The sequence below is a fragment of the Amphiprion ocellaris genome, chromosome 7 (assembly GCF_022539595.1).
Source record: "Amphiprion ocellaris isolate individual 3 ecotype Okinawa chromosome 7, ASM2253959v1, whole genome shotgun sequence".
In the NCBI taxonomy this organism is placed as follows: domain Eukaryota; kingdom Metazoa; phylum Chordata; class Actinopteri; family Pomacentridae; genus Amphiprion; species Amphiprion ocellaris.
In genome coordinates, this window is record NC_072772.1 from 10,772,150 (window position 1) to 10,907,064 (window position 134,915).

General features: G+C 39.8%; 8 protein-coding genes and 2 long non-coding RNA genes across 15 annotated transcripts; 5 read left to right on the forward strand and 5 right to left on the reverse strand.

The window, feature by feature from the left end:
- Nucleotides 1-2,270: 2,270 nt before the first annotated feature.
- LOC111585128 (uncharacterized) lies at nucleotides 2,271-4,494 on the reverse strand. Its single transcript, XR_002747798.3, has 3 exons — nucleotides 4,249-4,494; nucleotides 3,031-3,184; nucleotides 2,271-2,876 (listed from the first exon to the last, which is right to left on the reverse strand). It is a non-coding gene; the product is annotated as an uncharacterized LOC111585128 (long non-coding RNA).
- Nucleotides 4,495-5,067: 573 nt separating this feature from the next.
- LOC111585126 (protein FAM124B) lies at nucleotides 5,068-13,393 on the forward strand. 2 transcript variants are annotated; one of them, XM_023294511.3, is made up of 7 exons: nucleotides 5,068-5,508; nucleotides 5,894-5,929; nucleotides 7,406-7,615; nucleotides 7,975-8,370; nucleotides 8,736-8,932; nucleotides 9,940-10,102; nucleotides 11,384-13,393. In XM_023294511.3, exons 1-7 carry the CDS (start codon nucleotides 5,475-5,477, stop codon nucleotides 11,992-11,994), a joined length of 1,647 nt encoding a protein of 548 aa, XP_023150279.2. In that variant the 5' UTR covers nucleotides 5,068-5,474; the 3' UTR covers nucleotides 11,995-13,393. The 2 variants fall into 2 exon arrangements, with proteins under 2 accessions (XP_023150279.2, XP_023150278.2); XM_023294510.3 differs by having other exon boundaries at nucleotides 5,071-5,508; nucleotides 5,894-5,925.
- Nucleotides 13,394-13,444: 51 nt separating this feature from the next.
- mmp28 (matrix metallopeptidase 28) lies at nucleotides 13,445-36,725 on the reverse strand. Its single transcript, XM_023294508.3, is given in 9 exon segments — nucleotides 13,445-15,342; nucleotides 16,018-16,185; nucleotides 17,279-17,428; nucleotides 21,603-21,848; nucleotides 23,740-23,961; nucleotides 32,836-33,017; nucleotides 33,780-33,856; nucleotides 36,401-36,490; nucleotides 36,492-36,725. Coding segments are annotated over 9 exon segments (1,578 nt in total). The 5' UTR covers nucleotides 36,540-36,725; the 3' UTR covers nucleotides 13,445-14,947.
- Nucleotides 36,726-36,856: 131 nt separating this feature from the next.
- Nucleotides 36,857-45,749, reverse strand: taf15 (TAF15 RNA polymerase II, TATA box binding protein (TBP)-associated factor). Of its 2 annotated transcripts, XM_023294506.3 has the most exons (16): nucleotides 45,604-45,749; nucleotides 44,842-44,866; nucleotides 44,658-44,691; nucleotides 44,470-44,548; nucleotides 43,170-43,227; nucleotides 42,694-42,884; nucleotides 42,367-42,565; nucleotides 40,640-40,674; nucleotides 40,060-40,092; nucleotides 39,852-39,961; nucleotides 39,549-39,678; nucleotides 39,375-39,470; nucleotides 39,183-39,252; nucleotides 38,985-39,073; nucleotides 38,652-38,793; nucleotides 36,857-37,248 (listed from the first exon to the last, which is right to left on the reverse strand). In XM_023294506.3, exons 1-16 carry the CDS (start codon nucleotides 45,611-45,613, stop codon nucleotides 37,209-37,211), a joined length of 1,341 nt encoding a protein of 446 aa, XP_023150274.2. In that variant the 5' UTR covers nucleotides 45,614-45,749; the 3' UTR covers nucleotides 36,857-37,208. The 2 variants fall into 2 exon arrangements, with proteins under 2 accessions (XP_023150274.2, XP_035796964.2); XM_035941071.2 differs by lacking the exon at nucleotides 40,640-40,674 and having other exon boundaries at nucleotides 45,604-45,738.
- Nucleotides 45,750-48,420: 2,671 nt separating this feature from the next.
- porb (P450 (cytochrome) oxidoreductase b) lies at nucleotides 48,421-81,313 on the reverse strand. 2 transcript variants are annotated; one of them, XM_023294503.3, is made up of 16 exons: nucleotides 81,177-81,313; nucleotides 77,690-77,877; nucleotides 67,375-67,423; nucleotides 66,304-66,432; nucleotides 65,757-65,909; nucleotides 64,046-64,170; nucleotides 63,350-63,439; nucleotides 63,008-63,106; nucleotides 62,574-62,690; nucleotides 62,310-62,428; nucleotides 53,269-53,450; nucleotides 52,936-53,085; nucleotides 52,535-52,802; nucleotides 51,356-51,501; nucleotides 50,908-50,993; nucleotides 48,421-50,036 (listed from the first exon to the last, which is right to left on the reverse strand). In XM_023294503.3, the coding sequence occupies exons 2-16, from the start codon at nucleotides 77,866-77,868 to the stop codon at nucleotides 49,892-49,894; spliced, it is 2,037 nt and encodes a 678-aa protein (XP_023150271.1). In that variant the 5' UTR covers nucleotides 77,869-77,877; nucleotides 81,177-81,313; the 3' UTR covers nucleotides 48,421-49,891. The 2 variants fall into 2 exon arrangements, with proteins under 2 accessions (XP_023150271.1, XP_023150273.1); XM_023294505.3 differs by lacking the exons at nucleotides 77,690-77,877; nucleotides 81,177-81,313 and adding an exon at nucleotides 71,152-71,466.
- A 1,705-nt stretch (nucleotides 81,314-83,018) lies between these two features.
- Nucleotides 83,019-89,313, reverse strand: LOC111585122 (ion channel TACAN-like). Its single transcript, XM_023294507.3, has 12 exons — nucleotides 89,100-89,313; nucleotides 88,686-88,804; nucleotides 88,360-88,476; nucleotides 88,183-88,242; nucleotides 87,776-87,871; nucleotides 87,549-87,638; nucleotides 86,451-86,516; nucleotides 86,282-86,343; nucleotides 86,096-86,188; nucleotides 85,878-85,942; nucleotides 85,522-85,590; nucleotides 83,019-83,662 (listed from the first exon to the last, which is right to left on the reverse strand). The coding sequence occupies exons 1-12, from the start codon at nucleotides 89,166-89,168 to the stop codon at nucleotides 83,549-83,551; spliced, it is 1,020 nt and encodes a 339-aa protein (XP_023150275.1). The 5' UTR covers nucleotides 89,169-89,313; the 3' UTR covers nucleotides 83,019-83,548.
- Nucleotides 89,314-91,051: 1,738 nt separating this feature from the next.
- Nucleotides 91,052-99,896, forward strand: gdpd1 (glycerophosphodiester phosphodiesterase domain containing 1). The gene is made up of 11 exons (XM_023294509.3): nucleotides 91,052-91,215; nucleotides 92,200-92,349; nucleotides 92,872-92,914; nucleotides 93,320-93,455; nucleotides 94,301-94,346; nucleotides 94,697-94,818; nucleotides 95,113-95,202; nucleotides 95,648-95,781; nucleotides 97,238-97,297; nucleotides 97,566-97,617; nucleotides 99,318-99,896. Exons 2-11 carry the CDS (start codon nucleotides 92,214-92,216, stop codon nucleotides 99,450-99,452), a joined length of 954 nt encoding a protein of 317 aa, XP_023150277.1. The 5' UTR covers nucleotides 91,052-91,215; nucleotides 92,200-92,213; the 3' UTR covers nucleotides 99,453-99,896.
- Nucleotides 99,897-102,274: 2,378 nt separating this feature from the next.
- LOC129349240 (protein yippee-like 2) lies at nucleotides 102,275-110,714 on the forward strand. 2 transcript variants are annotated; one of them, XM_055011911.1, is made up of 4 exons: nucleotides 102,275-102,488; nucleotides 108,900-109,131; nucleotides 109,974-110,017; nucleotides 110,374-110,694. In XM_055011911.1, exons 2-4 carry the CDS (start codon nucleotides 109,015-109,017, stop codon nucleotides 110,540-110,542), a joined length of 330 nt encoding a protein of 109 aa, XP_054867886.1. In that variant the 5' UTR covers nucleotides 102,275-102,488; nucleotides 108,900-109,014; the 3' UTR covers nucleotides 110,543-110,694. The 2 variants fall into 2 exon arrangements, with proteins under 2 accessions (XP_054867886.1, XP_054867887.1); XM_055011912.1 differs by lacking the exon at nucleotides 102,275-102,488 and having other exon boundaries at nucleotides 108,903-109,131; nucleotides 110,374-110,714.
- Nucleotides 110,715-111,375: 661 nt separating this feature from the next.
- ypel2b (yippee-like 2b) lies at nucleotides 111,376-116,299 on the forward strand. The gene is made up of 4 exons (XM_023294512.3): nucleotides 111,376-111,647; nucleotides 112,490-112,533; nucleotides 112,890-112,998; nucleotides 116,163-116,299. The coding sequence occupies exons 1-4, from the start codon at nucleotides 111,408-111,410 to the stop codon at nucleotides 116,250-116,252; spliced, it is 483 nt and encodes a 160-aa protein (XP_023150280.2). The 5' UTR covers nucleotides 111,376-111,407; the 3' UTR covers nucleotides 116,253-116,299.
- A 9,314-nt stretch (nucleotides 116,300-125,613) lies between these two features.
- On the forward strand, nucleotides 125,614-131,299 carry LOC129349293 (uncharacterized). 2 transcript variants are annotated; one of them, XR_008602244.1, is made up of 3 exons: nucleotides 125,614-125,704; nucleotides 128,542-128,690; nucleotides 130,786-131,299. It is a non-coding gene; the product is annotated as an uncharacterized LOC129349293 (long non-coding RNA). The 2 variants fall into 2 exon arrangements; XR_008602243.1 differs by lacking the exon at nucleotides 125,614-125,704 and adding an exon at nucleotides 126,866-127,419.
- Nucleotides 131,300-134,915: the final 3,616 nt, after the last annotated feature.

The following is a 134,915-nucleotide window of genomic DNA, read 5'->3' on the forward strand; positions in this document are numbered from 1 at the left end:
CTCATTTAGTTATTTTATTCCTGAAATCTTTGACGTAGCAGAACTAAACTTCCATTTTCCTTCTTGTACTTCTGATACTAGAACTAAACGTATCTTCAGCACGGATCATCTGCTTTTAATGAATCAGCAGCAACATCACAACAACAAATGAGACAATTGTCAACAAATTGATGAACCTGATGTCATTTAAAACTATCAGAGTCTGTTTTAGTCAAATTAAAGCTGATTACTGACAACTAGAACATTAACATTACTGTTTTAATCACATTTAAGTTTCCTGAACGTTACATTAACGTCAACCAGCCCCAGTTTTATGAACTTAATGAACCACATTACAGAAACACAACACACTTCAGCTGTTGACAGGAAACAACACAAACATCGTTAGCTTGATGCTACATTTAGCTGTTAATCACGACTGGTCAGCTAGCACGGTTAGCATCGCGAAATCCACATTAAAGCTAATATTCACTGGATGCTAACTCTCTTCTCTGGTCAACAAACACACAAATAAAGTCCACCAACTCCTGGGGTTCACTGCTCACATTATATCTGACTCTGAAGTTGAACATAAAGTTCTTTAAAACCGGCACCAATCACTAAATTATCATTTATTACCGACCAGCTGTCGGAGTCCTTCAGTGTCTGTTGTTCCAATCAGCCGAAGGACTGAATTACTGAACTGAAAACTGATTAAAACAAGACAACGGACAGCAAAACTGTCTGTGCAAAATGTGCTGCAGCTCCACCGATAAATACCAACAAACTAAAACAAACTTGATGGAAGTGTTGCTTTTAGTGATTTTTTAATAAATAGCAAATATGAGGCTTTTATTTTTCTGGAAGTAAGGAAACGTTGCTTATCCGTAGTTTCGCTAACTTAACTTTAGCTGCACTTTCACCATGTTCTGATAGATCTTTTTTTTTTTTATATTAAAATAGCTGCACTTCCTTTGTATCTCTGGTCATTTCTTATGTTGCTGCTGTTTCATTGGAATTATATTTTAATAATACCACTTTAAATACAGATAATTGAAAAGAAAAAAACTGGCTCTGAAATACTCAATGAACTGATACATCATCTAGTGTTAAACTGAATAAGAATTCTTAATAATATAAAATGTAACTGACTGAGCTGTATTAATTAAATCGAGATATTTCAAATTTAAAGAAACACATTGGCTGAAAGATTTCAGCCAATTAAACCTTCAATTCATTTACCTAAGAAAACCATCCTATAATGTCTTACCTTAAAATGACCTACATTTTAAAAAAATATATAGGTGCAAAGTAAAAGTTTCACACTAAAGATTAATCACTGACAAACATTTAATTGCTCAGCAGATATTCAGGACTACTGACAACACAGAACCTTAACCTTACTGTTTTAATCACATTTACCGGTAGGTTTTCTAAACATTACATTAATGTGAACCAGCGTCTCCATGAACAGTTTTATTAACTAAATGCACTACATTACAGTAACACAACACACTTCAGCTGTTTACATGAAACTCAATACAAACATCGTTAGCTTAATGTTACGTTAGCTTTAATCATGCTATGACTGAGCAGCTAGCTCGGTTAGCATCGCTAACATTAAAACTAATATTTACCGGATGCTAACTTTCTTCTCTGGTCAACACACACAGAAATAAACTCCACCAACATCTGGAGTGCATGGCACACATTACATCTGACACTAAAGCTGTATATAAAGTGCATTAAAAGCGGCACAGATACAAAAATAAACATTAACTTACTGAACTATCAGAGTCCTTTCAGTGTCTGCTGGTAGAATCAGCCGAAGGTAGAAAACTAGTTAAAACAAGCCAACAGGCAGGAAAACTGTCTGTGGAAAATGTTCTGCTGCTCCACCGATAAATAAACCAACAGTTATTACACAGGGATGCCAACTTGTGACCAGACCTTAGAATGAGATTTGGTTGGTGCAGGATGCTGATGGGGGATCTGGGGGCCTCCCCTAGAAAATTTTGAAAATTGTTGATCCTATTTCCTGCATTCTGGTGTATTTTAAGAGCATTTTGCCTGTTAAAATCTTATTATAGAGATAACATTAAGGGATAATTAAAAAAAAAACAAAACATTAAGCTTAAAAAAAAAAAAAAGCAGAAAAAAAACAGAGCAAGGGCAGGCAGTACTGAAAATGGTTCTTCATGTAAAATATGGATGAAAGTTTTGTGGCTGGATGTGCACAACACATTTCAGTATTTTCCATAAATATCTGCATAATTGAAATAACTCCAGCAACCACTTGGAGGATTTTAATGCACACACTCAACAGCTTCAAGTTGACCACATCAGCCAACTAAACAATAAAAAGTGCTTAAGCAAAAACAAAACATATCTTCCTAACTTAAATTATCCATTCACTGAACAGAATTACAATTACACACTAAACTCTGTCCCAGAGGAGCAGGGTGACATGGACTAAACCCAGGACTAAACCAGGTCTGATTGGACCTCACAGGAGCAGAGTGAATAACTTATTAACTAGGCCCAAATATAAATAATAAAGACTGTAAACTCGGAATAAATGGCACAACTGTAAACAGGAACAGGAATTGAACAAGGAAAAAATAATTCTTGTGAGCCATGTTGTACTCCCTGGTGGCCTTTTTTGAAGCCTTGATTACCTCTGGGGTGGGTTCCCATTTACGGCATGGCTCCAAACCAGCCATTTTAATAGTCACAATAGAGGAGAGTGTTCCCTCTAGAGCCAGACTGTTCCTGGTCTTAGTCTTGTTCAGTCCAAGCAGTGAAAACACTCGTTCGGCATTGGCATTTGAGTGGAGTAGCACCAGGACGAGCTTGGCAGTTTTGGCAAGCCTTTCAAACTGGCATTGTCCTGTCACCTGTAAACAATAAACCAGAAACACAGAAGGAATAAGCTCTTGCGGATTTTTATGTTTAACATTTCAAAGTCATCAAATTCTAAAATCAAAAAAAAAATAAATTAAGCAGATCAGAGCTTAGTTCCATTGTGTTTTTGGTGTATTAACATGTTACCTTGTGTTCCCTGCTTGCCAGTTCTGTCCAGAAATGCTCCATGTCAAGGTCTTCTTGGCTTTGAAGAGACACCTGCATGACTTGATAGTCGATAAACTCCTCCGCCAGCTTGTCATGTTCCTGGGGTCCATGATATGGCAGCAAGTGGGGAAACCTTATGAAAGAAGGTCAAATACATGGTCAAATACATCTACATAATATTAAACAGATCTTTCACAATAAATAAGTCATAAAAATGTATAATATTCTTTGTTGTTCTAAGAAAAAACTTTTCATAATCTTGAATTCTTTTCAACTTGGCGGTTGTGATCCCCAGAAATTCATCCACGATGGGGAAGGCAATCTTATTTGTATAACACTCAATGTATAATGCTGTTTACATTTAAATTGTGCACAATTTAAATTGAACCTTCAACAAAAACTTAAGCAATCCCACTGGTTTTGCTGCTGATGGAATGGCACAATGCTAGCAGACATGTTTTTACATCACATGCATACCCTCTATAGTTTATTTGATGGTGATAGGCAGCAAAGATTTTTATGTGACAATGGTAGCTGTGGTAACAGTCAGAATCCTGATATTTTGACCTGGTTTATGTTTTTCTTCTTTTCTTTCAACTATTGCAAGGTCTGTCACATGAACCAGATAACTGTCATAAAGTCCAATGTATTCTCTATCAGCATAAATTAACTAAGGCTATAGTATTATCCCATAATGATGTATAATAATGTGACCTTATTTATATTTGTGTGATGTTTGTTAAAAGGACTTTCAGAAAAAGATGTGAAATGCTGGTTTGTGGATTCAGCCAGAGGTAATGATCTGATTAATATTGGAGGAAAACACCTGCCTTCCAACTTAGTTATAGCAGTGGTTTGCAAACTTTTACTGCTGAGCTCCACATTAGGACATATTGGAAATATACATTTATTTTTTGTTGAATGAATTGCTGTATTAGTAATGATTGGGAAAAAAGTACAGATAGAACGAATACTGGGTAGGATCAAACAAGGCATTCACAACCGAGAAAAATGTTGAATAAACCAGGTCAAAAAACGGGAGAGTATCTTTGATGCAATTCAATATGATCTCATTAACAACTAAAAAGAATTGCCTAATTTAAGACACGTCACTCCTTTACAAATTTCAGTTTGAGACTACAACCCCACTGACACAGCAACTGAGCGATGTACTTGTTTTAAAGCCTTAAAACGTACCTGAAAAGAGGTTAATGTCGGTATGATGATTTGGAATCACTTCTCCACGATCATTTAAAACTCCCGGGCACGCAGGCTTTCAAACACAGGTGCGTCACTCAGAGACAGCCAGCCTGACAGCTGCACAAAGACTGGGGAGCCTGGAGGACGGAAAATGCGGACCGGATTCTCACAAACCTGGTGTTCTCGCGAGTAAAAACGCGAACTGGATTTCCCCAAAGGTTGCATATTCCCATAACAGCAAAGTGGAACTTTTTTTTTGGCCCGTGTGATATTGGGAGTGTGGCGTGAGAGCGTGTGAAGGGACTGAGTTGCGTGTGTCTCACGGCCAAAGCGTGAGAGAATTAATCCAAACGAGGAACGCAGAGTCTAGGTTGCCTCCTCCATAGGACCTGTCATCTTTCTTTGAATTACATAATGCTTGATGCTTTGGCAAGCCTGTTGTTAACCTGATATTCCTGCCAGTAGAGCACATTAATTGAATTGCCACTTCAACCAAAAAGAAGCAGGATGCACTAACTAAAATAACTCCCTGTTGTGTACAGTCTCCATACATACAGTCAGGATGTATTATGGTTTTACTCTGTGGATGTAACTAATGTGAGAGAGTTGTGTGGACTTTTCACTTCACATTGTCAAAACTTGGTGTCCTTCAAAGCGAGCTCTTCGTGAATTTAAAGCTCTTAACTGGGTCTTAACAAACAACGTATTTAATTTCTAGGATTTGGAGCCTCCCCCTCCACATGTCCCCTGCACTTTTAAATCTGTGGAGCCCGTCTGGACCGTCTCCTTTGTCCTCTCATATTGTTAGACGGATGCCATCTGCTCTCTGTTATTATAGGCGGCTTTAGATTTAAAGTAGCACCACCTCTGCTGCTCCCTTTCGCCCAGGATTTAGTCTCAGTAACTCAGACTAAACAAACTTCAGTGTTGAAGTACACGGAGGTCACATCCAGCTGAAGTCTCAATCTAATTTGTCCTGAAATCAGAGTTTGTGTTTTTAACATAACGGTGTGTGGTTGCCTGGTGACGTCAGCGTCCCAGCAGCAGAGTTTTCTTCTTCTTCTTCGACTTTGTTGCGGACAGAAATCGAACAGGATGCTTTTCACTGCGGTTCCGGACTGCTGCAAACACCGCTCCGACTTTGTGCCCGGTACAACCGACCGAATATGACACCGTGTACCGGACTATGTGGCGGAGAGCGGCGGTGCTAAAGAGAGCCGACGATGAAAACGTGGACTCCGGAGCTGAAACTGCCCAGTGAGTTTAGCTCCGGGCTAACGCTAGCTAGCCAACTTTTTTAGCCCGCAGCCACAATGGAAATTAATTTTCGTCAAGAAAGTTAAGATTTAAAAAAAATGACAGGCTTGTTATTTCAATACGGCACTTTGACTCTTAGTTTAACCTCTTACGACTTTACTGTGTGTGTTTTTCCAGCTGCTGTACTTTTTATCCTGTTTTCTCATAAATTGGCTTTTCAGGCTCGTGCTAGCTAACAACAGATAATGTGTTGTCATGGTGACCGAAGCAAAGGGGCAGCTTTCCAAAGCAACCGCCACAAGATGGAGACAGATTTTTGTCTGTCCACCAGCTAATTGTTAGTGAAGCGATCGCTCATGTGCCTTTTGTTGTGTGTGTTTTTCAGATCAGACTGCAGCAGGATGTCATCGTCTGGCAGTGAGTAAGGAGTTACAGAGGCACTCCACTAACTTATTATTTGTACTTTCATCAAAAGTAGGACTCACAAAACACGGACTGAAAATATGAATGGTCAGAATTATACATCAGAGGCCAGGGTGTAGTGAGTTTTTATCTCCAATATGAGTAAAAACGGTTGGTGCAGGATTTGATCAGTTCTGCTTTCTGATCCCAAACACCCCCATAATATATAGAAGTCAAAGACAGTCTAAATGCACTGAAGAAATATGTAGTATTCCATGAAATTACATAGCAGAATAAGTATTTGCTCTTTCAGCACGTGGCATATTAGAACAGAATGGACGTTATGACTGTGTTGGTTATGATAATGGAAAGATCAAGAGTGGTATAGAGCAGAAGTCACAATGAGTCACACATCTGCAACACATGGAGTTAATAAGGTTGTCAGTTCAGGCTTGTGTAATGTTACCCTACACCTCCTGAAAGACTTGGTAAAGTTGGTGGACATTTCTGGAGACAGGATCCAATTGTTGGACACATCTATCCAGAGCACTTGTAGCTCTCTAAAGTTATCTTCTTACACAACAAATGGTAGAGTTGAGGACATTCAAGTGTCCTAACAGGCATGCAGCACCCAGCATACCAACAGCCCCATCTCATCTTTCTCTTGTCATGTTTGGCATTGTTTTGCCATTTAAATATAGATTTTTTAAGGTGACCTTTTATAGTCACTGGTCAGAGGAGCGCCTGTGTACTGGTCACACTATCTGATCATTGTCCTTAAAGTCACGGATGACTAGAGTTTGGAAGACAAGAATTTGTCACCTGTTAAATAGCTTCACCTGTTTTCTAACCATACTGAGGGATATTAGATTTTTAGTCAAAAAAGAAGACAATTTACTTGCTGCATTTCTATTTTTGTTCAGTGTATTTAGACGGTCTTCTGAATAGACCTTTGAAATGTCTCAGCAGAAGAAGCACAGGTGTAGTAATGATGGCTGCATTCAGCATAATGGGAGGCACTGTTAGTGTGCGTGCTGGTTTACTGCCATAGCTTACAGGGACACTGAATGAAACTGAGCTGTCATTAATTTTTATTAGTTCTTCCTGTGCTTTTCTTGCTGTGATGTTAAAATGTCTGCTATATGTATAAAAAGTGAAATTGCCCTGTTAACACCATCAAGTGTTAGTTTGTGAAGGTACAACCACCTTAGCCTCCTGCTTGATAAAACTGCACCACTTTCGGACTTTGAGAGTTCGTCAGTGTTTGCTTTGATGACTGGAAGTGTACATTTTCAAAAAAATGCAACAGCCATGATACAACTGTTTTCCAAATTGAGTCATTCTCTTCATGACAAGCACACGTGACGTGTGAAATTTGTTAGTTCAGTTGTCAGCTTGTTATGGCCTCTGCCAAAACTTTTAGCTTTTAGTATTTGCGTGGTTGTGCTAAAATATCCTTGTACACTTCATTCATTGTGTTTGTGTGTAACTCCAGTTGAGCTCATGACCAGGCGGGTCAGGCAGCAGCGGCAGGAGCCACTCCTGCTAATCAACTTGCATCTGCTTGCCAACCCTGGAGATTCACTGCTGCTGCAGCACACTCTGGACCGACTGCTGCGCTGGCTCTGCCCAAGCCTCCGCATCTTCCATGTATCGGAGAGAGCTTCCCCATTCAGAAGTTACACCAGCCTCTGTCCTGTGGCAGGTAAAGATTCTGGGTTCCTAGTGTGTACTTGTGTATTTCAGTAGACATTGTGTTGTACATATGCTTAGATCTGACGTATTTATTTGGCAAGAATGTAAAACCTTGTTGTGCCAACACCTTTAACCTCATTACAAAATCTAGAGTTTTTCCTTGTATAATAATAGATTCCATATGTGGAAACAAGGCATGTTTACAGACGTTTTAATGATTTAACTTGCCATTCAGATCAACAACCCCCCTCATCAAATGTTGTATTATAACTGATGTAAATACACCATCCCACTGTAACTTTTTGCCAGAATTGCATCTGTTTTCATTTAAGGATGATTGAGAGTAATACTTTGCCAAAACAATTTCAGGCTACCCTTCTGTGGCGATCACTTTCTTCCTCCATGAGGCCTATGGAGAGGAACGAATACTCAAAGTGCTGGACTTCTTCCAGCGGCCGCCCTGGCAGTACCATCACACCGAGAGCTCCAGCAGCCGAACTGGAGGGATCCACATTACTTCCAGCACCTCACCGTCCAACGCCCTACTGCGGCCCTACCTCCTGCCTAGCCGAGACTTCTACAGTCTGGGGGCAGGAATGCCTGTGTGGGGGGTACGACCGGTGCACTGTGGAGGAGAGGTTCTACGTGTGACACTGTACAGTGGATATGACAACTATGTGGATGCTGTGAGGCTCTATGAGACAGTCCTGCAACGACAGGCGGAGGAGCAGAAGACAGGCTTCTGCTGGTTCACCCTCCACACAGGTGAGACTTTAGGTGTTTGCTGTTGAGTTTTGTAGTGTTCACATTGCTCACTATGAAAGACATAAACAGCCTTTCATCTCAATTTGTCCAGCTTTAAGAGTTTGCTTCTTTTTATTGCAACAGTTAAAGAAACAGGCAGTGAAGTGATTCAGAATAATGTGTTTTTACCATGCATACAGTCTACAGAATGACAGTCTTAACAAGAAAGCAACAGAGACTGGAAGTCAAATTATGTCAAAGCACTGGTTGTTTTTTCATGAGTAAAAGACTGAAAATTGTACACTATTTAAAATACGTTCTTCAACACATCTCCTTCTGTTTAGTTCTGGTTTGTCATTTTTCTACCCTTTTCTCACTCCACCCAGAGCCAGGGCTGTGTCTTCAGCTGGCTCTGAAGCAGTTGTCACCAGGAGTTCGGGTGGAGCCTTGTAGCTCTGCTGTGCTACAGTTCAGTGTGGAAGAAATTGGCCAGTTGGTCCCCCTACTCCCTAACCCCTGTACCCCCATCAGCACTACACGCTGGCAGACTGAAGACCTGGATGGTAACAAGGTTCTCTTCCAGGTAAGTGCAGCTTAATTTACATTTACATGTGTCATTTTACTCAAAGTATTTACAAAGTCTTTTTGTTAAAATAACTTCTTTTATGCTTTAGTGCTTATTTAACATCTTTATTGTCACTTTTGTTAAAATAGTATTTCGCGGAAGTCCCCCTAAGTTCTTGTGTTGTACTAAAATCTTAATATACATACACTAGCAGTCAAAAGACACACCTTCTCAAGAAGTTAGATATCTAAAGAAGTGTCGGATGATTTGCATTTGTTGGTTGTCTATTAACAAATTTATGAACGTAACTGTAAATACAAAGAGAATCACTTGAGTGTAGATATAATCAAGACAAATCTATTTTTTCTCCTTTGTGGAAAGAAACAATGTTGGTTCAGGTGTTATTGAAATAGACTTTTACTGTCCAAATATTTGAAATGAATGTGTTACAAGAACACTGAGGATATACAAACCCCTTTCACTGAATTTTTAATTGTAATTTATATGGACTGTTGTTTTTAAGGATTTTAGATCAGATTTTCTCTTGCAAAGGGGGAGATCAAGCCTGGTGAAGAAATTTAAAACATGTGAGTGACTGCTGTTAAACATAAATTAATTTTTCTTATCTTGCGTCTAAGATTTCATTGATTGGTGCCAGTCTGAAATCCCAAATTAAATTAATTAACCTTTTCACATAACACTAAAAAAATCAGGTATAGCCAAAACATCGAAATCAGAATTCCTCAACATCTTGACCCAACAGAATAATCAGTATTGACTCTCTTTGTGAAGTGTCCCCCATAAGTCCTGGAAAAATCTGTCTTTCAACTTCACTTAGGATCATGCATTCAGACCATAACAAAATTGCATCAGTTGAACAACAGAAACAAATTTACTTACTGTAAGCTGTCAGAACAGCCATATGTTAGATATGTGAAGGTTAATTCCGTCAAAGCGACTTAACCAAATCTCTGTTGTCCTGTTGTAAATCATAATCCTGCTCCGCCTGTCATTCTGTCCTGCAGGTGAAAACCCCAGCTCAACCTCAGCGACCTCTGACCTGTGCTTTCCCCCCGACCTGCCCAAGCATCTCCCCTCGAGGAATTCAGCTCAGGGGCTCAGGACAGAGCCACAGCCTGTCGCCCTGCAGCCTCACAACTCCTCTCTCCTGGCAAACACACAGGCAAAGTAAGAACACAAGAAAAACTGTGTTCAAAGGCTTAAGATTCTGTACTCAGTTAAACTTCAGCATGTTATTCTGCTGCATATTTTACTTGGTATTTTGTAGTCACAGATTCACCCACTGGTGCTTGAAGAACATGGAGACATTTCTCTAAGTTACTTCTCCCTGAACTTTCTCCCAAAGGCCACTGAGTTTGTGATGATTTGACTGAACTTATGACAGTTTTCTTTTTGTAATTTCCCCACCGCTCACAGATTTCCAATGTATTAAATTATTCTTTTTGTGTAGGAAGCTATTGTACACAAGACTGGAATCATAATGAACCAAAATGAATCAGAGACATGGAAAGTTGCCAACTAAGTGTGAAGTCGGAATATTTGAAATGAATGACGATGTTAAAGTTTACAAGTAGTTTAACTGACCGTGTTGAGGTCTCATCACCTATCCATTAGAGGGCTGTAAAGTCATCTTGTAAATGCTATAAATGCATACTTTTGAATTTTTATGCACATTTATGTCCAAGGGAGTCCAAGTTAATGTTTTATTTACATTTATTTTTTATTAAACTATATAAAACATATATAATTTCTTAAATCATAGACCTCAAGGTTGAGGTTTTTCTACGGTCACCTTAAACAGAAATACACAAAGACAATACCATAACATTGTCTTGTTCTATTCAGGGGTCTTCATGGGTCTTAAATTTGCGCCCAAACCCCAAAAGACCCAGAAATAATCTAGCCGGAGCCAGTGCAGACTTGTCTATTATTTGAAAGCTGGGACCATGACTTATGCAGAAACTGAGAAAATGTGGCTCCTCATTAATTTTACCAGTTAATGTTAATTTACAAGTTGTTCAAACAAAACTTTATGTGTTACCAAATGCTACATGAATACACTTTTCACCTCCTGTGCCTGGCCGTGCTACACATAGCCCATCCTCTTTTTCCAAGAGGGTTGGTAAAGCATATCTAGGTTTTCTGTTGTTCCTGTCCAGGCTGATATAAAAATTATGGCTAATCCACTCAATATTTAAGTTTAAAAATCCACTTGCTGTCATGGTGACAAATGGCAAATTTGTTTAGATTCAGCTTAGTCTGATCGCTGCCGGATCCTTTAAGTATTGCTCACAATGTTAAACTGACCTGAATCGAATTGTAATGAGAGAAGGCCTGACCTGGAGCTGAGTCATTCTATCATATGTGGATCTGTGAAGACCTCTAGTTCAATTATATTCGAGTATATTACATTAACTGCAAATGTTTTTGATGTTTGGTTGTTGCCAGGCCACAGACCGCGCAGCGACCCTGCCCAGGAGAAGCTTCATGGAGGAGGTTTTGGAACAGAGAGTCTGGGATCAGGAAGCTGCTGCAGCACTCCTCCTGGCAGCTCCTGTTACTCATCGCAGCGCAGCAGCCCTGCTCTGCTCTCAACCTCCAACCACCCTGACTCTCCTCTGCGCCCATCTGTCACCCGCTCTCTCTCCCATCTCCTTCTGGAAGAGGACGAGGAGGAGCCAGAGACCAATGTGGACACGGGAGTCGCCGTCTCTCCTCGCTCAGATGCTGCAGTCAAAACAATTACTCGCTCTTCCTCCATGGACCTTTTGATGACCCTCCACTCTGAGAGACCTCCAGCTGTTGGGGCTTCAGCTGTCGAGGGACTGGTCAAGGAGTTGAGAGAATGTCTGCCACGAACACACATACACCTGCAGGGTCCCTCTGGGACGTGGGACTCTGGTGGTTGTTTAGATGCAGCCAGGGAGGCCTGCAGCACCAGAACAATGTCGTCAGGACAGAGCCCCTCCAACGGACTCTTAGTAGAGAACAGGACTACAGCTGAGCCGCTGTCAGCACGCAAAGACAATGAGGAGCCAGTCGATGAGTTCTTCATCTAAATTCCTGCCACTATGAGTCAAGCTGTGGTAATAATCACTGTGCAGTTAAAAACATTATCTCACACTCCAATAGAGGCTGGACAAGATGAGAAAGCCTTTAAAAAGGATCGGAATTTATGCAGGAGAGAGCTGTATAGTCGGACAAATGAGGAGCACTCTGGAATATTAAGGAAACCCAAGTACTGCAGCTGGTGACACATTTTCCACCCAGAGGTGTCGAAATTCTTAAAATGGTTTGACTTTTCACGTAGATTTCTACAATGTACAATAGTTTAATTGTCCAAAGATCTGCCAAGTTAGTGGTACAAGGTGAGTGATATTTCAAGACAGTGCAGATAATATTGTTGAAATTGTAAATTACTTTTATATTTAGATCTAGCTAATCAGTTGTGCAGCTCTTGTGCTAAAAAGTAGGCCGGTAAATAACAGAGTTTTGTATTTAAGTTTTACTAATGGCAGGCTAGGTTTAATGTTGCATCACTCTGCTAGGTGAGCTGACATCTTATTTCTCAATTGCCTTTGAAACACATGAAGATGATCTCACAGTGTGAAGGCGCCCCTTGATGTTGCTCTTGATTTAGTCTTGAATACTCTCCACAGTGCAGCACTATCAGTCTGTGTTACAGGTCTGAAGTCTGACTTGACTTACTCCAAGTCTAACCTTGTGGATTTTAATTATGCACTTCAGTTGATAGTTGCTCATGTATTTGTGTGTTACAAAGTCTAAGTTGTTGACTAAACCTGGCCAAATTACTGTACTGACGAGGGCTGAATTTTCTCCTTTAATGAAGTATTTCCTTAGATTGCCAGATAGTATTGTGTTTTTTTAATCATACAGCCTAAATGTTTAATGGCCTGACTCCTCTGAATTGTTAATTACTGTGAGGCCACAGTAAGCTGAGGGATCAGCAGGCAGATTAACTGAAGTGAAAACTTAGCGGGCACATTATGGATTGGATGGATCACTGAAACAGATGGTGATCTCACACAGTTTGAGACAAAAGATATTGTATTGCATCATGTATGTATGACTCATATCAGACTGGGGTCTTCTAAAAATGCAATTAATGTTTTTTTTAATCACTTGTGATCAAGGACATGCTAAATTTGAGATAGAATAATATGAACCTGGTATTCACTTGTGCATTATGAAGTCAGTGCTCGTTTAAATGCATTTAATTTAAGGTTTAGAGCTGCTCGCTGGTCAGTGTGGGTAAGCAGGGCAGCTTGAAGATGTCAAAATGTTTAACTGTTTACTGTAAACGGGTGTTACTGGAAAAATCCAAGTATGCTCTTTAAGGAAGTATGAAATGTGAGGCTTCTTAGTGTCTGAAATGTTATGTGATGCAGGGTTAGCACTAAAAGACATGAATAAAACAGTTTTGTGTCAGATTATAAAGACTGTGTGTGTCCTGAAGGTTGTGTTTCCATATGACTAAAAATTATTGGGTTCAATGTAATAACACCAACAGAATTTATTTGTTAACCTACATAGACGCAGAATAACTAACGCCCCGCCTGCAGTAGTGGGAAAGAAAAACATCACATCAAACGAGCACATACTGGTCAGAAGTTAAGGTCAGAGTTGATTGCTAAACGTTTCCCATGTGCATATTCACACAGTCATTAAACTGCTGTTAAGTTTTCAAATTCAGACCAGACAGAATTTCACCTTTCACTGCACACGGAAGCATTCACATTTGCATCTGTATTTTTTTTTCTCAGCGCAACAGTTTTTTAACATGCATCACCCTTTTGACACTGTGCCATCCAGATACACTATATTGCCAAAAGTATTCACTCACCTGCCTTGACTCGCATATGAACGTAAGTGACATCCCTTTCCTAATCCATAGGGTTCAGTATGATGTCGGTCCATGTCGGCGTGCTTTACACCACTGCATCCCACGCTTTGCATTGCACTTGGTGATGTATGGCTTGGATGCAGCTGCTCGGCCATGGAAACCCATTCCATGAAGCTCTCTGCTGAAGCACTGTTCTTGAGCTAATCTGAAGGCCACATGAAGTTTGAAGGTCTGTAGCGATTGACTCTGCAGAAAGTTGGTGACCTCTTGGCACTATGCACCTCAGCATCCGCTGACCCTGCTCCATCAGTTTACGTGGCCTACCACTTGGTGGCTGCATTGCTGTCGTTCCCACACACTTCCACTTTCTTATAATACAGCTGACAGTTGGCTGTGGAATATTTAGGAGTGAGGAAATGTCACGACTGGATTTGTTGCACAGGTGGCATCCTATCACAGTTCCACGCTGGAATTCACTGAGCTCCTGAGAGCGAGCCATTCTTTCACAAATGTTTGTAAAAGCAGTCTGCATGCCTAGGTGCTTGATTTTATACACCTGTGGCCATGGAAGTGATGGGAACACCTGATTCTGATTGTTTGGATGGGTGAGCGAATACTTTTGGCAATAGAGTGTATGTTACTCACCGATCTGCACTGCTCTCACACACTTTATCTACACAACTACTGACCAAGCAACTGCATATCTGTATGTATGTACAGTTTAAATATGTTAATTCAGGGATGAAGTGATATACCATCTACTATAGCTGGACATCAGGAAGTAACACACAATCACAGGCCAAAGTCAGTAGTATAATTTATAGTGTGTTAGTCACTAACACACTATGAATGTATCTTTTGTTTTTTTTTTGTCAGTGTTCAAAGAAAACAAAAGTCATTAAAGCTGCTGTGTAACACTGTCGACATCTAAAAACAGTATTACAGTTTAGATAATGATCTGACCAAAAACTGAGGCTGTAATACACATCCATATACAGTAATACTAATTGCTCAGCAGTATAAATACTGATTAAAAACTTACAAACCAAGTAGCCTTATTTCTGCTGAGTTCCTGCAACATATAAAGTCACTGTTGGTTTTAAAGTCTCAACAAATTGCACTTTAAGTCCCACAGCTCCCTCTGCTGGTCAAATGACGTTGTTGCTCTGAGGAGTGTTGCTGCAACCAGTCCAGCTCAGATCTTTTGCCCACTCCCCCTGTCTGGTGACTCGCACCTTCACCGGGTCAAACCTCCAGAAGCGCTGTTCTCTGAACAGGTAAAGGCGTCCATCTGGACGGGTCAGCGCCCCGTTGGTTCCCTGCGGCACACCAGTCCAGTCTGTCAGCCTGCGGGGGTAGTAGGGTTCTTGGTGCAGGGTTTTAAGGTCGAGTACAGAGTAGCGGGAACCTTTGAAGATCACCATGTGACCCAGCGGGGCGTAATAGAAGGCACAGTCCGGGTGATGAGGCAGCCCCAAGTCGCTGCTCCTCCTGGGGAAGCCGAGGTCCAGCACACTGCCTTTGTAGCGCCATATACGCTTCCCTGCACAGCATCACACAAGGAACAATGACCTGGTGCTAAAACTTGAAGTTGTCACAGATTCTAAAACGATAAAGCCTTCATTACACATAGAAATAATGCACCATGTCATCATATTCAATCACAAATACATCTATTATTTATCATTTCACATAACATCATAACTCTCATAGCTTAAGATCGCAAACCTTTTAAGAGATGGAGATATTTTCTATAAAAATATAAAAATGCAATAAATTTTACTCCTTTAAAATTAATTTTAAAAACCTACCACAGACAGAAATCAGTGAGACTCTTGAGGTTTAGTGTGTTGAGGAAATGCAGCCTTCTACTAATGATGATTTATGGAGTGCAACGCCTTCCAGCATCTGTACTTTACATAAAACTGCTTTGCATTCAGCAGATAAGAGAATCTTAGTCAAACTGCATGATTTTTGGCCCTTTAGCTGGAAACTTGGCTGAAGCTTCAGTGTACCAGCCTTCAGCACAAAAGTGAGGCTAATTAAAAACTACAGCTGAGGCTTCCGTGCAGTGTAGCCTTTAAATAGCCTTCCTATGCAAAAAGGAACAGGAAAATCTATTTTGGGGTTTTAACCAATATGTGAAGTTCACCAATAGCTTAGGGAATGTCTTTAAAAGGAAGTGAGAGTCCCATTAATGGGCTCGGTGGAGCGGTACCTTTGAAAAAATACCACTTGGAGTCCAGAGGGGAGAAGGCAGCAGCCTCGATGGCCGGAGGAAGGTCAGGCCAGCGCTGACGGAGAGGCAGCGGACCGCTCACACTGCCCTCAGCTGACACTGTCCAGTACACACTGCCCCGAAACACCAGCACTGTCTCATTCTGGTCTGGACGCAAACACAGAAGGAACAACTATTTAGATTACAGCACACAATGTTATGTGTATGTTTTGTACTAATACATCTTTGTAGCTTTAAGAGAACAAGAGTGGAACAGGCATCATTCTGCACAGGCAGAAACGTGGAAACATTTCTGTTTGTGTATCTGAGATGAAACAGAAAGTTTTCCACTGCTGTGCATATTAAGAGGCCACAGTGCCACTTCAACATTATTCCAAAGGAGAGCACTCATTATTACTCTACTTTACATTTCAAAAGTCCCATTGTGTGTTGACAGAAACAAGTGAGTGACAACGATGGACTAGTCCTGTAGGTTGGGAAAATTTAATAAGAAAATGCCCACTTGTTTTGAGTCATGTTTCTTACTAGTTTATGAGTGGTATTTGGGCTTGGTTTTCTCTTGGTTTTGGTCTAGTTTTTAACTGGTTTTGGACTGTCAGTCTGACAGACTGACAGTCTTGGATGTGACTTTGGACTTGGTTTTGAACTACTTTTGGATTTGGTTTTGCACATGGTTTTGGTCTGTGCATATGTAGATATTTTGAAAAACTATTTTTGTGTTGACAGTTTTTCTTTTTCAACAGAGAGAGACAACATCAATTTAGCAAAATATCCAAAGTAAGTCAAAGCAAAGATGTAGATCAGTGCACTAAAGGAATCATAACGATGACTGTTGCTTAGTACAAAACATACATAATATAACATCCAATAGTTACAAATTACCTACTGTGTACGCTGATTGGTCCTTCTTTATTCCTAAACTTTGAGAAAAACATCCCTAAATAAGAAGGAACCTAGCTTAAAAGTTCATTCTTACTGAGCTTTAAACTGCATCTTCATCAGTGTAAAGAGTTGCCATAGCTTGATAAAACTTGTGCTTTCTTTCACACTTTGTTTCGTAACAAATGTCTAATACTGGCTTTGTCCTACAGTTCTATACATAAATATGGTAACAGGAGTGTCTACTGTTTTTGCAGGATTTAGCATCGTTCTTCAGTTTTCCTGACGCCACAGTGATAACCACAGCCATGACAGATTTGTCTGTGTGATCTTTTGTGGATATGTTTCATCTGGACCTCACCCATAGTGATGGCATCAAAGACACCCTGGCAGTAGAGCGGCTGTCCTGGTGTCTCATGTCTGCTCTGAAGCTCTGTGAACTCCCACTCCTGCAGCGCAGCGTCCAGAACCTGACCTGGCAACCTCACAGGACGATCGCCTAATGGTTTACCTGGAGGCAAAACGAAAGAGACAAACCAATGAAACAGAGAGCATCAGAGAAGGCCATGACAGATGAGTCCACTTCATGTCATAATCACTTTGAGTGGGCTGCTGCGCTTGAATTTCCCACAGTGACCAAATAAAGCTCTGAGGATAAACAGTGGGTTACTGACCAGTCTAACGTCTCATGCAGGCCAAAAGCAATTTCAGTGTTTTCTAAATTACACATTATGGGAACAAGTGGAAAGACAAACAGTTTAGAAAATGTTAACATTTAAATTGTCCTTTGCAGGATGTGGCTGTGTTGATGTATACCGATGGATGACATTTACTGCACAGGAAATAAACAACTGACTTTAGATAAAGCCAACGCTAGAGACCTAAACCAATTTTTAATTTTGTAAACTGAGTTTTAACACTAAAACTAGAACCTCACTTTAGTCTTTGTCTTCTACAGCCTCATAGTGTGAACTCCTGGCACGTGGGACAAAAAGAATAAAGAGCAAATGATAGCGCTTCAGACACAATTACAGCCATTTTGTTTGCTAGTAGCTGAACAAACATTTGCATTGGTGGTGGATAAAATCAGGACACCCAAGAAAAGGCGGAAGACTGCAGGAAAACTAGATAAACACACAACAGAGGAAAGCACATGGATTCAGTGTGAGGGAGGGAGCAGGGCTGCAAGATAAGAGTTTGATATCTGACTTCACTCAAACACTAAACGTCGTCTTTGTGCTCTGCAGTGTGCAACAGTGGTGGAGGAGGATCCTTTAAAGTTTAAGGCCCTGTGTTCAACAGTTAACTTCATGTAGTTAAGGTCCCACATTTTACCCCTTCTCAGCAAAATAATGAAAGTGTCACATGTCCCCCAATGTTTAATCTCAAAATACTGCAAAGATGATTCATTTCACCATCACTGTATAACTTCTGGTTTTAGTCTTGTTTTAAATGGGGTGTTTCAGTGTCTATAACTTTAAAACCAGCTGAACCCCGTCTGTCCACGACCCTTTCAGGAAGAAGACTCTCTCTGCATCTGTGATTGTTGACCTCCGACAGCTGTCACAGACGACACCAAGACTATCTCTTGGTACATGGAAACATTAACCAATCTGCAGTAAGTTACTGTTTTTGTGACACGTTTGGTGAGTTTGTCAGACAACATTGCAGTTATTGTGTTAAAATGCAGTATATGTGAGTTCAGAGAGCAGGAGAGAAGCAAACAAATATGAACACCAACTGAGTTTCAGTTGCACTGAAACCCAATATGAAACACAATGATCCACGCAGTCTTTGTTGATTGGTTTCAAATCGATCTTAACTTGTGAGCTGCACTGAAATGTTTCAGCTGATCAAGGTAGCTTAACCTATAAATACGTATTTTCCTCAGATGATCACAAATTTTGCACATAAAAATCTGAATCTATAATGTGGCTGCAGCTATAGAATTTTTTTTCCTCTGAAAAATATTAGAGTAAATGTATAGCAAACTGTAAAATGGAAAAACTCAGTAAAGTACTTCAACATTTTGTCCAGGTGTGCTACTGACATAGATTAGAATTGTCTGTACTTCTGCATAAATGCGACCTAAAACCCCCAACTTAAATTTTGCTTTCAACTTAACCGTCAATCCTAGAGGTTTAAGTAGTTTTGCCACTCACAGATATGTTATATTAGATCCTTTTGTTATATTAGATCCTCAAAATTAAAAAATGACTAGCAAAATGTTTTGTCTCACATGTTGAACCAGGCTCTCCTTATCTACTTTCAAGATTTTTATAAAAATCTGATGTACTTTAGGTCGTATTTATGTAGAAACATGTAGAATTCTAAACGGCTCACAAACTTTGAAGGTTTCTTTAAGGTACTAACTTTCATTTTGCATGATTTTTTATACATAAACTCCACCATATGTGACATCTATAGTCAGACATAACTTTACTCAGATAAAGATTTATTAGCAACATTTTTAAAAGTTAAACTAAATGCGGTACTTGTACTTGTAAACCGCTTTTACATTGTGGTACAGTTACTTCTAAAGGATCCACATGATTCTTCCATCATAATATGCACTCTGTACATACACTGTATTCCACTGAACTGAGAGAGGAGCTCTGGAGAGACTGACATATTCAGTCTGCCTCACATGTGCTTCCTTTCAAATCCCAATGCCAACATCAGGAATGGTTCACACACCCTCTGCCTGGAGCTTTTTATCTTTTAGCAGATGCAGTATTTTCGCAGCGCCAGCAGTCCTGTCAGTTGCTGTTCTTGTCCGTGTCCGTCTCTGGAGCTGCTTGACATTTACATGGGAGCAGCTGCATTGTGCAGATATTACTGCCACGGGGTAGAAATCAGGTTGATAAGTGTACAGGAGAAAAGCAAGCTGCGCTTTGCTAAACTCCACCTGAGGACCTGCTAAAGAATCCTGGGCAACTTTCTGTGAAGCAGCAAAAAAATAAAAAGCTCTCAGAGATCTGTTTTGGATTCTTTCTATAAAGTCCGATAAGAATGTAAAAGCAAAAACACATACAGCTCAGTGACCAAATAAACACTATCTGCTCTAAAAGCTGCTCATTAGTGGAAGTTAATTCAAAATATGGTCCAGCTATGAGTCAAAGTGGCGTAAAGCGCTGCAGGTATTGAGTGCAACTGAGCAAATGCAATTTTAGGAAGGCGGAATATTTCCACAGACAGCACCGATGGGGCTCTGCAGACATTAAGCAGAGAGGGTGGCATCTGGCCGCCTACGAGCTGAATCTCAAGTTCAGAGTTGAATTACCCAAATGATTGTGTGACTGTCCTGCAGCCATGAAAACATTCCTGCAGAGTGTTGTGGTTTCACTGGCCCTGTGCAGCTGCTGCACACCTGAGGCTCTGGGTCACAGCAGAGAAAGCGCTTTGAGCATCTTGCAGATTTTTTGAAAAAATCTCGTGTTACAATTATAGCAGACAGTTGGGGGCTTAAGAAGCTACTTTTGGTGCAAAAATAGTTGCTATACAAACATTACAGTATCAGTTTCTAAGCAGCATGAAAAAAAAACAAGCGATAAGTGAACAGTGCAGAGAGGCACATGTGGAAACCTGCCTCACACATGCCAGGAGGGACAACACGCTCACAGTAAACAGAAACTATTATAGTCGTCATAAGTCCTACGTAATGCTCCCACATTCTGCAGCCACACCAGTAATCTATCACAACAGAGCTGCCAAAACTCACAGGTAAACACTGTGAGACGCTGGATGATAATAATAATAATATACAAACAGTGTGTTATTTGGGCGCACGCACCATCTCTGCTGCCCTCAGTCTGGTAAAACCAGCAGCTCAGAGGTCACAGCACTGAAACCGGCAGAACAGACTGCTTAAAGATAAACCCAACAAAGAAAAAGGATGTTGTTTAGACTCTTTGTGATCAAGATTAGACGTTTTTTCATGGCTGCAAAAAAGTGTTCTGTTGTTCCTCATTCTGTTCTTTAAATCTAACAATTCAGTAATCTCTTTTACAAATAATGCTTTTGTGGATTTTAATCACATTCATAGCTGTGAGCTTTAACACACTAGAGCTCTGAATGTGTTGCTGATGTCAGCTCTCTGGATCTAATCAGACTCCCATTTTAGAAACTGTTGCCCAAACACAGGTTTTAATGAACTGTGGAGACTTTGAACAGGCTTTGTTGTTCAACTCATTCTCACTCCGCACTTCCAGCTGGTGGCCTTCGATCCATTTCACAGCTCAATGCCACAACTCCCAAACTAATGGGCAACAGAACAAAAATGTCTCTGTGTTTCCTCAAAGACAGTCTGGTTTCATAACGACGCAACAATTCGTGCAGTTGGTTTAATAACAACTGACTCTGAACTGCAACCTTATCTCACCGTCTTTAAGTCTTCCTGAGGTCAGACACTGAGACGTTTGTCATCTGTCCACTAAATTGCTTTTTTTTGCAGCCCTTCAGACTTTCAGCCTCAGGAAAAAGTGGTAAAACTGTCTCTGTGTGTCCAGTGAAAGGTGTTACCTTTAACACCTCTGCTCTGCTTGGAGCCACACAAGACACATTTAACATAGACAGCATTTCCTCCGAGGCACTGTTAAGGTTTGCCTTGGAAATGTTTACATCTGGAGGAGAATTTATAGAGAAAACACAATCCAGACGATATCAGCTTGTCTGAATCTTCTCACCGTACAGCTGCTGCACTGCGATGATGTCGTCCCAGCTCAGAACCAGGCTGCGGCCCAGTTTCCTGTAGTACGGCGACATTAAAGCGTGACGAACGGGGGAGTGTTCCAGTCCCAGAGTGTGTCCGATCTCGTGGGCGGTAACCATGAACAGGTTGTGTCCCTTGTGTCCGTTCAGCGTCCACCTCTCTGCCATGTCGAAGTGGGCTTCACCTCGGCGAGGCAGGAAGGCGTGAGCCAGAGTTCCCCCTGAACAGCAAAGAGGAGGCACAATTAATCACTATCTATCACAGTTCAGGTATAAATTCTCTTTAAATCTGAGCAGGTTTTACTATTTATTGGAAAATTACTTCAACTTACATGTAAAACATGCCATAGTATGTTTTTATACAACATTTTCCAACAGAACTGTGAACTCTCTCTGGCAGGCGTGCAAACCTTCCTGGAAATGTTCAATTTTTCCTTGAAACTTTCATGAAAAAGTCCTGGAAAATTCATGTAACATTCTCATATGATTCCACGAAAATTCCCATAAAATTCCGGAAAATACCTAGAAAATTCCCATAAAATTTCCAACAAAAATCTGAAAAAAAGTTTGGAGAAATTCCTGGAAAATTCCCATAAAATTCTTGGAAATTTTCCATAAAAAATCACAGAAAATTGCCATAACACTCCTAAAAAAATTGCCAATAAATACCCATAAAATTACCAAAAATTCGCAGAAAATTAAAATTGGCATTAAATTCCTATACAATTTCCCAAAAAATGCCATTAAATTCCCATAAAATTCCAAAATTCCATAAAATAAAATTCCTGGAAAATTTCTACTACATTTCAGAAAAATTTCCATATATTTCTGGAGAAAATCTCATAGAATTCCTGGAATATTTCCACAAAATTCCCATAAAATTTTCAAAAAATTTAAATAAAATTCTGGGAAATTTTCCCAAACATTGCAATAAAATTCTCAAAAGACTGTCATAAAATTCCTGGGAAATTGTAAAAAAAAAAAAAAAAAATAAATAAATAATAATCCCACAAAATTTCCCCCAAATTCCTGCAAAATTCCAATAAAATTCCCAGAACATTCCCACAAAGTTCTAGGAAGATTCCAGGAAAATCCAGGAAAATTCCAGAAAAGTTGTGGGAAAATTCCCAGAAGTAGAATTTCTGTTATTATTTACTTCATGAAAATTGCAAAAAATTTTGAATCATCATGTACAATATTTTCCAAGTGCCCTGTCACTGCTTCATGTGCCAGAGATGAATTGTTTCACCTCTGAAAGAATTTGCAAGGTTAAGACGGAGACAGAGAGTCTGTGTGGCGTCTCTGAACAAACTGTTCTGCAGACCAGCTGAGGACGTCCGACTAACCTTCAGTCTGTCTGCTGTATAAAAGACTGACGTTTGTCTGGCGCCACTCGGCTCATTCACTTGACTGTGAGTTTATCTGAAGATGCTGAATTGAACTTACAGAAGGACAAATTCTTGACTCTGCCACCACATACTTACACGATTTCCTCATGCATCCCTATCAAATTTTAAATTGTGTTATATATTCACTGCAACAGTAACGGAGGAAGCTTTCATTGTGCAGGAGTGAAAGAAATGCATTAAGGGGCCCCGTAAATTCACCAGTGTGGAATAATTTCCAAAAACATCTCTGGGTTAATGGGATGTTTCCATACGTCCCACAGGACATTAACTCGATCAGTTTACATGTTTATATTAAATGTAAAATTTTGTAATTGTAGGATTCAGATTAGTGTGTAATCAAAAAGTTACATTAATGGGATTGTTTACAGTAATCAGGTTAGTGTGTACGCATAAACACCAGGAACGGTTCGTTTATTGCTCAGGAATTTGGGATCAAGACAAATTCTGCAAGAGAGACCAGTGAACAAATTATATACACAAGATCAGAACATCCCAAAACAATCACTGCAAATACATTCATTAAATCTAGAACAAACTACTCCAGTTCAGTGTTTGTAGGAGGAACTACTTGGGATACTAATCTGTGATCAGGTGTTGGGTTATTAGCTTAATGTCATCAGCAGAAGAACCTGTAGATCAAGGCCTAACAAATGAAAACACAGGCAGAGATCAGTGATGATTTGAATAAATGTGCAACTCTGACCTGGTCCATCAAAAGCGTTGCTGGCCCCGTCGTTGTGATCTCCCTCATAGAAGGCCAGCCTGATGTCTGCGGGGCCTCCGGGGGCCTCCTGGAAGACCAGACCCGACACGTTGCTCCACAGCTGGAAGGCAGCGCGCACCGCCAGCCGCACGGAGCTCAGAGACAGGTGGTGAGGCCAGTTCACGATCTGGTAGGTCAGATGACGCTTGTACCACTTCTCAGCTGGAGAACAACCACAGAGACACAAACAGAGATATGAGGCATGCAGGTACGAAGCTCACAGTCTGATTCTTCACCAACTTACAGTCTTATCAGGAACTGGAGATAAGCTCAAATCGCAAGATAACCAAAAGAAGAAGACGGAAATATTCTTGAGAGCATAAAGAGGATACTTTCAGCCATTCATCAGTTACAGTGAAGATGATCTACAACAATACAAGTAAAAGCAAACAAACTTAAGAAATCCAGTGAGCTAGAGGACATATTTGAATGGCATGAGACACTTCTCTTCTTTGCCAAAGACATAACTAAAATGATGAGTAGGAATGGCATTCATGAAAAGAATGGTGAAAGGCATGCGAAGCCACCACTGCTACACTTCTATTCTCATTTGGATCAGAATCCCTCACCAAAAAATACCTAGATTTACACTTAAAGAAAATATTATGCTGTCACTTACAGGCTGCCACGTCACATAAAGGTGTTTGGTGTCACAGGATTGCTTCCAAAAGCAGAAGTGTTAATTAAACACAAGAAAAGCAAAATCCTCAGAGGTCCACATGAAAAAAAAGTCTAAAAGTTGGAGAAACAACAACTAAAACTCACAGCAAGATGCCACATTTGCTGCTTCCATACTGGAGCATACCATCTGCTCAGATTACAATAGGGAGGCGACACCAACACAAACCTTTTAAAATGCAGAATAACAAACAAAACACAAATGTATGATTATATTGCTATTGGTAAGAATGAAAATGCATCTGCAGAGGCACAAACACATTCATGGGAAAACTCAGAATGAATTTCAAGCACAACTGCTTAACCTTCCCTCCACAATTCAGTTCAATTCAGCCAATTAGAGGAGCTATCACTAATTTTGAGCTCAAATGAAATGCACATCTCAAAAGATATGTTCGGATTTCTCTCGTTTAACCTAAAGTAATACTTCCATGCTCATACACACTGTGAGAGTTGTTGTTCCTCTGGTTTACACTTTTTTTTCTGTACAAAAACGGCTTTAACAGTCTGAATAATCCAAATCAACAGGGGTATCTTCCAACCCCCAAGTATTTTCAGCATTTAGTCTTTAGCTTGCTTTGTTTTGTTTTAGTTTACTTACTGAGTTATGGAAGAGCTGCAGGAATATTAAACATGATTGTATTCTGTTTCAAAACCTATACAGTTACTTACCAGATAAACTGAATACCCCCAGATAAGGCCTTTTTCCATCCTCAGCTATAAGGTTGGAAAGAAACATTTACACATTCTAGTGAGACACTGAAATTTGTCTCAGAGCTGCTATGATCAGCTGACTGATCCAACATCAGAAAATAAGTACTTAATAAGTCAACTCATAGTCTTTTTTCAGGCAAAAATGCCAAACGTGAGGTATTTTCAGGGGCTTTGCTTTTCTTTGCATTTAGATAGATAGATAGACAGACAGACAGACAGACAGACAGACAGACAGACAGACGGACGGACGGACAGACACACAGAGAGACAGATGGACAGACACTTTATTAATCCCAAGGGAAATTCAAATTATTAATATAGTATTATAATATTAATATCAGCAAAGTAATTATCTCTGGTCAAAACTAATTTGTTTAACTTGCATCTTAAAAATGGTTCTGAATTTCAAATGAATCTCCAGTCTTTTGTTTTCTTTCTGTCTCATGTTTGAATACATGCCAGGTATTTACACTGGCTTTGTCACCTTAGTTTTATGGTGTTATCATCGTTGTATATCACGGGTAATAGCATTTAGAAAAGAGTTCTTCAAACAGTTATTATTATCACTTACTGATGTAGCGATGTATTTACATCTTGCATGTCCTGGATCATAAATTTGGATGCGATGTCCCCAGTTTCAGTCAGTTATGCTTTGAAGTAGAACCTCTGTGAATCCAACAGGCCGAGCCAAAATGACAGGATGTTAACCACGTCAGCTTACAGCTGGGTAAACTAACAAGCACTTTGAGCACATCCTTGACTAAACAATTTACTTCAACACGTGTCTGTGGTTTCTTAGCTTAGCCGTAATTGCATGTGCTGCAAACTTCAGAATCTCACATTTGTTCGGGGATAGAGAGAAGGGGGAGTAACATGCAGCCGTTCTTTAATTTACAGGAGACTAATCTGTTCATGTTTATACACAGAATTACACAATATAGGAATGTGGAGACAAAGCAAACAGGCACAGACTGTAGACCATGTAGAGCACATCCACAACAAGCACAGAGGCTACTGGGCAGGAAACAGTCATTAGATTATATGAACCTTTAGGGAGAGGCAGCTGGAGAGGCTGAGGGACAGTTTAACTCCGAGAGTGGACAGAGCTGGAGACAGAGTTGGAGACAGAGCTGGAGACAGAGCTGGAGACAGAGTTGGAGACAGAGCTGGAGACAGAGTTGGAGACAGAGCTGGAGACAGAGCTGGAGACAGAGTTGGAGACAGAGCTGGAGACAGAGCTGGAGACAGAGTTGGAGACAGAGCTGGAGACAGAGTTGGAGACAGAGCTGGAGACAGAGTTGGAGACAGAGATGGAGACAGAGTTGGAGACAGAGCTGGAGACAGAGTTGGAGACAGAGTTGGAGACAGAGCTGGAGACAGAGTTGGAGACAGAGCTGGAGACAGAGCTGGAGACAGAGTTGGAGACAGAGCTGGAGACAGAGTTGGAGACAGAGTTGGAGACAGAGATGGAGACAGAGTTGGAGACAGAGCTGGAGACAGAGTTGGAGACAGAGTTGGAGACAGAGCTGGAGACAGAGCTGGAGACAGAGCTGGAGACAGAGCTGGAGACAGAGCTGGAGACAGAGTTGGAGACAGAGCTGGAGACAGAGCTGGAGAGCGCCTTATAAACAAGAGGAGAATTTTAAGAAGGTGCACAGAGTTTTCTGAAATAAACCATCTCTGCAAAATGTTACATTTACTGGTTCATCTATCCAATGATATGTGGTTAAAAAAACACAGATGCATTGCTCTGTTTCTACATTACAGCCATGCAAAGTCCTCATGATTTTACAGTGCAGGACAAAATAATGTTGGCTACTATGAAGAATGTCATCACCTGGAAATGGCTGCGGGCAAAACTCCCATTAAAGTAGACAAAGTGGACTAAAAATGCCAATGAAATAAACTGAGCAAGTTTCTACGAGAAATTGACCATTACCTTAAACCTGCAATAAATTATTTTTCTGCAATAACTCTTTTTGATGACCAGTGACAAGGGCTTTACGGGTTTAAACATACTTTCAGAGCTGATGCTTAAGTAAGAAGTGGCAACATAAATCAAGCACATTTACAGTTGTCAAAATATTTTTAAAAGGGCCAAATGTGAGTGGGAGGTCTGCAAACGTGCCTCCATTACACACTGCAGCTCAATCATACAGCCGGTCAGCCTTGAGAATTCAAACCTGCAGACGATTTTGTGTTTAAAATTATTTTGATGGCGTTTGCACTTGGTTAAATAACGCACAGCGAGGAGGAGATGGGAGCGATATGCCGGAGGTATCCACTGTACACTGTGGACCGCTGAGAGATCTCAACAGCACCCTGGAGACGGGAAAATATCTGGATATCAAGAGTCATTAAGACATGGGTTTGGCAATGACATCAGTGTGTTTCTGTGTGGGTAAACACACAAACTGAATTTGTGCTTCAGCAGCAACTTGAGTGTTGCGTAAACTTGGTCCCTAGCATGTTTTTGTTGCAAGAAATATGACACAGTAAACATGGAACAACCATAACCATTTAGGGGAAAATCAGTCCTTCCATAGATTTATTATATTCAAAAAAGATGCAAAAAAATTAAGAATTCAACCTCAAACATGAAGCCACATGAAGTCAGATTTCTACATGACTTGATTCTTCATCAAATTTTTACTGTGAGAACGCTCGAGTCTGTGGGACGTTTTCCCATCCCAGCCTTAATTTTCATTCCCAGATGAACTATATGTATTCGGCCCATAACCACACATGTGCAGATCTGGATTCTCAGCAGGACTGAGGCGCCTTCTCTCCATCCCAGACCGCCGCAGAGTAAGAGGTCCCTGAGGACGGCAGAGAGGCCAGGAAGTCCGATACGCGAGACATTCCAAGACTTCCCTTATGGAAGCAATTAACATGATGCCCACTATAACAGCAGTGTAGGGGGGGCGGTTTATCAGCGGCGTTAGGAAGTGACTGAGATCATCTGATAGCTAAAGTTATTGTTTGTGGAGGTGCAGAGAGATTTTGTTTGTTGCTGGTGTGAGGAGGAGGCTGTTTGACACGTTTCTGACTGCACATCCAGCTAGTATTGCTAAAAAAAAAAAAAAAAAGATTTTCAAGAGCCCGAGGTCCATCACATGGCTTGTTTTGTCTGGTAGAAAGTCTAAACCCAAATATCTTTCAGTTACAGTGATAAGAGAAAAGAAGCAAAATGTCACACTGGAGATGCTGGAAGGGAAACTTTCACTTAAAAATCAAAGAATCGATCCTCAAAAAAGTTTCTGACTACAACAATGAATAGAGGAACTTCTGCTCCAATCTATGCTGCTGAGACAGAGTGAAATTACAGCACATGGTATGTTGTTATTATGGACACTAAGTAGTTAAGAGTTTGCAGTACAAGGCACAGATCCATGAGTGCACACCTCTGAAAAACACACACACACACACACACACACACACGCACACACACACACACCTATTCCACTTAAATCACTTATCTCAACCAGGGTGGTGGAATGCCAGCTCTGTAAATATCAGTGGGAGCTGATTCCACCACAAGTCAAGGTCTGTTTTCAGTTTCCAGGAAGCTCAGAGGTGTTCACCCTAAACACAATCACATCACACCACAGCTGAGAGTGAACAAGTAGTGCAGTCCGACTGACTCATCTCCATGTTTCCTCAGCCGTGGGCTTCGTTTAGCAGCAGCGTCAGCTGTCAAGGACACACAGCTCAGAGTTAAGTGCTTCGTTTACTGGAAGCTGAGGATGGATCACAGGTGCTGAATGTTGAGAATTGAAGGGAATGAAACTAAAGAGCTGGTGGACAAACACCTGAATTATCAATACTACTGACACCAGGTCTTGTTTTGACTTTCTAGTTCAAGAAGGACTGATTCCTTTCTCTGCTTAGATCACGTTCTTGAACGTGCTTTCAGGGTTTTTTGGTTCCCTGTTGCTGCTCCTCGACATCTGCCATTAAAACTGTCTTGTTTTCTGACATGCATGTGATCAAATCATTAACAGAGGATTGTAAAAAAAATAAAATAAAAATAACAGTGTAATGTCTGGTAGATGATTTGGAACAAACATGTTCAGATGAATCCTATAAATGGTGCATTCACCTAATAAAGGATAGTACACGTCTCAAATAACACAATACCTACTTTTAATACTGATATATACAGAACCAAAGTATAAACTCAGCAGGTATTATTTCATTAAGTTCTATCCTTCTATTCTTTTGAACATAAAGTATTTGTTGTTTCATCACATGGCATCTCCAAACAGAATAGATGCCACAAAACAACCACGTACAAGTTTACTGGAAATGATAATGTGCAGATGTAGAGTGGAGTCATAGACCGGAAATCACAAATCAGTAAGTAACAAGTCACACATCTGCGATGCATAATATTAATGAGGTTGTTGATGCTGTTTGTTGAATGTTGTCCCACTATTCCTGAAGCACTTGGAGACATGACATGTCCATCACATACCATGTGGTGTGAAACTATTTCTTAGACCATAAATAGTGAAGTTGTAGACATTGGAGTGTCTGTTTACAGCCATAACTGATATACAGCATCTGCCATTCCAAATGTCTGTTCTCATATTTCTCCTGACTAAAGCTGCAAAATGTGGCCTTAAAGAGTTCTTTTACAGTCACTGATCAATGCAGTGTCTATGTGCTGGTCACACTATCTGATCATTGTACTTTAAAACCACGCCTGACTAAGGCGGTTGATAATTTGTCACCAGTTGAACAACAAAAAGAGTTTTGTCCACCGCTAGTTAATTTTAACCATTTTCTAATCAGAACAACAGAAATTAGTATCTTTACTTTTTCTCTGAGTCAGAATAAAGACAATTTCCACGCTGCATTTATATTTCTGCTTATTGTATATTGGTAGCAGTATTGATTTCGGTGATTCTGGCTCTGGTCAGTACCAGAGCAAATTTGTAGTACATGAAAATACAATTTTTGCAGCACAGTGGAACACTGGTTGATGCTTTAAATAGCAAAACGATTCAGGTTTTGAACCTGCTGGTTGGTTGGGGTCTTTCTGGAGTTTGCATGTTCTGACTGTGTGGATTTTCCTCCTACAGTCCAAAGACATGCACGATGGATTAATTGGTGATTCTAAATTGGCTGAGTGTGAGCACACACGGCTGTCGGTCTCTTTGCGTTAGTGCGGTAACAAACTGGCGACCTGTCCAGGATTTATCCCGCCCCCTGCCTATGGCCAGCTGCTATGGACACCAGCTTCCTACGATTTTCAACAGGATAAAGCAGGTATAGTTGACGTATGGATGTAAATTATAAATTTCAACCTGAGGGGGACATGAATGTTTGGAGCAAATTTCACAGAATTAATTCAACTGCTGTCAAAACATTTCACTCACAAACACGGATGTCAGCTTCACAATGAGGCCAGAGGAAAAGTCTAAGGATCACCAGAGTTATTAGTGGACATCAATCATTAGGAGCAATGATTGTCCTAATAGAATAAGATCCTAATAAATTAATGGAAATGTTGACATGTTGATTGTGGCAGCAGGAAGGTCTGGAGATCAACAAAATCACTGGGTTTGATTCTCTGGGACCATGAAGGTCTGCACTAAATGTCTTGATCATCCGTCCAGCAGATGTTGAGATGTTTCAGTCGACTAACTGACGACCAACTCCGTCTTCCCTCGAGTCACTGAATTAGCAAAACTGCACATAACTGAGGCCTTCACGCTGAATGTCGCTGCTGATTGCTAAGTAATTAGTCTTCCTATTAAATGCATGTTTTACTGGCACTTTGCCCAGAATCTGAATCTGTCAGATCAAACGTCGCATCCAAACATGAACCTCTTCCAGCACACATTCTTCAAGCCACAAGCAGAAACATATCTGCTGCTTCATTATACGCTCAAGTAACGCAATGTTTGAGTTCAAGGCGGTGGTTGTACAGAAGTACAATGCTCCTGCTCACACTAAAGCTATTACCTTGTGTATCTACACCAGTGGATATGTGAAGCCAGATCAGTGAGAGGTTTGACCTGAGGGTGTAAAAGCATCTGCCAGTACTGCTGCTTTTTGTGTAACCGCACTGCTGCCTGTCATATGACTCACGTCTGGAACCACAGCAATGACACAGAGCTGTTTTCTCACGAGAACAGGCTGAAATCCATCCAAACAGTCAGTCACTCAGCGAGACGTCCACTCATTCAGCCGCCAACATATCTGGCCATTGAGATAGCTGGCCGGTTTGGCAAACAGCGTAATCCAGTCAGTCAGTTATGGATGTGTTTACCAGAAAGAGCATGTCAGGTACTGACATGAAGAGGCAGCAGAAAACATCAGCCGCCTCTGCATTCCCTGAACATTAGCCAACCTTGTCAGTGACAGGAAGGAATGCAGAGGATTCACACACCATGAGGCTGGAGGCACATGAAGAGAGAGAGGGAGGGAAACCTCACCGCTCTGCTGGTGATGTCGCCAGGCTGCTACTGCTTCACTCAAGACAAAAAAAGACACAAAAACATGGGACATTTATCCATGCTACAGAATGTTTTCCAGCCTGTAAAACCAGAGCATGGTGTGAGCAAATCCAGATCCACACCAAAACATTTTATTTGTCCTGTTGTCTCACTGTCAACTGAATTTTCACCAAAATCTGTTGAAGTGTCTCTTGAGGTGAGTTGGTCTGTTAACCAACAAACAGGAGAGCAACAAAAATCATCCCAGAGGAGACAGTAACCTAATAGGAATACATTTAAAACACTGATTAAAAGTGGGAGCCACATGTTCATCAATGTGGACTGAAAATTCCAGCTTCTGTCTTTTGTGATTTTGCCCCTTTCAGTATCTCGCACACGTGTTTGTATCAGGAGTGAAATTACAGCTTTTAGTAATTCCCAGAGATTTTCAATAAAGCACTCGAAGCTTCTGCTCAATTACTAAATGGAAGCTGCAAAAAATTTGGCAGCTGCACTCTTAGCCACTGTTAAGCTCTTCAAATCCTGCAGTCTTTCACCAGTTTATGCAGCAAATCTCTCCAATTAATGCTTTGGTTTCTGTGTATATGGCAGAAAATTGCAACAATCAAAAGGAGCCTCGATCGCATGTTAAAGTAGGAATCAAAGCACACAATCAAACTGACATAACTGGTCAAAATGTGGAATTGGAGTGGAGATTTCAATAGGAAATTTGTACTGCTCAGAGAGAAAAAAAGACCTGCAGATATTGTATTTTGTTTGGGAAAACACTGACATCTGTCAAATCATATCATAAACTAAAAGATTATGCAGCAGATTGACAGGTCTTTTTGATGTATTTTGTCTATCTTAATGCAGAGAGAATCATTGTTTCCACCCAGCAAACATTACGTGAAAGATACATAGACTTGTGACAGTGTAACTGCAGTTAAAAGCTGCCGCGTGCACCATCAGACACCCCACCTGCTTTAATTACAACCCTCAGCTCGATTTAGTGCTTTGGTTTACGGAGCTGAACCCTCCCAGTTAACTGTCGGCTCTTTTAGGACCACAGCAGGACACGCGAAACCTCCACAGACAAGGCGACGACTGACACACACACCAGTCACACAAGCACACATGCTCTGACTCTAAAACACACACACATGAACATGGTGTCTGTGATACGTGCACACAATACCTTGGCCAGCAGAGCGCCTCTTGCGGTGATGCCTCTTTCCAGTGAAGATGACATTCACTCTCTGAGCCCAGATCTGCTGGCTGCCCTCGTCCGACACCCCACAGCGAGGCTCGGCCATCTGTCGCAGGGTGGCGCTGTCCAGTTCACCAGTGACGGGGAGACGGGACAGCCACTGGAACTCACTGCAGAGAGGGGAAATCATGCCATTAACATGTGAATCAAGGGGATTTAAAGATAATGCTGACTTGGGAAACTAAGCACCTCAAATTTACACTTGGACTGCAAGTAGGTGTAGCATTCAGAAGGCTTATAAATGGTTGTAGATATATAAAATGCGAGTTCTTGAATGGACTTCAGTGTCATGATGCCATGCTTGGATGGTTTATGGTACAGTTTAAAACAAAAAGGAGGTGAATGGATAAAAGGATGGCATTGGAGCTTCATAATTACTTGAATTACAAGCTATTGCGTAAATGGATGCAGTGTCTACGTGCTGTATTTATTTACATCAGATATCAACTCACACCAGAGAATTCCAATGACACTTTTTACCACATTATATAAGTTGCTCACAGTTTTCTAACCCTCAGTTCCAGCTTTCAGTGCAGGTAAAGTGTTTTAGTCCATTACAGTACAGTCAGTGGTTGAGCCAGAGGGCGAGGCTCTTGAAATTCCTGGTGATGGTTCAGAGAAGGTTCACGAGAGGTTTCCCAGTTCAGAGGTGAGGGTGTGTTTTACTGCCCCGCACTGACATTCAGCCTCGAGGCTCGTCCCACACCGAGCTCACCCTCCCTCACCCTCCCTCCTAATAAACCAAACTCTGCTGCTGCTGCTGCTGCAAAAAAAAAAAAAAAAAAATCTACCCCTTTGCTCTACAGTTAAAAAAACTTTCATTTCCACACCATCACTGAGGAGCAGCTTCCAGAGAGCTTCCTGTCACCTACCGGATGGCTGACTGCACCTCGACTGCGTTGTGGATGTGGTGATCCTGATGGAGGTAGCCATACTTCTCCAGAAAATCCTGCAAAAGTAACCAGACTGTGCATTACAAACACTCCAAGTAGACATACAAACCAGACAAATGCTCGATTGTTGTGCATCCAAATGGATTTCAATAAAAATCAGATTACATTTTAATTTTGTACAGCGAAATTTTAGATAAAGTCCCGTTGATTACATACAGTAACATAATATTTCTCTGGTAAATCCCCAGAGATGCATACCTTCCCATGAGGCAAAAAAAAGCCCATAAAAATGTAAAGATAATGTTCCTTTCCGACTATATCTGCTGTAGGTTGCTTTGCATACATGAAGACCACCCATAAGACCAAGAAAGCCCCGAGGCGTCCCTAAAAATCATAGTTATCATTCAGCATGTATATACAGTATACAAGGCAAGAAAAGTCCTGAAATTTCCCAACTATCATATCCTTTAAAAAAGAACCAACAGCGTACATGACAACAGCTGTTGTATTGTGATCTTGGAGTTTAATATTACCATCCCTCAATCAGTCAGCCTTTTATGGAGCACGTTTGCGTGTCGAGACAACAGCAGCACGGCTGATTACAGATGTGGTAAAGTTGGGCTGGAAATTAAAATTGAGCTGATGAGAGACGTGCTTCTACAAATAGGAATGTTCAACAAGAATGTTCCTTTGTCCCATTAGAGACACTGAAAATGCCAGGAGGCTTTTTTTTTTAAATGTAAGAACAAACTGAGAGAACACATGTAGCAGCCTAATGCTATATAAGGTCTTCCAGCCTCGGTGAAGAAAGTGTGCAGGGTTGGGATGGTGAGAAAAGACAGCTGTCAGATTAAACCGAACCACAGAGAGGCAATAAAACTGTAAAACGCTAAAACATCCAGGGACATAGCTGTTCCTCTTTTAGAAATGGGTTTGGTGTCCTTGTATGTCAAATGCAGCTAGACAGCTAAAAAAAAACAAAAAAAAACAAAAAAAAAAACCTCTTTTAAACTCTTTTTTATATTTCAAATTATTGAATACATGAAATATCAAATTACAAAAATTGTGAATGTACATGTCTAATGTAAAATGCCATTAAATCATGTAATTGTAAACAACCATAAAATTTCTCTAATATTTTCTTTTCAAAATTATTCAAACTGTTACATTTAAGGGTAATACTGTGATTATTTTTCTAAAACTAGACAGATTTGGTGTCAATTAATAGAAAAATGAGCATTGGTTCTGTAACTTTGCGTTGATTTGTTTGTTAAAGCAGCGACATCCTCTATGATTAGACGTTTTCACAACAAAAATGTTAAATAAATCCAGCTGCTGAAATTATACCATGAATGACATGGAGCAAATGTCAGTAAATTGCATTTTACTGTAATTTTACAGCGAGATTTGTTGATAATGTTCAGGGATATTCTTCTAAAATATCCTAAAATTTCAGATTTGATTTTCTTTGTTGTGATTGTTTCTATTTATGCACAGATATTTTTTATATTTTGTATGTTCTATCTGTTTTTTTTCAGGCAGCACTTTTGCCATATTTGACATATTAGAGAATTTAAAGCATTACCATCATATATTAAAGAAAACAGATGTATAGTTCATATCTCACACTTTGAAATACCATAAAATAATTTACTCAAATCAGCTTAAAATGTAAGGAAATTAGTTTTGCTCATTTCTATCTATCTTAGCATGAGTTCTTATAATTTGAGGCATGCTGACTTACCGTTGTGTTGTCATACAGGTTAAAATTGACCCATTTTAAAGCTTGAAAATGTGGAAAAAAATATATCTTCACAGTGAAACTTCTGATGTCCACATTTTCAACATTTTTGAGAAATCTTTGAACATTTTTTGATGGAAAGAAATGTTAAAAATGCTTCTTAAGAACATGCACAAAAAAAATCAATCAACTTGATTTTTATGTGAATGTTCTTAAGAAAATATTAGAAGTTTTGCTGATATATATGTAATCACTTTAGATATTTTTATGATTATTTTTGGAAAATTTTTACTCTTTTGAAAATACAAGAATTTTCTTGCCAAATTTGGGGCATTTTTTAAAAATAAAACTTTTAGGGAATTATTGGCATTTTCTTCTTTTCTCTTTTTTGATGAATTTTTTTCAGACAAGGAAACAATATTTTTGGTGCCCGTAAATGAGGACAACAGGAGGGTTAAAACGATGTATTGAAGGAGCAGCTAAGAGTTCACTCAAGTTCATTTAACTGTTTCACATCTCAAAAGAAAACTTTGAATCAGTTAATCAACCCAAGTGCAGCTGATTCAGATTGTTAGACAGCAGAGAAATAAAAGTTTTAAGCCTATGGTTTACAGCTTTAGTTGTTACAGATATTAGATCGTTTGAGCTCGGTTAGTTGCAACAGAATACGAGGTCTAATGGAAATTCATCGTATTTATCGTTTTACCGCTGAGTTCAGTCATTAAGTATAAATGCAATAAAACGAGGTCTGTCTCGGAGCTGTTTGGACTATTAGCTTAAGCTTTTGAACGTTGGCCACTTTAACCGCCGCGGTTTCTGCCTCAAACTTCATCTCTTCGGGTAAATTCAACATCAGTACCTCCGGCTCCAGCAGCAGCAGCGGGGATCCTCCGGCGGGCAGCCCGGTGATGAGGATCAGGATCCAGACGCTCCTCATGTCCCGACCTGCAGCTCCGCGGCTCATAGCGGGACAAACACGCCGTCACAACACCGCACATGTCGGGTCAACATTTCCTAATACCGTCCTCATGGCTGACTCTGTTCGCGGTGGTAAAGTGAGAGCAGGAAGCCGAACATCTCCATCCTCCAGAGAGGACTGACGGAGCTGACCGAGCAGCAGAGTAGTGGAGGCGGAGGAGGTGGAGGTGAAGCACCGCCCCTCCCTGTAGACAGCTGCGGGACAAACCAGCTGCAGCTCAAATGCACTGGATGTCTGTGTTGTTACAAAGCTTGGTGTATAAACTCACATTACGCACAGAGAAAAGATCACAGTTTTAATATCATTTTGGGAGAAAAAAAAAAAAAAAGAGCGAACCCAAGTAAAACATTTTATTCCGTTCATACAAAAACAATGATACCAAGTCTACCTCACAAAACATCTGTATCCTAGAATCTGAGAGGAAATTAAAAAGATGTACAAAGAAAAACAACCAAAAAAAAAAACGTTTGACCACATGCCAACAGTGCCAATCAGCCCCAAAGTCCCTTAACATTAGCTCAACACACCCCTCACTCTCAGGTCAACAGTAATACTCAGGATGCGCTGGCTACAAAAACCTCAGACGAATCAGAACGTCTGATCCATCCCCTTCCCATTTTAGTTTCTCCAACTAAACCCCCCTCCGTGGCAAACTCAAGGGCTGGAATGGTTTCCCCCTGCTCAGCTTTTAGTATGGCCGGTCTCTTCTGTCGTCTCTGCGGTCACCCCTGGAATAAAAAAAAGACAAAGATGTGTATTATACGAGCCGTCTTTGAACTAACCATTATCCTCTGACAAATGAAGGTGAGATATGATGTCAACTTCTCTTCCACCGAGCCCCTCGCATTTTAAATCTCTGAAATGGATAACATAATTTGCCTTCAATAAAGCAGACATCCATTAACAACCCCCTTCTAAACGCCGCAGTTCACCTTCAGTCAACTCCAATAAATCTGAATTTGTAATCAAGGAGAACCAAAAACACTAAGTGGAGGCTGCAGCAAGAATATTTAGATGCTTGAAACACTTCAGCGAATGATGGTGGAATTTAGTATGAAGTGTTTGTACACAAATTAAGTAAATTCAAATCTGCACGCAATTTTGAGTCTGCTCTTGATGGATCTCATTAAAGCACTAAAAAAAAACGTGTAAAAGAAATGCAGCAACTTCTTACAGTTGAAAGAAAAACATTAAGTTACACCGAAGAAAAAGTTTTTGCTGCCTCCAAGTCTAGCAGGCAGCAGTGAATTAATGTCATGCAGACAGTATTATGTATCATTTCCTGTGCCAGGAAGTTTCTGCACAGTTTAAGTAAAATTCAAACCTTTTAAATACAACACAGAATGGAACACAATACCTAAATAATATTAAAGTAAAGACAAAATGAATTGGATTTATTACACTCCAAGAAACACTTCATGGCTCACATTACTGACTACAGTAGGCAAATATTTATTAGCTTTGTAAATAAAGTAAAATAAAGATTTCATCCTCCCAAAGCGTTTTATGAGGAAACTGAATTCTGCTTTTAGACCAGCAGATAACGTATAGTAACTATATAAAGTATGTGTGTATATAAAGACAGGTTTGAAAAGAATGCTGTTCTTTTTTTTGAAGTCAAAATCACACCAGCTATCCGGGTCACACAGTTTGTTCAGGAAAAAAATCCAAACCCCAGCTTAAAATTGTGATCCTACATCAAATGATGTATTCTACATGTATCACTATTACAAACAAATTATTTGTTAGCAACACCCAGACTCAAGAGAAAAAATTATTTCTATACTCTGTTGTGTAACCAAAAGTTACATGAGAACAATTTGGGGACTTTTAAATGCTGAAATGCTTTCTGTATTTAAAACAGAACAGACTGTAGATAAGAATGGAAACCAGGTAAAAATGTAGGTAGTAAATTGTTTCAAGAACGTACAACCACCAAGTCAAAAACACACAGAAATTGCTTTGGGTTCAGAGGATTGAATCAAGTTACAGACTAAGGATTTGTTGAAAGATCCCAAGCATGTTCTGCCCTCTTCTGGTCATATAACCAAACTACACCAACACCGATTCTTCAAGCATCATCTTGAACGTCAGCTTGCATTTAGAATTCAAGATGAACTCTTCAACCAACCTTCCTCCCATTTTGTAGCCACCTCCGAATCCTCCACCACCGCCGCCTCCTCCATATCCGCCACGGTCTCCCCCACGGAAACCTCCTCCACGACCTCTGAAGCCACCCCTGTCGCCACCATAACCACCTCTGCCTCCACGATCTGCAAACATAACAACACTTAATTCTGTGAAGAAGGGGAGGTTATCACAGGTTGACTAACACTCTGGACAGACATGATGTTGATATTCAATCAGGTACAGTCTTCAAACTCCCAGTAAAGTAACTTTCTGGGCATAAATCTTTTGAACATTGAATTTTCTCCTGTATTGAAATGCAGTTGAAAGCACCCACCTCCACCTCCAAATCCTGCATCTCCTGGTTTAGGTGCACCACACTTGTTACACTCCTGCCGCCGTGCAAAATTCATGTTACCGCAAGAGCTGAGGAAAGAGCAGTCAGACACTTAGACGCACAACTCGAGCCGAATCAGCTCCATCTGTTCAACACTGAATGCATTTTTAAAACCACACAAAATCATGAAATCTGAACCTGTTGGGACAGGGCCAGTCTCCTCCCTTAACATCAAAGTTGGGTCCTCCACCTCCACGACCTCTGAAACCTACCAAAGACACAGTCAATCGATCAAAACCAAAACAGCAACATTGACAGGAGGACCTCAGTTTAGAAACTGGATATTTTCATCCGCTATGTGAGCCCAGAGGCAGTTTGATCAATACCCACCTCCTCGTCCTCCTCTTCCACCTCCTCCTCGCTGTGTGAACTCAGCTCTGCGGGTAGCAAAGGATACTTTGATGGGTTTGCCATGGAACTCTTTTCCTGAAATTAAAGGACAACATGTTAGTGAGATTTATGCAGAACTATTAGAGAAAACCAAAGACATGTCAGCCTTCTCACCATCAAACCAGTCAATAGCAGCTTTGGCTGAGGGAGGGTCATCAAAGGAGACTGTAGCTTCTCCCTTTGGTCGACCAGTGGCCTTGTCAGAGTAGATGTTGATCATTGGCTGGCCAGTTTTCTTATTCACCTGAAAGTGTAAAAGAACAACTGTAACTATTGTCAAGGACAAACAACTGGACTGTGGTATCAACTTTAGCAGTTATAAAAATAAAGCCTATACACTAATGTGGGTTAAAGGGTCATTCAATTCACTTTATTGAAAGAAAATCAGTGAAAAAACACATCAGACTATTCCAGTACCTTGATGATACCGATTTGTTTGAAGTAGTCACCAACTTCCTGAACTGTGGCATCTTCTCCGAGTCCCTGTACAAAAATGGTGTTGTTGTCAGAGTTGTCCTGTTCTCCAGCTGTGGAAGAGATCAAAGAAGGTGTCAGGAATCATTACAGACTCAGATCATAGTGGCTCACCGCTCACTACAGATCCTTATTACTCGCCAAGTCTCACCTGGTTCATCCCTGGAGCCATAGTCTCGAGAGCCTGCAAAACAGAGGAGAGGATGGAGGAGGAAACGTGAACAAGTGTTCTTCAAAACAGTCTGTAGAGTTTCACACAATTAATGAATAACTTCATCCCTACCAATGCATAATGATACAAAGAAAATTAAACAAAGTCCTTGTTTACAGCTCTCTGTTGGGTGTTTTCATACCGTTGCATCACATACCAAGACCTTGCAACAAGAACAGAATCGTTCTGTTGTGTTTTTTTTTTTTTGTTTGAGCTTACACCAGAAATGAAAACCACCAAAATGTCTCCAGTTTAAGAAAGCTTTCCTTCTTCGTCCTGGGAACACCTCTGTCATTTACAATCAGCCCTCCTCTTCATGCAACAATACCACTATTTTACAGCTCCATGTCCTTTACCATATCTGAAGTCATTTATGAGAAATAGCAATAGGTGGAGTCCCTTGGGTTTTGGACATGGAAATGGTGGCATTCACTGAGTGTTTTTTAATCCCCCTCTTTTCTCTTTGCTAACTCAAGTTCTTTCCTCCCCCACCGACACAGTTCTGATGCTCGTCACTTACCACCGTAATTTTTGTAGCCACCACGGTCACCACCTCTGCAGAGGAAAAATTGGAGATATGATGGCTTTTCCTTTGTCCCAACTGAGAGCTCAAAGCTCCCCTACATCCCCATCAGTATGCACTCCTGCCAGGGTGTGCGACTATGGTGGAAATGTCTCACACGAGGAATGCGTTAGTCTTTGACATTAGAGATCAATGAACAGACGACTAGGCAGCTCTGACTGAACAATCAGGCAGACGAGTGAAGACAATTATCACATGACACTTGGTCACCATTTACAAAGAATTTTCTTTTTTTCTCTCTTTTTACATGGCCGGATTGGATACCAAGTGCTGAAAAACCAGCTGAATTTGTTTTCATTAAATGAGAAGCCAAATTTTTTTATGAAGGGGTGTAGCAACCAATGAGCAATCTTCCACTGAGTGCTTTTATGAGATCCTTTAACTGAGGTCCAAGTTTTAGTTCAATCACTCTGAATACCTGTAGTATAAAATGTAGATCCATGTTAACACAATACACATGTTGGCCATTGTCAAATACACAACACTTGAATGAAACCAGTTGAATGTGAAGCAGCTGAAGATGTGGCTCCAGGTCTAAGTGCATCATTTCAGTGGAGTTTCCATTGTTCAAATACTAGAATGAGGTGCATACGTATGTGTAAGAAGAACATACCAACACTACGTTTCTGGCTACTGAAAAAATATGGCTGCTGGAGATTTTATCTAGACAAGAACATGACAGTACAAAAAAAAAAAAAAATCCTGTCATCTATTCAGATCAAGGTCACGTAACAAAATGTAACACAAAGCTCTACTGAATTTACAGGCTTATGGATATATATTTAAACGCAGAAATACGATAACATGAAAAAGTTACCATTTGGCTTCCCAAGTTTATCTAGCTCACCAACATGTACCATTTTCAAATCATACCAAAGCTGGGATCCGAAAATTAGGAAAATGTATTTTTTTTCCCCAAGGAGGAGTTAGAATTTCTTTAAAACTGATAACTGCAGCCCTTGTAAATCCTAGAAAGACGACAATCGTGAAAAAGGAGTCTTTTCTTAAAGGCGTAAGAAAGCACTGTTAATCACGTGCTACTGCATCGTTCATTTTTTTCCTTTACATGTGTCAACGTGTCCCATCCTGCTTGATAGGGGTGGAAAAAAAGATCGTCACCATTGTTGAAGAATGAGCAAAACCTGTCCCATTGTCTGGGATAATACCGTTGCACAACCAGATCTCTCGTGCCTTTACAGCTCCTATGTGGGCAGATATGTTCAGTCTATGTTCCTCCATTTACAGACCCCACTGACAAGTGGATCCTCATTGGGTGAAACAAGTCCCCCCTAATCTGAAATTTGCCACCTATTAACCAAGCATTTGATCTGAACAGCAACGTGGATTCAACACCAACATGCTTCTTATGCAAAAACTAATGAGATTTAGAAAAAATATACTGACAATATTCAGGTTCCTGCAGCATAAAACAGAGGGTAGGGGGATATTACCTATGTGATGTGTGACAACAATTTATGAATCAGATTTTGGGAAAAAAAAAAAAAAAAAGACTGAGTTTGGGGATCTGGAGCACAAAGCAGGTGAGTAGTGAACCATCTATGTGGATGGTTTGTAGAGAATGAGTGATGACGTGTGTAGTGACAAGTTATTTTTCATTTCAGTGTTCAGAGGTACCTTAGGGGTAGTGGCACTGTGCAACTTACCCCATACCAGGAGGTCCGCCTCTTCCGCCACGGTCGTATCCACCACGGTCATATCCACCACTGCGGTCATAACCACCACGGTCATAGCCACCACCGCCGCCACCACCACCACCACCACGGCCTCGGCCTCTGTAGCCGCCTCCTTCTGAACGGTCTCCCTGGTCACGCCCAAACCTCCCACCCTGACCGCCACCTTCACCTGGTAAGAAGATTTATTAAGTATCAACACAACCTGATTTATTGGACAATGGATGAAAGATTGAGGAATCCCATCTTGCAGAATGCAGATGTAGCTTCTATAACAATTATATCTCAGAGTATTTGTACCTTCACTCCATCTTCCATAGCTGCCACCACCAGCGCCACCACCACTGCTCTGTCCGCCATAGGAGCTTTGTTGTCCGTAGCCATCTCCTCCCTGTCCCTGGCCACCATAGGACCCTTGCTGTCCATAAGAACTTTGCTGTCCATAAGACCCGGACCCTTGTTGGCTATAAGAAGAGGACTTGTCGCCATACCTTGATTTTAACAAAAAACACAAAATCGTATTAGTTAATGCAGTAGAGACATCAAATACTTCAATCATAAGTTGTTTTCATGCAAGACAAACAATTACCATTTATTTTTACATGCTTTGTAATGTTATACAATATTACGAGTATCATTAAGCAATATGGTACAACTGTAAGACATGTACTATACATCCTAATGTTACTACAGTGAGTATTGTGGTGCACTGAATATTCAATGCGTCAACATTGCAAGTCCCTCAGTATATTAATTTATTTTTAGCATTAGCTTACCCAGATGACTCCTGTCCATAATTATTATAACCCTGTTGCTGAGATTGGCCATAACCATCTGTGAAAATAGAGATGACACAAAAAGAAGATAAACAAATATGAGAATCACCACACGTAGTTCTAAACAATCCACTGTTTAATTCATTGACTTATGACCTATGGTGCAGTAAACTATATAGTTAGTTTATTTAACCCCCTGACCCACAAAACAGCAGGAAGCTCTTGACAGGCATGTTGTCTTTATAAAAATCCTCAAAATGACAGTTTCTGTATCACCAACTGGCAAACAGAAATCATGAAATTTAAAATTTTCCAACAGCGCTTGAACTGTGATACATTTCCTCAGAAAACTTGGTCAAGTGTAAGAATAGAATCATGTCATCGTGATCAATTTATTCCCTGTCTCTCAACAATAAATTGTTTTCACAAACCATAAAAAACAGAAACTCTGAATGTTTTTGCAGTCGTTAAGCCATTAGTAACTCAACTGTCACATGAAAGAAAATTCAGGAACGTTTTAGCTCAACTAGACTGAACTGCTGGCTGCTTTTACACAGAAGAGAGGAGACAAGTGTAGAAACAAATTCATTTAAAGTCAATTTCATTTACTTTAATGGTTTGTTTATTTAAACTGTCATACTGCATAAAATACATGACTCCTTTCTACTTCTAGCCATGGTTGTGCCATTTCAAGATCAAGAGTAACAAGTACCGTTAAATTATTTTCTAACTTTTCTATAGAGGGAGCAGGTGTTTTCTTCAAAGTCTTAATCCAATCCATTAAAGAATACACCCAAGTGTCAGTCTGCTACCCAGTCGGCTTGCACTGCTCCTGATATTCAGTTAGTTACAGATTACCCTCTTGCACTGGGTCAGGGGTTATTCCTGAGAGGTACCAAGTATGACTGCCAGACAGCAAATAGGATTCCTGGAGAAGTAAAGACTTCCTACTGGGCTCCACCAGTACAAATCAAAACACCTTCAAAGCCTGCTACTACTTCAATTACTACTCAATGATGAATTCTAAAAAGGTGCAAACACTTGCTTTCCTGACATGTGGATAGTCAGCCGCTAGTAATGCAGACAGCGCATACCCTAGTGGACGCCAAAATCATGAAATGGTCCTAAATTAATCAGGATGCCCGTCCCTGACTGAGTATAAATATGCAAGAACACAATATCTACCCCAGACTGTGTGCCCCTTTGAGGTAAGAACCTCACAACTAAGACTGAATTTAAGATATTAAAGAAGCATCAAAGCAATGTCTGGTACACATTTAAAACACATCTACACCTTTACCTTGCCCACTGGCTTGCTGTCCGTAGCCACCGTAGCTTTGTCCACCATAAGAGCCACTTCCATTTCCTTGTCCATAACCCTGTCAACAAGATAAATCAGTTTGACAAGTTTTAAATTTAAAAAAGTCAACACAACCAAGTCATACTTGCATCCAATATGTAGACGGCAGTTTAGAAAAAGGCTCTTACCTGTCCACCCTGCTGCCCCCCATATGACCCGTAGCTGCAGAGACGTGACAAGCATTTAGAAACCAGTACAATCAGAAAATCGTGTGGATCAAATACAGGGTTAAAGATTAAAAACACAGTTGCATATCTACACATATGAAGGTACTTTGGGAGTTATATGGTTATCTGTGTGTTTGTATATTACCTTTGGGAACCGCCGTAGCCTGAATCTGAAAGAGAAACCCAACAACGACATAAAGTAAAAAAAAAACGTCGCCCATAACAGCTACACTGCTTGCTAAAAAGAGTACTACAGATGTGGGTGACTAAGCAACCAGCCACACAGTAAAAGTAGGTTAATTAAGTAGGTTAGCTACACGCTAACAGGCCCCGTGCTAGGTCAAACCACTGAAAATGGCGGTCAATTTAGCGCTGGCTTGGGCTAAATGTTGAAAACGAAACAAGCAATAGGTCTTTAATGCTGTTCACAGCCTGCAACGTTTGCTTTACATGAAAGTGTGTGAATGTAAACTTGTTTCTACAATTGTTCAGGCAGATCTGTTAGCGTAACGCTTCTCGTTTGGCAGGAGAAACAAAAGCATCCGTATAAACAAAGACGCATTGATGTTAGCTAGCATACAGCTAAAGCTAAGTTAGCTAGTGGCGACAAGGCCCAGATCAGTCCGAGACACTTCCACTATACGTGGAAGTGACAAAATACATTAACGGGCTAACGTGAACTAAACTTGGCATTACTGAGAAAACGTTTACTCAAAATTCCCAACAAGGATAACTTTTTCTCCTAATAAACAGTACCTATGTTCCATGAAATAGCCAGAGCCCTTGTTCTGGCCTCGCGGCACGCAGCTAGCGTAGCATTTAGCTCCGATGCTAATCGACCCACTTTAATTATTTACACAAAAAAATCAAACAAATGAACAGACACTCTGGGGATACGTTGACTTACCAGTGGCCATTTTGCGGCGTTATATGTATGTGCAGTTTAAAAACCGATGAAGTGTGTTTCTTCTGGTTAGCTGATAAAAACCCTGGATGAATGTACGCAGCGCCACCGCACTAAGCTGAACACGCTGCGGCACTTCCCTTAATGCGGCTTCTTCTTCTGCCTGCGGCTGCCGCACAGCTCAGTCACACGACCGCCACCTGCTGATACACAGGGTTCAGGATGGAGGAAAGAGAGACGGTCTAATAAACCCTCATCCTAATGACTGTCATTTCAATATTTCATGACTATGTCAATCATTTTGTTTCTAATTACTCCTTGTCATTACTTTTTTGTCGGTGTTTTTACCAAATACCAGCACTGAGGTCCTGAGGGACACCAGTCAAAAACTGTCAATTTTGCCGTTGCATTTTATTAGGCGGAACTATGTATTGAGTTGATGTTGATATTAGGTCCTAATTTAAAGGCCTCATATGGTGGATATACATTTCATTACGTTTTGAGGTGTAAAGTAAAAGCTGGTAAAACATGAAGACATTTACTTCTTCTGTTAATCAACTCAACTTTTAAAAAAAAAAGTAAGGTGGTAGGAGAATGGCTATACAGTGAGAATGGTTTTAGGTAGTTTACTCTCTTTCTGTGTTTTTTTTTTTTTTTTTGCTGTAACAATAGCAAGCAGGTCAAGACTGGTCAGATTTGACACTGCTAAAATTTAGATTTTGAGGTGACTAACCTTTTAAAGAGGCTTTAAGCTGTAGTTTTATTCATCTTTTCCTCTTTAAAATCTTCTAATGGTCTCACGCCCGGTGAAAAAACAATTACACTGTGTTGGAAATTAAATATGCCAAGGTCCAGCAGAGTGCTAACTTCTGAAATAATAAAGATTGTATTCAACAACAGGGTTGGTCCATTAATGGTTTATTTCTTGCAAGAAATTTCAAGCTGTTCAACAGAGCATTCAGGTCTGCAGTGGGCAAGTGACAAACATATGAAAAGTGCACAGAACTTTTAAAGAAGGAAAGAAGGACAAAGGAAAAGGGGAGGGGCTAGCAGGTGTTCATTGGTGAATACCTTTGTGAGCTGGGGTTGTGAGATATCACCCCGATCGCCTCCAAACTATCACTCCCTAAAACTAGCAGGACGTGTTAACTATGGTTATGTCCTTGAGCAGCGCGGATAGAAAGTTAAATCTGCAAAAACTCTTATATGGGATGAATTATGCTGTTCAGTAGTTTTCAGTTACAACATTTAAATGTTTTACAGATAAATGGTAAAGTAAATGACTTAATCATACATAATGTATACATGATAAGCATGTCAAAATGTTAATGTTGAGACCAAATGTTTTGGGGACTCCTTTGGATCTTTGTCATATTAAAGAGTCCCTTTTTGGTTCACTTTAAAGTGCTAGACTGATTATGTGACAAATGAAGAATTTGTTAATAATAAATGGAATCCATTGTTGCCTCCACACCTGTGTCTATTATTTGACAAGGTGTTCATGTCATCAAATGCAGCTCCTTTTTCCCCCGTCCGTTCGGTTTAACTTTATTTATCCGTAGAACAAACCAATCTGGTTTATCCAGACATTGACTTTTGCAATGAGGCTGCAGGTAAGGGATCCTCAGAAGGCTCTTCCATAGATTGTTTTCGTAATAATACTGCTTACTGTAGCTGTCCACCACCACCACTTCTGCATCAGCTAAACCTTCATGCAGCTCCTTTACAGTCACATATGAGGATTGTGCTTTGGTGTACTTCGATTCTAGAATTTTTTTTTTTTTTTTTGGTTTTCAATATCTTGATCTGATTTCAGAATCAGAAAAGCCTTTATTGCCAAGTGAGTACACAAGGAATTTGACTTGGTGTACAGAGAGCAGTGCCTAGCAACAACAACAGACCGCAAAAGAATAAACAATCTAAATCTGAGAATTCTAAATAAGAAAAGCTACAAGTTTAAGAAGTACTATGTAAAAGTAATTGTAAACCAAGTACTATGTATAAAAAACAAAACAAATTTGCTTAAACCAGGGCAATAAATTAGAATATTACTTAAAGTAGAATATTGCACGAGGTTGAATACTGTATATGTATTGGATATTGCACTGGTAGTGACATGAGTCCTTAATGATTTTCTGGTTTCCACAGTTCCTCTTAATTGCTTTTTCCTAATAAAACTCCAAAGTACAAATTCATTATTCTGTGTCCTAAGTTCAAGAAATAAAAGGTAACTGTGCTTTAAAAGAAAGGCTGAAGGGGCCATCATTATGTATTATTTCTTTGCATTTTTTTTTAAATTTTAAATTTTTTTAAATTTGCTTTGAGCAAAATATAACCTTGTTTACAAAAGCTTGTACATACATTAGATAACTATGTTAGTGAACTGGTCCAGAAGCTACTTGTACAAACATAACACCAACTAGCTACCACCTGAGGGGTTGACAAAGAAGTATTAACGCCATATTAGGAAATTCCATTTTTTAATGTCTCTTTCCGTCAGACAATATCATTATACAACATTTATAAAAAGAGGGCTTGGATCCATTTTTGGTCTGTTGTGATAGAAGCAGTGGCTGAATCTGTTTGCTTAACGCATACGATGAAAGCCAGAGCCGAAAACTAATGCATGATGACAAAGTGCAAACAAGTGGTTGAGATAACCAAGCTAATGGATTGTAGAATATCTGCTCGAGCACAGAGTTCTGTCGTTTACAGCTCTACCATATCTGATTCTGGTATCTTTGTTTGGTTTGCATTTTGTGTGCAAGCTGCAGCAGCAGCCAATGTGTTATTAAAGTAACTCAAAAAAAAAGGCAAACATCAACCTGACAAATTATTCCAATTTTATTCATTAAAAAAAAGCATGCCTCCATACAATCAAATAATTACATTAAAAAGTGGAATAACAAAAAGTGACAGCGCTGGATAAAGTGTCTCAGATGAATTTGACTTGCTATCAAAATGTAAGCATAGAAGAAAAAAATACAGTATTAAAAAGACAGTGAAGCATCAGGGTTTAAATGCTAACTTCATACATAAGGCAGTGTTAAAAAGGCACGGGCTGCACTTTAAGTGGTTGGCCGACCTCCTCAAACTCTCCATATTCTTACAAAAATACTGGGCTGATCACTGGCTGACAGATGCTGGAAACAAAAAACGTTCAGATATGTCTGCTCATCTTCTCTGTGTAGTGGTGCGTATGTGGCCGGGTAAAATGAGACAATAAAACAGAAAAATCAGCCAGAGATGGTTGTCGTTGCCACATAAAAAACCAGACAACCCTCTGCTTTTGAATGCATATAAAATAAACGAGAGTCATTTTGGGAGGCCAGATCTGGTTTCAAGTCCAACACTTCAATTTTACAGACCAACATTACTAAAAGAAATTCCTTTTAATTAAGTTTACAGGCAGGCTATTAATAAAGATATAATGCACAGAATCTCATGTTTTCTATGTATGCTCGTCTCCTTTGCATCACTTTTGTGCCTCTCAAAAGGTTACCGTTACCGATTAAAACGAACAGCAACTAATGCATAAAAGGCAAACTCCCTTCTCAAAATACAAAGGTAAACATACAATTGTACCTATGATATCAGTTTCTTACACCAAACATTTTCCTCACAGAATTTTTACAGTTTTAAAAATATTTTATATACTTTATGTACTTTCAAAAGCATTACGAGATCAGCTCAGAGCGAAACTAAAGTCAGCACCTTTTCATGTCACAATCCTGACTGTTCATACTGCAGCAGCAACATGCAACTCTCCTTTTCTTCACTGACACAAAAGATGCAGGTATATTATCCTTTATAGTGTTACATCTACAACCTGTATCTAATCAAACGTATCTAATCAAAATCAAGATGACTCTTTGCTGCATTCACATCCTGTCGTTCGTGTTTGAAGTAAGAGTTCATGATGAATGAATTTCGAGGATTTCTACTCATGATATCTGAGCGCCCAGAGTTGCAGTCAAACACCCAGTTACACCAATTCATTCATTCTGACTCTTTACGGTCTCTGTGGGTAACTGTTTGCGTGTCAAACGAGGACGTCAGGAGACACATCAAGGTAAAAATGGAAGCAGGAAATAGAGGTTGAAACTACGGAATGGTTTTGAGGTAGAGTTGGCCTCATGATATTCTGCTACCTGTAGCTCATATGAACCAGGGTGAGTATGAACAAGTATCTAATGTTTTTAAATTCAGTTCTGAACAAGACAAACAACAAAAACAGAAACTTTAAAACTACCATCTTAGTAGTAAATAGTGAGGCTAGGTATGAGGCTCTTTAACTCCACACATCTTGTGAGTAGCGTCCCTTGGTCATCAGTTTCTTGACATAATCTGTGGCCTGGGTGCGCGTCATGCCTCCTAGCTCTTCTGTGATCTCATAGAAAGCCGCCTGCACATCCTTAGCCATGTTCCTTGCATCCCTAAACAAAGAAACAGAACACGTTGCTTAATTGTTCTTTTTTAGTATGTTTTTTTGTTTGCCATATAACCCTCTGAGCTCCAAAACCCACCGGTGGGTCTGAAAGGCTTACCGTCTTTACTAAACCGACAAAATCACATTTATCAGAACCAGAAACTGTAAGAGTTGTCAGATTTCTGACTTTACAACAGTCATTGAACTGCTCATCTCTGTACATGCCCTTTGGTCAGGAAAGTTAACCAAATCTCAGCTTGATATGGCTATGCTTCGCCACAGATCACAATGTTAGAAATCTTGTTTAAAATTCACCAAAAAGTGTTTGTTCTAACCAGATTCAGTAAAAAAATGTAAATTTGTAGGGTTAAAATTTTTGCCAGCAATCGTGATACCAGAAAGACATTTTTTGAGTTGTCCTTACTCTTAGCTATGGTTGTGACCTTTCCATAGAAGTGGAGCACTTTTAAACTTGCAGTAAAATGTGACAATCAAAAACACACCAAGAAGCTGCTTGGGGTTCAGAGGGTTAATAAAAAAAGACCAATACCCAGCACTAATACTCACCTCAAATTTGATTTGTGAATTCTGAATTTAACAAATTCTCAGTATTTCAGTAGGAAGCGCCAAAATATCAATCAGAATTTGGGTTTCCCTTTAGTTACTTCAACTGCTTTTTACTAGCAGTGTATATTATTGGATCCTTCATATCAAATTGCCAAATTTTACAATATCTTAAAAGATCAACAATATAAATTCAAGTATGAATACTGAAAGACATCAATCTATATTCTCTCACAGTACAAATGAACAAATGATTACATTAATGATGACAGCTAATGAGATGTCATATGACGTTGATCAAAAGTGTTATTTACCCGCAGATGTAGATATGAGCATTTTCTGAGTTAACCAGCTTCCAGATGTTCTCCTTGTTTTTCTTCAGGTGATGCTGCACGTACACCTTCGTTTTGGAAAAGGAAAAGACGTTTTTCATGTGACTGTCCACATATTTTGGGTCAATACAGTTGAAATCTCAAAAACCAAAATGTTAACTAGTTTATCAACAAGTACTGACATATAAAATGCCATATTGGACATTTATTAAGTCACTATTTGACTAGTATTTTTTGAAAAACTTGAACTTAAATGAAGCAAGTGACTGTCACCGCCACCAGATTCTTGATACTAAACAATAAAAGTAACATTCTGCAAATCTCTTGCCAACCTGGCAACCAGGCAGATTTTACAAACTGAGGCACTGTCTTATCTGAATCCCAGCTGGCCAGCAGTTCCCAGCTGCAGCTGTCAGGTCGACAGTCGTACCTTGTGCTCCTGGTCTCTGGAGAAGGCGACATTAAGCTGTGTCAACACTCCGGTCTTCTCTGCTTCCTCCAGCTCCTCCTGGTAGAGATAATCCTCATTCTTATGTCTGCAGCCGAAATACATCACTGTCTCTCCAACCTCCTTTCCTGTGAAGAGACAGATGACAAACAAAACAAATTGTTGGTTATTGTGTATACAAACAACGTGTACATGATTGAAGCAAAAAGTATTGTCAGACAAAGAAGCAGTCTGTCCATGGGCTCTGTGTACAGACAACTGCAGTGTTTGCGCAGTTTTTCAGAAGAGTTGGAAGACTACATTATTTGATATAATATAACTTACGGATTATTTAGCTTTTACATTAAGGAAATGTGTCTTACCATAACATTTTGGCAGTAGATATAGCTTTATTAATTGTGTAGAAGAGATTATCTGAAATCTGTAAATAATCTCAGGCGTTGTATGACATAAATACGTCAGACTAAAATATGTGCTTAGCACCTAACGGAAATAACTTATTTATTACTTGCAGAGGTGGCAAACTAAGCAAATGTTTGCCTGATGAGTTTATGAGACATTTAAACAAGAGTAATGGGTGTATAGCTCTATGCACACTGTAACTATGATTGAATAACATAAATCCTGTTTTTCTGTCAACATTTTGTCACACAGACAAGCGAATAGCATTGTTGGTCGACAGACACCACAAATCGTTGCAAAAAATACTTAGAGAGCAGTTCATCCGAAACAAAAAGGGATGCGAATTAGCCATGCAAGGGTTAATGAGCTGATCATGTGATTTTAGTTTGGTGAGCCGTTCAGGACAAAACTATTTATTTACTGTTAGAAAGGTAAACGACACTGTTGAACATTTGAGCACTAATCAGCTGGTGTAATATCTATAATTCTATAGGTAAAGGAAGGTTGTCCCTCCAATTGGACACCAATGAATTATTAGCTACATAATTGGAAAGAACACAGCATGCTAATAAATTAATATTATTGATTCAAGTGCTGATTTCCTGCATTCTTCTCTCATTGGTTGAGAGTGATAACTTTCACAGCTTTTTAATTTTTCACATTTGAAGGCCTTTTATATCATCTTTCCTTTCTTTTGAAATCAGTTTGTTGCCAAAACATCAGACAAACAATAATACACAACACAGTGGCTACAAATACCTTGCTGTTTGAGCCAGCCTCTCTCCTGGATGAAGCCCATGAAAGGAGCAATTCCAGTGCCAGGTCCGATCATGATCACTGGGTTGGTGGCTTTGAAGGGAAGGCGGAACTGAGATTTGCGGATGTACATTGGAACGGTGGACTTGTGGCCGTTGTCAGTGACCAGCTTGTTTTTCAACCAGTTGGTTGCAACCCCCTTGTTGGTGCGGCCGGTCTTGGTCTCGTACTCCACAACTACTGCACAAATGTGGATGCTATTGGGGTGAACCTAGACAAAAGAGAAGAGTTATCATTTTTTGTCAGTATCTGTCCAAAGCACAGTTGAACAAAACTGTCTGTGGAATAAATTACAAAAAATATGACTTGAATATCTTTTTTCTTCAGATTAAAAAGAGAATTACCTTCGAGGAGGAAGCGATGGAATAATAGCGAGCCTGGAGACGAGGCAACAACTCACACAGATGGTCAATAGGAGGCTTCAGAGAGGGCATGTCTTCTAGGATATGGATGATGCTTCTGCAGGAGTCTAACACCCAGCTCTGGTAGAGTGCCTGTAGAAAGGCAGAACAAAAAGGGACAGACGGTTTGACAATACAAACTTGGTTTTTGCTTAAAATATTGTAGACCCAGTGGAGATTAGATGTCGGGAACTAGACTTCTGAACTGAATGTTAGTTTCAGGTTAAGCATTATTTAAACACCGCCACCAGTGAACCTCAACCACACATCACTGACCTTGCCCTCGGGGGAGGAGGACGCCATCTTGCGCATATTTTCCTGGTCTTTGGGGTCGGAGGCGTACTGTGCCAGCTCATAGAGGACGTTGGTGCGAGGAGACTGGGTGATGTCCAGGTAGTGAGTGAGGGCTGTGCGGTAGGTGGTGGGGCAGGGGAAAGGATGCTTCTTGTTGGACTCCTCTGAAACACACAAGAACAGATATTTCAGCTTTTTCATAGTCGGCGGTAATGGAAAATGTTGCATCATCAAAATTTAAACATAATACATTACTTGTGTACTGGGGGGGGCAAAGGTGGGGCCAGTGGTTTAATCAGAGGCACATTAAAAAATGACAACGATGATATTTAAGCACTAAGCATTTTTATTTTACTTTATATTAAAAAGCTTTTTTTTTTTTTTTTTACAAAAAAATGCATCAACTGAAACAATGAGGTCATCAAGGCTGTAGTTGAAATGTGTAACATAAGCAACATTTCAAATCAATCACATGTAACAAAAGTGGTCTGATTGCCTGCCATTCAAAATCCTAGAACTACAGCCACAGAATACGGCAGCGGTGCTGTGTGGAAAACCGGTCCTCAAATACGGTAAGATCCAAGGCCTGTCTGGATTCTATACTCAGGAGTCGCACATCATTCCTGGACTCTCTAATGTCTGTGGAAAGATGCACAGTAAACATAATTTACAACTACAATTATATATTTATTTATTTATTGAATGCATCATGTACCATCTACATATATTTTAAAATGCAGACTATGCATTTGTTTATTTTTTTAACACAAGATTTATATATCAATGACACAAAAAAATACAGCATAAAGCAACATTTTATGGACACAGTAGTATAAATTGTAATGAGACTGATTTGAAAATTGCAAATATAAACACATTTTCTACATCACAAACCTGATAGTGCAGTATTTGATCCACATTGATCCCCTAGCTGTCCCTCTAGTTGTTCCTCTCTCTGTCCCTGCATGTTAAAGTCCCTCTCTGTGACTTTCATTGCCTCCTCTCCAACCTCCTCCAACTCCTCTGGCTCTCCCTCTTCCTGCTCCTCAGCTCTCTCACCACCTTGACATGACCTCGCTGCTTTCATTTTTTAAATTTGGGGCAAAAAGGATGTAATGTCCCTTTCTCGCCTCATGCCGACTAGCCTACAATAAGAGGAAAACCGTAGAGGCATCAATCTCATTAAACAAGTAATCTTAACCATCCATACTTTGCACGGGTGGATACTGTTCATTACTTTATTCACCAAATGTATTACTTATCAAAATGCAACAGCCAAGACTGAGGTTACGTGGTTAACATCATCACACCATTGTGATATTTGATTGATATTTGCTTTAATGAGTTTGCGTAGCAATGCTAAACACAGCGAGACCAGACATTTACAAACTTGGAGTAGGAAACAACAGGAACACGGTCACATTTACAACAAATCACTTTACAAGGTGATATAATTTTGCTTACCTTGTGCATATCACAAGAAAACTAGCTCCTCCTTTCTCCAAAATTTGGTGTAAGACTGAATCCCATCAAACGCAGGCAGACCAGCTGTCCACCAGACAGACAGGACCGGGAGCAAAGCCGTTCCACAGTTTGGGTCTGTCACGCTAATTCCTCCATAGAGCGTAGAGCCACTTTAGATCATCGTTTAACAGCAATCAGTTTATTCTTCAGTCAGCACATGGGCCATGGACATTTGGACAGGGGCACTGGTCCCTGTAGGCCCCTGTGTAGAACGGCCACTGCTTGTGTATCTGCGCACAACCTTGACTGTGCTGCCACTGTTCTTGCAGCAATGCACCACCAGGTGGCGCCTTGCAGTTTGGCCTTGTTGATAATTTCCAATGTGAGCTTTGAACTCTGCTGATTTCACTTGGTGGTTGCAGAACAGAAAAGGAAGTAGCTATGGGTACTTGCAAGGCTTAAGAATTTGTTACTGTTCTTACCTTTTTTCAGAGTGAGTAAAATATATGCTTTTGAGTATTGAATTACTTATCATTGGTGTTATTGTATTAAGTGAAATGCTGCTCAGTTTAATTTTGTCATAGTATTTTCCACGGTTGCAATGCTAACCACTAGCATGTTAATGGGGGTTTCCCATAGAACTCAAAAAGCGTCGTCTTCAAGCCTTTGCCACTTCATCCTGTGGGTCTATCACCCATGGCGTCACATGCCCTCAGCCCGAAAAGAGAACCTTACGACGAGACTTTTGTCTCCTGTGGTCGAAAGCCGTCCCACAACGACAATCTCTGTCATCCATGGCTCAGTGTATCGCCACCCAGACCTCCTAATATTCATTCTGCTGCCACCTCCCATCTAGCTAAATACCTGATGAGAAGAGAGATGTTTAACTCTGGAAAGCTCCTTCAGTGACAGACTGCGTCACTCCAGGTGTGTGAAGGAGCGTTACAGCAGGCCCTTCCTTCCTGGTGGCATCAGACTCTATAATCAGCACTGCTCCCAACAGACCACACACACACTCACTGTGCAATAAACTCAAGATCATTTCATTTGTATATATATTCTCAAATTTTGTGCTTAGTATCCTGGTGTGTATTTTTTTCTTATTTATATTGTGTATATATAGTGTATATATATTATGTCTTAATTTATAGATGTGTTCTCTTGCTTTGCTTACTGTCACTTTGCTGCTGTGGCATTGCAAATTTACCCTTTTAGGACTAATAAAGGATACTCTCTTCTATTCTAGCTTTGGTCTACTGAAATTTGACGACCAACCAGAAAACTACTGGGCTTTGAAAACGTCCTTCCAGAGTGCAGTTCAAGGTCTGGATCTGACACCTCAAGATGAGCTAGATCTGCTCTCCAAATGGCTTGGACCACAGTCTGCTGCACAAGCAAAGAGAATAAGGGTTTCCTACATTCATAACCTCAATGCTGGTCTTAACATGATGTGGCAGAGACTTGAAGACTGTTTTGGTTCACCAGAGATTACAGAGCATGCCTTAATAAAGAAGGTTGAAAACTTTCCAAAAATAGCAAACAGGGAAACTCAGTGACAGAGAGCTTGGAGATCTTCTCTTAGAGCTGCAAGCAGCAAAGCTTAATGGCTATCTCCCAGGCCTTTCCCACCTCGATACAGCGCATGATGTCAATCCCATATTAGCCAAACTTACCGACAAGAGAAATGGGTGTCAGTTGCTTCAAAGCTCAAGAGAGACGAGTGTCATACCTTCATTTGGATTTGTTGTGGAGGCCAAGATTCGCAATAATCCAAGCTTCATCTTTATCACCAACACCATCAACCCTAGACCAGAAAGAATGGTGAAACAGAAATCTCAACCTCCAGTGTCTGTCGAAAAGACAGATGTTTTCCAAGCAGCCGAATCCAGCTCAAAAGCCTCTGCAGACAAAACCATCATTGACCTTAACAAGCAGTGTCCACTGCATGGTAAGTCACACCCTTTGAGAAAATGTCACCTGTTCAGGAGTAAAACTTTACCGAAGAGGAAAGCTCTTCTGAAAGACAAACATGTTTTAGATGCTGTTCTTCCATCCATCATATGGCCAAAGACTATGTTAAGACAGTGCAGTGTAAAGAATGTGTCAGTGAAAGTCATCCCACTGCTTTGCATCCAGAGTCTATGGCATTAAAGTCAGAAAACTTCACCGCCTCAGACGATGATGGCAGGGAGCCAGGAAGACCACACACCTCTGCTGTGACAGCAAAGTGTACAGAAATATGTAGAAACATAACTGCTCCCAGATCATGCGCCAAGATTTGTTTGGTTCGACTGTATCCTATTGGCCAACCAGAGAACGAGAGAAAAATGTATGTGGTTCTTGACGAGCAAAGCAACTGCTCTCTAGCAAAGACAGAATTCTTCGAACTTTTTGATATGGATGGACAGTTAGAACCACACACACACTGAAGACATGTTCATGTGTCATGAAGGTAACAGGAAGACGTGCTAATAACTTCGTCATTGAGTCTATGAATGGAACGACTCGGCTCCCTCTTCCTACGCTCATCAAGTGCAACATGATACCTGATGATAGAGCAGAAATCCCATCACGTGAAATCACTCATTACTGGCCACACCTGAATGCAGTAATGAGCAAAATCCCAGAAACTGATCCAAATGCTGCTATTCTCGTTCTCCTTGGTAAAGACATCCTTAGCATCCACAAGGTCAGAGAGCAGTATAACGGACAACAGAACGAACCATATGCTCAGCATCTCAACCTTGGGTGGGTCATTGTTGGAAGTGTGTGCCTCGGGGGGGACAAGCCAACTGGCATTAGTTGCTACACAACCAATGTCCTCCAGAATGGACGAGCTAAACGTTGTAGCCCATGTAAGAGTGCAATCCAGATCAAAGAAAGTTAAGCTGCCAAAGTCCAAATTTGAGTCTTCAGAGCTCCATGCTAAAAATGGAAATGGGGCAGCTGATCTTGGCAGACGAGTGTCTCAAAGACCGCAGCATGACGACCACCTAGCTCTGTCAATTGAATATGAGAACTTCCTCAAAACACTGGAGAAACAAGCCTATAGAGACAGCTCCAACACATCGGTCGCCCCCTTACCTTTCAGGACAATACAGAATCCTCTTCCAAACAACAAAGCTGCAGCCTTGAGGCTCCTCTCATTCCTCCCGCAAACACTTGAAAAGAAGTCTAAGATGAAAGAACATTTCATTAAGTTCATGCAAAACATGTTTGATAAAAAACAGGCAGAGCCAGATCCGCCACTTCAGGACAGCCAGGAGTGCTGGTACTTACCTTTCTCTCGGGGTTTATCACCCCCAAAAGCTGGACAAAATCAGGATAGTGTTTGACTCAAGAGAAACACCTTCATGTTTAGCGCTAAACACTGTACTGATGAATGGACCAGATCTAAACAACAATCTGGTTGGAGTCCTGATTCGCTTCTGCAAAGAACCTGTTGCAGTCACTGCGGATGTGCAGCAGATGTTCTACTGCTTCACAGTCTCCGAGGAGCATCGAGACTACTTAAGATTTTTATGGTACTCAGACAATGAGCTTCAAAAGGCAGTGAGAGCTTCGTATGACTGCACATGTCTTCGGTAACAGCCCTTCGCCAGCAGTTGCAATTTACTGCCTAAGACGAGCTGCCCTGGAAGCAGAGGATGCAAGAGACTTTGTCATGCACAACTTCTATGTGGACAACGGGCTCGCATCATTCCCGACTGAAAAAGAGGTCATCAGTGTCTTAAAAACATCTCATGAAATGCTTGCCGAGTCCAACATCAAGCTTCATAAGATAGCTTCCAATAGCAATATTGTCGTGCAGGCATTTGATCCAGCAGATCAAGCCAAGGAAATAAAATACTTGGATCTAGGAGTAGAATCACTTTCCCTTCAAAGAAGTCTGGGTCTCAGCTGGAACCTTGAGTCAGACAGCTTCACGTTGTTTGTTTTCCAAGAGAAGTCTGTCACTAAAAGAGATATTCTGTCAACAGTTAACAGCTTGTTCGATCCTTTGGGATTTGTCTCACCTGTCACAATTGAAGGAAGAAACATAATGAGACAACCATCTCTTGAACACTATGACTGGGATACTCCACTCCCAGCCCCAAAACAGGAGCAATGGAAGCTCTGGAGAGATTTGATGGAAGAACTAGTCCAATCTCAGATTCCCAGATGCTATGTTTCTGTCTCTCTGGCTAAACAGATGCAGTACAGAGAGTTCTGTGCGTTTTCAGATGTGCCAAGCATCGCCATAGCTGCTGAGGCCTATCTAAAAACAGTCAGCACCACAGGAGACTGTCATGTTGGGTTTATTATGGCTAAATCCAAGCTACCTCCACGTCCAGCTCATACTATCCCACATTTAGAGCTGTGTGCAGCTGTCTTAGCCATTGAGTTGGCAGACTTCCTGAAAGATTAACTGGACATTGACATACATGCAGTGAAGTTCTGCACAGACAGCAAAATTGTGTTGGGCTACATTTACAACACCTCACGTCGATTCTATGTATATGTATAAAACAGAGTTGTACGGATAAGAAAGTCTTCCCATCTGCACCAGTGGTCTTATGTCAACACTAAGGAAAATCCTGCAGATCATGGCACACAACCAGTGAGCACTACAGCTCTTAAAGACACCAACTGGTTCTCTGGGCCATTGTTTCTGTCAGATCCTCAGCCAGAAGCCACCACTCAGACAGACAACTTTGAGTTGGTGGATATGGATATGGATCAAGAGATCCACCCTGAGGTGACAACTTTTGTTACAAACGTGACAGGAAGTCTTCTCAGATCCCACAGATTTGAGAGGTTCTCCACCTGGAGGTCACTGACAAAAGCAGTTTCCAGGCTGATTCAGAGTGTGAGAATTGCATTGAAAACTCCCATCATCTGTGTGCTAGGGAAAGTGAAAGTGCCCAAGCGACAACAGTAATTATCAAAGCTGTGCAGCAAGATTTCTTCTCAAAAGAAGTTCAGTGTCTTTCAAAAGGAGATCCAATTCCAAAGCAAAGCAAAGATGGACTGTCGAGAATCAGTGGCCACACATCCTCAGCAGACTTGCCTTTTGATGACAGACACCCTATAATCATTCCCAAATCTCATGTTATTACCTTGTTGGTAAGACACTAGTCGCACATCAAGGACGACATTTCACAGAGGGTGCTGTTAGATCAGCCGGACTGTGGCTAATTGGGGGAAAGAGACGTGTGAAATGTGAAATATAAGTGCATTGTCAGCAGGAAATTAAGAGGGAAACTGGAGGAACATAAGATGTCCGACTTGCCACAAGACAGATTTTCTCCTGGACCACCGTTCACACATATTGGCTTAGATGTTTTCAGCCCATGGACAGTGATCTCCAGACGAACAAGAGGAGGTCATGCTGAAAGCAAACGCTGGGCCATCATGTTCACATGCTTGTGCACTAGAGCGTTGCACACTGAAGCGATAGAGTCCAAGATCACAACAAGCTTCATTAATGCGCTCAGACGCTTTGCAGCAATCAGAGGACCTGTGAAAACACTTCTTTCTGATCGAAGTACAAACTTCATTGGGGCCTGCAAAGAACTCCATTTCAACTCAGATGACCCTGATCTGAAAACCTACCTCCAAGGCAACAAATGCACCTGGACCATCAATCCTCCTCACTCCTCTCACATGGGCGGAGTGTGGGAGAGAATGATCGGCGTTGCACAACGTATCCTGGACGCTCCTCTCCTAAAAAAGAACACATCCCTCCTCACACGAAGGTCCTATCACTCTGATGGCAGAGGTCACTGCTATTATGAACTCAAGATCCTTGGTGCCTATATCTTCTGGCCCAGAAGAACAAACAGTTCTCACTCCATCAATTTTCCTAATGCAGAAGGTGGAGTTGCTGTCAGCTCCTGTTGGAGATTTTGATGCCAGCGACCTATCCAGCAAGCACTGGAGGAAAGTTCAAGGCCTTGCTGATGCGTTTTGGAGAAGATGGAGACTGGAATACTTGACCACACTTGAACCCAGAAGGAAGTGGCATGCTATGAGACGCGGGAAGGAGACGCTGTCTTACCAGGCGGGGAGTGTGCTGCCACGGTTCTTGCAGCCATGCACCACCAGGTGCATGGCACCTTGCAGTTTGGTCATGTTGATAATTTCCAATGTGAGTTTTAAGCCTTACAGGTAGTTACTTCCTGTTCTGTTCTGCAACCAGCAGGTGAAGTCGGCAGAGTTTCAGAGTTTGTTATTGTAGTTACCTTTTTTCTGAGTGAGGAAAATATATGCCTGTGAGTATTGAATTACTTACCGTATGTATTATTGTATTAAGCAAGTGTAACGCTGCTCAGTTTAATTTTGTCATAGCGTTTTCCGTGGCTGCAATGCTAACCATTAGCATGTCAATGGGTTTCCCTATAGAAATTAGCATCTAGCTAGCGGACATTGTTTATACGCGTCTTTTCATGTATGTTGTTACTTATTGTGTTTTTCTTGTATTTTCAGTTTTACAGTAATTCACGTGGAGATACTAAAGCATGGCCTGCACCCACAAAGCGTTGTCTTTGTATGAAGACTGTTAACCCTCATCCATACACCTGGGTTCCATGCGGACCCCAGAGGTATATAAGTTGTCTTATTTTATTTACAAGTTGGATTTTTCAGTCCCTTTAGGTAGTTGTCACCCACATAGTTGCCATCACATCAACCAAAGCTTATTTGATTCTAAACAGATTTGTGGTGTATATATAGAATAATCATTTGGGGTCCATGGGGTCCGCAGCCAGACCCCAGCCGGAGTGCGCATCTTTTATTCATGTATGTTTGTGTTATTTGCTCTTGTGATGACTGCTTCAGTTGCACTGTGTTTCATTTCAATGCACGAGTTCTTACACTAATACTGTAAGCAATACACGTTTGTAATCATCAATAGTAATTTCATTGCTTCTTTCATATTTGTATCTATAGACAACACACATTTTAGGAAAATATACATGGAGAGGATATGGACAGTTACAGAAATATGAAACAGATGAAATAATATTGAGGTCCAGCTGGACCCCAAGTGTACGGATGAAGTAGGTTTTGTCATGTGTACTGATGAGGGTTAACTACCTGCCAACTTGACAAGACGTTAGGGAGGGCAGAATATTGACAATGAGATAATTCAGTAAGTAATTAGTGTTTCTACTTATTATTTAACAGTTTAAAGTAAGGTAAAGCTTATATTAATAAATTTCATGTCTGTTAAAAGTGATTTTTGATCAGAATGAATTAAATGCAAGTCTGCTGAAGTGGTACAGTGTTAAGCATTTCATGTTTAAAGATTGTGCATTTAATTCTCAGTAATTTCAATAAAATAAACTGGAGCAGTCCTAATCATCACTTACGCAATCTAAGTATATGTGATGACCTTCACCATCACAGGAAATGTATTCAATTAATAATAAAAGTAAAGTAATAAGACCGCAACAATAATGCGTAATTGTAGTGATAAATTCCAGATCACATGCATTAGAAGAGCTGAGACTGCAAATCTAGATATCAAGGGAGTGTTTCATGACACTGTTAATGTGCTCTGGTTGTCAATGCCATACCATCAAGGTTGTTAAGAGAGATAACCACATCAAGGTCCACTCCAAGAAGCTGTCCCAACTTGTTCACCAGTGCAGAGTCGTTCGTGGGGAAAACAGCAACGTGGTCTCCTGACTCATATCTGAAATCACAAAAGTTTAGACTTTGACCTGTGTTCATGAAGCAAAACATGAATCAGAGTTGGTCATCTCTTTGCATGACATTAAGGATGTATGAAAAAAAACCCACAATCAAGCAATTAACTATTTATAAACAACCAGCCTTACCTGATCTTGGAGCCGGTTATGTCGAGCTCCAGATGCATAAGATGTCTATCACCAGCTTTGTTCAGCCTGCGGTTAACAGTGACTGGAGCCAGGAAAGGGTTCTTTGCATCAAAGGGCCTATAAAAAAAAAAGAACCACAGTTACACATGCATATGCAATTACAAAGAGCTGCATGTGGTCATAGAAAATGACAAAAAAGTCATTTGAAATAAAAATGACCAGCTCTATTACTCAGTAAGTAAAATAGTTACTAAGATTTCATTAAAAGAGGCTGTAGAAATGTGTAGCACATGCCCACTAGGGGGCACAAAGCTTAATTCTTGGTAAACTTAGCAGTTGTGACTGTAGATGACATATGAGCGATGACTGAACAGGCAGCACTGTAATGATGAATGAGTTCTGGTAGGCAAGTGAGTCTCTGCTACAGTACTTACGGCTTCTGGACCTCAAAACTCTGCAGGCGGCCAATCTCTCCTGTGTACACTTTGTTCATGTTGATGTCGGTGTGTTCCTTCACCACGTACTGCCGAATGCTGTGCAAAAGAACACACTGATGTTAGGCTCTTCATGCACTATATACATACAGAGGGAAACCAGGTTAACACAGAGGGGAAGCTTCTTCTTTGAGGGACACTACAGGGAAAAAAGCAGGCAAAAGGAATGTAAAAAAGGTTTTTGATGTAAAGGAATGACAATTTAGGACTAATATAACCAATAAAAATGGAAAGAAACCCACAAATGATCAAATAATGCATAAAGATTGTCCAGAAATGTACCTTGACTCATCTCCTAAGGCTTCCACTCCAAAGTGCTCACAGACGGCTGGCCAGAACTGCTCTCTCCATGAAACAAAGTCCTCTTCCAGACTAAAAAACAAAAAGCAGACCGTTTTAATTAACACTGATTCAAAAAGTATGCTGCCTCACAAACTTTTCTTCTACTTTCATGTGAAACCACTTAAGAAAAACATCTCATAAGGATTCTTAGAAGACAAAACAGATGAGAATAATGATCTGTCCCTACTTCTGAAAATAACACATCTGCCTCTCAGGAAGTAATTTCTATTGCAGCCCACAACATCTGCTGGATGAAGAAAACATATGAAGGACTTTAACAGTTTTGTGGCCGTAAAGGGTCAAATGAGGTTGTCTTTATATGACAGAGGTCATGCTGAAAGCAAATGTTATGGCAATTGAGATATGAGATAAGCCTGCATGCAATGTTAACAATCTGACCTGTGAGTTGCTCAAGAGGTTGATACAGCGTTCACAATGTAAAGGAATAATTGTCTGAGGGTGTGAATGTGCTCATTAAGTTCCAAAGGCAACAAGCAACATCCTGGTTCAGCTGCTGACCATGTACTTACAGAATCACTGATCGCTATTGTGTCCACATAATGTAGTTTGCGATGCACCACAGAAAATAAAGATGACCTCTTCTTTTCAGGCTCAGAAGATTAATTTGTCACTCACTTGCCGTCATCATCTCCCAAACCAAGATCAAAGATGCGTTTGGCTCCCAGCTCTTCCAGTCTTTTATCCACATATTTTCCCATTGCATTGTAGTGTTCGTATGTCTTATTGCCCAAAGCAAATACCTGGAGGCAGACAAGGTTACAGTAATGAAAAAGAAGTTGAACTTCTGAACCCCAAAGCCCATCAAAAGGTTTGAATGGCATGCTGTCTTAAAAGAAAAACACACGCACATACACAGTCACAAATTACACCATTTATCAGAACCTGACACTGTGAAAACAGAAAGAATCAAATGGATTGAACTTTTAGACGGTCTTTCATGTGCTACAATAACATTCACTTAATAAAAATTATGTAACTTTTCCAGTGAATTGCAGACAGACTTTACAGAGAGCAGAGAGGAGACTAGAATGGATATAAATTAGACAGATTCAGAGGAAAACTAAACGTACTTGATTAGTAAAATAAATGCAGCATGGTGTAAAAATGTTATGCTGTGGAACAAGTTGTTGGACAACACATTCAGCTTGATGAAATGTGTTGGTGTGCAGAGTAGTGTGAAAAACAACTAGTTTGTAAACGTTGTAAAAATGTAAACCGCATTTCTAGCCACAGGTTGTCGTTTCCATAGCATCATTTTATACTGCAGCAAAAATGAGCCCACAGTGAGAAAAACTGTAACAGGTTCAGAAGGTTAAATTTGAAATAACAGTGCACGACAAAATTATTCTTAAATATTCTTGTGTAAATAATAAATCACCTAGTGACATGTTTCACTGCTTCTCTGCTTATCAAAAGACAAACTACTGGTGAAAAGGACTCAACAGTAGCCAAGAACTTAACTAGATTTCCCATAATCAGGTTCTTGACTCAAATGAGGCCACAGACGCTGCATCCCAACATTGGCACAAAGATGCACATGAATACAAAGGTCACACATGACACGACACACACAAAGCCTGATGCAGCTCATGCTACTGAAGCCTGCTGCTGTATGTCAGTAGACAGACATGCAAACTGACTGAGTGACTCGTAATAGTAACAGGCTCTGGTGCTACAACAATAACATCTGAATAGAAATGTATATGATTCATACCCTTCATGTTTGCTAGAGGAGTAATGCAAATCCACCCTGTTTATATCAGTAGTCAAAGTCAGCTACACAAACATCGGAGTAATATTACCTTATATTATTATTTAAAAACTGATAGACCTTTCCACCAGTATAGTGTAAGGGTGTAGTTAGGGAGCAGAACAAAAGCTATAAAGTAAATGTGCACAATGACAAATAGTCATACACATTAAGTCGATCAATTGAGCTAATATGATTTTAACTACTCAGAGTGAAAATGCCAAGTGTAATTACTACACGTTATACAATAATTAATGGTTCCAGGTTATCAATTCTGAGAATTAATTTCCTTTATTGAGCTGAAATTACAGCAAATTCAATTTTTGGGGCACTCACAGTAAAATAAGACCAATTATAAAAATAATTGATAAATACATGGATAATGAGCTCAAGCACACACAAGTGCAGAACACACATCATGCACAGTATGCATTTTGCTCTCTGTGTTGGGAAACCTGATGCACTGTGGAACCTCAACATCCAGTTTGTGTGTCAATAAACACCAAAGCAATTCATATGTAATAAAATTGAATTTGAAAGACTTTATACAGACAAAATTTGAACAGAAACACTCACAGTGTAGTTTAGCCCAGAGAGGTCTTCATCATCATTTTCCTGCAGCCAGTCATAGAAGTCCTGGGCATTATCTGTTGGGTCTCCTTCACCATAGGTGGCCATGCAAAATATGGCGAGTGAGTTGGGAATCTCAGACAGACGGGACAGCTCCCCCTGTACCACAAGACATCAAAATAAGAAACACTAAACACTGCCAAATTGATCATTTTAAGGAAGTTTGTCTCCAGTATCTGACTGCTGTCTGATGAGTTTTCCTGTCTGCAAACCAGAATAAATAACCAAAGTTTATTAGTAAAACCTGAAGTTACAATATGGTCGACTTCGGATATTTGCAACCAAAACACTACACACATTCTGATATGAGCATATGCTGCGCCTTGATATTTCTGTACTCACTTGCCTGAATTGTATTATATTTTAGCACAGCAACGGGCTTTTTTACTTTTTCATTTACTGGTAACTGTAAGTATTAACTGACAAAGAATAAGAAGGACTTCTGTTCACTTTAACTCTGTGGTTTGTATGTTGCTCCACTGATGCAAATTACCATTTCATACTCCTCTGGATCAGCAGCCATTCCTTTCATGCCATAGCGCTGAGCGTCTTTGGAAAGTCTGTTTGCAAATTCTTCTCCTGTGCCCGTCTGGGAGCCGTAGAACACAATGATGTTCTTTCCCTGTCCACAGAAAGGCAGAAAGGCATTTATATAGTTCATGCAAAAGCTTTCTTCCACAACTATAAGTAAGAGCTAAGCTTTTACTCATGTCTAGTGTCTGCGCTGCTATGATTATAACAAAGCATAGCATCAATTGTAATTTACCTAAAATATATCCTGAATGTTTGCTCCCAAATCCTGACATGCTGCATTTAGAAACTACAGCATTTCTGCATGTGACACTGCATGACACTGTATAATGTAAACAAATAGACTGACACAACTTCGGTTTTAAATTACTTCAAATGTTTTCAATATGCAGCTTATCTTTACACAAACATACATCTCCATCTGTACCTGAGTGTAATTCAGAAAATGTTTAATTCCCGGCTACAACGTCGCTACAATAATTCAAGACAAAGACCAGCAGATGCATATTTAAATAGCAGTGGGAGCAAAAATTCTTTTCTGTTACCATCATGGTATCTGAACCATTTGCTGCAAAACCACATGATTCAAAACCAAAGTCCTTGGTCAATTCTGGCTTCAAAGTAGTGGACTAAACTGTGTTTTGAAATCTTGACATGGTCACATTAGCAGAGAGGCAATTACAATCGCCATCTCCGTCATCACTGAGCAAAAGAGGCAAAAAACTACATTTTAGTCCTTCAGTGGATGTTGATTTTCAGCTACGGGTTAGGAAAAAATAACGCACTACAAAAGGAGTTATAGACTGCAATTTGCAAATATAACAGGTATTTATGGGGAAACCAATGCCAAAGTCAATCAACTAAAAACAGCCTTAACATGAAAACTATTTAACAAAGCATATCTGCAAGTCCAAATGGCTAAACTCCTCTTTTGAAATCAGTTTTTCATGCAGAATTAATACTTGAATCAACAGCAGCAAAACAGCTCTTAAAGAACACAAATGCAACATCTCCATTAAAGCAAGTTACTCACAGTTTTCTTCATTTTCTCGATGAAACTCGTCTCTCGTGTGGTGGGTGCTCTGGGAAACAAAAGGAGATTTGGCTTGTTAAGCTGTATTACAACAGAACTGTAATTAGAAACTATTTAGAAATGGCTATGTTAACTAATATCAGCAGTGGGTATTACAGTAACCATAAAACCAAATCAAAATTATTTTTCTTTACTCTGAAAATAGCGAACTTAAAAGTTTTGTGGTCATTGTACTTTTTGACCGTGTAGTCAGAATTTTCACAGAACTGTAGTGGAACTACTGTATATCATTTAAATCTTTGGTCTCTATGCACAGATTTCATGACATAATGAAAAGTAGCACTCAATGATTTATGCATTTAAACTGGTCACAACTGAAAATGTGGGTCTTTTTACAAATGTTACTAGTTATAGTGGGAGAGATTAAATAGCTTCCCTTTATTTAGTGACCACCTGCAAGTATACCTGAATGAGAGCAGGCTCTAAAGCCGTGTTGTGACTTGCAGTGCTAGTGGTCATTTCTAGATCACACATTTAACCAGAAAAAAATGGTACTGGCAGGGAACACAAAAGCACAATAAGGTCACAGTGAGGCCTGAAAGATCAATAACTAAAGGCTTACTGTGGAAGTTACTGGGCTTTACTTAGAAAGGTCAAGGAGGAGAATAATGATTAATGAGAAAGGAACATGCTTAAACAGATGCTTAATCATCTTCTAAATAAAAGTGAGGATATTTTACTTATATAGCACCTTTAAGAGCAGACATCACTAAGTGCTTCAGGGTTTTAAAAAAAAAAAAAAAAAAAAAAGCAAACTAGACACAGAGCAACAGACATTACATGAATACAACCAGATAAAAAATGAGGCAAGACACAAAGACGTAAGCAAAATAGTAGAACTGGGTATAAAGTCAAGGTTATTATTTGCCACAATAAAATCACAATAATAAGATCACGCTGATCAGAATTGTAACTTGTGGTTTGAGTATTTAAATGTTTGGCATCAATTCTTGAGGAACTTAAACATTTTGTCTAGTCACTGTTACCATTTGTTCTTACAAAACCCCCTAAAGCGGTAACTCAGCTTTCACACAAGCATTACTCACGCCGACTGAGAAATGCCACAATCTGCAACTCACAACAGTACAGAGGAGGAAGCAGTTGATCTGTAATCACTATGTGTCAGACCTCATGATAATTCAAAATCCTGGTCCAGACTCCTCCAGGAAGTCATTAATGAATCGAAACGGATCAAAACAACATGTACAAACACACGTTGAACACAAAGGAACATAGGAAACCAAATGTATTACTGAGGCAAATAAAAGGCAGCGCCGCTTCATTCAGCATCAAAGCTCTGAGTGCACAGCTGCAATTCTGCCTGCAATGAAGAAGGAACAAAAGGCTACATGACTATCTTCAGATTTTCACTATTCAGGAGCACAAGACTGTGACACAGTCATTAAAGCCGAACAGCAGTATATTAAAATTCTAGATTGACTTAACCTATATGTAGACAGTTGTCCTGTACAGCAGAGGATTACAACGATTATGCTTCATGTTGACAGATCAGGTTAGAAAGACATACACAAGGTCATTATTCTTCCATAATTCATTTGTGGAGAGTATTATAACTTTTTGCTTCACTGCATAGCATTTTTCACTGTCAGCAGTTAATAGAAACAAAATATAAAAGATTGTTAATATATCAGCAAGCCACCAACAACACAGTATGATACTGCTTTGTGAGTCCCAAGTGGTGAGGAAAGGACGGGAAATCCTCAGTGATGTATCACACCCTCTCTATGGTGAATAAGAGTTGTTAGCATCAGGGCGGAGCAGCAGGCTGCCACCACTGCAGACCAGCCGAGCCCTGAGGTCCTTCATACCTTTCAGGGTAGTTCTGCTAAGCAAACCTGGATGATGTGAGGTTTGTCACTTACACTCTGCTGTACATGATTGGCTGTGTTGGTTCTGCAGAGCATGTTGCTGGTAACTTTTTACTATGATTGGTTCAGTCTATCTGACACAAAGAAAACTTGCAAAGGTTAAACAACAAAATTAAAGTACGAAGGGGTGTCAGAGTTCATTTAATCTCCAACACACATTGAGTCACAGAAAATATGACCTCTAGAAACCTCGAAGAGAAAAGCAGTGCAGGTCATGTGGGATTGATGTCGAATGCACCGCAAAACCTGGCGCCCATGGTCAGTACAGCTTACTCTCTAAAGCAAGGTGTAAATCTCTGATCAATATTTAAATTTGCCTTTGCCCTCAAGCCGAAGCATTCCTGACAGCTTTAGCAGGATCTGTCTGAATGGTTATCAACTTAGACTATCTGCCTCAATAGCCCCAAACTCACTCGACAGGGAGGATTTCTGTGTACTTCATTAGACAACAGCCAGGTTACCAGAGTTCAAAACCTATGCAAGTCTCTTGAGCATATGTCAAGCCAAAAATGCAGCAACAGATGCCCCTTTTAACTGATCTCCTTGTCTTTAAAAATACAGAATAATTATTCATGATATTCTAAAAATAGTTAATGAGGACAGGCACGGATAGGATTTTAGCAAGTGCTTTCAATGACAAATGCCCAGTAACAAATTTTAGTCCATTCTTTGGTTATTTCTCAGTCAGATAAATGATTGATAATATTGCTTAATCACAGTAGAATCAACAACTAATAAATGTAACCAATCACAGCAAACAACATAATGTCTAGTGTTTGGAACTCAGAGTTACCGTCTGAAACCAAACAACATTACTGAGAGTAGACTCAGCTGCAGATCATTTGTTTTTCATGTTGGTTCACCTAAAATAAGAAAAACTAAGTTAATAAAGGATGTCTCTATGAACATTAAATCTGACTTTAACAGAGGCAAAATTATTTAAAAGCCTGGGCTAGTAGCATGTTGGAATAAAGTATAATAAACAACATTCAAATGGCCCGCACTGCAAACCAACAAGTGCTGTGAATGTTCAAATTTAGTTTTTATCCAGGCTGGTATCATTTTCTAATAAACTTTTTTTTCTCTCTCAAATGCAATGGCTTCAGTCCCATGTTAAAAAAAAGCATGCTAGTGTTTAGTTGTCATTTGTACAATCTGGACTACTTGTGTAAATTCAGTGTACACTGTGTCAAAACAAAACTTTCCATTCATTCATCCATCCAGGAACTAGTGCTTTTCACACAAGCACTCTGACTCAGTTCGGTCTTCCTCTGCAACATAAGCTCACTCAAACATGGAAGTGATCTTATATTTCACAATCAATGTTAGATTTTTCCATTTTGAGAACTGATAAGCTATTCAAAGACACCAATAACATGAACACCAAACCTTACTCTAAGATTGTGTTAAGAACAAAATGAAACAAGGCCGCACACATGCAAGTGGCTAATGTGTTCAATGACTGAGCTTGAGGGGGAAAGGGACAAAAAAACAGAACATTCAATAATTAAATTGTGCATGCAGTCAAACAGATTTTATCTCCATCTCTTACATAACCTCCTGGGAACATGGTTTTGATAACACTATCTTTCCCATCTAGAAGAAAGCAACTACATCTTGTGTGTAGAGCTCACATTGAAAACAAGCCACCAGTTCAGCATTTACTTATAATATATGACTCAAAAACTTTCCCAGTGTGAACTGTGCCATCAGATCAAAGAGCAGGATTAGACTCTAAGTGTAGGGAAATAGTGGAGGCAATTTAATGCAAGCATCATTAAAACACATTTACTGTGCTTTAAAGCAGTAAATCAAACACTTGACTGACCTCTCAGCAGCATATCTCCTGTCCTCTGGCAGGGAGAAGACACAGCCCATGGCATGCAGCCCTGTAGCTCACACTGCCACTAGCACCACTGGCTAGGCTACGCCGGGAGCCGCCACGCTCGAAATCAAAAGCAGGACGTCAACACTCCACAACCAAAGGATGAAAAAGTAGTACCGGTCCAGAAAGGCACAGACACTTGAAGAACAGCCGGCCGTCACCTCAGGGCTCCAACACGATCTGAACTCTGCCTGTTCCTGTGCTGCTCTCTGAAACCAGCAGCGTCTGCTCTCCACACAGAGCTCCAACACACACACAGCACAGCAGCCTACAAGCCCTGTCAGTGTCTGGCAACCACTGAGAACACAATGGTGGGAAACTGACTTTCCCATAAAATGTAGCCGAGCTGCAGACCCACACTTTTGACTCGCACAAACACACACTGAAATGATCTTGGGCTGAAAATGCCTTCCTCCTCATCCCCACCCCTTTTCCTCTCCGCTCTGAAAGGTGTTACGAACGAAAAAGTCTACAAGATCCATTCTGAGAATTTGGCTAGTTATCAGAGCAAGTCCTCTGTGGATCACTGAAGGGGGTTGAAGAGCTGTGAATGGTAGTTGTTTCTGAAGTATCCCCTGCCCCCACCTCACTGGAGGAGAGAGGGGAATGTCATTGCTATGGCAACCTCATTTATCATAAAAGGATTCCATTTGTGACATGGCCCGACTCCAATAGCAGAGCAGCTCAGCCCGCACACACACACACACTTTAAGAAGAAAAACAGCAGCGTGGGGAAAGAAGAATGAAAAAAAGTAACTCAGGGCAAAGAAAGGGTTTCTTGTCTTTTGCCTCAACTTTCCACCTTTGGAGAGGGCTCACAAAAGGAACTTGGCTCGCCCTCCTCCTTTGCTCTCCAGGGAACTTTCAAAATGGGTTCAGGGCCAAAAACAAAAGCACAGGAAAGACATGGAAGACTACGCCCCCTTCATAACTGTTAGGTAATCGCTGCCCCTTTAAGGGGAGGGGAGACCAGCTCGGTGCTTGTGTTGCTCTGTTCTCCCTTCCTGTATCCCCACCCTCCACAGATACAGACTCTTCCAAAGCAAAACATGTTCTCCAGGGGTCTTTCCTCTCTCAAGCCAAGCTCTTGTTTTCATAGAAACGGTCAGGATCTCCCTCACTGAGCTCGTGTCCATTCACACAACCACACAGTGAGTGTGGCTGCTGCTGGCCATTGGTTCAGCTTTACTCTGGTGACCAAAAACATTGTCTTGTGGTTGGGGAGGGACTAAAAATGTAGCCAGTGCAAGTAGAGTTTACTGAAGTGAAGCCAAGCCTCCATCACTTCACCAATAAGCAGTCTTGTATTGCCAGACCACTCTGCAGCACATAATGGTCTGGCTGCACCTCATCATCATTCTGCAATAAGGGAATAAAAACACTGGCTTGTTTGTATTTCTTTAAACCAATCACAGTTATACTGAACTGTATTGTTGCCTGAGCTTAATCAATGATGCAGTGACAGAGTTCCCTCAAAATAGTGATGTGGGGAATTGTTTTGTGAAACATTTGCAGGCAAGGAGGTGAGCACTGCCAATACAATGACAAATTCACTGAAAAAAATAGCAGGACTGACTTCCTGCATGCCCCAAAATCCTCCACAAAGCTTTTCATTTTCAGGGGTTGCTGTCTGTATGTTGCCGTTTCCCATAGTGAAGGGGATTTTGAAAACACATAGATCACAGAGGAGGAAGAAAAGGCTGCTTGAATTATGTTGCCAATGGCAAACTTTTCCTTGCAGTTTACATCCAGTCAGTCTGACTAACCAATAGGCGATGAGGGGAGAGAACAGAGGGAGGGGGAGCTCACAACGTTCCTATCTGGCATTAAAACTGCAGTAGGCAGAAATCTGGAAAACGAAAGCAGTATAGTAGCACAGTTGCTGAGGCTGCCCCAAAGTGGTCAGCATGGACTCTTGCAGACTTAGGGAGGAGGAGCAAAAGTCTAGCTTTTACTCAGACCACTTGAATTATAATATGCTGAAAGATTAGTTGGGGATTTTTGATCAACGATGCAAGCACCCACACCGCTTTAACATGAGTCTTGGGTGACCCCATCACAAACTGACAGCTTTAAGTACAGCTATTATTGCACCAAATATGCATTGAGGACACATTCAGATCCAATCACTGAGTACATTTGGACATGGTCAGAGCTGCATAGGGTCACATTTTTTCAGCTGCATACGGGCAAACGTGTTCTTGGTCACAATGCAGGACCGCCCACTTAAACAACAACCACTGAGTAAGTGGATACATGTTCATTCATGCGCCAGTGGAGTGATTTCTTCTTCTTTTTCTTTCAATGTCTGGCAGACTAGACACAGGACGCGTACTGTTGCGTCACATTAATGATGTGTACGATATTGTGTGGCCAAATAAATTCACAATAACTTTGCTGATCTCTGCCCCTTATCACTGAAATGAGGCAATTAAGAAATAAATTCTTTTATTGGACTAAGCGATCAGTTAGGTATGCATTAGTCATCTGTGTGTATATGGTATTGCCTTCAAACTGGTTTTGTAATATATTTTCAAATGTAGTTATTGCCATATTCCTTTTACTTTTTTGAGCTGATAGTTATTTTTATTTTTTTTTTAGAAGAAGCAACAATGTCTTTGGTCTTTGCAAAGATAGATATTGTAAATGTGTATTTGCATATAGTGAAAAAAAATGAGATCACTCAAGATGCAGTCTCACGTATGAACTGAGGAGCTGTCCACTTGGGATCAACGGAGTTCATGAGAGTAACTGTGCAAAAGTGGGGGGTGTGAGAAAACAAAGGTCATTTCTAGTGAAACATTCACTAGAACCATACACTGTGCACTCTCACACACTTGTGTCAAGGGCTTTAAACTGATAGTCAAATCAAAATCAAATAATTGCTATTGCTATTCTTGAAGCAATCAGGCCAAAAACAGACTGGATCCAGCTTCTTCGGTGTGAGGATTTTCTGCTTTTCTGTTTTATGTCATTTCAAATTGAACATTTTCAGGATTTAGATGGTGATGGTATAAAATAAGAAATCTAAAGAAGTTACGCTGGATTGTAGGAAATTATTACAGGCCTTTTTCTCTGTTTTCTGTTATTCAGATCTCAACTTCCAGACTAAGCTGGCGTATGCAAAGAATAAAGAATTTCACCTACTATAACGTGCAGGAGATTAATAGATTCTTCGCCTAAAAATAGTGCTCGAAAATGAAAAAAATGGTTCATCAGATAAATCACAGGGCTGCTGTGGATTAATTTTGATTAATCGCAATTTAAATATCATTCATTGTGTATCATATTGCATGAGGAAACAGACTCAAGATATATATATATATATATATATATATATATATATATATATATATATATATATATATATATGCGCAGCGGCAAGTCTACTTAAACAAACTGCCTGAAACACGTTGCCAGAGATGTTTCAGGGATTTTGAGTCATTCTGCAGATGGTTTAATTGCGCTAAGATTTTTAATCAGATTAATCATGATGATGGATTAATCTGTATTAATGCCTACATTTTGACAGCCCTACTAAAAAATAAAAAACAATCAACCTAAAAAATATTTTAACAAAGAAAGAATAACCCAGATTCTCCTTTTTGTAACTCTAGACCTGAATTTTACAGCTATTTATACAAATACATGATGTATTGACATGAGAAAGTAGTTACTTAATCTCAAAGATCAAAAAACAGAAAAGAATATGGCAATTAGGGCTGCAACAACGAATCGATAAAAATCGATTATTAAAAGCGTTGGCAACGAGTTTCATTATCGATTCGTTGTGTCGCACGATTCGTGCGTCACTCGCCATGTCGCGGAGCCATCTACTCCACCTGCAGAGCTTTGTCAGTGCTGACTGACTGAAATAAAGTTTTGCTTTTTTTTTTTTTTTAAATCAATGCTGGCTGACCTCAATAAAGTTTTGTTTTTAAAAAAAAAAAAAAAAAAAACTCCACCTGTACAACAAGTTGAACAGAGCGAGGTGGATGCAGAGCAGAGGCAGTATTTTCAAAGGAAAAGTAAATTCAACAAACGAAACATGACCGACATGGAGAAAACAGTTAGACCTAAGTCCTCATAAGTGTGGAAGCATTTCACGCTTCACAAAACAAAAAACAGGCGTAACATGCAAGCTTTACAAAAGTGATATGAGATGGCACAGGAGCACCATGATGATGATGCAGCACCTGAAACGGAAACATGTTGGAGTCGCCGATGAGGATGAAGGAGCTCATCAGCAGGTAAGTCACTACAGTATCCTACGTTTGTTCCATTTTACAGCGAGGAAACGTAACGTTAGTCTCTCTGGTAGCTCTCCTGATGCTAGTGTTTGTTAGCTGATTAATGACAGTGACAGGGCGCGTGTGTGTGTGCGCGCGCGTGTGTGTGTGTGTGTGTGTGTGTGTGTGTGTGTGTGAGATACTTTTTATTTCACTTTAATCAGCTTAAGCAGGGTTTGAATATGATTTATAAATAAACGTAACTTGCACACAATGGTAACTTGTACACAATGGTGACAATAATTTAAAGATTAAGCCTCAAGTTTTAATTTTCTCACACAACACAGTCTGAGTGAAGACACTGGTCTGTGTTGGAGTGAGGCAGGATGAATTGCATTTAGACCAAACAGGGGTTAAAGTAACTTCTTACATCTCAATTTATGTAATGAAGCATTTTTTATGGTGCATGTATGTATGTATGTATGTATGTATGTATGTATGTATGTGTCTGTGTGTGTCTGTGTGTGTCTTGCTCTTTGGACTACATATTTACCTTAACCTAATACTGCAAATAAAACAAGAGAACTACTGAGTTGTTGTAAATTGTGCTATAATACATACTCAAACTATACTATCTTTCTCATTTCATCAACAGCAAACAATGACAAGCTTCATGATGAGAAAGACATCATGTCCACCACAGCAAGCATCTGTCCTGACTGAGAGCATCCTCAACATGATGCTCACTGGCATGAGGCCTCTGTCAACGGTTGAAGACGAAGGCTTCACTACAATGATCTTATTTGCTCTGTCAGTCCAAATCTTCTCATTCTGAATAAAGCGGCGGAAATTAAAAATGTGTTGGTTTTTTATCCCATTCATCAACAAAATAATCGACCGATTAATCGATTATTAAAATAATTGTTAGTTGCAGCCCTAATGGCAATAACTACATCTGAAAGTATATTACAAAACCAGTTTGAAGACAATACCAATACCTACACAGAGATGACTAATGCATACCTAACTGACAGCTTAGTCCAATAAAAGAGTTTATTTCATTATTGTCTCATTTCAGTGGTAAGGAGCAGAGATCAGCAAAGGTATTTGGAATTTATTTGCCCACACAATATGGTACACATCATAAATTTGTGGACCAAATTTATAGCCAGCATCGTGAGTGTAAAATTTACCGTTCAAAAAATTGTCTGTGTCAAAGTAAGTACTAAGCCTCTTTGGAAAACCTACACTACTGTTCAAAAGTTTGGGGTCACTCAGACAATTTCATGTTCTCCATGAAAACTCACACCTTTTATTCATGTGCTAACATAACTGCATACAGGTTTTCTAATCATCCATTAACCTTTCAACACCATTAGCTAACACAATGTAGCATTAGAACACAGGAGTGAAGGTTGCTGGAAATGTTCCTCTATACCCCTATGGAGATATTCCATTAAAAATCAGCCATTTCCAGTGAGAATAGTCATTTACCACATTAACAATGTCGAGACTGGATTTCTGATTAATTTAATGTTATCTTCATTGAAAAAAAGCTTTTCTTTAAAAAAAACAAAGACATTTCTAAGTGACCCCAAACTTTTGAACGGTACTGTATATTGTCCCAACTCGTTACTGGATAAGCAGGAAGAGCTACTGATGCAAAACAGATGCAAAGAGATTACAGTTTATAGAGTTACCTAAAAGTTAGACCAACCGATGACATAATCCCCATTCATAACACCTGTGATTCTTAAAAGCAGACGTTGGACCCACAACTGCTTTGCTGTACTGTTCCAAGTATGCCAGCACACGTGTGTTTGTGTGTGTACGTAGCCCTTAAAACATAGCGGGCTGTAGCTAGCATTTACAAATATGTCTAAGCGTTATTTGACAATAATTCTGAAAGAAAACACAATGACTACAAGCAACCAAAACTGGATGACAAGGTCTTTTAAGTATAATCATTACATGTTCTAACTGCAAGGCAGCAAGGTGAGAAATGAAAAATCTTTGATGTCCCAAGTTGTCGACATAATACAGCAACTCAGTTAACACTAGTGCATGCAAATCTGTTTCTTCGCCTTACATTTTGCAATTTAAGGGTTTCAACTTGTTTCTTAAACTGGCAGCAGCCTTCATTTGTTTTTCAAATAGCAACATGTAGTCAGACCGGATATGAAATCTGCTTATTCAGACCCGACAACCTGCTTGGAAATGTCGACTCTGGTGTACCCCAAACGGATACTCACGGCGTATCAAGCTTCTTGAATTCGGGGATGGGCTCAGGTTTCTTGCGGTTCATGACAAAATAAAGGACAACGCCAGCCAATAGGGTGACGAGGATGATGTCAAGGCTGCTGAAAAGAGACGCCTCTTCCTCCATCATGGACTCTGTTTGGGTTGTTGTCGCAGGGTCCATGTCTGCCATGTTGCCGCTCTACACAAGGACAGAAAAAACACAGAAAATGTAAAAATAGCAAATATTTGCCACTTCCAGCTCGTGACTGTTTTGTTAATGTATATACAAATTATCCGACTGCTGGTTAGCCTAAATAAGGAGTTTGAGAACAACAGTTGAGACTCTCAAGGATTGGCATCATGTTCAACACGTTCTATAGACCAAAATATTAATTGAAGAACACCTAGTAGATTTATGTATAGAAATATGCTTGAAGATGTTTTTATACTAGAGGCACAGTGATATGTAATGTAAAATGTTCAATATTTGATTTTTGCCACTGAATTCTGATTGATACCAATATATGCACTTTTATTTACATTAATGTATTTTTAGAGAGGATATCGAGTCTCTCCTGAAATGTAATTAGCAATTAGAGAAGCTCTCATTGTCATGGCCCACTAGCATGCACAGACATAAAGTACAATATTTTTCGATTGTACATTGGGTAAAATAACAAAACAACTTTAACAGTGTTAATACTCTTTTACAGGCTAGAATGATTATTCTCTGATGCAATCTTGACAAAAGCTAACCAGGGCAGATTTCAATTGTTTTACAAGTTGGAAAACAAGTAAATCAATTTAATCTCTGACCAAAGGTAAGTAACATTGACGCAGTATTCAGCATAATTTTATCTATCTGTCAATATTCGTTTTCCGCTGATATTTCATTTTAAAGTTTTTAAAGATCAATACCAAGTCCCGAATAAAATGTGCATTTTAAAAATGTATTTTACTTTTACAGTCTGAGTCCAACTGAGTACAACCCGGGACTTCCGGCTGAAAACCGGTTAAGCCGCTGCACAGAACAATATGATTGCTGACATATGTGAGCAATATTCTGCATGCTATATCAAACAATGACGGCTTTTGTACAAGCACTATTGGACAATTGGTTTTACATTTGGGCTCAACATGCTACAACATTGTAAGCCACCGCTCTCGACGCATGAGGAATTTCTTGTCATGCATCAGCAACATCAGCTCTTTTCACACTGAGCACAAGAGGACTTCATGTTCTGAGCACTCAGGTTTCAGTTTGGTTCAAAGGCCGAAAACAATGAAATCAGTTTTACTGATCCTGTCAACCGGCTTGAACTTCGAACAATTTGACACAGCCATGCAGACACTCGCCCAACACTCACTCACGCTCACTACTCAAGTGCTGACTCACTGATAAATTAAGCAAATCAATTCACAGATAGCATGTTTGCCCAGTAGGTGCACAAGTCACAGTGAATTCAGGTTGAGTAACACTGTCAGATAAAAACTTCACCTGTAGTAATAGAAAACACTGTCCACTAATTGTTAAATTAAAAATATTTTCACACATCAGCATATTGAAACCGTATATGAGTATATCTGTTATTTTATCTGTGTCATTTTGTAACAGAGTCGTTTTCAGGAATAAAACCAAAGTCATTTAACTGATATTTGTTGAGCTTTTAATATAAAGTAGCTATACAGCAGCTTTAACATGTTTAAAATTGTACTATTTCATAAAAAGCTACCAGTTGTGGCATTTATCACATCTACAACCTGATTAATACAGGATTTTCCAGGGAGATAATGACTAATAATGGGAGCTTTTCAAAACTGGAAACAATCCATAGACCAATATCCATATTTTTAAGAGCCCAAACTTAGTTATTTAACAACTGTCACCAACATATGTTGTGAGCAGCATAGTTTTGTCCTTGTTTTTTTGTTTGTTTTAAAGTTGTAAAACTTTGTCAATGCTTTCTGGTTGAAATACTATTCAACAGCAACACACGTATTAGAAATAGCTTGCTAAAACTTTGCCTTAATGATCAGTTTTCAAAAACTTATTTTTAACTGTTTCAAAATCGTTTATTAGAAAACACTGCTGTAAAGTGGTACCCACCTTCAACTATCAGGATATCCTGTTGTAAACACTCACCAGTGAGATTAGAACAAATAAAGCTGTATAAATTTTAGCTTGCTGCACAAAATAAACCGATAACCGAGTGGCGACATGAATATTCAAGAAAAACAAGCACCAAACTGAGGCAAATATTACGCCGACACAGATTTAGATCCACATGTGGGATGTTCACCAACTTATGTCATACGAGCTGTATGCATTTCTTAGACAGCTTATAGAGTCCCTTGTATTTTACAATACTATATCCTCTTGCTATTACTTGGCTTAGTTGTCTCCCAGCAGGATCAATTAGCAGCTCAACCTCAGTACACAACCTACTTCTGTGTCAAGGTAACAATGGTGTGAGTGAGCAACCAGACCCGCTTCACTACACACAAATCTATAGGCAATTGTTTTATTGATGACTAATAAACTGAATGTCTGTAGTTTTTCTTGTTAGTTTCAACACAGAGGTGGATAAAAATGCAATGGAACAAGTACATTCTTTATGAACACCCTCAAATATTACTCATACGCATTTGTTCCCCTGTGGCCTATGAAACAGTAAAATCTAAATAACAATAAACGTGTTTTGAAAAGCCTCACCTGTTTCAAAGACCTCTGTCACGGCAGATTAAACCATTCACCTGATAAATGCACTGTTGTGCAACTCGTGTCTGCCAGATACTACCGGCTACTGTCTGCCAACACTTGATGTATTCAAAATCATGTGACTCGTTGATTAGCCGCCGGTTAAGCCAAATGAGAGAAGCTCTAAGAGAAGTTTTCGAGTATTAATGACCATTAAACCAGACACAGTTTACTAAAGGTCATCTTGACAGTTCAACTCTTCTCCTCTGAACAAATATTTTATGTAACAGTGGAGATGTTGGCACCGGGTTTCAGCAAACGTGTATGAACTTTATGACTCACTCGAAGTTTAACTTACTCACTTTCTGAATAGCTTCCCCCTCCCCTGTCTCCAAAACACTACCGGCACTCAGCTAAAACGAGGAAAGTGAATTCCAGTGGGAGTGGGCCACGACTATTCCCTGGACAGTGACAACACCGCCTGAAAACACGACGCTTTACTAAATACCGCTAAATTCAGACACGTAAAAGTTAAACCTACAACAAAATGTGCACGTCTTATCAAGTCTCACTTTGAAGTACACGTGCTGGTGAAACGAGATAAGATAGCCTTGCGTAACACTGGAGACAGGACTTACCTAAAGCTAATGTCTGTTGAAAAAGCGTCGTGTTTCCGGTGTATTTTTAAGTTTCTAGCTTCGGTGTAAGTATGCTATCGCGGAAGTGTAGTCACCACAGACTGCCACAGACTGCAGCTCGATGTAAAACATTTAAGAGTGTAAGTTTGGAGTGCTGCTTACCTTCTCCTCTCCTCTTTGTGTCAGGCTCACACACTGTGCTCGACGCGGAAGGAAACTTTACGCCATGAAGGACCGTACCAACTCCATCTAAGCGACGGGGGAGGACTCTTCCACTTCCATGGCCAAAAACACCTCCCACAGTTGCGTTTTCATTTTCTGAGAAGTTGCAGTAGAGTAATTTCAAAGACACTACTTCACTGTATTGATTATAGAAAATGAGCTTTTTAAAAGCAATTTTAATTTCTGCAACTGGGTTTTAGTTTGGGCCGGTCTACGACAGCGCTGCGCACGTGTACGCCGCTATAATAAATAACTGTGGAGGTGCAGCCGTGAGGCAAAGGTCATGGTTATGTAATGCATCCAGCAGAACAAACTCCATGTATCTTTGACACAGAGAGGGAGATTCGTCAGACGTGTCCTCCTCAGTGTTAAATATTGTTTCTGTTCCAGTACCAAGGACACCAGTTTCAACAACGTGTGAAGTTTTCAGCCTGCATGTTCAGCTGTATTCAAACCCTGAAGTAAAATGAGGAATATAAAAATTAGAATTGTGAAAATATTCACAGTAAGTCACGCATTAAAAATTCACAAATACTCATAAAGGCTTGTCAGGACTTGTAGAAAGTACCATGGTACATTTATTCAGGTGCTGTACTGACATAAACTTTTGAAGTAAACAAGGGACAAAAAAAACAAGACCTTTATCCGCTGATTTCATTCCTCCAGCCAAAACTTGTTGGTGTCAGCATTGTGATAGTAAAGGTTGCTATTTGCAATCAATGTGGTACTGACGCCACATTTGTCCCTTGTTGAATGTGTTCATTTTTTGAGATAGAAGACAAACCACTTCTCTCCAATTAAGCTGTTTATTTTCTAAATATCAGTGTCCCAAAAGAATCTTGTACAAGGACCTTTTCTGTTTGGAACAACCTCCCAGAAAAGGATAAAATCAAAAGTGAACACAACATTTTATTCAGTCTAGTATTGTGTGATAGGTCATAGATATAAACATCTAATTCAAATATTGAAATGTGATTGGCTAAAGGTGGGGATGAACCGTGGGTTAGACTTAGTTCTCCTATTAGTTGTTGCACAGCTATATCCATATCTCTTGGCACACAATTCATCAAATCCCCAGGAAAAAGAACTCTCCTGCAAACTTTTCCCGCTTTCTACCAGTTAGTATTATTCCATTGTTAGCTGAGATGTGATGCAGCCATTAGTGGTATTTCATAGGGAGGATGCAGGTGTTCCTCAGGGAGGGTTATTATGGTTTTCTCCCTCAAACAACCTTGAGTTAGCAGTTTCAGTAAAATTAGTTGTTCCATTATAAGGAAATGGGAATGTTCTGTGTATCAAAGCCAAAACTCTTTGTTATAATATCTTTGTTAGTGTGTGCACATCAAGGAAATATACACGTGTATGCCAAAAACATTTGTAATTGCAACAATTTCTGTGAGAAATGGTGTATTTCTGGAAAAATTCCAGGGGTGCCAATACGTTCGTCCATGACTGTAAATACATCTTCCACCATGCCTGTCAGTAGTAAATTGAACAACATTTGATTATTTCTGATTTAAATATTGCTGAAGCAGGTGGAATTGAAGTTCATATTGACGACTTCAGAGTTTTATCTCTTACAATCATATCTTCGAAATTTGCATGTTTTGTGTGGAAAATATTAAAATGCAAAATAGTTTCTCATTCATTCAGAAAAGTGTCCAGTGAGACATTATAGTTCTCCTTGTGATATAATGAAGTAAAGAGTAAAAAAACACAGAAAATGAAAGTACACCAGCACTTCATGAGTAAATTTGTTTAGTTACATTCCCATACACAAACTTCAGTTTCAGCCCAGATTGCATTTTATTTTATTGTCTGAATACACAATAAAGTAAAACAATAATCCATGCATGTGATGTGATCACATTGACTGTACATGATCATATCACACTTTAACTCAAAAGACCAATAAATGACTGCAATTAAATACATTTGGACACATGTATGTGTGAAAATATTATATAGCAGTACTCAAAAAAACACCAGTTTGCAAAATTTAAAACTTTATTTAAGGATTAGTTTATTGATGCATTGTTTGCATTTTCTTATTAGAGTAGCTTTCTTAATTATAAAGACATAAAAAGATGGACGGAAGCAGGTAATGTAGATCGCATTACAACCCTGAATAGTATTTGATTACACATTTTAAAAACATTTATCTTTATATGCTTTATTTTTTTTAAAGACTTATCACACGTTGATTAACACGGTAAATACGGCTGAAGATGATGGTGATATGAGATTTCATTCGGAGAGGAGCATGTGAGGCACTTTTAAAAAGGCATGACATTTGCTGATAATTAAATGTATCACAGGCTCTTTCGTTTCTGATTCCTGGTCTTAAGCTTCTGCCGAACGACTGCAACAGTGGTGAAAAAGTTTCCCAAGAACAGAATAAGGAAGCAGGCACCACACATCATGACCTGCAATCATGTGGAACACAGAGAGCAATACATGAGTCAGCAAAAAATCTGACTTAATCATTCTAAATTATCAGTATTTTCTTGATATGTGGAGAGATCCTCAGATGGGGGACAAGTACTCGGAAATAATATAAAGTTACTTTCAAAATATGAGTGAATTACCCCAGTGCCTAAAGGTTTGTAGAATTTCCTCTTTTTTGCATAAATTTGGCCTAAAACATAATCAGATTTTGACATAAATCCTACAGGTAGATAACGAGATCCTAATAAAACAAATTAGACATTGATATTAACTAGGGTTATGTGTTTAGTGAAGATAATTAATAATTATCCTCACTATGGCTGGACCCGAATATCCGAATATTCGGTCGCTTAAGGTGGTATCCGAATATTAATTAAGAGATACAAATATTCGGATTCGCAATGTTGCATGATTGCGAGTGTTAAAAATGTGTTAACCACTGGGATTTGTAGTAAATCTGAAGGTAATATTATGTTTGCAATCATTTGGATGACAATCAGTTTTAGGTAGGCACCAGGTTTCATTTAACAGTGATCGAAACCCGTTCTTCACAACACACTCGTGGAAGTATATCATGGCTGAAACATGAGATTTTTAAGGACCTCAGACAACCATTGTGAACATTCATCAGACTGGAAAACTTTACAAAACCATCTGTAAAGAGTTTGGATTCAGCCAATCCACAATCAGGCACACAGGCTTGTAATAGTCCATGAGGTCACAAAGGAAACCAGGGTAACTTCTGAGCTACTAAAAGCCTCTTACTTTTGTCAGTGCTAATGTTCATGAGTCCATCGGGAGAACAGTGAAAAACAATAGTGTATACTACAGGTTTGTGAGGAGAACTACTGATCTTCAAAAAGAACACTGCTGCCTGTCTGTAGTTTGATAAAGATCACAAAGACAAGCTAGAAGACTGCTGGAAAAAAATCTGATGAGAAAATGATGAGACTTTAATTGAACTTCTTGATTTAAAAGAAAAACATGTTTGGTGAAAGGATAGCATAAGATTCCAGCATAAGAACCTTATCCCCTCTGTGATACATGGTGGTGGCAGTATCATCCAAAGCATGCCCGTGAATTCAAAAGAAAAGTATCAAGACATCTCTCTGTGGATTGAATCTAAGGAGAAAGTGAGTCATACAAGAGAATGACTCTAAACACAAAAGTCAGTCTGCCAAAAAACTGTCAAAAAGGAATAAAGTTAAAGTTCTAGAATGGCTGAATCAAACTCATGATCTTCTTCCAAATGAAATATTGTGGAAGGAGCTGCAGTGAGCAGTTCATGGGAGGAAAAACCCACCAACATCCCAGAGTTTATGCTGTTCTGTGCAGAGGAAAGGGCTAAAATTCTCGTTACCAGAAAAGTTTACTTGCAGTTATTGTTGGACAAGTTGGGTGGACCAGATACTGAAAGCAAGGGTTCGCATACTTTTGCCACTCACATATGTCTAATATTGGATTATTTTCCTCAATAAATAAAGGGCCAAGTTTAATATTTATGACTCATCTCTTTAATTGGGTTCTCTTAATCTACTTTTAAGACTTGTGTGAAGATTGAAGTCATATCTAAGCAGAAACACCTCAAATTTTAAAGTGTTTGCAAACTTTATTGCAACTCTGCATAACTGAACACCTGACTGCTAGTTATACATCTGACCAAATGTGTTCTAGCCACATGGATGATAACCCCTCTGTTGGGGTAATTATACAGTCTAAGCACATAGCAAGTGTATAGGTGATGACTACATGAGAGGTAAATCCAGTCATTTTTTAACAGTTATAAAAGCTGAAACAGAGGGAAACTATAAAACTTGGCAACTGTGAGAGCACTGACCTGCCATTCTTTGCAGTCTGGGAGCTGAGCCATTCTGAACAGAGACAGGCCATTGAAGAGCTGCCAGAACTACGAGGCAAAACAGGAGGACAGAAAATTTTGTTGTGTTGAAAAGGGAATGGATGTAGCATGAAACTAGGCAGACACACAGACATGCTAAAGATTAGGCTCTTATCCAAACCGCCAAACACAACACTGTCTAAAATAATGCCTCATACACTGAATAATATGAAGTCTACAATGACATCAGCAGTTTTATCAGTCTCCGTGCAGCCTAAACCATGACAAAGCGTTATTTTTTTTCACGGCAACAAAGCACTCGGAGAAACCTTTTCTGCGTCACAGCTTGTACTCACATGTCCAAAAAACAGGAAGGGCAAAAGAAACGTCAGCCCTTTCCACATCCACGACTGAAATCCCTCTAAAAGAAAAGAAGGCAGAGAAGATTTTAATGTGCTTTAAAATTCCTGCGCATAGCTGATCAACTTTAAAGGGACAGTTTTACTAAAGAGATAAATAAATTGTGTCTGGATCAGTTCATTAAGTGTCCTTGGCTCATTGAAATGTATCTTACCCACGGTCAGATCCATGTTGTGTCTTTCACCCAGAGCTCGTAGTCTGTACAGACATCCACTCTGATAGTAGCACTGCAGACACTGAACAAAGCCTGTCGATTCCAGATGACAGAAACACACATCAGACTTTTGTGTGGTTGCATAAACTTTTAACCATGAATGCGTTACAGGTGGTTTAAGCTTACTTTGATAGACGGAGTAGGCAAGGAACTGGTTTCTAAACAGTTTGTAGAGGTTCCCATCTGGCCTTGAAAATGAAGGCATTATAATTTGATTTTCAGAGTTTAAATGTGTTAAAATTGTGTTTCCTTGTTTTTCAGCTGTGATTTAAGGGTTCTGTCTTCCTCTACTCACCATGTTAGCATTACACCAGACAAAAAAGCCGAAATGTAGTGATGAAAAACCCACCATCCTTTGATTCTGTAATGCAGGACACATTTTAGTACATATTCAGATCGTAAGTTTGGGCAAACAAGATGAAAATATGACAAAATAATGAGTTACCATAAACTGTTCCAAAAAATTCTATTAAAAAACATGAAAATCTGGCAGTTAGGGTGTCAAAAAATGCAGTATAAACAGTGAAAATAATGGCAAATATATGCAATTTAGTTTTGTTTTTAGATGATTTTAATATGGCAAAACTGTGTATTCTGTGATCACACACTGTAAAACAAGAAATCACTATTTGTAAAAAAAAAAAACAAAAAAAAAAAAAAAAAAAAACAGTTTTTTGATGTGGACATTATTCACAGTTTTGGCCTGTTTCCTTTTTTATTGTCAACATGTAAATTAATATATTGATATGATTTTAATGGTTATTTTCACTAATCCAACAAACAAGAAAAACTTGCAAAATAAAAGTTAAAGAATATTTGCCAATTTTCAAATTTTTTCTCTTTCAAAAAAATCAATAAAATAATGCTACTTAAAAAAAATTTAAATACAGTGAATATAATTTAATTTGCAATTTTATGATCATATTCCATATAAAGAAAACAACAAATTACCATTTGTAAAAACACAGATTTTTGATGTGGACATTATTTATAGTTTTTACAGGGAACACCTTAAAATAACAGTAATTGTTTTCAATTATTTTTCAAATAACAGCAAATATCTGAATAATGATACTTGTCACTGATTTAAATATGGTAAAATGGTGTTATTTTATGGTGAGACATTATTTATAGTTTCGGCCTGTTTCTTTAGGGTTACATGTAACTCAATACTCTTTTTCAGTAGTTACTATCTATAATTTAACAGTCTGTAAAATAACAATACATTCTTCAAAAATCTACAATTAATAACTGTTTAAAATGTTTATTTTTACAGTGTGATGATAATGAAAGTACAAAGAAAAAAGTTTCAAGAGCTATGAATACTTTTCAATTTATAAAAAAAAAATACAGTGATGCAAGTTTCAGAAAATGAAAAGTTGGTTGTGCAAACCTGGAGCCATTGGTGATGAGGATGCTTTCCCGGATAGTTAATGTACAATAGTAAAACACCAGTAGGAAATTGAGGATCGCATCTAAAAACCTAAATTCAAGAATACAAGCTTTGTTATATTCAGACTGACAATACAGACAATGCCAATGTTAAAAAACAAAAGATAAGTGACACAGGTGTTGCAGCTGATAAGTATCACAATATGCTGCTCCTGATGTTTACTGTACCTGTAGCTCACAAAGAAATAGCAGATGAAGGAGAACAGCATCAGGACAACAGTGAGGTACAGCTTGAACTTCTCATATTCATCTTTGTAGGCAAATCTGATGAGGATGTGACATATTCAGAACTCAATACCACCACGTACAACTAATAGAGTAGGCAGAAATTCATCAGCTAATGAAATGGGGAAAATAAGGGATCTGTTTTCCTTAACTGTAGTGCATACAGTATAAGACTTTTAAAGTGACTGTATCATGATTCTGCCGTAAATAATCTCACTGAATGAAGGAGCACCATTAAATCAAGATATCAGTGGTTGAAAAATGTTGAACAAATGTTTAATAATTTAAAAAGAATAATAAAAAGTGGACTTAATATTCAGTGTATTTTGGCTTCGAAGATCATTGCTTACTTTGCCTGCTTGTTGAGAAGAGTGACATTCACATTTCCAAGAACCAGACTGAGATATAACCTGCAAAAAGGAACCATAACATTATTTTCCTTATTTAACTTCACAGAAGGTTTAAATGTAATTCATAAAAATGTTGTGCTTTTAATTAACAGTTTTTAATTGATTACACATCATCACCCATTTTTCTTGGGAAGGAAAGATTCCATTTCAGAGAAAGCATTTGGCCGTGTCCTGGTTTTCTCTTTTATTTCTTCTAGTTTCTTAACATCTTCCTCTGATGGTCCTTTATTGCATCTGAGGAAAGATGTAAAAGCACGAGATAATTTTGTATCACCGCTGAGACTTATTTACAGTATCTGAGCTGAGGAGGGTCCATTTAGTCAATATCAGTTCTTCCTTTTATCCTCCCTGTATGTGTTTCTGACCTGATGCACTGCATTTATCTGCATCTGTAACTGTAAATCTGCATCCATGCCAGTTGGTGGACGTGAGCGGACACTTACTTTTTCACAAGGTGGGACATTTCATTCAGTCTCTTCCGCTGTCGTGAGATGGAAGAGGAGCAGTTCTTTTGTAGGTTGGATATTTCATCCAGTTTCTGCAAGTATATTCTGTGAGTCTCCTGGATGGCAACAAGAACACAGAGTTACATTGACAGTCAATGTGTAGCTTAAAAGGATCATCTTCAACTTTTTTTAGAACCTTTTTTGTTAGGTGGCGTATTAGAATCTGGAGCAGAACCAAAATATCTGTCACAAGAACAATCATTACTGAGATATTGCAATTTTACAGGACATTTAATTGACAGATAGTAAAATTTTAGAATAACACAATAAAAAAAAGCATAAAATATATGAGCAGGAATTGCTTCATGTGAGTAATCTGATCCTGGCAGCTGGTTATAGCCCATTTCCTACCTGAAGCTGCTGATACTCCTCTTCCAGCCATTTCCACTCCTCCAGAACTTCTGGTAAACCTTGAGGCATTTTGTGAGCACCTTACCGTTGCACTAACAGCAAATCAAGATCCACTTAAAAGCAGTGAGAATTGTTCAGCCACCATGAAATGACTCGAAATGCTACATCGAAGTATCGTCAGGGTGTGTGTCACATCTCCATGGACCTTTTATTGCAGAAAGTGAACTTTGACTGGTACATTTGTGCAAGATTTTGACTTGGACATTGTTCTGTGGAAAGTGCCTGGTTATCACATTGTTCAGCTGCCACTCATAAAGCTAAAAGCATTGTTGTGAACAACATTAAACACAATAAAAGCACTAGAACTCTAAATTATTCCTTTGCCATGGTTCACCCAGCTCCCTGTGAGCTTGACGTAGCTTTTGTGTACATTTTATCTCTTTTTTTTCTGTGAATTACACATCTGCACATTAGCAGCATCTGGTGGACAGGATCAGTTTCTAACTCAGGAGAAATGTTTGCTTCTGCAATTTAATGGCACATGTGGGAATGTTATGAAAAAAATTAAAAACAAATGATTTGAACTAATTGAAATACTCACATTTTAGGCCAACCAGTAGGAAGCCCCATTGTAATTCCCATTTTGACCACTAGATGTAGTCGATTTTCATTTCAGCTCTTTATTTAGATAATCACAGTCTTGCTAATCTTTAAACATTGAAATAATTTTATCTGAGGCATCTTAATGTAATGTTTTGACAGTCAAAATAATCTGCTTTTTGATAGAATATATATCCACACACTTGTTTTTTGTTAAAAATAAAAAGCCCCCCTTGATATCAATGATTTTCAGTGCTTTAACCTAGATTTCTGATCGATTATGTACCACATCAACTAATACAATGACACAATAGCGAAACAGCAGAAAAATGTATTAAAGGTTAACTAGTTGACTTTATTTTAAGCTAATAAACTTAATTTATATTAGCATGCTGTCACACTAGCTAGCTACCTAGAATTCTTCACTAGCGTTGACTAAGTGTCCATGTTGATCAGTGATATTCCATTTTATTTTTAAGTCTGTAAATCTAAATAAAACTGACAATAAAATTATGGACAAGTCATAGCTTTTGTCTATCAATTCCAAATTAACTGACAATAATCAAACTGTTTAATATAATTTAACAGATGCTATTTCTGTATGTATGTGTCTACATTGCAGTTAGAGCAATATTAAAATTTGAAGAAGTTAATCTTACGCATAATTGGAAAATTTGTATTGATCAAAATGGATATGGTAGAGGAGAGATGGCTATTGTCAGGATTTTCCATCTAGTTTTCTAATAACAAAGTTGTAGTCTGTTATGATTTAATTACCCTCGCAAACTGTTCACCTAGGCATCCGTCCTGTTGACATATTACACTGATACTCAGCAAATAGAGTTTAAGAGGAAAATAGATGTTTGTTAACCCTACCTATATTTTTCATTTGGCCTGGTCACCCAGCTCCTTGTTAGGTATTTGTTGCTTTTGTATATATTTTATCTCAATATTTGTTTGCCAGTCACAGGGCTGAACATTAAAAGTACCTGGTGGAACAAATCAGTTCTAACTTATAATTTTATGGCACGCATGACAATTCTGAGGAAACAAGAATGAAAGAAGCAATTTGAATGAATCCAAATACTTTTAATTTATTATGTGTCAGCTCTACCATTTATATCTATTTTATTAATATCAAATTACTGCTTTTGACATATACGTCTGTTGCTCTGTAAGTTATCATCACACCTAACAGTTCAAGAAATTTTGAAGAAAAAAAATGCAGTAAAAATGAAACATTTCCCAAACTATAAAATATGGGGCTTTTATTCTGAAATGTTCGAGAGGATCCTGTTTCTCGGTGAAAGGGGAGCAGAGGCGGGCGCATGCGCAGTTGCTTGACAGCGGCCGGTCGGTTGGTTGCAGCTGTTTGCTGCAGAGCTCAGAGCTGCTGTGGACGAGAGGCCAGTTCATCACTGTTTTTCTACACTGAGTGGCTCTCTGTACGCTTTCCTGGACAACAATAACAGTCGACACAAACAGAAAGAACAAACAAACTAATTTGATGACAAAGGTAAGAGCTCATCTTTGAAAGTTCGACCCTTTCTCAGCTAACATTAGCCGGTAGTTTAGCTAGTAGCCATAGTCAGTAAGTTGGTCAGCGTTATTGACATTTAGCAGTAGCTGCGACTGTGTGCTTTTTTTTAAGAGTTTGATGCTGTTGTTGGTGTTGTCTGAATTTAAAATTGCTCCCGGGACAATAAATAAATTGTCATAATAACAATGCCACTATATGCTTTGAAATGTATACTCAATATTGTTGCAGCTGAAATCTACTATCTAAAAGCTGCTGTGGCTTTATGTCCCCTTAGGTGGTAGATATGTTTTTGGGTTGTTGTTTTATTTCTCTTCAAAACTACCCTTACTTGTAGAATATAATTATTGCAAGGGGAAATTTAATTCAGTCTATTACTCGAGGGACACAAACTGCTCATGTGTCAGAAGTTACTTTATTGTAATTTGGATAATTTGTCCATTATTAAATCCCATGTCGTGGAAACAGTTATTCACATGATTCCATTATTGATTATCTCCATTTATATTCTTATACATTGGATTCTTCGGGGTAGAGTTAAAATGATTACTTGATTTATCATCGACAGAACATTTAGTCAGCAACAAACCGAATCTGTAAGTAACTTTAAAGTAAAAATTCAGTTTTAATATTTCAACATAGGCATATTTTCTGGTGTTTTATGGAAATGTTTTATTAGTTCATCAAGACAACACTTATCAGATTCAACTATAATATAATTAGTTGTGGTACTACTTTGAGGTTTTAGCTGTAAGTGAGGCTAAGTGCTCCATTTAAGACCTCAACTTCTATTTATTGATGAATTAATTATTGGAAAATTAGTGTCAGCTCTGCTCCTAGTATTCTTGAAATTATCTCTTGAGGATTCAACTCAGTATTTATCTGTCTGGACAGGCACAGCCAGTGAGTTTGTTGAAGGCCTGCCTCACTGCTGATGTGAAATGGATGGTGTTTGTTTTGCAGGTGACTGATACGAGATGTGTGCTGCCGTCTATGTCCTGTCAACGGTAACGGGCTACGTGCTCACCTCTGCCCTGCTGCTAAAATGTCCAAATCTCTTGCACCGGAGGAAGCGAGAAACATTCCGCAGCAGGCACATTTCGCATCGTGGAGGTGAGTCAGTGACGGCATTCATTTTAATTTCAGCATTTGCCAAGAGAAATCCTCACTGAGTAAAAGAAAAAAAAATTTAGTAATTTGTGCTTGATATTGTCTCATTGTAAGAACACACCTGCTGTTTAGTGTTTGACTACTTTGCCACCACTGATGAGGATGTATCTGTTTTCTTGATCGATGTATTTACATGGCTTTGGCTATACTGCAGTGTATGTTACTCTGCTTCCATCACGTGGGATTGTCACCAGCTATTTATAGCATTTTTGTTTGTCTTTTATGCTATAGCCATTACAGCAACCTGAACAAGTTACACAATAAGTTACAAGATATGAACTTCAGAGTCAATAAAAAGGACGGGTGAGGCCGACATAAGCCACAAATGTAAGCAAATGATCTCTAATAGGTCAACGGCATCCCTGCTTTGCCTTTTCAGGCAAATCTTTCACATGTGGGTTCCACAGACACACAGATAATATTAAGACACTGTCCCATGCTAAGTGTTTATCTTTTGCATTGCAGGGGCAGGTGAAAACCTGGAAAACACCATGGCAGCTTTCAAACAGTGAGTAGAAACCTTTTCCAAAATGACAAAGCACATTCTTGGATTGAACTTTAGCTCACGTTTTTGACTGTGGGCAGTGTGTGTCATCTGAGCTGCAGGCTTTGTCTTTCTACACACCCTTAAGCAAACAACAATCAATGCATTATATAAGAGTTCATATGAAAGACTTTGATAATCCACTTCGGTTTGTGCTTCATTTTGATGTGCTAATGAAGCCTGAAGTGACATCCTTCATGATTTTATTGAATGTGTGTTCTATGTGTCATACTGGCAAGTATGTCACCGTTGATACCGTTTGCTCAATCTCCATGACACCAGTGCTGAGATTAAATAGATATGAGTTGATGGAGTCTCTCATGGTGTAGTAATAAATGCAGTATATGTGCTGTGTGTTCTTTGATGCAGTGCTGTGGATCTCGGCACAGACATGCTGGAGTTGGACTGTCATATGACAAAAGATGAACAGGTAGTGGTTTCACATGACGGCAACTTGCAGAGGGCCTGTGGCATCAACGCCAACATCTCCGACGTGCCCTATGCTGTAAGTTTCTGCTCATTTGTCATTCCTTTACCACATCTGGCAGAGAAATAACAACCCCTTTACCATTATTTAATCATCCATCCAGCTCACAGCATGGTTTAGCTGCCTATTTTAATTCCTTACAGGTCACTTGTTTAAGGTATAATTTCAACAAAACTCTGGATTCTACATTTTCATAAATTATACTATTGGCGAGGAGTTTGGTGTAAAGAAGTGATTTACAGGGGAACAGAATCCAGGAGGAGTTTCACCAAGATTTAGGTTTAATACTTGAAATCAAAAGTATTTTGAGAATTCAAACAACAGTTACATGTTGTGTTTGCATGAAGACAAGCTGTACACGTAACAACAGCATTGATAGATCATGTGCCTTGGTCAGGTGAGGTCTATACCAAGTCACCTGATTGTGTCACAAGATGATAAAAAAAAAAATCATAACCAGCAGAAATTCTTTGCAAGTCAGCAGATTAATTCTTATACAGTGAGGATTTCTGCTCTGTTCTGTTTTAGATGTTTACACTCAATGTATAATGAAAATAAAAGATCTTTGTTTTTTGGTGAGAGGACCAAAGATCACAACTAAAACGTCACATTATCGAAGCGAAGATGAGGATCGCAGTTTTAGTGCTCTGCGGCCTTGTGGTAGAAATAAACCCAGAGCTCACTGATATTATTCTTGTTTTGACATGACCTTAGTTGGATCATTTTTCTTCTGTGCTGACGGTCATCAGTGTGAACCTCGTCAGACGCACTCATAGAGCCTCCTCAGGCCCTGACCCTACAGCCTCCAAATATAGATTGTATTTGTTATCTGTTAACCACAGACTGCTGTGTGTTGTTTGCAGGAACTCCCTCCGTACCTCTGCAAGCTTGGTGTAACATTTCAGAGAGGTGAGTAATAACACAGAGTTAACACCAACCACATAGAGATGAATTCTCAGCAGCATCTATAGTCAGTGCAGCCGTTCAGTGCGTCTGATGTATGTTTGTGTGAAGAAACAAATACACAAATGTTTTGTATTTGATCTGTGCCTATTGACCATCAGCGTACTCGATTGATTTTGTGCATCAACTGTATCAAGTGAATGTATTTAGTTAATAATGTGCATTTTTTAGGTAACAAACTGTTGACAGCTGTTGGCCAGGACACTGCAGCTGAAATGATAAATACACTTGGACCAACTTGACCCTGCATGTAATATGAAGCTGACAGTTTTTTCAACCTGTCCTTGTCTCTGCAGAGTGTTTCTGCGAGGGAGGAGAGGACAAACGCATGCCTCTCCTCAGGGACGTGTTTGATGCCTTTCCTCATACCCCTGTCAACATTGACATCAAGGTCAACAATGACACACTTATCAAGAAGGTGTGTGTGTGTGTATCTGTGTCTCCTCCTTTTTTTTTTTTTTTTTTTTAAACATTCTAACATCTAACCTATTAGTTTCCTAGAATTTTATCTCATATTTTAGTTTGCAATCCATTGGTGTAACTGTGCCTCAATATCCTGAAAAAATGAAGATTAGATTCTCAGAAATGTAAACTGTTACTTCATCTCTTTAGGGAGAATTATTTCCTTACAAGCCAAATTCTCTGTTTTTAACAATGGAGCCACAACATAAAATGTCTTGATTTATATTTCACGCCTTTTTAATTCTTGCAGGTCTCTGAGCTGGTTGTTAAGTATGACAGAGAGCATCTGACCGTCTGGGGCAACGCCAGCAACCAGATTGTCAAAAAGTGTTACAAAGAGGTAGGTTTATAGAAGCCGTATGGCCTTATTTTATGACATTTGCATTTAGTTTTTGTTGTTTTTTTGTTAATGTCACTTTTAATCCAGTCATTTTAAGAGGTGAATCTCCACTGAGCAATGAAGAACCTGCCACTAGTAGTAGTTATAATAATAATCCTTTCATCTAGTCGGCCTTATAGTAGGATGAACAGAATACTGTGGGAGAGTCCCAAATCTGGCACATAATATTGGTGGATTACTGCAAAAAACATTTTCAGACATAGAGATATTTAAATATCATAAATTACATTGAATACACTGCTTAGGGGAGTCAGTGTTTATTTTTTTCATCAATATCTTGTTTCTCAAAATGTAATCGGGCATAAAAAACACAACCTGTCATAACTGATTTAAGACTATTACTGCAAACTGACCTTAAGTCGCTGTTGTTTGTTTGTTTTTGCAGAACCCACAAATTCCAGTGTTATTCAGCTTTCCCAGAGTATTGCAGCTGTTAGGCCTCTTCTACACCGGCCTCCTGCCCTTTTTTCCCCTAAAGGAGCAGTTCCTGGAGATCCCAATGCCCTCCATTATCACCAAGTAAGTACACACATGCACATAAATCAACAGCACACATAGATGCGTTTTACAGCTTAGGTGTGTCAGTAAGACAAATGGTAACGCTCCACTTCACCAGGGATGATCACTATCAATCTACAGGTACACAGCATTTTAACAGCAGTAGGTCAGAGGTCGAGGTCTGTTTTACTGGGACAGGTTTTTTTCTACTTTCCTGTGGCTCAAGTCCCAAAATGAGGCTTGAGCCCATAACAAAATGGCTTCTATATGACATAACAGGTTTTAGTGGGTCACAGCAGGATTAAATTTGCCTCAAACTCTGAAACATGCACAGAACATAACCAACTGTTTGAATGGCAGTGGTGGTCAAAGTGCTGTAGGCTGCTGTGTCCAAGAAAAAGAAAACACTGGTTCGTGCTACGAGTTGATCCCCATTAAAGTGATACTTAAAAATGGTTTAAACAATTTGTGGAGCTGAGCTTCAAGGTTCTTTATCAACCTTTGAAATAATTGTCTGAATTTAAAAATCTGCGAACAATTTATTTGCAGGGAACTAAAATGACCTTTCAGCTATATCACCTCTTCATAAGCACACATTGTCACATCAGACACCAGAGACAAACTTTGAACAGACAGGAGTGCTAAAACATGGCCTTAACTTTCAAACTTAACTATGGGAGTTGACTAAAATTCAGGAGAGTTTTCACTGAGTCGACCTTATGCAAAGAATTTTTTGTTAAAATGTGTGAGAAAGTTACACACATGATTTTATTTTGTTTTCTTTTATTAAAAGTGTTTTTAACTTTTAATTCGTGTCATTCTTGGCTAATTTGTACTCCCCTCACTATGTTCCATGGTTGGCCTTCCTTTCTGTGTGTGTTATCTGTGTTGCAATGCTGTCTCGAGGATGCTGTTTCAAAGACGAACTTGCTCCCTAATTAAGTCATTAAAAGAAGCATTCACACCCCTCGTCTGGAAAGTGTGTGTTAGCAGATCATAGGGATCAAGGTCAGAGAGTAGATTATACATGCTGAACATTCATTAAGGATTAACTGATTTCTTCTGTTACACTCATGTCGTACTAAATACTTTAATACACCCCCTTTCCAAATACTCCTACATCTGTGCTTGACAGGGTATTATGTTAGTCGGAGAGGGTGTTTTTGTATTTTATTCACGTCCATTTTGGTCAATGATTTCCTTTTTTCTCAGAATGAATTTCAGCACTCCCCAAAAAATGTGTGGAACTTGTTCCATCCAGCTGTTGTGGGTTGTATTTGACAAGAGTAAATTTAGCTTTTCTGTAATATCTTTCACCTCCCATAGCCTGTAATGCAAAAAATGAATGAGCCTTGACTGATTATAACAATTTCCTCCTATGTTCTGTACTGTCTCACTGTGGCACTACATCAGTGTTTGTTTGTTTGTTTTTACATTGTTTGCACTAGCATTTTGCTTTTCTGTGATATTTTTACAGACTAAGGGATCCTGACAGATTGACTAGGAGTCACCGAATTATCGCCTGGTTGGCAGACACGTAAGTCACTAATTTGTCCAAACATAAAATCCATCTATCCTCTTTATTTTAATTGTAGTGAGCCTGAATCAGTGGATATTTTTTTCTAAAATCTCTGTTTTAAACTTGCACACCTGCACTGCTAGGCTTTTTTGTATGTCTCCTTAGTACTGTTACCTAACTGTGTGACTGTGATTAATGCAAAGCCTTTACAACTGCACAACAAAAGTTCTTTCTAGCTTTGCACACTTACACTTTCTCTCTGACTAAGAGTTTTTTTTCCTTGCAGTTTGCTCATGAGGAAAGCTCTTTTTGATCATTTAACTGCCAGGGGAATACAGGTAAAACTGCTGTTATTCTATTGTAGTCCTAACAAATGAGAAGAAAATCTTTTATTTATGGATGACTAAATATGCAGTGGACACAAACTGATAAATGCATTTTCTGTATGAATATAATAACCAATGGCGACTTCTCTATTACATATTAAGACTGTGTTTCTTTTGTGTGTGTGTGTTGGTGTGTGTGTGTGTGTGTGTGGGTGTGTGTATACACACACACACACACACATAGGGAGATTTTTTTCCCCCCCAGTGTTGACATGTATATACTTTAAAAAAAGCAGCCATGTACATATTCAGTCAATATTTATATATACACTAGCAGTCAAAAGTTTGGACGCACCTTCTTATTTAAGAGCTGTGTCCAAACTATACAACAAATTATACTGGTTGGTAATCAAAACAAAGGGTGGCTGTTTTGAAGAATCTCATATCTAAAAAATGTTTTGACTTATTTCACACCTTTTTGTTTACTACGTGATTCTGTATGTGTTCATTCGTAGTCTCGATGCCTTCAGTGAGAATCTACAATGTAAATAGTCATGAAAATAAAGAAAAACCATTAAATGAGGTGTGTCCAAACTTTTGACTGGTAGTGTATATATACAAAATTGTGTGAAAGTTACGTTTAATCTTGTATAGCCAGAATATTCTGCAGTACAGACCTGACTTGTTTGTATTTCTTTAAATTAGGGATGTCCTGATCAAATTTCTTTTGCTCCCGATCAGTATTATTTAATATTGCATATCTCCAAATAACCGATACCATTTACCTAGGTAATACACACAAGATTGTAGATTAGCTGTAGTATGTGGTTGTGCAACCAATTTTGGAGCCTCTTATTGTTTAATCCTGTAGCGACTAGAGAAGGTGGGCAGCTCTGTGTTGGCAAGCAGAGCATGGTGGGGGGGTTTGCTAGTAAAGGACCACCATGACAAAGTGTTCTGTGACACTTAATGAGTTCCAGCCAGTGCACATGTGCAAAATCAATCCCTGTGCCATAACCGATGGTCGTTTTTGTTAGCTGTACCATGTATTTGTGCTCCAAAACAGCAATATCAGCAAAGGTCAAGCATCCAGTGTGTTCAGTTTCTATTATCATGCTGTTACTGATGATGTAAAATTCACCTTAATTGCCCCCGATCCCATTCTCAGGATGGGAATTGGATCAAATAGTGACTGCGGAATTATACTGGTTGGACATTTGCTTGCAGGGAGGCGAGTAATGTCATTAACACGGATTATTCAACCCAAACATACCATCAGGGTTTCCTGACTGCATGATCCAAATCCGAAACTTTAAATTTTCAGTGAGGTAGGTGATTACTGCTCAGTAGTTGTTGTAGATTGTGTAAGTTAAGGAGAAGGCCACATGAAATACGCAGCCAATGACAAGGTTATACCAGCAGCCGACATCTGGCAAGTCAGACTAAGTCACTTTCCCAGTATTATCTTTACTTCCAAGAATAACTAAAAACCTTTTCACATTATAAAATATCAATCCTGAGCCTGTCTGTGTCCTGAGAGCTGTTTGTTGTAGTTGCAGTAGTTAAAAGCAGTTGCTGGGACATGTCCAAGGTTCCTACAAGTTCAAATATAGTCTAGAGTAGCTGTTAACACTGCTGTCGGAGAACAGAAGCATTCTTGTGCGACTCTTTCCATTGAGTGTGTGTGTATTAACTCTTCCATCTGGTTTCAGGTGTACATTTGGGTGCTGAATGACGACGAGGACTTCCAGAGGGCATTTGACTTGGGAGCCACAGGAGTTATGACAGATTTTCCCACCAGGCTTAAAGACTTCATGGACAGGAATGGCATTTCTAAGCCAGAGTGACCTGCCAAATCTACCTCACCCTGCGGCCCGCCTCACCAGTGATTATCCTTCAAGCTGACTGACCTGCCAAACCAGCCCCCCACACGAACCCACTTTTACTGCATGCATTCCAGCAGGGCTCCTCTCACACTGTTTTACAATCAGTAGGGATCTCCAACATGCTCTGCACCCACAGAATTATATGAGGCACCAGTTCTGTTGGTAATACAAACTTTGTCTGCTCTTTCAGTCACATAAACGACTCATGACGGTACTTGCTATGGATTACTATCCGTGTTGAGTTGTGCTCCTTGTTCCTCGCTCCACACACCAAAATGCACACAATACGGGTATTGCACACCCATTTAAAACCACACAATATTTTTTTAAAAATGGGACAAAATGGCCATTGAAATATTGCGCTTGCAAGTCTTACCGGTCTTGAATTTTATAATAGATTCAACTTTTTTTTTTTTTATATATATATATATATATATATATATATATATATTTATATATATATATATATATATATATATATAAATAAATGTTTACTTATGTAAAGACTTTTGCTTTTTAATGCGTTAAGTATTACTGCATCATGATTCAGATATTGTGCTTGTAAAAACACCAGCAGATGCAGCTTGATGTTGACATACTGCTTTTTTTTTTTTAACCTGATCATCATGTAGCACATGCAATAATGTACCAGTCTTGGCAATTGTGAAAAGTTTTCATATGGTCCAGATGCTGCCAAACCTTTCCTATTTGTCATAAAAAAAAACAGAGCACACACCAAACCTCGGCTATATTGAGTGGAAAACGAGCAGTGTGACAGCTAAAGTGGGCTGCGCCACTGTTCCACACCTACAAGGCATTTAAGCAGAAGCAATTTCCATTGGCCTGTGCACTGTACTGCAATAACCACTGTTTCTGTATGCTGTCGTACGTTTACTTGTAGTTGCCTAGTAGCTAGAGTTCAATTCATCATCCAGTAATGTATCTGAGAGAGAAACTTTGCACAAAAAAGAAACTTCATTGTGTTTATTACTTTTTCCCACCTGTTTTGGTAACTGAAACAGAATTAAGCTTTATATTTGAGAAATATATTTAAAGTATTTGGCAACCCAGTTGAGGCAGTGATACATGTTGATGGATCGCTTCACTGGGGTTATTTGAAATTTAAATGCATTGAAGACAGCTGCTGTCAAACCATTTTCTCACTGTGGGGATGTACACTATGAAAGATCCATAGGATTATCATACCAATGATGTTGTCCAAACTTGTGACCATGCAGTGAGAGTTTGTAATGAATGTAGTATTGGTTGAATGTACTGTATGTTGTTCGATATTTTACAATCAGGACAGTATTGCAGTTTCATTGATAGATATTTGTTTTTTAGGGGTACTAATCTGCACATGTCAATTTGATGTCTGACATTTGACATTGTTTCCCTAACTGTTTATTCAGAATTATTTTTATTTGGGAGACTTGACCTACCAATCATATTTCAGATATTGGGAGTATTTTTATGAAACTATCTGTGCTGTGCTGAGTGTACTTTTCTTTTGCATGCCTCTAAATTCTCTGTTGTGTTTAAATATGTTGTGAACCAGTTTGTGGGACCTGGCAGTTTGGACTTATCAAAATGTCTTATCCCACATGGAGGTTGTCACTTGATTTGCTGAGAGTTAAATAAAAAAGTAAATTTTCAGTAGTGTCAGTAAACATGAGATACATTGTTGTACAAGTGAAGTGTATATTGTGATATAATAACAACTTTATACTGTTGTTTTTGATCATTTTGAACTATAATCATATGCCAGTTTCCGTGATCAAGTATTTGTTAACCATACGCAGATTGACAGAAGGTGGCGCTACAGACTGGGCTGATTTCAGGCGTTTTCCCTTTAAAGGAAAACTTGATGATGCTGGTCTTTTTTTTCTTGCAATAAAATCGTCCTCAAAAACATTTTTCAAATTTACTTTAATTTAATTTACTCTATGAGAACCATTGAAGTCTTTCCTTCACTTTAACAGCGTTAAGTTCTTTTAATGAAACAACACTCTCAGGTAGTTTCTGGAGAATTCAGTAAAAAAAATTGTGAGATTCCGGTAAGATTATTGGTTGCTCACCTTGAGCTCTGGCCAATGAGCGTGGTGTTGCTATGCCTGATCGGCTCTTTGATTGGCTGATACGCCTGTCAGTCATTCATCAAGTTAACGGGCTTGTGTGATTGTTGACAGAGAGTGTCAAGTCAAGATGGGTAACGTGCAGGAGAGATTTTGCTTTAAGTAGTTCTACTTGTAAAATAATGGAGTTTAGTGATACAGCAATCGAGAAACTATAGTGAAAAGCAGACCTGGACAAGTTTTTCATAAATTTTAGCTAGTTTTGACCTGTTTTCGCTTAGCTAGCATTCCGTCTTATGGTCATAGATTGTGTACAGTCTATGGGTACAGTTTATATAAACGTCTCTTTCAAAACTGAGCACGAAACAGTAACTTTAGTAACAAACGAAACTTTGACAGTCGGATTTATAACACAGTCATTTTATATAGTAAACTATTGCAACAAATAAGTTGAACATCGATACACTCGTACTGAGCATGCGCGGGACGGTGCTTTTAACAGTTTTAGCTAGAAATATATTCAAGAGTTTTGATATCAGACGTTGAGAGTCAACTAGGTTAAACGTCTAAAAGAAACAAAAGGAAAACAGACACTGGTGACAAACTGCTCAATAAAAAGAGCCGTGTAGAGCGGGTAACGGTTTAATGCCAACACAGGAGTGTGTGGGGGTGAGTCCTCTCGCTCCGGCTGGTCGTATCACCACTCTCTGGCTCTCCGCCGTTTCTAAACTCTGCTGAGCATCGTTGCGCGTCAAAACATTGCGTCTCTGCAGGACTTGCCAGGGCCAGAGAGGAGAGGAGAGGAAATTCGCCTGGGGAGGAATGCGAAAGAGGGTTTAAGGATTGGCACTGCCACGAGGAAAACGAGGAGGTGCGACGTTTTCTAGGCTACGTGGAGATCCGTTTTTTCTTCCTTTCAAAGGTAAAAGAAAAGAGATTTTCCTCTGCGTAATGTTGCACTCTGCTGCATTTGTTCTGCACTGTTTTCATATCGCTGTGTGAGGCTTCATCAAGCATCGATGTAGACGATACTTTAGAATCGTGGCAACTTTTAGCTGAGACTGCAAGTACACATGCTGGATGATTGCTGTATAAAAGGTAACTTTATGATTTTAAGGTGCGTTAGATGACAGTGATGCAACGATATATTTTATATCTTCACTGGTATTTGTGATGCTGAAGTCCTCTCCTGCAGTGGAGCTACAGTTCGTGGTGGTTATTATTAGGACACATGCTGTTTGTGGTGGCAGCCCTGCGCCATCCTCCCTGTGCGTCATCGGTGATCAATGCGGGTTATCGTGTGAAAAGATCACGTGATCACACACACCTGTCAAAGCCATTGCGGGTGTTAAAGCATTTCGAAAGACTGCGTGTGTGTGCGCATGTGTGTTGTGCGTTTTCAGCGTTGCTGAGCCGAGGCATCCCCGCCATCTGTGCTCCGTGTGGTGGCTGAAGTTCTGCCCCAGATAAAGTGCGCCACTGCCTGTGACCTCTTTCATACAAATACTCACACACTCACTGGAAACCTTAAGCCTGCCGCGTTTTTGTGTTTTCACTGATGGGCTGCCCTCAGGTGATGGGACACACTGCTGTCACTCCACCAGCCTGTAGCTACGAGGCTGTGACAGGCAAAACATGCAGGTGGATAATGCTGCATTTTACCCCCCACCCCAACAATAATCAGCCAAATAAAGTCCACGTGAGTGCACAGACAGCTGAGAAACCAAGTCACAACCTTTCCGCTCTTTGCGATCTATTTTCATTGCAGAATGTGCACGCAGATAGTTATTGATCATGTGGAGTTGGGGGGGGGGGGTCAATACCCAGGGATCGAAAATGGGGGTCAGAGAGTTACAGGCCTTGAAAGGTGATCCTTCACAGACGGGACTTGTATTCATGAACAAAAGTTGTGCACAGTGTGGTGCACTTACAGTTCCACAGAGATATTTTCACAGTTTATAGCCACACACTAAAATGCTTTAAAAATGATGTGTACAGCTGAGTAAGGAGAACGGCACATCTTTTATAGTGTCAGAAACAGCTGGAAACAAACCCTACAAAGCTGTTTTGCTCTTCTGGAAGAGAGCAAAACAAAAGGAGACAGAAGAAGAAGAAGAAGTGCAGGCAGCAGTAACCAGACACACACACCCGAGAAGCAGCAGCATCACTTCATCAGTGAGATTTGATATGAGGGGGGAGTTTTTTCCTCCTCGAGTCAGTGATGTCATGCTGCTGTATGCTGTCAGCCTCCTTGCAACACTGAATGAGATGAAAGTACACAAAGTACAGAAGCCGTGTCGGTGCAGCTCGTGGGCAGCGTAGGACGTACAACTCATCCAGCGCTGCGGGGACACACACAACTTCTTCTAATTTTCTCCCTCTCTGTCCGTTTAACTCCCTCCCTGTCCCCGTCTGACTCTCATTTTTCACCTCGCATCTCTTCTTCCCCTCTGTCTTTCTCCTGCTCTCGATCATTGTCAGGAGCAGCATCAGCAGCGGCAGCATCAGTGTGTTACATAACAAAGGTTTTTTTGTCGGGATACAAGGGCCCTTTTGGTTGGTGAGACTCGTGGCACGTAGCCTTTTGTGATGACACCCAGAAGTGACCAGAATGGACAGCTCAGTGACCTCAAACGACCCGCTGCAGGAGCCATGAATAGACAGAGTGACAGCAGGAAAAATAAATATACAACCAGGTAGATGAAGAGACCGAGGCGGAGATGGAAGATGGACAAACACTCTGAGGTTATGCAGGCAGTCTTGGTTCCTGTCTTGTCAGCTTTGAGATCATTTTGTGTGGTTGGAGCCTCCCTGGATCTCTGTGATCAGCTCGTGTAGTCATCTGATCATTGATGCAATTTGGGGTTTTTTTGTCAAAGAGGGTTTTATTTTATTTAGTGCAAAGCAGACAGAGTCTTTGCGTCAGCGTTTTTGAAGTGTGTCACCATCCTTCACACAAACAATGTTTCTTTGGAAAAGGATTTTCAAGCATGTCCACCCACCAAAATGAGTGATGTCCTGTTCTTGGAAACCAGTGAAAACTGAAAATGTCAAACAGCGTCATACTAGAGCCTCGAACAGGACCGGAAAGTTTAATGTGTTCAATGTGGTCCTGATGCTTGGTAAATACTTAATGTGTTTGGTGTACTTCTCTTCTTTACATTTACTTACTTCCTCTTTAAGGTTTTTCCTCATCATAATTGAGTCATTTGGAAATGTGTACTGCCCAGACGATGTATCAGTAGCTTGATATAATCAGCTTATAGTAGCTTGTCATAGATATATTGGCATATATGTTGTCTGATACGAATTTGTCTCCACACACTTGGTCCAGCTCTGTCTCCAGCCTTTACAAAACTCTCAGCATTATCTGCAGCACATGCAGCAGAGTACACAGCTGAGCAGACGGTGGTGTGGAGTCAAGTGGTGTCTTCCCAGTAGCCTGCTAACTAGTTTGAACATTATTTTAATTTCAAAATGTACACATAAATCTACCAATGTATCAATATCAGAATTTTTTACTTTCTAAAAATCAGTACCTGCGTCAGCCCAAAAAATCCAGCATCAGTCAGGTTTTAGTTTATCGTTCACTCACCTTCTTATACAGTGACGTGTCAATGCCAATAAAGTGGATTTTATGCTTGATAAATCAAAGCCATGACATCTCATAGTTTCATTATCAATTCACCTGCCAATTATTTTTTCAATTATTTTTTCTGTAAAATGCGTTTCGGGGTAATTCCTGTCATAAGTTCTCAGAGCCCAGTTTGAGTCTTAAATACCCGGAGTTGTTGGACCATCAGAGCATAATCCAAAGATCTCCGTTAACAGAGAAAACTTAGCAGAGTATATTTGTTGTTGATAATTTTCACTTGACCGATCAGTCAAGCAGGCGTTGCAGCTCTGCAGACAACTTCCTCTTTAACCCACACTGACTGCACCACACTGCATCTTTAATCATGAGTAAGATGGATTATCTGAACACTCTAACATGTGCTAAGGCTGTAGTGAAGCGATTCTCCTTCACAGAGTGACGGAAGATAATACTCGGAGAGAACGCCCCATGAATGACCCGGGAGAAGATGTGTAGCATGTGCGGCACTATAATCCTGCACTGCTGTTGAATATCAGCCCACAAAGGCACATCAGTGTCACGATGCAGGTCAACATGCTGACAGTGAACTGTAACAGCGTCCCACACAGTTTTACCCTGCGGCTCCTGGTTTGATGTGTCTGGATTCAGCTGTGATTTACAGCTTCTTGTACATCTATTTTCTGTTTACGTTTTCATACATTTATATGGCACTGACTTGTAGCAAACGCTGCTGTGGAGGCTTAAAAGAAGAAGCTTAAATTTAATGGAATTAAATTTGAAGCTTAAGGTTGAAGCTCCTAGATTATGTAACCTGTCTTAGATTAGATATTTAGCTGTAATCATGCACATTTTCTTGATAAATAGTTTGGCCTGTAACATTTTCTCAATGCCTGAGGTGACTTCTTCAATTATCTTGTCTAAAAGACAAGTATATTCAATTTACTATTATACAGTACTTTAAAAAGCTGCAAATATTCATGTTTCAAAATGTTTCATTGTGTCTAATTAGATGGATGAATTGTCCACGTGTCAGTGTGTCCATTCGGTATGGAAGGACTCAATACTTTGTGCTGGATGCTCCGTAAACTTTGTCCTGAAATGACTGAGAGGATGAAACACGCTCTGGGTTAAGCATCAGTCCATGTGTGTGTGTGTCAGAGGTCAGCTCTGACAACTGTACTGAGTGTGTCTTTGTGCCCCGATCCCACGCCGCTGGCAGCGAGTCAGAGGAGAGGAAACAAGGGCACCTCTCACTGCCTTATTTATTTATATCCCCGGGTCCTTCCCATCAGCCCCTGAGCCTTTATCAGCCTCCGTCCGACACTAAAAACAATCATATTGCAGAGCAGTAAAGTGAAGAGGCCCCTCTGTGTCTCACCTCTCTTTTGTTTGTCCTGAACTCACAGAGGCCTCCTGCTCCCAATCAGCATTTTATTAGTTTTTCCAGATGGTTTAGTAAAGACAGACAGATAGAAGACGAGACGACATATTGTGAAGGAGACAAGCTCATAAAAACCAAGTTAGTCGAGTTATAAAACAATGTTACAGTCAGAGAGTTGACTATAAAATGGTTGGTTTTATTTAGTTAGAAAGGTCTTGTGTTTTAAATTTAACAAAGACTAGTGGTTCACACAGGAAGACAGACAACAGAAGATGCATATACAGTTATTATTGAGGTTCCACAGCTGCTTTATGAAAACTAGCACAGGGGAGTAAAACAAGATTACATTTGTGATTGATAGGTTCTTCTTAGCTTGCAGAGCCACAGTGCCGAAATCACAATTAAAGTTGCATTAAGCAATAAAACCCACAAACATTATTACTGCACCAGAGAGAACGGGCCTCGGAGCATTTAGTTTCTCCTGTGTACAGTTAGACAAAATATACTCCTCTGCTCCTGGTCCCCGGCCCTCGGGACGGGTTCCCAGGCCAGCTCACTAATCTTCTCAGTCACCAGGGCACACCAGCAGAAGTATTTTAAGGACTCGATCCATTTGGATATCACAGAGCGAGCATAGCACGATCCTCACAGTTGTGCTGGCCTAAGCAGATTATCTCTGCAGCCTTAAACACAGAGAGTGAGCGAGCACTGCTGCCTGTGTGGACTGAAAAAAGCATTCAGCTGGAGTCAGGCCAGCGTGGTTTGACTGCAGGTTAATGCTGACAAGAAGTAGTGAAACGACAGCTGTTTTTATCAATGATTTTCCGCCAGCACGTAATAAATATATTGATAAAATGTTTGGTCTATAAAATTTCAGAAAACAGTCACAAAGACTCTCATAGACCAACATAATATCTGACCACAAGTCCAAAAAGAGAAAAGACGGAAAACTGGATGCTTTATGAGGCTGTGTTTGTAGCAGTGCTGAATGCTAACATGCTGATGTTTGTCAGATCTGATGTTTATGAGGCTAGAGCAGTTTAGCATATTAGCAATGCTGTATTATTAGTAGAACTGCAACTAGAGATTCTCATTCAACTGTTGATCACTTTCTTGATTAATCGATTCGTTATTTCGTCTATAAAACGTTAGAGTCTTCAAAGGTCTTGTTTTGTCAACAACTCAAAGATATTCAGTTTCCTTTCATAGAGGATTACCAGTCAACCAGGCAATTTCGTGTTTTCCACAATAACTCACACTTGTATTCATGTGCAAACATAATTGCACAAGGGTTTTCTAATCATCAATTAGCCTTTCAACACCATTAGCTAACACAATGTAGCATTAGAACACAGGAGTGATGGTTGCTGGAAATGTTCCTCTGTACCCCTATGGAGATATTCCATTAAAAATCAGCTGTTTCCAGCTAGAATAGTCATTTACCACATTAACAATGTGGTAAACAGCATCCAACCAGTCTGCCGAAGCCTCCCTTCACTGTTAGTTTGGGTGAGACGTGATGACGCCCATCCCAAGTCCTGATCAACATCCAGCCCTCCTGGATCAGTGAGCAACGGACTTTCACAATAATAACAGTTGAAAAAAAAAAAAAGCACCATTAATATATAACAGTAATATATAAATCAGAATATGTAGACTTTTCTCTTTCTATAAAATGTCCTGAGACTGATTAATCAACTGCCAGAATAGTTTGGGATTAATTTTAATAGTTGATCACTATTATCTAAATTGTTCCAGCTCTATTTATGTAACACATACACTGGACAAATCACATTTTTGGCTTAAAATTGGCCCAATCAGAACAGTCAAGGATTCAGTGGGTCAGTTGGGTTCATCCTCTGGGTACATGAATGTCAGGCTAAAATTTCAGGGTAACTTAGTTTTTTTTTTAAAAACTGGTATTAGGGAAAAAACTGTGATCAAAACAATTACATCATAATTTTCACAAACTGTTCTCTTAACCAGCTAGGACTCTTTTTTTTTCTTGTAGGTGTTTCTTCCCTGTGCAGTGGAAGCCTGTACCGTCTTTGAATCTTATCTCCGAAAGTACTTTCTTCAGCTTTTTTGGCTTGAAACTGAATCGTGGGATTTTATGATTCACCTGGGACATACATCCTCATTAATAATGCATCGTGTCTCATCACTTCACAGCTTTTTGAGGTTTTATGAGTTGCACAGATGCATGCCGGCTGGAGGATCCTCTCAGCCCACAGAGCAGACTGTAATCCCATCAGCAATTATGCACCTGTGGCTCCGATGGCGACAACACTTTAAAGGAAGCAGCTGCTACACAACCACTTAGCTCTTATCTGCTCTTTTGTCCTCCCCATGCTCAGGTGTTCGCCTCCCGACCCACCGCCCACCACGGCCCTCACCTGTGTGTTGCGGTGCTTCCCCTGTGAGCCGACCTGGGCTGGCAGTCCCTTCTTGCACCGCCCGCCAACTCCGCCCATGGTCAGGATGACGCGCTCCAAGACTTTCCAGGCGTACCTGCCGAGCTGCCACCGAACCTACAGCTGCATCCACTGCCGAGCTCACCTGGCCAACCACGACGAGCTCATCTCCAAGGTAACCAGCAGCAACATTAGCACTACAAGGACTCGACTCATCTTGCCAACAGCGGTTGCCCCTGGAAACCACTAGGCCAGTGCTTGCAATCAGGCAGCTAATTATTACAGACTGATAAAGAGGGTGGGGGCAAAGGGTTTTACTTCACTATTTGGGTCATCCCATAATATTTTGCTCAGTTGTCATCTCATTTAACTTATAACATAGTTAGAAATACCAGCAATTAGCTAGATTAACACCAGTTAAACAGGACAAACACTGAAGATTAGAACAGAGGTAGAACAGACGAGGAATTACAAGAGTAAACAACAGCCTGAACACCTGTATGTGTCTGTCAGTTGCCGCCACATTATTGCCTGTGCATGGATTATGTTATAAGCTGGTTAGTGAATTGGATTATGAATGCACCATCACTTTTTCCATGTGCGATTATGAAAACGCTCTCACCTGTTTACAAAGGCGTTATGCTGGTTGTAACACAGCAGCACTGAATAAAGCTGTTTAATGTGTCTCTTAAGTGGGAGCTTTGGTGCAAATAAAGGCCTGCAAGACAATAATTGCATTGCTACTGATAAAGGTGCTTGTGTACTTAGTCAACCATGATATTATCAGCAGACATTTGTTGACAGGTTTTAAAATAGGTACTTCTATTACAGTAAAAGTCCTGTCAAAACCTAACATGTGGCTGTTTTTAAAAGGAAACCAAACCAGTGCTCGTCTTTGAATGAAGCAATATGACAGTACAACAGCATGCTTATATAATTTTATGGCATCATTACACTGTATGAATGGGTGCTTTCCTGTGCCAGCTTTCTCATTTTTGTCTAATCTTGTCTCGGCAGTCGTTCCAGGGCAGCCAGGGCAGAGCCTATCTGTTCAACTCTGTGTAAGTATCACTGTAAAAAAGCCCAAACTCTCTTGTTGCATTTCAACCCACGTGTCCTGCATGCTGGAGTTAGACAGGAGACAAGTGATCCACGATGTTCAGGTTAATAATACATGCAGTTCCACACAGTACATGTGCTGTTTTTGAAGCCTCGGTGTAGCTCTGTCATTGCCAGCTGAATTGAGTGTGAAAATTAGATTGTTTGAATATTTGCCGTGCAGCCTGGTGCCCTATCAGCATTTCCCGTGTGAGTGGGTGTGAGGCGGCACACAATATACAGTACAACTTTCCCTTTGCCAGATTTTTTTATGGAACTTTTCTCTCCCTGTCTCTGCCTCCTTCCTCTTTCCTCTCAGGGTGAACGTTGGGTGTGGCCCTGCAGAGGAGAGAGTTCTGCTGACAGGCCTGCATGCTGTGGCAGACATCTACTGTGAGAACTGCAAGACGACCCTGGGCTGGAAATACGTAAGTGTCCTTGGCTGGTTTGATGCACAGTGCCACAAACTGCATCCAAGTTTAGAATGAGGAGGCTGTTTTTATAAGATACCCTAATTTCATTTAAACCCTAATTATGTTTAGACTCCTCTCACAGTCACTGCAGCTGTAGGCTACATAATTATTAGACAAACTTGTCAGAACAGATGCAAACTGGAGTCTGAACTTATCTTTTGTGATATGAAACCATCTGGTTCAGCAGTAGGGTTTCCATTAGTTGTGGCACTCGGGCCTAAATATTTACATATATATATATATATATATATATATATATATATATATCACTATTATCTAAATTGTTCCAGCTCTATTTATGTAACACATACACTGGACAAATCACATTTTTGGCTTAAAATTGGCCCAATCAGAACAGTCAAGGATTCAGTGGGTCAGTTGGGTTCATCCTCTGGGTACATGAATGTCAGGCTAAAATTTCAGGGTAACTTAGTTTTTTTTTTAAAACTGGTATTAGGGAAAAAACTGTGATCAAAACAATTACATCATAATTTTCACAAACTGTTCTCTTAACCAGCTAGGACTCTTTTTTTTTCTTGTAGGTGTTTCTTCCCTGTGCAGTGGAAGCCTGTACCGTCTTTGAATCTTATCTCCGAAAGTACTTTCTTCAGCTTTTTTGGCTTGAAACTGAATCGTGGGATTTTATGATTCACCTGGGACATACATCCTCATTAATAATGCATCGTGTCTCATCACTTCACAGCTTTTTGAGGTTTTATGAGTTGCACAGATGCATGCCGGCTGGAGGATCCTCTCAGCCCACAGAGCAGACTGTAATCCCATCAGCAATTATGCACCTGTGGCTCCGATGGCGACAACACTTTAAAGGAAGCAGCTGCTACACAACCACTTAGCTCTTATCTGCTCTTTTGTCCTCCCCATGCTCAGGTGTTCGCCTCCCGACCCACCGCCCACCACGGCCCTCACCTGTGTGTTGCGGTGCTTCCCCTGTGAGCCGACCTGGGCTGGCAGTCCCTTCTTGCACCGCCCGCCAACTCCGCCCATGGTCAGGATGACGCGCTCCAAGACTTTCCAGGCGTACCTGCCGAGCTGCCACCGAACCTACAGCTGCATCCACTGCCGAGCTCACCTGGCCAACCACGACGAGCTCATCTCCAAGGTAACCAGCAGCAACATTAGCACTACAAGGACTCGACTCATCTTGCCAACAGCGGTTGCCCCTGGAAACCACTAGGCCAGTGCTTGCAATCAGGCAGCTAATTATTACAGACTGATAAAGAGGGTGGGGGCAAAGGGTTTTACTTCACTATTTGGGTCATCCCATAATATTTTGCTCAGTTGTCATCTCATTTAACTTATAACATAGTTAGAAATACCAGCAATTAGCTAGATTAACACCAGTTAAACAGGACAAACACTGAAGATGAGAACAGAGGTAGAACAGACGAGGAATTACAAGAGTAAACAACAGCCTGAACACCTGTATGTGTCTGTCAGTTGCCGCCACATTATTGCCTGTGCATGGATTATGTTATAAGCTGGTTAGTGAATTGGATTATGAATGCACCATCACTTTTTCCATGTGCGATTATGAAAACGCTCTCACCTGTTTACAAAGGCGTTATGCTGGTTGTAACACAGCAGCACTGAATAAAGCTGTTTAATGTGTCTCTTAAGTGGGAGCTTTGGTGCAAATAAAGGCCTGCAAGACAATAATTGCATTGCTACTGATAAAGGTGCTTGTGTACTTAGTCAACCATGATATTATCAGCAGACATTTGTTGACAGGTTTTAAAATAGGTACTTCTATTACAGTAAAAGTCCTGTCAAAACCTAACATGTGGCTGTTTTTAAAAGGAAACCAAACCAGTGCTCGTCTTTGAATGAAGCAATATGACAGTACAACAGCATGCTTATATAATTTTATGGCATCATTACACTGTATGAATGGGTGCTTTCCTGTGCCAGCTTTCTCATTTTTGTCTAATCTTGTCTCGGCAGTCGTTCCAGGGCAGCCAGGGCAGAGCCTATCTGTTCAACTCTGTGTAAGTATCACTGTAAAAAAGCCCAAACTCTCTTGTTGCATTTCAACCCACGTGTCCTGCATGCTGGAGTTAGACAGGAGACAAGTGATCCACGATGTTCAGGTTAATAATACATGCAGTTCCACACAGTACATGTGCTGTTTTTGAAGCCTCGGTGTAGCTCTGTCATTACCAGCTGAATTGAGTGTGAAAATTAGATTGTTTGAATATTTGCCGTGCAGCCTGGTGCCCTATCAGCATTTCCCGTGTGAGTGGGTGTGAGGCGGCACACAATATACAGTACAACTTTCCCTTTGCCAGATTTTTTTATGGAACTTTTCTCTCCCTGTCTCTGCCTCCTTCCTCTTTCCTCTCAGGGTGAACGTTGGGTGTGGCCCTGCAGAGGAGAGAGTTCTGCTGACAGGCCTGCATGCTGTGGCAGACATCTACTGTGAGAACTGCAAGACGACCCTGGGCTGGAAATACGTAAGTGTCCTTGGCTGGTTTGATGCACAGTGCCACAAACTGCATCCAAGTTTAGAATGAGGAGGCTGTTTTTATAAGATACCCTAATTTCATTTAAACCCTAATTATGTTTAGACTCCTCTCACAGTCACTGCAGCTGTAGGCTACATAATTATTAGACAAACTTGTCAGAACAGATGCAAACTGGAGTCTGAACTTATCTTTTGTGATATGAAACCATCTGGTTCAGCAGTAGGGTTTCCATTAGTTGTGGCACTCGGGCCTAAATATTTACATATATATATATATATATATATATATATATATATATATATATATATTGCAATCTTGAGGTGTTCACACTAGTTGTCTGTTTATCCTTTAGTTTAAATAGCTGATTTTATCATGCTGCTATCATAATACTTATACATTCATAAACTAACACGGTACTTAGTCTGTTTCTGAGGTAAATGATATTAACACCCTCACTGTGTGGTTTTGTCTAACATTAGGAGATGTAAACAGTCAAAGCCTCTGTAAAGCTTCTACATGGGGTGTCAAAATACACGTGCAATATGTATTTAGTGCAGTTGGTATTTTAGGTCCCATGTCAGGGTGAACCAAACAGGATCCACACATGGTAGCTGTCTTCATATATCAACAGAGCTGAGCATGTACAGCTGTCACTGGTGAACCCTGTTAGCATGGAAGTGAGAGTTTACACTATAGGGCATGTGACTGTACCCGAGAAGGGTTAAACTTGCACACATGTGCACACACAATATCCTTGTTGTTTGACTTCTCAGAGGGCTCCATTGACCAGAACCCCTCACAGCTATGTGTCTGACCTTAAACCTCTTTCTATAGCCTGTCAGCCTAAAAATACCTATTTTCTTTACACCGCCTGGTAAACACCCGGTAAACCAGCTTCAAAAGCAGCCAGTTTTCTTGGTAGTTTCTATTCCTGTCAGGACCTCACAAGGCAGGGAAAACAGAGGTCACATGCGTGCACGAGCACACAGGCACTAGAAAGGGCTTAATGGAGGGCAGCCGTTAATATCAGTTTGCAGCAGTGGAGATTTTCTGCAGTCGTCAAAGTTCTATTGAGAGGCTTGACCTACTGCACTTCTACACCGAGAAATCTGATAACCTGCAGCTCTGAACTGAAATAACCAAAGACAGAACAGGGCACAGATGCTCTCCAGTGAAGGAACATTTGTATCGGGCTACTCTGTAACACCATTCTCAGCAAGTGAGCAAGAAAACAAAGTTGTTACTGGAATGGGACAGTAAGCAGAAGTTGTCATTTTGTGTGATTTTTCACCGTAGTGATTAAAAACTCATTCCTGTTTAGTGTTAAATACCAAATAGGGAAAAAAAGTAAGAATTTAAAAGATACATCAAGCACTAGCATATCTTCAGTGATGCACACAAACATGACAAAATTTCTTGTTTTCTGGTCAATTATTATACAAAAGTATCTGCTTTCTGCATGAATTTATCATGGAAACATCTTTATTTATGCAAGGAAACACCAACACAAAATTCAGGCACCAAGTGGCAATTCACAATATAATAGAATATAACACTATAAGGCTCTCAAGCATTCTGTTCTGCTTTCAAATATTTATATTATCTCAACACACCATATTTGCTCTTTGGGCCTGTAACCTCTTAAAATATGCATTTGGCACTTTGTCACATCAATTATAAATATAATTGTAATATTACACCACTGATGGAGGCATTGTTGAATGTAATAGTAAATGTATTGCAGTTCTTCAAAAGTCCTCTGCTGCTTTTTGTTTGTGTTCTTTAAGGGGGGCATTTTGCATTTTCTAGATAACTGTGCTCATGCCCACAATTGCAATAGTAATCAGCCAATTTTAAGGAAGTTAGTGTTTATTCTATCATAACACCACTTTTGTGTAGCATGTTAGCATGCTAGCATTCACTGATTAGCACTAAACACAAAGTACAGTTGACACGGATGAGAGTATGATTAGTTTTTCAGGTATTAAAACATAAAGTGTTTGTCATTAGAGAAACGTACTGACACACTTTGCCTTGATGGCCGTTAACTAGCTTCAACTTTAGTTTACATTACATGTTACTGGATTCGCTTTGATTGACTATCTCAGTAAGCTGCTCTAATGACTATTGCAGACGTGGGTGTAGGTTTCATTAGCATGAAACGCTTCATTTCCTACATTCTGGTGAATTTCAGTGCCCCATTTTCTGCCTTTTCTGCATCAATTTGTGATGGAAATGCGTTTATTTACGTAAAGAAGAGCACAGAATGACAATTCAGAATATAATGGAGTATATGTGTACATGGACCTAATTGCATTTTCTAAAATAGATGTGTGTAGGAGCTCTCAATTCATATAGAGAGAGTGAATAAGGCCCCAGTGCTGAGGAAAAATAAAACCTTGTCTGAGGCAGTATTGCTTCTATTAGTGACGCTGCAGCAGTTGTTCACAAGCAGAAGTCCTCTGCATCTTCCATGTTTTTGCTGGAGGGAGACAAATGCACATATTCTGTATATTGACGGGGACGTATCCTCCATGTCCCCCATTGAAATCAACGCTATGATTGCAAGATTTCCCAATGACTAACAATCTGGAGCAAGAAAACAGCCAATATACTGTAATAGCAGGTGAAGGAGGAACTCATAAAGTGTAAAGAAAAACAGTTATACATATATGTATTTTATTTAACTGAACAACACCGTGTTGAGCTACGAGGCTTCTGTGTAGCTCAGACTTTGGCTCAGCTTTTTTTCTAAATCCCATTCATTTTGGATTACACACCTCAAAGCAGAAATGCATGTTGCAGCCTGCAGAATTAGAGCTGTTTAGGCTGCTGCGAGGCTCAAACCTGTGGCCTTTCGGGTTTTGGCAGATATCTTAGTGGCCACAGACACATTCCTGTCAGGGTAAGGTATGACGATTCAGTCCGGTCAGTTTTGGTTCTGCAGGCTCCTTTGCAGTGTTTAGTGACTGATGGTTATATAACCAGCTTCCATAGAGCCAGGAGCAGAGACAGGCCAGGATTGAGTCAAGGATTTTTACAGCTCAAAGGACTGTCCTATGCAGAGGTTTGTTTGTTTTTGTTTGTGCTACTTGTGTTTTATTTTTCTGCCCATCATTTGTATTAAATGCCGCTTCTCTCTCTCCCTCCAGGAACATGCTTTTGAGAGCAGTCAGAAGTATAAAGAGGGCAAGTTCATCATCGAGCTGGCCCACATGATCAAGGACAACGGCTGGGACTGAGGGGCGAGCAGCCGGGAGACAACCACAGCGGAGGAGGGAAAAGGGAGGGACTGGGTGGAGGGATGGGAGGGCGGGAGGGGGGAGTTGTGTGTGGTGGGTGAGTGTGTGACTTTGGTTTGGCTGATTTACCATTAACCTCTGTAACTTACTGCCCATCCCTCCCTACTACACCTCTTGATGTACACACAGAAACACACACACCCACATCAAGGTCCCAGACATCCCAGTTTGACAGAGAGGCAGACCAGGCAGGCTTGTACGCAGCTAGCAGGACTAGGTGACTGGCCGGCAGCAGTAGAGGGTGTCTTGTTTTTGTGCTGTTTTTTTTAAAACTTAAAACATGATTCGATTGCTCTCAAATAGGTGGCATCACTCCCGCTTGGAGACATCCTCATTGGGTGAGGTATTCAACCTCGTCTAAACCAGTTGTTAACGGGTTATTCAGTGGAAATTTGTCCAAAAGGTGACCACGTGGCCCGGCCAGGCAGGGTTTATTGGCCTTGGTTGGAGAGCTGACGGGCATTCACTCTGCCCCCAGCGTGAATGAGATGACCTAAGATGATTACAGCAAATCCAGCTGATTGGGGCCATGCCAGCCGGGCTAGTGATGAGGCCTGGCGCTGAGGCTTGGCACGGAGGCCCAAGCGCATGGGCGGGTATTGCCACCCACCAGGCCGCTCACTCAAAATGGTGCGGAGGGGAGGATCCTGATCCAGTTATGCAGTGGCTCTGATGGCCTCTGGCTGGGATCCGCTCCATGTCTTGCCAACGATGCAGCTCAGGACGGGCAGGGTGGGCCCGGGAATGAAAGAGATACAGATGGACGGCCACCAGCTTGTCCTAAAACCCTCACAGGAATTTGCCCTCACAGCAGCAAAGCAGCTCCCCCGGGTTTAAATCATCCTTCGATACACCGGGTGGTGTAAAGCGATCTGCTGATCCTCGCTGTGTCTGTCTGGTGTCGGCAGATGCCTTGCTGCATCCACCTTTGTTACTTGACCAGATAGAATTACAAAATATAAGAAAGTCTCAGGTCATCAGTTTTGGCTGGGATTTCCAAAGGTTGGCGAGCACTGTGAGCATCTTTCTGCTGTTGTGGGCGACGAGCAAAGGTGACAAGGCTCTGCAGGGTTTGTTAGGGGAGCAGCTAGTGATCAGCCAGACAGAAACAGCCCGTGCTATCATGCTAATAGCAGTTTGTTTTGAAAGTGGCCAATGCATGACTGGTTTCATGGGCCAAGGGAAAATGCAAATAGGAAAAAAGTGTTCACAAAAAGTAAGTTGTTACTTTTAATGAAGTGAAACATAAAGGCAGCGGTGTGTACCATAGATTTATATGTAAAATCTATCACTTTAGGCTCTCTTTCAGTCTGGGATGACTGCTGTTTAACTGCTGTTACCCTGAGCTTTACTAACTGGCCCTTACAAAAACCTACTGGGCAACATTATGAAGCAATGTACTAAATAGGCTCATTGATTCTTTTGTTCCTTAATGCACCAACAGATGATCTACTTAGGTTTTTCCCAGCTTACTAAATACTCCTCACGGGCCTTTGATTTATGATCATCTTGTTAGTATTTGAGAGAACATTACTGGGAAGCATTGCTCAGGTACACTGATGCTAACTTTTCTTTGCTAAGGCCAGGATCCTACTCAGCGTGGTGGATGTGTTATTCTCTGATGGAAATGTATTGTTTTCAGATGAGAGAATCTGTTACAGCTGCATCCATCCCATGCAAATGCAACATTAATGCATGCATGATATAAAACAAGTTCTCTGACTAGTCCTGTGGTCGATCCTCATCATGTTTTTGTGAATAGAACATTGTGTGTGTATTAGAGTTGCAACGGAACCTTGTGCTGTAATGCACTGTTGAATCATGTAGGTCCACTCGAGCCGTTAGATCCTTTTGCAGTCGCGCAAAATCATGGCAGATTAAATGTGATCCTGGTTTAGAAAAGTAAAACTTAGTTGCTCCGTTTGACACATAGTTTCGTGCAAACATTGCTCTAGAAGTTGTCCTGTACACAGCGAGCCCTGTCCGGTTACAATTAAACCTGAACAGTTAACTCTCTTCAGTAACTCAGCAGCTGACTGCTCAGTCGGAGGCTGCGACATTTAAACCCAGCACAACCAAAGAACCCACCCATCGACAATAAATTGACCAAACAAAAAGATTTCATTTTGCTTGGGCAACGTGTTGCAAAACAAGGGGGTGTGTGCATAGCTGAAAGCCAAGGTTGTGGATAGCCTTTCTCTGTGATATATATAATGCATTATGATTTTGTAAACAACAGATCTTAATATATGATATATTCTATTTACTGTATTCATCATGAGGATTACCATTCATGTCAACCTCTGTGTTACAGACTGTAAATAGTGTTAATGTATTGTGTTTTATCTATGATCCATACAATGATGAATGAATATGATTTAGGTCATGTCATGCTTTCTCTCTGGTACCCCACATTGGCTGTACGATACTACTTTTTTACTGAAAATGTTTCAATTTTAATGTCTTTTGTAAATGAGGATGCTGATGTTGACTATATATCATTGGATCTTCATCTAATAAAATGCAACTTGATATCTGTATGGAACATCGTGTTTGTCTCTTCTCATCAAAGCCCTTAGAGCCGCATTAAAGAGACACTCCAATGATTTAGTAAGTACTCCAACAACAATGGATTCTACATTTTCCATAAATCATTCAAGTTCTTAAGTTCAGACTTCACTTCAGTGTTTCTAACTGAGGCTTTTGGTTGTAAGAAGTCTCAAGACAGATTTGAGATATTCTTAAGAGTTTCCATTTAAAAGCAGCGCTATATGCTTTAGCTGAACAGTAACTACTGTGGCCACAATTGACAATTTTTGAAGATGAAAGTCTGAAGCTTCTTACCTAAAATGTCGAACAGATACAGTGCAAGTTTTCTACACTTTGTTTCAGACTAATTTTAGAATGGATTCAGTTCATTATTTTCTCATCAATCCACACCGAAGGCTCAGTAATGGCAAAGCAAAAACAGGTTTTGGACTGTTTCATGAACTTATTAAATAGCTAAAAGTGACATATCTCAGTTGCATAAATTTTCAGATGCATCACTTTAGATTTGATTAAAGCACCTTTGGCAACATTTAATGCTTGCCTACAAGTTTGGCGCACCTTTCTTTTTGAAGTTTCTCCCATTCTTCTTGCTAGAGTTGTTTAAAATCAACCGTGCACAGTTATTTCTTTTTGCCACTCCTGTGCTTTCTTGGCAGTGTGCTTTAAATCATCTTGTTGAAATGTAGCCCATCATCCCCGGCTAAGATCCTGAGCACTCTGGTAAAGGTTTTAATTTAGGAATGCTCTACATTTTTTTGCATCCATCTTTGTCTTTATCCTGACAACCAGGTTCCCAGTTTCTGAATTTCTGCTGCAGAATCCCAGCAACACGCTGCTGCCACTACAATGTTTGACTGTAGCAGCAGTACTAATGAGGTGAACCTCAGTGCCTGGTTTCCTTCTCGGTCTTTTGGGAATTGTGGGTAAATAGTTATGTCTCCCAGCAAACTCTCAGTGGGCTACAAAGTGCCTTTTAGTGTAGAAGAGTCTACCGTCTGGCCACTCTACAATAAAGACCAGACTGGTGTCAGACTGCACTGATTGTTGTTCTTCTTTAAGGTTCTTCTAGGTCCACAAAGAGACTTGATATCATTTGTAGTGACCATTGGGCTCAAAGATACCAGTCAAACCAATTGATTGATTGACTGGTCTTCCATTGGAAAGTTATGGGAGCTACCGAGCTTTTGAGAAACTGCAATGCTGTAGAAATTTTCCTGTAGACTATCCTAGCTTTTCTCCACATATGTACCTTGATACAACCTTGTCTCTCAGGTCTAATTCCCTTGACCTCATGGCTTGATTTTCACTCTGACGCCAATTGTGAGACCTTATACAGATAGACTTTACTAATTATGTCCGATCAGTTCAATCAAATACATCTATTATCTATACACACTTAATCCTCATTAGGGTCACAGGGGGCTGGGGCTCCCAGCAGACTTAGGGTAAAGGCAGGGGATGCATGCATGCACAGGGAGAACATGCAAACTCCATGCAGAAGGATCCTGGGAAGGCCGGGACACGAACTGGGAATCTTCTAGCTGCAAGGTGAAAGTGCTAACCACCGAGTCACTGCACAGCCCCAATCAAGTACACGGTGAACTCAAATCAAGATGCAGCTAGCCTCTGAAATCACTGATCGAAGCAGGATGCATCAACTTTTGAGTGTAATAGCAAAATCGTCTGAATACTTACGTAAATGGGATATTTTAGTAGGTTATTTTCGGTTTGTCAGTGTGAAGTTTTGTGTGTAGATTTATGGGGAAAAAAATCTTAAAAATAAGACTGAAGCAATAAATTATAGGAAATCTGGAAATAACCTCCTTCAGCACCTTTCTTCAGCACTTTATTCAAATCGTATTGATGAGTCTTTAGATATAGATTAAACAGAATGACTGTATTTAAATATACAATTTAAAGTGAGCATACCTTTAAGAAAAATCTGCACATCAGTTAGACTCCTGCTGCTCTGAGCTATACTAGTTAGCTTTTAGCAGGATTGTGATTTATTCTGATTTTACCGTTTCTCTCTTCACGTTGTTTATTGATTTAACTACTATTTTAAATATTTAGTATTACCAACTTAATTGTTAACTTACTGGGGTATCAAACTTCATTTAAGTAAATCCTGGAAAAATAATATAATGAATAAGTTGGCAAAGTAGCTTTAGCTAAGGCTATCTTACCAGCTAGCCTTAACTAGCGGGAACACAGGTTTCCTTCCCTTTTCTTGTTCATTTTCTTCCCCACTAAAATGACATAGGTATATAGTATAATACGTTTATGTTCAGATATGATGCCACAAAGTCAGATTTAGGTTAAGTTTTACCAAATACGTACTGCAGTTACTGTTTTTTGGATTTTGTGAGGTGGTACCTACATATTAGCAATCATTAGCCACTGTAGCTAGTACAACAGAACAAGTATGGCTATAACATCAAAAATGCAGTGCATGGAAGTTGGCAAGGGAGTATTTTATTACTTATGAGTTCAGCGTGTCATCTGTGAGAGTAACGTGTTAGTTGTTCTTTCAGGATTCCCTTTGTGTTGATTTAAAAGCTCACATCCCCGTCCATTTTTTTGTAAAATCAGCGCAGATAATTGTTTTTGTAGGTGATGGGATGCAGTTTCTGTACACTAACATTCTTTTCTAATTAAAAAAAAAACACCAATAATAACACCCATGTTGAGAGAAATGACTCATTGTACTCATTACTAGGTGTATGTTTGTGCAAGAGGACCAGGCATCATCAGAGGACGTGGGCACACAGCCTGCAGCGACTGAACACTGATATCTGGTGGCGACATTTTATAGTCCCCATGGTAACAAGTGCATCATCTGTTACTATCGAGGGACCGGGAGAAAATAACAACAACAACAACAACAACAGCAGCAGCAGCAGCAGCTTTGTTTCACCTCCATCGGTCACTTTAACACAGAGCATATCATGATGAAGTGTGTTTGAAGATGTGTTAGTGTGGGGAGGAGGGTTAGGAGTGGGCGGCATGAGAGTCACACCTGTTAGTCATACATTAATCAAGCTCGGCGTCACGCTCACTGTCCTCCCCTATCTGCCTCCCTAATCTCTCCTTACACCTCATTCACGCCCCTCCAGTCTCATATCTTGCTTTTCATCTTCTATTATCGCCGTGAATCCCCTCCTCTCCTCCTGCTGTCCTCTGTCCTCTCCCTACAGTGTTGTTTCCACTGAGCCTCCTGGGCTGATTCCTCTGTTTGTCTCTCTCTCTCTCTCTCCCTCTCTGTCCGACTTGGCTAACCCACTCCAAATCTCACTGCAGCAGATGGTGCTGTGTTTGCATTGGGCCAGGTCTCCTAGCAACCCCGTCTCTCTATCTCTCTTTCCTAAACCGGAGCAGCAGGAGGAGTTGGTGTCATGCACTGTCTGGGTCTGCCGTGCCCACCCCTCCTCTGTGTCTCTCATTGACCTGACTGCCTCTCAGTGCTGATGTCTATGTTCACGTCTGCCTCTCTCACACGCAAAAGTAGGCCAACGGACCGACATGTGTAATGATTACATTTGATGTGCAAAATGAGCAAAGCAGGACACAGCAGACCAATGTGACCACCCCTTCCCCACAGACAAAGTGCGATTTGTAACCCTATGCGACCTAGATTTTACAGATGTTCACATATGTTGTGACGGCAGGGAAAGTTCCCATCTGGGTCATGTTGGGTTTAAAGACACATTTGTGGTATTTAAAGCCGTGCGTGTGTCGGTGTGTTGGTATTTTCTTCATTATGTTTATCAAAAGGCTCATTAGTATGATGTGAGCCAATGAACACCACCACAAACACACTATCAGGTCTGCATGCATGGACGCGCAGCACTGCAGATACAGTCAGCCAGGCTGCAACATGCAGCTCTGCCCAGACACACAATCCCACCCACCCACACACATACACTACACTACATTTTACAAAGAGAGCAGGTCAAATAAGGACTTGCAATGCGACATGGCACTGGTCCTTTTACTTTCATTCAGCTGCTGGCCTGCACACATGGACACACACACTTAAACAGCTGTATCTGCCTTCATGTGAAGACCTTAAATGCACTGCTATCCTACTTTACCAGATAATCTCAGTTTTTTTAAACAGATATGTTATTTTTGGAATTATGAGAAATCTCAGAAAATAGAAGAAAAGTATACACAAACATTATGTAATGCAAGTTGAAAGCAAAACTTTTATGAGGAAGAAAGGCTCTTGCATATTTATTCTGCAAAATGACGGCCACAGTGACTCTCTTTATGCAGTATCATTGATTTTTATTTGATGTGTTTACAACAGACAGTTGCATACTACAGTGGTGCAAACTATGACTTTAACCTTTCAGCATTTTCCATTTTCATCTTCCTATCCCCTGTTATTACTGTAGTCTTAAATCTAATCAACATAGCCAAGAGCAAATCTTAACAGAACAGGTCATCATTAGGACATTTTTTTTCTAGGAGTTTTTCTATGAGAAGATCAATGTTACTTTCAATTTTGGATGCTAAATATAAAGTTGGAAACATAAATACTAGAAGAAGTGGCAACAGCTTGCCTGGCTTTATCCAGTGGTAATAAAACCACTAACAAAACCACTAAAGCTCACTAATTGACACATTTTGTGCCATTTGTTTAATCTGTACAAAGCCCAAAGTGTAAAAATGACACTTACGTGAGAGACTTATGTGTGGAATGTTTTCTTTTTCTAGTTGTGTAATTTCCGGGGAAAAACTTGCAAACTGTTGTTTTTACCCTTCTGTTTGAATGGATTAAAAAGAAGACATATAAGGTGTTAATCGCTGAGCCTTAAAAGTTTGGACCCACGCTGAGTGTTTCCAGTCTGAGCTGTGCTAAGCTAAGCAGCAGCTGGCTCCAGATACAGATGGGTTACAAATAACAGGAAAACATGAACATTTGACCACTACAGTGAGGGGATCTGGTGGCTCCCTTAAGTTTTTACTGTCATGGTTTGAGTCCTCTTGTGCCCTTGGTGGGGAGAGTCATTGTAAATCAATGCAAAGTTGTTCAGCGTGATCACCTAATGACGAACTTTTCAACCCTGATGGGAGTGCTCGCTTCCATGATGACAGCGCCCTCATTCACAGGGTATGAGGGGGTCACTGAATGGTTGGATGAAAATTATGTGAGTGATGGGGCTGCACAGTGGCTCACCTCACAGCTGGAAGATCCCAGGTTCATGTCCCAGCCTGGGCCTGGGATCTTTCTGTGTGGAGTTTGCATGTTTGGGTTTTCACCGGCTTCCTCCCACAGCCAAAAAACATGCTCAGGTTAATTGATGATTCTAAATGGTCCATAGGTGTGAATGTGAGTGTGCTGGTTTGTCTCTATGTGTAGTCCTGTGATAGACTGGTGACCTGTCTATGGTGTCCCCTGCCTTCGCCCTCAGTCAGCTGGGATAGACTCCAGCCCCTCTGCGACCCTGATGAGGATTAAGAGGCGTATTGATGATGGATGGACGGATGCAAATCACATTCTGTCACCAGATCTCAACCCAGATAAACACCTATGGGAGATTTTGGACCTTCGTGCGGCACAGAGCTCTTCTCCACCATCATCAAAACACTAAATAAGTGAATATCTGTTTGAACAATGTTTTTTCCTTTAATTTGTCATCCCTTTGTATATATTAAGTGTTATTGATTTTCTGATCTAACTCTTGGCAAGTGTCTTTCCCAGAACTTTTCCTTTAAGCTGCTGCTCCTTGTGTGTGTGTGTGTGTGTGTGTGTGTGTGTGTGTGTGTGTGTGTGTGTGTGTGTGTGTGTGTGTGTGTGTGTGTGTGTGTGTGTGTGTGTGTGTTTCTCGTTGTGGTAACATTTGGTCCTCACAAATGCAGATATTTGTCGCCACACTCAGACAGAAGCCTCTAAAGTCTCTAATGGCTCAGAGAGTAATCATCCATCATGCACAGAGTAGCAAACAGTCGCGCGCACACACACACACACACACACACACACACACACACACACACACACACACACACACACACACACACACACACACACACACACACACAAACACAGAAAAACACCAGTGTGACACTTTAGTATTGCTGAGGGAAAACACACAATACAAATGGCAGCTACCAGCCATGTTATGATGCCCCTGTCCCTGATTAATTGCTTTAATTTACTTTTACAGCTGCATCACACAGACAACACAAATGCTAAATCATTCTCCTTGAAGTTGTTGACTGGTCACACAAAGACATACAATCCACTGCTTTAAGAGAGTGCAGAAAAACTTTTTTTGTGTACTGTCTCTAAAAAACAACATGTAATCTCCCATCTAAAAGGTTCTGTTGTGTTTCTAAGTGGCAGCTGATATTGATTATCAATAAGAAGCTATGAAGCGTCCCAAGGGGAGCGTCTGCACCAGCATCTAAAAGCATCTTTGTGGCTCTTCCTTCGTTTTAAGGAGAATCATTGGCCCCTGAGGGAAGCAAGTTGCCGCCTCCTTGTTTGTTTACTTGGGTAGAAGTGCCCACAGGCCCTGACGGGGAGAGAGAAAGCCTTTATTCCTCATCCTGTGACCTCATATCTGTATCAGACTCTCAAAAGCAGGCTGAGGCTGGCCTCGCTGGATGGCAAAATGAGGCAAGAACAAAACAATGTGTTCAAAGGGCTTCAGTGAGGCGGGGCTGAGTGATGACGCTCACTGTTGCTCAGATAAATCATTCTGAAAACAGTAAAACCATTCAGACAGTTTTAACAACACAATGATGCTTGTTTAAGGTGTCCTTTACCACCTGAAACCCACTTTTCTTCGTCAAGTTGTACAGGAACTGTGGGATGTTTCTGCAGGACTCAGGTAATTTTCCAATTCATCTATAAAGGGTTGACCAAATTTAGCTCACATTTTTCCTTCTTTATTGTGATATGTAAGGGATTTGTATGTTGTTACACAGATTTAAGAGCATCCACAGCCTCCAATACTCACTTAAGGGTAATTCAGGAAAATGCTTCTGCTTCTGCTGATGACACTTTGTTTTCTGTGTGTATGTTTGAAGTATGAAAGGATAAAAGTGCCCTTTTGTCAAAGTTGTTTTTTTAATTTTATTTAATTTTGTTTTTTTTTATTTGTAAGTGTGTGTGTGTGTGTGTGTGTGTGTGTGTGTGTGTGTGTGTGTGTGTGTGTGTGTGTGTATGTAAAAGTATTCGAGGCCCAAAATAATAAATAAATTTAAAAATAATAAAATTAATAATAATTCAGATCTACCCTCTGTCGGTCACATGATCTACGTAGACGTCCCTCACTGCTCTGAGGTGTCCAGATGTGTCCTGTAGCTCAGAGCTAGCGCTGCTAGTCTAGAAACCGGAGACCTGAGGGAGGACTTCAACAACTGATGGTCCTGATGGTGAGGAGGTTTTGCAGCGGTATTCGTTTGTGTACGGTGTATCTTTGCAAGATGACTGACTAAGTGAAGTGAGCATCCTGTGTCTCACTCTGCACACACCTCTCATCAGTTATAGCTGCTAGTTAACCACACAGTGTGCTGAGAGGATAAAGTATGTCAGGCTTCTTCTTGTTTCTGTATGTTTCTTTTGTCATGGGCAAAGTGCATCAGAGAGATGTATTATTTTACTGTCAGTGAGTTGCAGTGTTCCCTGTATTTCTGGTACGGATCTGGTAATTGGATTTTCCCGTCTGAAACGGGTATTGAAAAACAACCAAAAAAAAGTGGTTATTTGATTTTCGTTTTAAAATACAAAAATGAAAATGGAAATACAAGGCGTTTTTCCTTTTCATGATCAAAAAGGGATATACGATTTTTAAAAAAAATGCTTCGATTTTCGTTTTATATTTAGAATAACAAGAAAGTAAAATCAGTAAGAGACAGTGTAGATCATTTGACTAAATCACTGTTAAGTTTGTTCGCAATGAGCCACCGTACTTATGTCTCTGACGTCTGTTGCAGCTCAGCCAATCACATATACACACTATGCTGTGCGCAGTTTGTTGTTCTCATGTGGCCAGGATGTCTCTCTGCAAGCTATCTTTTAGCTAAGTGTTTAGTTAATAAAGTGGAACGTTTTGCAACATTGCGTGATCCTTGACACACACAAAGGAACAAGTTTCAACAGACAGAAACGAAAAAAGGTCCGTTTTTTCATTTTCTAAGACCGGAAGTGGTCATCAGCAAGTGTGGAGCCAGAGTACGGTGCATAGACTGTATATAATTTTTTTCGTGAGTTTTCATCGTCAAAATGAGAGATCAGGTGGCCGATCTTAAAATAAATCAATATTGAATTTTTTATAGCGCGTTAAAGTTTTGCGAAGCCAGGGGGCGGGACTACTTGATTGACAGTCTGGTCTGGAATGATTGACAGGTGCTATGGAGGCGGCAGCAGAGACTCTGCTCTCCTCGTTTGGATTAATTCTGATATAATAACTGTTGGTTTATTTATCGGTGGAGCAGCACAACATTTTCCACAGACAGTTTTCCTGCCCGTTGGCTTGCTTTAACCAGTTTTCTGCCTTCGGCTCATTCTACCAGCAGACACTGAAAGGACTCTGATAGTTTGGTAAGCAAATGTTTACTTTCCTATCGGTGCAGGTTTTAATGCACTTTATATGCAGCTTTAGTGTCAGATGTAATGTGTGCCATGCACTCCAGATGTTGGTGCAGTTTGTTTCAGTGTGTGTTGACCAGAGAAGAAAGTTAGCATAGTAAATAATAGCTTTAATGTTAGCGATGCTAACCGAGCTAGCCGCTCAGTCGTAGCCTGATTAAAGCTAACGTAGCATCAAGCTAACGATGTTTGTGTTGAGTTTCATGTAAACAGCTGAAGTGTGTTGTGTTCCTGTAATGTGGTACATTAAGTTCATAAAACTGTGGCTGGTTGACATTAAGGTAACATTCAGGAAACTTAAATGTGATTAAAACAGTAATATTAATATTCTACTTGTCAGTTATCAGCTTTAATTTGATACTAAAAAAGACTGATAGTTTTAAATGACATCAGTTTCATTAATTTGTTGTGATGTTGCTGCTGATTCATTAAAAGCAGATGATCCGTGTTGAAGATATGTTTAGTTCTAGTATCAGAAGTACAAGAAGGAAAATGGAAGTTTAGTTCTGCTACGTCAAAGATTTCAGGAATAAAATAACTAAATGAGTCTTTATGCCTCAAACTTTATTTTACAATAAAGAAATAACGAAATAATCACAGATAATAAAAATATAAATAGCAGTGAAAACCTGAGAGAATAATTTCCTGAAAAGTCTGTGAAGGAAAAGCAGCTTTTTATCCTGAAAGATCAGAATCAGCTCCAACATCTGCATCTGACAGCATCAAGTCAACCAGAAAGAAAAGAAAAAAGAAAATGACTTCTTTCTGATCACATATGTTCTGCTGCTCACAATCTGCTGCTGCTCACATTCTTCACATTTATAGTCCACTTTTAAAAGTTCAGCAGACAGGTTTGGAGTTTGTTTGCTTTGGAGTGTGACGATGTCGTTGGTGATGTGGAGAGTGAAGTTTCCGTTTCACCCACAGCGTGCTTTAGGGCAGCCGGGTTGGACTTGATGTTTGAAATACAGATCGACAGCTCAGATTTAACTGTATGTAGTTCCGTTTTGATGGGTGTTAAACTTTCACTCAAAGCCGCCAGGAGTCTTTAAAATAACCGCCGTCTCGTTACAGAGTGAAAGTAGCAGTTCCTCCTTAAGGTCAGAGATTGCAGTATCTGAGGGCCTCTTCAAAAGAAGACATAGTTGATGAAGGCGTTCTGGAGCAGGACCAGAAAGACCACGACCAAGCAGCCTTGAGATCTTAGGCAGCGTCTCCCTCAGGTGGGTGTCAACGGTGTTCACGGACAGGTCTGTGGTAATCCCATCAAAAAACAAAACAGAAAAAAATCTAGATTATAAATCAATATGTAACCGAAGCACTCTGTGTATAACGCCATAGTATAGGATGTAGTTCAGAAAATGTCAAAGTATAGTATACTTTTCAAGAATAACATAGTATGGCCTGTAGTTCATAGTATAGCTTGGCAAAAAAAAAAAAAAAGATTATGTGGTTCAAAAAGTGCAAAATGATAGGATGTTGCCTAAAATTGTCATGTATGATATGTGGTTCAAAAAATGTCATAGTGCAGTATATTGTCAAAATAGTATGTTTTTCAAGAAAACATCAGAGTATATGTCGTCTAAAAAATGCCAAAGAATAATATTTCATTGCACAAGTGAAAGTATAGTAATTTTTAAAACTGTTCAAATTCTTATAATATGTTGCTAAAAATCAAAAAAAACTAAAACAAAAAAACGTCATAGTAATATGTCAATTTAAAAAGCCTATAGTATAGAGCAGGGGTATTCAACTAAATTTCAAAGAGGTCCAGTCAGAGAAAATGTATTAAAGCAAAGGTCTGGAACATCATAAAGTCTAACTTCAATTAGTGCGATATATGTTGATGTAACCTAGAAGTTTTATTAGTGTGTGCATGTAATCAATAACTGACCATCAAATCAAATAAATTCAGTATGGTTCAAAAACATTTTGACAACATTTATTAACAGATAACTTTTGATATAACTATACATCTTAAAATTAAGCGCAGAACTTGAAAAAGTAATGACGAAACAACCCGAACCAGCTTATATACATCTTTAACAATACCTAAATCTCAAAAAATGTAAACAATTGAACACTTTTACATTTTTTCCCTGTCTTGTTACTCCCCTTATATCCCATGCTGCTTAATGGGAGAACTGAGCTGCAGTTTGCCCTGCCAGTATTTTTTGAATTGTGTATTTTGAATTGTGGTCTGAATGGTGTCAGGGTCGTTCTCAAACACATTTGGAGCTCATTGGTCAGTCTGGAACGATACTCAGTTTTGATTATGTTCATAGTTGAGAAAGGTTCCTCCAGCTGTATGTTGAGCCAAACATGGTCAACATGTGAAGGACTATTTCCCTCTCGGTGTCGCTTTATTCATCTTCCTTTTTTGTCTGTCCCTCACCTCTCAACTGTTTTCTGAACGCAGAGCTGTGATGTTTAGCAGCTGCCATGCAGAGACTTCATTGGCTGAGTAGCGTCACGTGGGATGGCTGAACTCGTACGTAATTGGTCTGTGCATTTCCTGAGCTGATAACTAATGCCGTAAACACTGGGAAAGCTGTGCCGATAAAACAGAAGCGACTGGTCAAATTTAAAATCCCGTTACAGTTTACTGATTACAAGTCCGGTCCGTATAAGACGGCGTCTGGGTCCGGATCCGGACCGCGGTCCGCCAGTTAGTGACCCCTGGTAGAGTGTCGCCCAACAAACGTCATGGTATAGCATGTCGTCCAAAAACCGTCATACTATAGCATGTTGCTCTAAAAACGTCATACTATAGCATGTCGCTTTAAAAACGTCAGAGTTTAGCATGTCACCCAAAAAACATCATAGTATAGCATGTCGTCCAAAAAACGTCATACTATAGCATGTCGCTTTAAAAACGTCAGAGTTTAGCATGTCGTCCAAAAAACGTCATAGTATAGCATGTCACTCTAAAAACGTCATAGTAGAGCCTTTGGTCCACAAAACGTTGTTTTGTCCTGGCTGTCTGAAGTAGGTGAGGAGCAACACAAAATCAGTCCACACGCTGGTTTCCAGAGGGTTAGACGAGTATTTATTTGAAAGAGTAAGTTTACAACAACACAATATGTGAGGGGGTTAAAAGCAAATGGGTGTTAGTAAAATAAAAAAATAAATAAACAGAACTAAAAGTGAACTTCACGTTGACATTGATGGGCATTCCAACTGGGAACAAAGTAAAAGATAATCAATACGGAAAAAACTCTTCCTGTTCACCTCTTAAAACCCAAAAACACACCGCAGTAGCATCCTAAACTAAAACTACCAATGGGTTTCCTGTTTTCCTTTCTGAACAATTCAAAGGTCCCTCTCTATCTCCCCACACATCCACCAACCACTGGAACACATCTCCAAAGTTCTGCCGGGCCAGCTCAGCTTCCCCTCAGAAGAAGTTCCACCAGATGAAGGAGCCTTTTGAGAGGCAGCTGGCATCGTGATTGGACTGTACTTTGGTCTGTTCCAATCCAGCTTCAGCTCCAGAGACGGCAGGCGGGACGAGTCAACGGAGGCCGGGTGGACGAAGGCATGCAGCTGAGTACAATCCAGAAAACAACTGAGGAGGAGTGCAAACAGAGTAGCATGGTATGTCTCTTAGAAAACATCTTAGTATAGCCCTTGGTATGAAAAAAACGCCATCATATACATCGTATATTGTACAAATAATGTCAAAGGAAAAAGACATACATTGTAGAATTGTAGTAATTGTGGGCTGACTGATTTACTGATTATCAGTATTTTATTTTTTACTGATTTACGGTAATAAATACATTTAAAAATGGCGCTACTTTGGCTCTGAACCTTTATCTACCTGTGGTCGCTCTGTCTTCTGGAGTGATTTGATTGGTTATATGTCAGGAATAAAACTCCTTTAACTTAACATCTGTAAACAAAACAAAAACGTATCAACAAAGTTTTCTGTTAAAGTTTGTGTTCTTGTAAGTTTAACTCCAAGATTTTAAATATTTTCATTTACTGCAAATGAATATCTACTCCAAATGTCCCACTAATAATCATTATCAGCCTTAAAAACCCACAAAACACCCCTCTATACTCGACCACACTTAGTACAGTCCGGTTCCCCCTTCTATAAATCTGCTTGGAATCTTCCACTTCCTGTTTGTCAAAGTGGCCTTCTACCTGGACAGGTTTTGTTGGAGCTCATGCAACAAACATTTTGGGTAACTGCACTTTAATATGAATGGATGACACTGAATTAGAGTCTGTTTTAATGAGACTGAGTTAAGATGTGTAGTTCTGTCATTAAATAGGAAATTATTTCACAGAATTCACAGAGAAAAGTCTGAAATGTTTGCTAGGTTAGCGTCCCACATGTTCTTTGGCTCAGCTAAAGCTAACTCTCTCCAACTTCTGGATATCTTGAGTTGCTTGTTGTTAAAATATCTTGCTGTAGGTGCTGAAGCTCAAAGTCTGAGATGTTTGTTCAAAATAAGCTCATTCTCAAGTCTTATCTGAACTGTTCTCTTTTGTTTGAACTTTCCCTAAACTTAAGAGTTAATGACAGAGCAGCACAATCAGACTCAGTCTCATTTATGTAGAGATTAAACTTCAGTGTCATTCATTGATGTTAAAGTGCAGTTTTTCAAATGTTTGTTGCACATGGTCCCGACCAAACCAGTCCAGGTGGAAGACGATGTGAAGAGAAAGCTCCAGAGGATGAATATCACACATTTACATTGGAAATTAATGTCCTTTAATTAGACATTGTCATGCAAATGATGTTCAAATCTTTGAGTACTTTGCTGATGTTTGTTTGTAAATGTTTTTTGACACTTGGCCCCAAAGATTAAAACCTTTTACGGCTCACAAGCTGCAACAATTCACACATTATCAACTATCCTTCTGACTAAAGTAAGATAAAAAAAGTGAAAAACTGCCTGATTCCTGCATCATGAATGTAAATCTTTTTGGTTTTTATGACAGTAAAGTGAATATATTTGGATTTGACATTTTATAAACCAAAACAAGAAATGAATTACTGGAGAAAACAATCAACAGATTAATAGACAAACAAAATGTGTTTTCCAACATATATGGCTGAATTACTCCAACATTACAAGATACATACAATTTGAATTCAGTTTTATTTATATAACGCCAAATACAGGTCAAATTGTCTTAAAACACTTCATTTTTATATTTTTTGTCATATTTAAAATATGACAGAGTCAGAAATTTAAACCTCTTGACTAATCCAATTTATTATTTGGTTTTTAAGAAACTAATCGACAACTAAAAAACTTTCTCCACTAAAACTAATAAACATGAGGTCAAATAGAAGGAAGAGTTTTAAATACTGCAGTCCCACGACGACAAGAATAAAGTTTGTCAACAAAAACTAAATCTGCTGGTGGATTCCATTAAAGTCCTAATAAATGATAATAAAGTGTGATACTAAAGGTTTGTTGTGCTAAAAATCTCAAAGATATCAAGTTGAACATCTGGATGGAGGTTGATAAAAGTTGACCTTCTTTCATTTCTCTGGAGCGACTCCATGGATTTTATGGCTGGTGGTTAAAGACCTGCTCTTCTAGTCGTCGTCCTTCTAGTCGCTGTAAAAAGTCAGTCCATCCTGGCCGACTTCAACACCTCTTCATGACAGCTTGTTCTGCCTCCGACCTCGTGGAAACTCCAGAAACTCGGGAAAACCCATGGCGACTCGAAGAACTCATCGAGACTCGAAGAACTCGTGGGGCGGGGGAAGGTGTGGTGGGTGGTGGGGGAGTAGAGGGGGGAGGCCGCCACCCACCTCCCCGCCTACTCTCCGCCCTGACTCCACCCAGACTCCGCCTTGGCTCCACCCATGTGGTCACTTCAGAAACTACGATGCCAAGGGGACGACGAAATCATTTCTTATTATCTGATCTGTAGCTCAGTGAGTTAAGGATTTGCCTATGGAGCTGCAGGTCGCTGGTTCAAGACCAGACCCTTCTTAAAGTTTTATCAAAATCCTGACAAAGACAAAGAAAGAAAATTGCCGGTGGTGGGTCTTGAACCTGCGACCCTCCGCTTGGTAGTCCTCTTCTTATCCTCCTGAGCTACTTGCTCAGATACTAAATCTTCTTTTTTTTGCGCATTTATCATCTATTTTTTGCCATTTTCGAGTTTTTTTTTTCCTCGAGTCTCATCACGACCGTTTTTTTCAGGAGGTTGGACTTCAGCCTTTGTGCTGGAGGGTTGAACCCTCAGTTCCAAGACTTTCCAAAGCCTCCACACCTCCCGAGTCCTCAGTACCTGAGCTTTCAGACAGTCTGAGGGCTGAAATTTTCTAAGTCCCACAGTAGATCTCTGTTAGATTTAACTTTCAGACAGCCCAAGGACTGATATCTTCTAAGTTCCTGAGTAGTTCTCTGTTAGTTTGAACCTTTCCACAGTCTGAGGACTGAAATCTTGAAAGTTCTTGAGTAGTTCTCTGTTAGTTTGAACCTTGAGACAGTCTGAGGACTGAAATCTTAAAAGTTTCTCAGTACTTCTCTGTTAGTTCGAACTTTCTGGTTAACAGAAGCCTTAAAACTTGTGACCATGAGTCTTGATTTCACATTTAGACCATCCATCTGAGTTCTTCTCAGACCTTCACCTGTGGGTTTTTTAGAAATCCTCAACAAACTTTGATTCTCTTCACTGAACAGTAAAGTTTGTGGAGATCAGAAGGTAACATTAGTTTGATAAATGCCTTCAACTTCTAGTAAACTTTATCTGGAAAGCAGTTTTCTGAACTGAGTTCTTAGTAAATCTATCCACAATCAAACGAAGAACATAGAAAAGAGGAAATGTTTGAAGAAACAACTTGATGTTTTCGTTTCAGACTAGAAAACGCTTGAAGACCTTTATCTGTTTTTGCTCTTTTTGATCATTTTATTGTTTCTTCTGTTCAATTTGATCTTCTAAAGTCTAACTGGTGTCTTTTCAAATGTTTTGTCTTTAGTTTGATTCTTCTTAAACGTTTAGTTTTGCTCTTTTCTCACCTTTTATTCTTTTCTAATGTCTGATTTGATTTCAAAATGTTTTGTCTTTTTAATGTTTAATTGTTTTTTCAAATGTTTTATCGGCGTTTGAAATTTTTTTTCCCCAATATTTAATTTTTTGATTAAATCTATAAGGTTTTTCTTTTTAAATATTTTACCACCTTTTAATGTTTAATTTTCTTTTTAAATGCTTCATTGTATTTTCTGTTTAATTCCTATTTGAAGTTTTATTGTCTTTAAGAAGTAATTTTCTAATTAAACATTTTTTATTTAAATGTTTTGTCTGTTTAAAGGTTTAATAATCTAACTAAATGTTTTGTATTTTTTTAAATGTTTGATATTCTTCTTGTTTAATTGTATTTTTTAAATGTTTAATTATGGAAAATATTTTGTCTGTAATTTTGAATATTTGTATTTTAAACATTTTGTTTAATTTCATAGTTACATGTA

Coding starts and splice junctions, on each gene's coding strand:
- LOC111585126 (XM_023294510.3), top strand. CDS start 5,438: ATGTGGCGGAGAGCGGCGGTGCTAAAGAGAGCCGACGATGAAAACGTG. Junction 7,616..7,974: donor CAGCCTCTGTCCTGTGGCAG/GTAAAGATTCTG, acceptor AAACAATTTCAG/GCTACCCTTCTGTGGCGATC. Junction 8,371..8,735: donor CTGGTTCACCCTCCACACAG/GTGAGACTTTAG, acceptor CACTCCACCCAG/AGCCAGGGCTGTGTCTTCAG.
- taf15 (XM_023294506.3), bottom strand. Junction 39,471..39,548: donor TGCTATTGACTGGTTTGATG/GTGAGAAGGCTG, acceptor CTTTAATTTCAG/GAAAAGAGTTCCATGGCAAA. Junction 38,794..38,984: donor TGCAGGATTTGGAGGTGGAG/GTGGGTGCTTTC, acceptor TTATGTTTGCAG/ATCGTGGAGGCAGAGGTGGT.
- porb (XM_023294503.3), bottom strand. CDS start 77,868: ATGGCAGACATGGACCCTGCGACAACAACCCAAACAGAGTCCATGATG. Junction 63,440..64,045: donor TTGGGAGATGATGACGGCAA/GTGAGTGACAAA, acceptor TTTGTTTTTTAG/TCTGGAAGAGGACTTTGTTT. Junction 62,429..62,573: donor ATAACCGGCTCCAAGATCAG/GTAAGGCTGGTT, acceptor TTGTGATTTCAG/ATATGAGTCAGGAGACCACG.
- LOC111585122 (XM_023294507.3), bottom strand. CDS start 89,168: ATGCCTCAAGGTTTACCAGAAGTTCTGGAGGAGTGGAAATGGCTGGAA. Junction 87,639..87,775: donor TATTTCTTTGTGAGCTACAG/GTACAGTAAACA, acceptor TCTTGAATTTAG/GTTTTTAGATGCGATCCTCA. Junction 85,943..86,095: donor CAACATGGATCTGACCGTGG/GTAAGATACATT, acceptor CTTTTCTTTTAG/AGGGATTTCAGTCGTGGATG.
- gdpd1 (XM_023294509.3), top strand. CDS start 92,214: ATGTGTGCTGCCGTCTATGTCCTGTCAACGGTAACGGGCTACGTGCTC. Junction 94,347..94,696: donor TGGTGTAACATTTCAGAGAG/GTGAGTAATAAC, acceptor TTGTCTCTGCAG/AGTGTTTCTGCGAGGGAGGA. Junction 97,298..97,565: donor ATCGCCTGGTTGGCAGACAC/GTAAGTCACTAA, acceptor TTTTCCTTGCAG/TTTGCTCATGAGGAAAGCTC.
- LOC129349240 (XM_055011911.1), top strand. CDS start 109,015: ATGGTCAGGATGACGCGCTCCAAGACTTTCCAGGCGTACCTGCCGAGC. Junction 109,132..109,973: donor ACGACGAGCTCATCTCCAAG/GTAACCAGCAGC, acceptor TTGTCTCGGCAG/TCGTTCCAGGGCAGCCAGGG. Junction 110,018..110,373: donor GCCTATCTGTTCAACTCTGT/GTAAGTATCACT, acceptor CTTTCCTCTCAG/GGTGAACGTTGGGTGTGGCC.
- ypel2b (XM_023294512.3), top strand. CDS start 111,408: ATGCTCAGGTGTTCGCCTCCCGACCCACCGCCCACCACGGCCCTCACC. Junction 111,648..112,489: donor ACGACGAGCTCATCTCCAAG/GTAACCAGCAGC, acceptor TTGTCTCGGCAG/TCGTTCCAGGGCAGCCAGGG. Junction 112,534..112,889: donor GCCTATCTGTTCAACTCTGT/GTAAGTATCACT, acceptor CTTTCCTCTCAG/GGTGAACGTTGGGTGTGGCC.